The sequence below is a fragment of the Equus quagga genome, chromosome 9 (genome assembly GCF_021613505.1).
Source record: "Equus quagga isolate Etosha38 chromosome 9, UCLA_HA_Equagga_1.0, whole genome shotgun sequence".
In the NCBI taxonomy this organism is placed as follows: Eukaryota; Metazoa; Chordata; class Mammalia; order Perissodactyla; family Equidae; genus Equus; species Equus quagga.
The window spans coordinates 5330659-5473452 of NC_060275.1; the positions used below are offsets into that span (position 1 = coordinate 5330659).

The window sequence follows — 142794 nt, forward strand, 5'->3', positions numbered from 1 at the left end:
GCCCCAGCCAGATAAGAGGCAGTTGCTTATATGGGGGAGGAGAAATAAGTCAGAGTGAGAGTAGGTCGTAAGGCAGAGTTTGCATGTGTGCTCTTCCCACATAAAGCATGTCCATGTCCTCGTTTCTCCTGACCGAGCCTCGTCTTCCCGGCAGAGCCAGCAGGAACTCCTGGGTGGCGGGAGGGCCATGCCTGGAGCAGGGCTGTGTGCCCCTTCACCTCCCCTGTGGGAGAGGAGCCAGTCTCGGGGAGGGACAACACTTGCTTCACAAGCCAAGAAGGCAAAACTTTGTTTTTTCTGAGTCCAACAAAGGTCAGCATGGGCCTCTAGCACTTCTTGCTTTCCCAACCAGCAAAGAACATTTGACACAACGATGTGATGAAATGTTGCTGACAATCTGTCAGAGCTGGAACCTTCCAAGCCAAGGGCCCTTTCATAGTTTTTCTCTCAAAGCAGGGAGATTTAATTAAGCTCGGTTGACAGCCAAACATGGTCGCCTTTTTGTCAATCCCACCAGTTTGTCCGTTTCCAAACTCTGTCCCCTGGAAAAAGTTCTCATGCACTGTACTGAGTCAAGACCTGTACAGGGCAGTGTCAGTGCTGGTACATGCCCTGTTAGGTAATTGCTCTCATTGCCGGGGCTGAGGTTCAAGTAGCTTTTAAAACGCAAACCTTTTCATTCTAAGGAGTGCAAAAGAAAGAATTGCAGGAGACCTTCACAGTGAGAGTCAGATTCTGAGCATCTCTTAGCATTTGCCTTTCTGATCTGGAATCAGATTCCCCAGAATTGTGGCAGCATCGGACACTCAGGTGAGAAAAGCATCCTCATCGTCACAACTTCCCCTTAGAGGCTAAGGGCTGAGCCAACACTGGTCTCGCACTGCCCAAGGTGCCGTGGATTCCCGTGCTGGCAGGAGAAGAAAGAAGACATGTGTAATCCCAAGTGCGTCTGCCCTTAAGAGCTGGTCTTAAGTATAGCCAAATGATCACATAATAAACAGGATTTATATTATAAATTTGCAAATGACAGCATTGAAATATTGCTATAATTTCCTATGACATAAACCTTTCACCTGCTGCTGTCAAGAAATAATTGAGGGACCAGCCTGGTGGCCAAGTGGTTAAGTTCATGTGCTCCACTTCAGTGGCCAGGGGCTGGCAGGTTCAAATGCTGGGCACGGACCTACATACCACTCCTCAAGCCATGCTGTGGCAGCCCATATACAAAAAAAAAAATAGAGGAAGATTGGCACAGATGTTAGCTCAGGGCCAATCTTCCTCACCAAGAAAAAAGAAGAAGAAGTAATCGACTGAGCTTCTTTATAAGGAAATGTACTAGAAAGCCCTTCTGGAAAATCATGTAAGCTAGAATGGCAACTTGGAACCTAATTTTTTAAAAACCGTGAGTCAACAGTATAGTAAAATGTATGATAATAAAATAAGTAATAGATAATGAAACCTATGCTACAAACCAAGGGTTCAGAGTTAGATATTTCGGGGGCTGATGTGTGACTGACGCATGTCACAGTCAACTTTTCTGGAGAAGTCCAAGAACAGGGGACGAGAGAGAGGAAGGCACCTGACATTGTATTTATTGATTTGGACACCAAGTAGTTAACTGGCACTTACTCTGTTCCGTTGGTTACATCAGGTCTGAGTGTGTGGCCAGAGGGGTGCGTTTCTTACAGTAGAACTGCTACTGGACCGCTGCATCACTCCAGCTCAGACACACTAAAGAGGCACACGGGAGGGCTGCGGAGATTCCTGGAAAAGAGCGAGTTTTGGATGAGCAGGGTCTACAGGTGGAGTTTCTGATAGACAATGCATTTCTGTTCCTTTCAAGTAAAAACTATAAGTATTGTGATGAGAAATGACCCTCATTATGGAGTTTATAAATTAAATACTAATAATTTGTTAGATGGTCAATATTTAAATTAGAAAGTCAATTTAAGTAAGTGTATTAGTTTGCTAGGATTGGCATGACAAAATACCACAGATGTGGTGGCTGAAATATCAGAAACTTATTGTCTTGCAGTTCTGGGGCTAGAAGTCTGAGATCAAGGTGTCGGCAGGGTTGGTTCCTTCTGACGCTGGGAGGAAGATTCTGGTCCAGGCGTCTCTCCCAGCTTCTGGTGGTCTGCCGGCGAGCTTTGGCGTTCCTGGGCTTGTAGAAGCATCACCCCATCTCTGCCTCCATCTTCACATGTTCTTCTCCTTCTGTGCATCTCTGTCTTCACATGGCCATCTTACAAGAACCCCAGTCATACTGAATTAGAGACCCACCTACTCCAGTGTGACCTCATCCCAGCTAAATACATCTGCAGTGACCTCGCCTCCAAATAAGGTCGCATTCTGAGGTACCAGGGGTTAGGATTTCAACATATAAATTTGGGGGGAAACAATTCAACCCCTAAAAATAGGTAAACCTAATATTGGATCAGAATTTCCAGGGGAATGTGACCCAGGGCCCATTTTTAAAAATTAACATTTCTGTTCTGGACAGTGGCACTGTGACAATGCCTGGCGCCCGCTCACGCAGGGAGTGAGTGCTCCGGGGAGCTTGGCTGGTGTGGACCCCAAGGTCACTAGTAGTCAACTGAATTCAGATTTTCAGTCTTTAACTGTGAGGAAGTGGCATTTGCAATGGATGCAATGTTAAATGTTTTTGCCTAAAACTCTGTGTTGAATTTGTGACTGACAGAGGATTAAAAATTACAACTTCTCACAACCAGTTCTCAGGCCTCATTAACATAACTTCTCAAGCCAGCAATGGAGTAGATTTTCTATTAGCTTAAAAAAGAAAACCTCATCAAAACTTCCTTTTCACTGCAGAATTCTGACCATGTTGAGTTTACACAACACAACACAGTAGTTGTTAGGACAGCTCAAAGAAAAGGGAGGCCAGTGAATGGTGGCTCAGGGATGGAGCTGGGCCTGGAAACCAGCAGCATCAGAGTCACCTCCCAAGGTGAGCATCCTCCTATTTCTCTATTGTGTTTTCTCTTTCCTGTAACACCACTTCCCCAGTGAATGTGCTTTTTCTTTTTCTTTTCCCTTCTCTTGACTTCTGGTTGGCCAATATGCTTTGCATTCTCTACTGCAGCTGCTGGAAGGAGCTGGCCTTTCTGGCTCACCTAACAATTGGCTAGAGCTTTCTGCACCCCATGGATGAGCCCTCCTGGTTTGGGGGATCTCTACGGTCCAGTTAGTGGTCCCGTCACGAAGCGCGCCCTCACGATTCTTGGTAGGGGTGGTACTGCCTCCTAGCAGAGATTTTAGAAAGGTGTGGGGACCTTTCTGTCTTCTGGCATAACTGTACCCAAACATTTAGATATTGAAATAAATATTACTTAATTATGAATTGCTTTCATTTTATTTTTCCTTTATATTAGATTTAGGTCATTACCATGATTATTTTGAAAGTATATTTAAGTTACATTATCTAGGAATCTTATTTCAGGTTGAGATAGTATTACAAAATGTTAGTTTTAAAAGGGTGAGTATGGGGTCTGATAGGGTTGACAAACTGTAACTGACGTGTCTCGTACATATGGATATAAATTATTTTCTTCCAAAGAATGATTACATCTTTTCTCATGTTTTAGATGTTGTCCCCTAACTTTTTAAAAACCTGTAGATTTGGGGCCTGGTGGGGTGGGGGGACTCTTCCACCAGAACCTACATGGAAGTAATGAATCTGTATTCATCTGCAATGGATGTTGAATGGAAGTCACAGGTGCGGAATGCTGGGTGAGGCCCTTTGAGCCACTCTGCAAAGGTGAGCTGGGGAAGACAGCGTGTGCTGAGCGTGTGCTAAGTTCAGCAGGGCCGGTCAAAGTGTTTGGTAGTGACTGTGTGCCCAATGGTTTTGTGGCAACTTCTTATCAGTGTGGTGGTGATTTGCTCCTGATTCCTGCATTGTCATTTAGACCTTTGATAACAATCATTGGTCGCATGTTATCCTAAACTCTGGTTCAGAGAGGGCACAATTTGCTGGGCTGCAGGATAGCCCCTGAAGCACCCGGTGCAGAATTCCATCATTTGCAGTTCCCTCAGCCTTCCTGCTCATTTCTGCATGCATTTGGGGCGATTATTCTACGAGCGACGGACTTCAGCGCCCGAATTGAGATGATGTCCCCTTTTTAACGACGTCTGTCTGTGTGCACCAGTGGACAACCACACGGCCCCAGCTCCTCGTCTACGTGAGAAGTTTTATTATTCTCTCCTCCGCCTCCTTCCCGCAGGTGACGAGGCACTTTGCCTATCAGGAATGTTCCTGGCCGGTTATCTCACCTTTGCTATGAAGGCCACAGGTGTACCCTCCGGTTATCTTTGTTTTTCCACATCTACCCAGCTGAGCAGAGTTGAAATTTCAAAGTTTACTCCATGAACACCTGATCAGGGTGCTGCTTAGGTGTATGGCAAGGCTCCTTCCTGTCGGTCTGTACTTCAAACAAACACACATCATGATTGTTCTCCAACCCTGCACCACCTGTGACGGGGCTGCCCTGCCATGTCCCCCCTCTGCCCACTGCAGGAGTGGCGTCCCCACTGAGTCTGTCCCTGAAGTGCGCTCACGACTCGGTTCACCCTGAGAAGCCTGGGAGGCAGGGAGAGCCTGGATGTTCTTGGGAGGGAATGGCTGTCCTTGCATCAGGTTCCCACACTTCTTCTGTGCCTTTCCATGCCTGACCGAGGCAGGTGGCGATCCCTACTGTTCCCTGATCTCTGCATGCTGAGCATCGTGCACCCATCATCTCCTTTCACTCTGCAACAACCCTGCCAGCCGAGCTGCTCTCTCATTTACAAATCAGGAAATTGGAGTTCAGCAAAGTTCAGCCGCTTGCAGAAGGTTGCTCAGCAGCACGTGAGTGCCGCAGCCCGACACGTCTCTGATTCTTACATCTTTGCTCTGGCTTCTTACAGAACCTAGTTTCTTCAAAAAGTAAATGGCATTAGGGGCCGGCCCAGTGGTACAGCAGTTAAGTGTGCACGTTTTGCTTCTTGGTGGCCTGGGGTTCGTCTGTTCAGATCCCAGGTGCGGACATGGCACTGCTTGGCAAAAGCCATGCTGTGGTAGGTGTCCCATGTATAGAAGAAGTTTAGCATGGATGTTAGCTCAGGGCCAGTCTTCCTCAGCAGAAAAAGGAGGATTGGCAATAATTAGCTCAGGGCTAATCTTCCTAAAAAAAAAAAAAGTAAATGGCATTAAAAAAAGAGAGGGAACTATTATGGGTTAAAATACTCTTAAGAGATATATCCCTCAAGTATAAGATGTAGGCCTTGTCTGTTTGGATGTTAATTTAAACAAAGCATAAAAAGGCATTTTTGAGATAATTGGAGAAAATTAAGCCTGGACTGGGTACTATTAGATGATATTAGAAAATTAGGTTATTACTTTTAATTTTGTTGGATATGATAATAGTATTGTCTTTAACTGTTAGAGATGTATGTTGAAGTACATTTACAATTTGCTTTAAAATTTTCTTGCCAAAGAGTGTGCAGGAGTGAAGGGGGGATGGATGAAATAAGAATGGGGGGCGAGGCCACATGGGGGTCTTTCGTGTTTGTGCATCTTTGAAAGTTTTCACAATGCAATGCTTTAAAAAGAAAGAGCAAATGGGCTGCGTGCTCTTTGGTGCCGGTGCCACTCCAGGTTTGCGTGTGGGGCGTCACTGAATTCATTTAATCGACACGATGGCAAGGGAAGCTTTTGAGTAGCTCCCATGATTTCTACGAGGGTCCTGGAAAGTGCACTGCTCCGTTCCCTAGTTAAAATAACCTGGTACCTTGCTGTACAAAACCATGAGAAAGATGGAAATCCAAATGACCAGTGCCGGGGATCAGATGTGGATCCCCTGTCCTGAGTGGGGACGCTCAGTTTGGTGGCTTGTTCTGTGGAGAGCGGCTCCCAGCTGTGCCCTTTCTTACAGTGAGCCAAAATCCCTTATCATAGTGTTGTATCAATTTTCTCCTCTCAGCTGAACTCTAGCGCTCTCTGTTCCTGAGAGAGCACAGACAGAGAATCTTGTTTTCTAATGCTGGTTCAGATGAAAACAGACCCTTGGAAAGACAACCCATGATAGAAATGTTCAGTCATTCAAGAAACTGTTGTGCTCAGGCATTGGTGTCAAGTACTATTTCCCTTGAAATGGAGCCAGGACTGCTCAGAGAAGTGGCTGATCTCAGGGCTAAGACCACGTAGGCACATGAGCATGAAGGACTTTATGCCACAAAATAAGGAGTGATTTAAAAAATAGATGGGTCATATCTGAAGGACCCAGGAGCCAACTTCCTGGAGCTCCCATTAGCCAAATCTGGCCCAATTTGAGCAGCCAAACAATTAAGTACAGTAATGACTTAAAAACCTTTGGCAAAAACAGGAATCCTTGAGTCTATAATGATAATTAAAGGATAAATAAATGAGAGAGAAAGGAGGGCTCTGCTTACAGGAGTGCTGGGTGCTGACTGGCAATGTGGAGGGAATGCCGGAGGTGGGCAATCCCGTGCAGCCTTGTGTTATAGACTGATTCAGGCAGGAATCATTGATGGGCACTAAGTCCAGGGGAACATTTTATGGAGATCAGCATATGTGCATGGCCTTCCTGTGTTTCCTTAGAGACTGCGTACTCATTGCAAAGGAAGCGATAGTAACTATGCAGTAGAGAAACTGGGTAACACCTTGATGGGGTGCTCAAGATCAGCATTACCAGTGAGAGCCAGTGGAAATTGCACGTCTCTGGGGAGGGTGCCCTGAGAAGGACACAGCACCGCTTATGTGGTTTACTGACCAGGAACATAAGAAACCCTCAATGAGAGCAATTCCGCTAAAGGGGGAGGAGGAGGCTGTCCTTCAGAAGTGCAATGTCATAAAAGAGAAAGAAAGGCTGGAGGAATATTCCAGACTAATGACGACTAAAGAGAAGTGACAGATGGATGCAGTGGCAGAACCTGGGTGGTACGCTGTACTGGAGGAAAAAGTGCTATAAAGAATATCAGTGGGTCAATTGGCAAAACTGGAATACAGATGGCACCCTTGCTGGGTATGGGGAGAGGAAAAGAGTGGGGTGTTTCTCACGATGGTTGCAGCATGCCCTGAGAGCCCCAGGCAGCGCGAACAGGCTGGGCTGGGATCACCGTGTCTGCCGCATGTGTGCGTTTCCAGGAGCTGCCTGTGGGAAGCAGGACACCCCTGCCCTGCACGGTCGCCCCACAACACTCCTTGCTCTTGACCCCTCCTCCTGTCTCTTTTTCCCACCTGGGCAGGGGCCAGGTCTTCTCTTCTCCTTCCAGGTTCCCTAAAGTGCCAAAATGTGCAAACTGCTCATTCTTAGTGGGTGGGCTGTCCAACGGTGAGCTAGAGGATATTTTTCCTAGCATGTTTGACATGATTCTAGTCAGTAGTTAGTGAATAGCTTCCTTTGTTTTGTTTTTTAAGAGCAAGCATCTTCTTTTGGTGCCTTAGGTTCTCAATATATTTCAGTTTCTAAAATGACGTTTCTGATAAAAAAAAAAAAGTGTATGTAATTACAATGCATTAATAAAAATATGGTATTTCAAAAGGATTGTCGTTACTGGATCATGATACCCCACACCTCACCTTGGGTGGCCAGAACCGCCCAGGGAAGCTTGGGCCCCTTAAATTTTAGAGAATAACCTGGTGCTGCAGCCCAGTATTCACCATGGCAAGAGGGCTTGATGACACCTAAGGCTTCCTGAGCCCATCTGGAGCAGAGGATACTGTCAATGCCCTGCCTGTCCTCCCAGCCTACCGAGCATGTCACTTTGGGGCAGTTCTCATTGGAGTTGGTGGCTTCCTGCAACTCCTGCCTGAGGGCATCCTCCGGCTCTGGCTCTGCCTGGGACCATGACTAGCCCGCTTGTGGGCAGGTGTGAAGTGCTGGGAGGTAATGACCTGGGAGCGACTCCATCCATGAGGGCCGGAGTAGGCGGATGAATACCCTGGCTTTCTCCCCTGTTCCGGGCAGTGCTGAGGCATGCTCTGTGCCCTCTCTGGATCCCCTGCTGGGAGGGAGCCCCAGTTGATTGTGATCTCGGCCCTGCCTCAGTAACACAACCTCCAGCACCTCTCCTCCCTTCCCCATTCTGGGGTCACCTCCCACTTAAGCTGTTTGCACTTGTAGGCTTGTCCCAGGGTCGACTTTCAGGGGACACCCGGTTTGAGACACACAAACTTCCCTGGCAACATCTCAACTTCACTTAGAGTCCATCAAATCTACATTAGTGCTAATGCTCACTGAGTTTATCTTTTCACTTTTCTATTTGGAAATAATATTCTAAGTAAATCATTCAATAAAATCTTAATAAATCAGAAAAACCAGATATCAAAGGGCATATTAACACACTTAAGAAAAATTTCCGAGTTAAATCAAGAATATTCATACTAGTACTTTACGTAGTGCTAAGGTACCATGGTATATGATATTATTATCTGATTATAACAAACCATCTGTAAATATTCTTCTAATGGATATTTTAGGAATTATACTTGTCAGCTCTTTACTAGAAATCTGTATCAAGGACTTTTAATCTAATTTGTTACTGCTTTGTGTATATTGCCCTGCTGCTGGAATATATCAGCGAAATATGTACATCGTCACACATCATCTTTACAGCTATAAGAATTGTTAGTCTCTAGAAAGTGTAATGACAGGTCATTCCCTTTTAGTCACTTGTGCATTCATTTGTTGAGCATATTCTTATCAATTGCCCCTATGCGTCAGAACTATTTGTTAATAGAGCTACGGGGCTGCCAGCACCCAGCGCAGTTAAGAAGGCAATGGAGCCAAACCATGTCGTGACAGGTCTAGGAGAGCCCAGAATGAGAGGTGGACAAAAGATAAAGTAAACGTACTTGAAATGTAGACTTTGAAATAGAACATGCTTTCTCTCCAAATGAGAGCTACAGCTGTCCAAAGTCTAGCCTTCTCTCAAACAAAGTTTTCATTTGAAGTCCAGTCCGTTACAAGTTTAATGGATATTTCAAGCCGTCTTGCAACACAGGCTGGACTGGTGCAATTGTTGACAGGACTGACTGACCTCATTTGGGAAGGGACATTTTGGAAGGCAACGCACTATTGCCTCATTTTAATGTCCCGGGCTGCAAGGGAGAGCACATTTCTCGTTCTGGGCAACCACCACTGGATTAGGAGTTGGGAGAAGAGTGTTTTAAATTTGGGTTTTGCCTTTAACCGACTGTGTGACTTTGGGCAAGAAGTCACACAACTTCTTTGGAGCCAAATTTCTTCAATTGTAAAGTATCAAATTGGTGATGAGCAACAATTTGTTACAAAAGAGCCAGTTTAAGAAAAACATGGTAGACAGTTCTCCTTTAAAAAAGAAAGACATAGTAACTTTTAAAATCAGAAATTGCAATACTGTATCTGCCTTTGAATGTAGTATTTGTGACTGCTTTCTCCTGACATTAGATGGTGTTTTGCATGCAGGTGGCTCATGATTCCAGTTCTCTCACCTCTAAGACCTCTTGCAGCTTTATAAGTTTGGATGCTGCCACTGTCCTAGCCTCAGGCGGTAGCTAGGGTTTAATCTGACATCTTTTGAGGTATTTGATATGACTTGAAAATGACATATACAGGATTGCAAAAGAGATGTTTTAAATCTGTGACTTGTGTTTACCTCTGCACAGTTCTGAATACACCTGTGACCTTGGGGGTGTCTCAGGGAGGGTGGGTAGGCAAGACTCAGAGCAAGTCCGGACTCACGTCCGTTGTATATGGCAGGGATCTGCTGTGCCCAGAACATCACCTTGGGAATGGTGAACTCCTTATCTGACGTAAATATTTGCTTGTTCTATTTTTTGTACATCATATTTTTCTTTCTTCTTGTTTATTCACACTCAGCAGTTCTACTTACAGGTCACAGAAGTTCATTCAGAAGCATTGCTCTCAGTCCTACGCGTTTCTGCACACTGGAGCTCACCTTTTGGAGCACAATCTGCTTGACATATGTGGATTCTAGTCATCCCAGGCCTGCATGGAGGGTGCTGGTCCTTGGCAGTTTTTCTATTGGGTCTATTCCTCACCTGTCCCCTGCTTGGCTCTGTGTCACTTGCAGGTAACCCTTGTGGGCTCCATTTCTGACTCTCAGAATGGCTGATTCAGCTGATGGGGACAATGGTAAAATACTGGGGAGCAGGAGGAAGGGAAAAGCTGCAGGGGTCCCCTGTCTCTGTTTCATAGGGTGTCTCAGGTGGTGACTGCACTTTCTCTGTGGTCATAGCTTCTGTCAGACAGCCCTACCATGGTTCCCACTTTCCTGGGCTCCAGGAACCCACGTCCTCCTTGTGTCCCACCAGCCAGTCCAGCACGGTAGTGTCTTCTTGTTGGCTGATCTCTGGTCATGTCCTTGATCCGGTTTATCTGCCCTTCTAGCACCTGTATAACCGATCCCCTTCATTTGATTCCCTCTGTTTTAAATCCTTAAATGGTCTCTGTTTTTCAAGTTGACCCCTGACTGATAAAGTTCTTGGTACCAGAATCACATGTTCAAAACAGGGCTCTGGGACTGGGCTGCTTACCCATTTGAGCTCACAGGGCTGCCCTTCTTGCAGATGGAGGAGGGGAATCGGTCGCCTGTGCCATGGAGTTGCATCACGATGACCTAAACCATCACTTGCTGTTGTTTGAGTTGGGATGCTGATTGGGTTCAAGGCTTTGTGATATCAAATAGAGGCTGCATTCCACTGATGTGCCAGTAAGAATGAGTAAGAAACACAAGGGTGGTTACCAGAGAGTCTTCAGAAAGAAAGTAGTAAGTTCAGAGCTGGAAGTCTTGGGTCAAACACAAATGCATCCAGAGGTCAGCCTTGAAACAATGGTCTATTTCTTGTAGACACAAGAAGGGCTGAGGATCAGGCCCAATATCTAATTGTATGGGTGGCAGAAATGACAACCATACTAAATCCCTTTTGTCAAATCCATGACATTAGAGAGGAAGAGGTGGGACCCAGGGATGTGGGAAGGAGACATCTGAGTGGACTTAACTAAGAATGTTGACAGCCTCAACCCCTATTCCTCTGAGCCTATCTTGCTAGATATCTTCTTTTCTGAGGAAAGTAGGCTTTCCTGTGTGTTGCCCTTGAGACCCATTCTCCTCATGTGCCTTTGTCTCCAGACCTGTAAGCAGAGTGGGATCCCAGCAATCTCTGGTTGGGGTACGGGTAGGGGCAGGGTGAGAAATATCAAATTTTGCTTCCTGAGCAGACAACTTCTACAACAAACAAATTGGCTGATTTCTGACCTTGGGAAATTCATGTGGAAATAGATTCTAAGGGCGTTACCTAGAGGATAGAATGTAACTTTGGGTTGGACCAAATACATTTATTGGTATGGGTCCACTTCCTTGAGACTCAGGACTTAATGCGTAGCTGTAGTAGCTGCAGGTGGCTCTCACTGTTTTCTTGGTGCGATGACTGAAACTCGGGGGCATAGGTGGCTGACATGCATTGAGTTCAGCTGGGCCTGCTGTTCCATTATAGTCCCACTCAGGGAAGGCCCTGAAGGTCAAAGGTTAAAGGAATTCCTCCCAGTGGGCAGAAGGCCTAGGGGAAGCGTATCTGGCTGTCCACTTTGCATGGGAGAGAAATGCCAAGAGGAATGGATCTACCCTGATTCAGGGGCAGTGGCGCAAGGCTCTGTGGTTATCATGGATTTGGAGAGGACAGATCAGAAGATGGGTGACTTGGAGATCTAGAGAAGAAATGTATGGATGATGCTCTTGGAATGGGCACAGAACAAGAGAATATTTGTGTTTCATGTAAATGTTGACCGAATGATCCTTGCTGCGGAGGAGACTCACTAATCAATGGACAAGTGACTCATTCTGTGGAGAACAGCATCTTCCTCTGGATACCCAGAGGCTCAGTGGGCCATTGTCTCAAAGATGGAGGCTATCTAGGGGCTCAGTCACATGGACATCCTTCTTCAAAAGTCTACTTGGATACCATCACTGCTGAGAGCCCAACCTGCTGATGGCAAGGCCAATACTGAGTCCCTGAAAGGATGTTATTGCCTGGTGGCCATGGGGGGGCGCGAGGGTGGGAGGTGCTGCCAGAAACCCACTGGAAAGTTGATTACATTGTGCTCATCTCACCATGACTGATTTGTCCTGAATTGAAAGGCATCTTTGCTGGGTCTTGGAGCTGTCCTTCCTGGCAGGAATGCTTCTGTGGACTTCAGACACGCCTTGTCCATGTCTGAAGTACCCTACACAGGGGAGCCATCCTCCACACAGACGAAGAAGTACAGCACTGGGCTCCTCATATCTCACCACATACCCACGGTGGCCTCAAAGAACAGAGGAACAGCCAGTGTGGCTGGGAGGCAACAACTTGGGAAGCTGGGGTGCTATCCTAGGATATGGTATACGGCTTAAACCAATGATGGATTGTTGGTGCTCTTTCTCTCACCATCGTGAACCAGGGGGAGAGCCCTAACAACCCATTGAAGAGATTTGCATTCTGTTCCCACAACCTTGAGTTCTGCTGGTTTAGAGATCTTAGTTCTCTTTTTCAAAAGAAGAATGCTTCCATTAGGAGACACAACAATGGTTTGATGAAATTGGAAGTTAACTTGATTGCCACCCGACTATTGTGACTTCCTCATTGACGGAATTCACGTGCCAAAATACTCTCATGGTTGGGATGATTAATCCCATTTCCAAGGGAAAAGTAGGTTGCTACTACCCAGTGGGGACAGGGAGGAGTGTAACTGGGACCAGGGAATTTCAGGGATGCCCCTGATATTTCCATGTCCTGTAGAACAGGTCAGTGAAAGACTCCAGCAACCCAACAAATAGAGGACCACAAGGGCTCAGCTCCCTCAGGTGTGAAGGTTCAGTTCTTCCCACCAGTGAAAGAGTCCTGACTGGCCAAGATGCTGACTAAGGGCAAGCAGAAATGGAGTGATGGTAGAAAAGGAAAGTGATGAGAACAATGGATTCTCATTATCCATGGTACTTATGCACTAAAAAGTCACTGCCAATACTGAATCAGTGAGTGCCGAATCATTGCCTCCAGTGGAAGTAAACTGCATTTGCATCAACGTATCAATAAGTAACTTTGTTTTATATTTATTCAATATATATTATTGACGCATTTACACTGAGCTTACCGACCACAGCCCTGTAACTCACACCTGAACAAGCTTCTCTACCACATGGGTTTTCTCCATAAAGCAGGTCAGCCATCTTGTGCTCAGGAACGTTAGCTAGCACTGCAGCACTACTCTTGGGGGCCATTCTAAACAGTGAAGTCACCAAGAAAAAGCACAAAAATGTGAAAACCATGGCACTAAATAGAGCAGGAAAAGGACACGTGTTTCCAGTAGGAGAGGTGGGGCAAGAAGGCCAAGCGTCACCTTCCACCTCAGCCGGGAAGGTTTTCACCGCTCTGCGCAAGTCTGTGAAGGAACACAAAAGCTCTTCGAGCATTGATTTTGGGGCTACAAATACCTGCTAGCAAGTAGGCGGATAGACAAACATGAATCTGCATTAACTTTGGCCTGACCACCAGTCACGGTGGTGACATTTACACGTGGTTGGGAGAGAAAGCTGACTCAGAAGAGTTGACTGGTCACCACTGGTCCTTGGCCTGCTTGCCCTCCCATCCATCACTTGCCCTCCCCCTGCTCTGTGTCACAGAGCACCCCTGGTGGGGTGCTTCCCAGGCTCGAGGTGCTGGCTCTGCCCCAGCTCAGTTAGCAGGACGCACCAGGCAAGAGAGCTGGGAGGTTTGCTGCCCTGGCTTTGCCCCAGACAGCATCTCGGCGCCTCTGACTCTGCTGGGGGGCCTGTCGTGACTCTAGCTAGGCCAGTGACTCCACCTCTCCTCCCTTTGTCCCTCTGTCACGTGCACACTCTGACTTGCCTCCCTGACCCCCACGTGGCTTCTGAGTTCTTCCATCACCTGCTGAGCAAATCCACCTGCACTATATTTGTGCTCTCGAAATACTTAGCATGGTTTCTGCTCTCCCGCTCCCACCCTGCCTGATGCAGTGGGTGTTGTCACTACATTCTACAGCTGAGGAAATGAAGGGAGAGATAGCAGAGCTAATTAAAGGTGCAAGGAGGGTCATACCCAGGTCTTCAGACCCCGGTGCCGAGACTTCCTAAAGACCAGACCACCTCCAACAAAATTGAAAGCTGGACAGGAACAATTGTCTCGTAATAGGAGATCCCCCCACGTCTTGGTTTAGACACACAGCATGATTTGAAAAATATCAGATTGAGAGAAATGTAGAATGTGAAGTGTTTTAGATAGATTTTTTTTTTAAAGATTTTATTTTTTTCCTTTTTCTCCCCAAAGCCCCCCGGTACATAGTTCTATATTCTTTGTTGTGGGTCCTTCTAGTTGTGGCATGTGGGACGCTGCCTCAGCATGGTTTGATGAGCAGTGCCATGTCCGCGCCCAGGATTCGAACCAACGAAACACTGGGCTGCTTGCAGCGGAGCGCTCGAACTTAACCACTCAGCCACGGGGCCAGCCCCTAGATAGATTTTTTTTTATACATATCCCTCTTTATCAGTAAAGGCAGGCTTTGAATGTGTATTTCTGAAAGGGTCGTAAAGGACAATGAAGTCATTATGGGCTGTGAGATAGAATCACTTCCTGACATAGAAATGTAGCTTTTGAACATTTCATCTCATTACATTCTCCATTCCTGAGGCAAGCCCATTCTTGCCCCTGCCCCTACCCCCTAGCACCACTTGTCCAGGGCTGTCCCACCATCTGGTGGCCAGTGTAAGAAACAGTCCTTCCTCTGGCTGTGCCCCCTCTGGAAGCTCACAGCTCCGTTAATGTCACCTCACACATCTTTTCCTCTCATGAATACAAAATTCCATCCCCTCTCTTTTCCGACCCTTGTAGGAAAACCCTTTCCTTGCCCTCAGTTTTCATCTCTTGCTGCTTTTGAGAGTCAAAATTATCATGATTGTGAGCAGTCCCAAAATACCTTTATTAAGGACCAGATGTCAGCCATGAGTCAAGGGGCCTTGATAACGCCAAGGTTCCTTTCCAACCTTCTCAAGTCTGCTGTATTCTGCTTCCTCATCGGTGAGACCTGGCACCCTCAAAACCAGCATTCAAGGTTTTTTAAAAAAAAATTCTATTTTATTTACTCACTAATTCTGTAACCATATTAAACTATCTCCCCAATTTCAATTCGGCAGTTTTCACCTACATATTGAGATGGGAAGCATTTGTTTGGTTAGCTTCCAACTCTAACTTGTGTGTATAGTCTTATTTTACTTTAAAAAAGTATCTTTTGAGCTCAAAACAAGTTATCTGTGCTTTCTGAATCTTCCATGTGTGAGTGTTCAGTTTGAAAGGCCCTCAATGTTTTTTACCTGTCAAGAATGCTTTGTGACAAAACGCAAAAACAATCAATCTATGGTTTCCAGATTTAGCAAATGAAAATACAGCCCTCCTGGTTAAATTTAAATTGCACATAAACAATGAATAATGTTTTTAGTATAAGTATGTCCCATACAATATTTGTATGTTTTACAATATTTTGGACATACTTTTGCTAAAATATTTGTTGTGCATCTGAAATTCAAATTAAGCAGGGAATGCTGTATCATCTCTAATTTAATTAAACAAAAATCTTTCCGAGTTACAGACCATCCTTGACTTACAATGGTTTGACTTACGATTTTTCGACTTTATGTTGGTGCAAAAGCGACACACATATAGTATAAATGGTACTTCCAATTTTGGATTTTGATCTTTTCTGGGCTAGCGATATGCTGGACGATCCTCTCTCGTGATGCTGGGCAGTGGCCAAGACCCACAGCTCCCAGTTGGCCCCCGGGTCATGAGGGTCAACAATTGGTACACTTAAGACCATTCTTCATTTTCACTTTCAGTACAGTATTCCATCAATTACATGAGATATTCAACACTTCCTCATAAAATGGACTTTGCGTTAGATGTTTTTGCCCAAGAGTAGGCTAATCTAAGTGTTCTGTGCATGTTTAAGGTAGACGAGGCTAAGCTGTGATGTTCAGCAGGTCAAGTGTAATAAATGCATTTTCGAATAATAGCACGCTCAACTTACCATGGGTTTATCCGGATGTAACCCCATCCTTAGTCTGGGAAGCTCTATACATATGTTTTTTTAAAATGGTAATTTCTTCACTGAATAGGCCTTTCAGCAACACCACTGACAGGAAACACGATACTCCTTTGGCGTTCATCTTTTTATTTCTTTTTGCTCACCGTTTGGTTAGGGTACTAGAAATCAGTTTAATAGCCAAAAAAGTATTTGCAAGTTAAGTGTTTACAATTGCATCACTCTTCATAGAAGAGAAAAGAGCTTTACTAAATTAAAGTTTCAGAGCAAGACATCAAGAGTAAATCCAGAAGCAAAGAGTGGATTTCCTTTTTGGTGGTGTATGTGTATGTGTGTGTGTGTGTGTGTCTGTGTGTATGTGTGTGTGTGTGTGTGTGTTTTAAACACAGTCTGTAGAAGTAGCAAAAATACATGCATCTTGTTAAATTCTGCTGTCTAGAGAGTTGATTCTGTGCTCTGTCCTTTTAATGCACACAGCCTTCTGAATTAGCAATGAGATAGTTTCTGTACAGACAGATAAGATTACAGAAGCATTTTATGTGTCCTGAAACTCAGATTTTGCAATTTCAATTTCATGGCTCTCTTGTACCTTTTATTTTATAAAGCTGTATTTCAAACTTTGTTTATCTACCCTTTGGACAACCAAGAAGCTTTGAAGATGGGGTGATGCCACAGTTTGACCACTTGAGGGGTAAGGTTGAAATTAGGTAAACTATTAAGAAATCTTAGCATGAAAAGATTTGAATGTAAAAGAGAAAGTGATAGTTAGGTGCAGCAGCAGGGCATTTGGAGCAGGAGGGGGGAAGAAGGCAGGCGTTTTTATTGATTCCTTTGTTTTACCTTAAGATTTTGAGGGAAGTTCAGGGCTAGTTAGGGTTCTCTCTACCTGCTAAACATCAGTGTGTCTTGTGGGGTCCAGCCGAGTAAGCTCTCTAGAAAATGTCTTCACCCATCACAGAGACAGCAGCAGGACCACGCGGATCACTCCCGTCTTCAGGGAGAAGTGCCAGTGGAGAAGAACGCACAGAGCATCTTCCCGAATTCACTCTCTGGGGTCCAGGGAAAGGCAGGAGCTGGCCCTGCTTTCATCCTCCAGGCTCATGGCCTTGGGGGAGCATCTGGTGTGGACAATACAGCGGGAGGCCCTCGGATTCAGCCAGCCTGTAGTAGGGCTAGTCTAGCATCTGATTACCTTCCAGTCAGGCAGTCCTACCTCACTCCATGTTGTCTCCGGGGTCCCTGGTCCTAATTTGCACCTGGAGAGGTCTCTGATCCACGTCAACCCTGGAAGGAAGCAAGTCTGTGGAGTCTCCAGGGCTGTAGAATGTTAGTGATGGTGGTGCCAGGAGGCATCTGAGCCACCCTGTGGGACAACCCCACTGTTTTACAGCTACTTTATCCTAGGGCCCCTTGTTCAACTTCCATTTCAGTGCCTCTCCATGATATCTTTATGTGGAGCTTTGAAAGGGCGCACAGTGGTGTAGGGGTGTGCCCAGAAGCCCACCGAAAGGCCTCCGGGGGAGCTCTGATTGGGTCACAGAGCCAGCTCAGGGCCTTGGCGTCCGGTTCTCAGGGCTGTCCTAACCTAGACCTCCACCAAGAGTCTGCACTGGGAGCCCTGCTGCCTGAGCTCGGATGCTGGCTCTGCCCCTTGTCAGCTGGGTGACCTTAGGCAATTTGTGCAAACTCTTTGTGTCGTAGTTTCCTCTTTCACAGAATAGAGAAAGTAAGGGCACCTACTTCTTAAGGTCATTGTGAGAATGCAGTGAGTAAGTCCATGTAAGGTGTTTGGGACATTTCATGGTATTTAGTAAGTGTTCAATAAATGTTAGCTGTTATCAGGGTGGACAGGTTTCAGCAGAGCTTCCAGACTCAGGCAGACTAGGAAGAAGGACCTGGCCATTCAGTTACAAAAGAACTGGCCATGAAAATCCTATGAATAGCGGCGAAGCATTGTCTGATACAGCGCCGGAAGGTGAGAGGATGGCGCAGGCAGACTGGGCAGAGCTCTGCTCTGCCGTGCACAGGGGTGCTGGGAGTCGGAACTTGATGGCATTAACAACAAAAATCAAGGTTTTGGTAGTAAGGTGATGTTTTTCTAGGCACACGTTCTGCGCAGAATTTTAACGTGTTTGGACTGATGAAACCTAGCTAATGAGCCACAGTTCAGGGAACATTCCTTGAAGGTACACAAGCTTCATCTGAGATTGCGCATGTGCTATTTTGTTTTTTAACAGCTTTATTGAAATATAGTTCACATACCAATAAATACTCTATTTTGAGAGTGGAAAATATCTAAGTCTGGAATACTGACCAGGATTGAAATATTTGGACATACAGACCTAAAAATAGGATTTCTTTTATACCTCATTTTCCCACAGTTAGAACTATGTCTGGTTATTTTGATACACAATTGCATTTTCAAGAGTAATATGAATTGCACAGCAGGCACTAGCTCAGTTAAACATTTTGTAATAATTCTGTTATTTTGGCTTATGCCTTTCTTATGAAGCCTTTTAATTCTGAGGCATACAGCATAATAAAATTGTATTACCTTACTGATAAATGTTTATGAGGAACTAAGTAAAATTTTTGTTAACGCTCAGTATTTGTGTTATCAAACGAGGGTCTTCATTTTCTTGAGCTGCTTTCACTTCCGGCACTCAGGTAAATTGAACAGGCACGAGTGGGAGCTATTTCTCTGTTCACTGTTTGCTGACAAGCAATGATGGGCCTTGTCTTTTCCGGGCTCTTTAATTTCTACCATTAGAATGACATGGCACTCTCTTTTGATTATGTGTCACAGGCTTAGAAATAATATTCCCATATCACACAAATAATATGGTTTTCCTGGTAGAATGCCATTTCTCATTCTTCCATACTGATTTATTTTTAGTTGATAACACTCAGGATCTTAAAACATTTTGCTCTTCGGAAAAGAAAAGGCTCACAACTTGACTCCTGCTGATATTACCCTGGTGTAAATGTCTGCCTGAAATGCTGCTTATCCACTGCTTCCTACTCCCATCCACCATCACTGCTACCCTTTATACAATAGGATTTTCTAGAAGAGATTCCTGGGTACTCAGTCACAGCCCCTGAAAAACAAAATTCCTGCTAATCTCCTGGCTCTGAGAGGAAGTGAGTTGCTCACTCCCAAGCCACTTAAGGATGGCAGCTTTTAATCTCCAGGAAGTTAAAAAGTGCTCTCAAAACCTAAAGACTGGTGCCAGCCTGGTGGCGCAGCAGTCAAGTTTGCACGTTCTGCTTCAGCGGCCCAGGGTTCGCCGGTTCAGATCCCGGGTGCAGACTTGGCACTGCTCCGCAAGCCATGCTGTGGTAGGTGTCCCACATACAAAGTAGAGGAAGATGGACACGGATGTTAGCTCAGGGCCAGTCTTCCTCAGCGAAAAGAGGAGGATTGGTGGCAGATGTTAACTCAGGGCTAATCTTCCTCAAAAAAACCCCCAAAAAACAAAACCTGAAGACCATGACCAATTATTTCTTATTACGTTTTCACTAAAAAAATAACATATCAATAAAGTCAAAGTCTACCTTATTACGCTTCATATAGAATTTCTATACTTGAGTGACATTAGTCACATTAAAAAACTTGGAAATATTGTAAATACTATTTTAAAACTCTCCTTTCTTTAACTGTATTCCCAGAGAATTAAGTTTTCTCATGCTGCTATTATTACAAGCCTCCAATTATTCAGAAAAATTGAGGCATGATATTTTTGATTAACTATTAACTAATTTAATTAGATAACTGAAACTGTCTCAGACTGTCAATTACATTTCAAATGTTATTAGAACTTATAACAATTATTATTACTATTATTCTAAATTTAATATTGTGGAAAACTGCAGGTAAACAATATTTGCCGTAATTGGATCTCCAAAATGAAAATAAACTAGAGCAATATATGTTTAACATCAAAAAGTTAACAGAACACAAGCAGCCTTGGATGTTTTAGAGAGTGGTGGGTGCTATGCTGTGTGCTCCTTGTTACAACGGGAAAGTGGGTGTTACTTATTCTGGTGAAGAAATTGGGGTTCTAAGAGACTAAGTAACTCGCCCAAGACAGTTTAAGAGGCTCCCTAATAAGGACCAGGTCTTTCTGGTCACTGGGTCCTCAGCTCTTGTCATAACACCTGCAATAAGCTAGACGTGCTTTCAATAGCTGTTGAAGGAAAGATGTTTCTGGGCAGCCGGTCTCAACGTAGAGTGATCCTGATTAAAAAGGTATAGAAGACTGAGTTATGTATCTTCTGACCCCAGGAAGTTGTCTTACAAAAATGAACACCCAAGTCACCTCACTTACTTGTCATTTGGATACTGAATAAAAAATAAGCTTCTTCATCCTTTTGGCGCTGAAGTGAAGTCGGGAGGACATGATCCTACTTTGGTCACAACTGGACAGGCGAGACTCGAGTTGTTTTAGACAGATTTTGTGATAAGATTCCTTGACAGTTTTGTCAGTATCCAGAGTATAAATTTTTACTACTTAAGTCCTATGACTTCACTAATTGGCTTCTTGGGAACTGATCAGGCCTTGGGGAAGTGACTCCTGTCACCTGCCCCCTGATGTGAATGACGTCTGTGGTGAGAACCCGCTCCCTCCTCTCTGCCCCCCACCCAACAACTTGTCACTCAGTTTGGGGATGGCTCCCCCTCCCGCTGTCGCTCCCAGTTCCAGCCCCATGGTCCTGGTGGAATTGCTGGGCTCCCATTAAGACCACAGTTGGTGGCCCGAGGGTGGGAGTCTCCTAGGACTGTCTGTCGTGCAGCTGAGGAGGAGCCAGTCCCTCGAGCATGAGGCTGTGGGCTGCGGGGCCAGAGAGTTGCAGCTGTTTCTGGGCAGTGAAGGAAGCCAGCTGCACTGAGAGCGAATGGAGCCAAAGTACAGAGAGGCCTTGATGTCAAGGCCTGGACCTAGGCATCCTTGAGACCCAGCTGCAGCTGCGACCTTCCTAACATTGGGCTGTTCAAACCTGTTTTGGATTCCAGGGGCTGTTAAATTTCTTTTACGACTAAACTTGCTTGAGCTGGCTTCTGACACTTGAAGCTAAAAAAGACTGACTTACACAGGATTAATTTGTGAGGCACAATGTCGATTTATTCCTGAATAGCATCCAGACAGGCATATCTGCTGTGTTGGACCCGAGAAACTGAATTAGCGAATAGAGGTGAGCGGATGTCCGAGACAAGAGATGTGGGTGCTCTGGTGCTTGACCTGGTGGCACATCTTCTAGTAACTGGGGTTGCATGCCTGCAAGACACAAGCTGACCAATTCTCACCTTCCGATTTTCTTTTCTCTAGAATCTGTGAGTGTACCACCCTCCTATACACATTTCTTAGTGTAACAACATCCTTCTTCATTTAGACATAATTTAAAAACATATATTTTTTTAATTTCAGCTTTATTGCAGTATAATTGACATATAAAATGGTAAGATATTTAGAGCGTATGTTGTGGTGATTTGATATACTTATACATAGTGAAAGGATTCCTCTCAAGTTAACCATCATCTCACATATTTATCTTTGTGTGTGTGTGAGGTCATTTATGATCTACTCTCTTAGCAAATTTCTATTATGCAGTACCGTGTTATCAACTACCGTAACGTGCTGTGCTTGAGATCCTCAGACCTCATTCATCTTATTACTGAAAGTCTGTACCCTTTTACCAACCTCTCCTCCTTTCCCCTGCCCCAAGCCCCTGCAACCACTTTTCTGCTGCTCTCTGTTTCTATGAGTTCGACCCTTTTTTTTAGATTCCACATGTAAGTGATACCATACAGTATTTGTCTTTCTCTGTCTGACTTATTTCACTTAGCATGATGCCCTCAAGTTCCTTGCATGTTGTCACCAACATGGTATTTGAAAAGCTGCTCAACATCCCTAACCATCAGGGAAATGCAAATCAAAACCACAATGAGATGTCACCTCACACCAGTCAGAATGGCTATTGTCAAAAAGACAAGTGATAACAAGTGTTGGAGAAGATGTGGAGGTGAGAGAACCAGTGTGCACTGCTGGTGGGAATGCAAACGGCTACAGCCACTGTGGGAAACAGTACGGAAGTTCCTTAAAAAATTAACAAGAGAACTACCATTGTTGCTGTTGTTAGTGCTGTCAGTCAATCGTGACTCCTAGAGACCCTGTGAACAGCAGAGCGGAGCCCTGCCTGGTCTTTTTGTCCCGCCTTGTCACCTTCCAGCTCTATAACAGACAATGCTCCTTTGTTATTCACAGGGTTTTCATGGCCAGTCTTTTCTTTTTGGAGGTGGGTGGGCAGGTCCTTCTTCCTAGTCTGTGTTAGTCTGGAAGCTCTGCTGAAGCCTGTCCACCATGGGTGATTCTGCTGGTGTTTAAAGTCTTAGTGGCAGAGCTTTCAGCATCACAACAACAAATAGCATGAAACTGACAGATGGTGGTGTGGTTCCCTGACTGGGAAACAAACCTGGGCTGTGGCCGTGAGAGCTTTGAATCTAGACCACTAGAGCTAACTAGAACTATCATATGATCCAGCAATTCCACTTTTGGGTATATACTCAAAGGAAACGAAAACGGGATATGGAAGCCATATCTGCACTCCCATGTTCATCGCAGCATCATTCACAATAGCCAAGATGTGGAACCAATCTAAGTGTCTGTCGATGGATGAATGGATGGAGAAAACGTGGTATACACACACAATGGAATATTATTCAGCCATGAAAAAGAAGGAAATCCTGTCATTTGCAAAAACATATATTTTTATATTCCTCAACTATTAAATTACATTTTAAGATGAATTGATTGCTTTCTGAAAATGTGTAAGGAAATGTTAAACTTATCTTTCTTGGATAGTTTACTTTTAGAGATATTCTCAGAATGTACTTGACTTTTTTCCTGGTATATAGATTCATGCTCACATTCTTCTCAGACTGATATTTGATCAAACCATTTCAAAGTTTAAAGGGATCTAAAACTCCAACTTATTTTGGGTGTACTTTTTATTTTAAAAAGACCCTCGATATAGGGACTCTTTCCCCTCAGCAATGCATGAAATCCATCGAGCTCAGGCGCCCCATTTCCAGTTCTGTCTGTTGTCTGAATTTCAACGACTGAACAGTACATCACGCTCACAACTCTTGTTCACAAGAGAAATGTTTTCTTCTTTCACCGTTGGTTACTTGAGTGTTCAGTTATAACAAAGTACAATTACTCCTTGATACGTTAGTTTGCTTTCACTAGCACCTTTTATGCTTGGATGTTTGCATTTTAAAATAAATTGGATACTTTTCTCTCAAAATTTGGGAGACCACACAGATGACTCTTGAATGTCCTTTAATCCGATGACTGTGAAGTTCATGCAAAAATACTGATTTAAAGTAAAAGCTAAAAATTCAGAGTCCCTGAAGCAAAGGTTTGGACAGGAGCCCTTCCTGCTGCGTGGATGGCAGTGTGACCCGTTTGTCCCAGGAGTGCCAGCTGTGGGCTCAGCGTTTCTCGGGTGTTCTGCCTACCCTATCCTCCAGCCCCCTTTTGAACAGGTGGCTTCCTTGCCCCTGATTCAGATTCCTGCCACGCGCGGGGTCTCTCACTTGCCCTTGGCTGTCCCATAGCGTCGAAAGTTTGGAAAAGCATTTGTCGTGACTTTACACAATGTGTGGGGCGTTATGTCAGATGCTTTATATCAACACCACTCACAACAACCCCCTTTGACAGAATGGATGGAGGAACGCAGCAGCGGCCAGGGCGGGGCAGGGCCTGGGCCTGAACCCAGCCAGCGCTCAGCACCACAGCCGCCTGTGTTTGCCTCCTGGGGGTCCCTTCCACGGCTGCTACTGCCTCAAAGCAGCAGTTTTGTTGCTGGAGCCACAAGGCTGTGGCTCTTGCTGGGACTTGCTGGAGAAGTCACCATCCCATCTGGTCCTGTGGTTGCAAGAGGGCTCAGAGCCCGCGCGTGACCGGCCGTCACGCCCCTAGCCGACCTAGTCCTCCCGTTGCCCCAGGTGGGCTGGCCCAGTCTGGCCAGAGCTCCTGTGATCCACACTCTTCATGATTGGGATGGTGCCGTATCTGCTTCCTGCAGCTGCCGTAACAGAGAACCACAGACTGGGCAGCATAAACCACAGGAATGTCTTCTCTCACAGTTCTGGAGGCCAGAAGTTTGAGATGAAGGTGGCAGCCGTATTGGTTCCTTCGAGGGCTGTGAGGGAGAATGTGTCCCAGGCCTCCCTCCAGCCTCTGGGGGTTTGCTGACAATCTTTGACATTGCTTGGCTTGTAGAAGCATCACCCTGGTCTCTGCCTTCATGTTCACGTGGCTTTCTCCCTGTGTGTGTGTATCTCCAAAGTTCCCCTTTTTATAAGGACACAATCACATTGGATTATGGCCCATTCTACTGCAAATATGGTCACATTCTGAGGTACTGCGGGTTAGGACCTCAACACATAAATTTTGGGGGGAGGGGGAAACAATTTAGCCCATAACAGGCGCCCTGGCCCTGGGACCCCAGGCTTAGTGCAGGGGAGTGCTCAGAATCACTACTTCTCTCCACGGTGACCTGTCGCCTTTGACTCCACTTCACTGGCTCTACTCTTCCTTGTCTTAGATCAGGAGGCTGCTTATTTCCTCAGAGGGCCAGATCCCCATCCAAATCCAGGGTTTTGCTCAAACGGGCTCGAGGCCCCAGCCACTCAGACAGGTTTCTAGTGCTTGACTTCCGGAACACAGAGCTGCAGGCTGTGCCTACAGAAGGAAGAGAGAAGGCTTTTCCGAGGGCCACCTCCCTCGATCAGAGTCAAACACTTAACTTCTCTTCCAGTAGATCAGAGCCTCAAGGTCAATTAGTCTTTGACAAATGGAGTAAATGGTTTTCAGCAAATGAGTACTTCACAAGTATAGAAGATTTAGTAGAATTGTCAAATATAATTAATGTTCTGAGATGTTCTTGTTGAAACAGCACAATTTTTAAGTTGCTACCACATTGGAGGCTGGTCTTTAGGGGTTCCTGGACCCCCAAATCTTAGAATTTGAGTAGGCAGAGCTGGAAGGGGCCTGGAAATCATCTGGCCTATAGCCTCATCTTACAGGCCAGGCACTGCAGGCCCGGGAGGTGACTGGCTCCAGGTCCCTATGCCATCACACATCAGGACAGTCAGCTTGGCAGCTTCTTTCTGCTCATCATCAAATTTCCCAGGGCCAAGCCGGCTGGGACTTGGACCAGTGGAAGCATCCAGTCACCAGCTCAGACCCGGAATCTTTCCTGTAAGGCAAGATGTAGGAGGGACACAGCCCGCAGCCGTGCGTCGTTTGGCTGTGCATTTTAAATCAAATTAATCAAAGCCCAGGAGCTCGCCCCTTTGAGTTCTCAGGTGACAGCAGGGCTATCAAAACCTTTCCTGGATTCATTTATATTTCCAGTCTCTGGGGAAGAGGAAAAAAAGGGATGACATTTAATACTTAATAAGCATTTACTTATGTAATCTCACTTAATCCTCACAACCAGCCTGTGAACTAGGTTTCATCACTGAATGAGTTTCTCTGGGCTGCCATAACAAAGGATCCTCCACGGGGTGGCTTACAAGAACAGAGGTTTATTCTTTCACAGTTCTGGAGGCGAGAAGTCCTAAATGAAGGTGTCAGCAGGGCCACACTCCCTCTGAAGGCTCAGGGAAGTATCCTTCCTTGCTTCCTCCAGCTTCTGGTAATGCCGGCCATTCTTGGCATTCCTTGTTTACAGACGCATCACTTCGATCTCTGCCCCCTTCTTCCCTGTGTGTCCTCTCGTCTTCTCATGAGGTTACTAGTCATTCGATTTAAGGCCCACTGTAGTCCAGTACGATTTATCTTAATTTACATATTCATTATATCTGCAAAGACTCTATTTCCAAATAAGGCCATATTGACATATCTTTTGGGTGACACACTAGCCACCAACAATCACTATAATTTTACAGATGAGTAAAGCCAAAGTTTAGAGCAGTTGACTCATTTTCAGGTTTTAGTCTGTAAAAGGGCAGAGCCAGGATTCAAAGCCAATCTGTTAGGGCCAGGGCCCCTCTCCTGGCCAGGCAGCCTGCCCCAAAGGCTTGCATCGGCCCTCCTGCACCACTGCCATCTGCCTCTATTCCTGCAGCACAGGCGTGAAAGTTTCTGCACCACAAACAGATAAGTATCCATCAATTTTCATTATCACGGAAAGCGCTGACTCATCCTCCGTGGGACAGCAGAACCCGAGTGTGAGTTTGGGTTGTTGAGAGCAGCCTTGCCTGGTGGTGCCCGGGCTGCCCACCCGGGGCTGAGCTGAAGGACTCTGCAGAGACGGGCCAAGCGCACTCTCCAATGGAAGGGGCTACAGGACCCAGTGTGCCTTCAGAAGCAGGGAATAAACAGGCTCCTGGTCATTGGCAGCATTGCTGGCTCACTCACCTGGGCTTTCCAGGTGACACAGTGACTTGAAGTTCTCAGAACAGGAGAAACTGTGGGAGGGGATGAAAGAACAAACGGAGATTGTGAAACCTAAGAGCCTTTTATTTTGTGTATGCAACGTTTAGCAAATCAGGAGAGAAGCATGAAGAAGGAGAAGCCATTTGACCTACTTTACAAAGGTCTCAGCAAACACTGTGACTGCGCAGTCCTTCTGACCGACTGGCTGGCCGCGGCGCCCTGTGCCTCTCCCGGGAAAGGCGGGCTGCCGAGGAGCTTTCATTCTAAGTGACAACAAGGGGAGATTTTCTGATCAGCTTCCTTCTCTCTTCCCCATGGCAGTAATCTGAAGAATTTACAGACACCGTATTTCAATTTTCTTTCCATGGATTAAAAAAAATTTTTTTTAATTAAAGAAAATTTTTCCCTTGGATTTTGGCTAAATTGAGTACTTTTTACAAGATACACTTAAGAAGAAAATAAAGAGATCCATGCATTTGCATTTTATGAACAAAGATAGAAGTGGCACCTTCTGCTCCTGCCCTACCTCCCCAGATCCCAAAGAAGACCACACAAGCCCGATACTTCCTGTGGGAAGAATGCGGCTGATGGCCTCGCAGGGCAAGTGGCTCCCACTGGAAGGAGAGCAGAAGGAAGCAGCTCAGATTTCCATCCCCTTAGCCAAACCTCCACTTTTTTTATGGAACCCCCTCCTCACTCCCACAGAGTAGGATCTGCTTCTTTCACATCTCTTCTTCCCAAGACAAGGGCTTATCTCCTTCACGACCAGTCAACAGAGTGAGAGAGCCCAAGTACTGCTGGCGCAAAAGGTGGTCCCCATGAAATAAGACTATTACACCAAAATGTGTTTTTCATGTCTAATTATTCTGACTGTTGCAAAGCCATTGCACACAACATGTAACTGGCATGACTTTTAGTTCTCTTTCCAGGGAAAAGGTAATAATAACAATCATTAACATTTGAGTTACTCCCAAGTGCCAGGCACTGTTCTGAGTGCTGTGTATCTGCAACCTCATTTTTACCCTCCCAATAAGGTTTTGAGGAAGGGGCTGTAAATTTCCCTGTTCTACAGACAAGGAAACAGAGCTACCAAGAGGTTAAGAAACTTATTCCAAGCCTCACAGTTCATAAGAACTCTGGGTTCTGTGCTTTTAACGGCCATGAGGCTGCTTATGTCAGAAGCTTCCCAGCACACCAGGCGACATCTGCTTTCTTTTCATCATCCAGGGTAAAATAACTACTGGTGAATGTTTAGAAAATGTCTGTAACTCTCTGGGCTGTCCAATGGTTTTCAGAAGGGCATGCCAATCTAGCGTGCTGTCTCCTGCCCTCTGCTGCCTTCTCATCCTCTCCCCACATAATGGAAACATTCACCCAGGGACACTGGAAGGAACACTCTAGAGAAAGAGGCCACACCAACACAGGGTGATCCTTCCCTCCTCCCCAGAGCTTTTGAGTTTTGGAGAGGACCATGGTCAATGGGTCAACAGCCCTCACATTGGTGGGATGTGCCTGAGCTTCATGTCTGGCATGGGGAGGGGTGCCAGCAAGACGCTTGAAAAATGAGAACTCTGGATCCTCTTACCAGTTAGGTCTATGATCTCTTGACCTCAATGTCAGACTGGAAATCCTTCTGAAAGGTTCCTTCTTCTTGGGACTTAACTGCACGCAAATGGAGAAGAAATAGGTGATTCAAAAATTAAAGAAAAAAATATCCCAGGAATGAAGATCCCATCTTTAGAGGAATAAGGATACTATTTTTAACCCTGGAATATAGCATCTAACAACCTCCATTTAATCTTTTGGATCTCTAGTTCCGTGACCAAAGCGTTATTCTCTGGCAGCCTGTGCATTTCCTCTGTTAAGAGACCTGTCAACTGTTGCCCAGGAAAGTCTCAGCCTTCATGAACTTGTCAGATGTGGGTGAGCTAAGCTGAGCTTTCCTCAGGAACATCTCTTTGCATCAACAGAACAGGTTAATGGTTAAACACAATTTCAAAGGTGTCTCTAAACATGGGAACGACAAGTGGAATGTTTTTAAGTGTCCTAAGGTGTGTCAGAGCATAATTTGTAGTTGATATGGCATTTACTGCTCATTCTGATGTATTCCTTAGCTCAAGTGCCCTAAGACTCTACTGGGAAGCACGCTCTAATTTCTGTATAATTGATAGCAATTACATGTGATGTGTAATTGACGCACATTATTTTTCAGACTTTTTACTACTTCATATTAGCTTGTTTCCCAGCTCCTTGCATTCAGTATTTTCCAACCCAGACTCCTCTTTGCCAACTTGTCCCTTGTTATCCAAGTTCAAAACCAGCCAACATTTTCAAACCTACTTTCACCTCAACCCTCCCAATCGTTCAGAAACCAAATCCTGTTGATTTTATTCCCTCAACATGTCTTCTCTTGGAGGCAGATCTCTGCTCTGTGGCCCTGGCTCGGGCCCTGCCGTCTCAGCCATCGCACCCGGACCTTTGCTATGGCATCCCAGCCAGTCTGCTGCCCCGACCTTGCCTGGGGAACAACATCACTTCTCCCCTTTGCACAAAGCCAGGTGCTAACTGCAGAAAGAGTCAGAGGGATACAACAATGAAAACACGTGGGGCTCGTCTTCAAGGAGCCTATAGTTCCAGCTTGCCCTCTGCTCTGTGGCCAGAGAACCTCCCTACAACTCCGTCAGCTGGGCCTCGCTGGCCCCCTTCCACCGCTCCCATCGGAGCATCTATAGTCAGGTCTGCAGGTCCCTGTGGGCACGCGCGGGCTCACGGACAGTGAGGCACTTGGGGAGCCCACTGTTGTCTTCCTTTCTGGGTCTTTCACCTCTTGGGCAGCATCTGTTGCCTGAACGTTGTCACCTGTGTCTCCAGCACCCACCCAGGAGCCACTTCCTGCCAGGCTGAGTCACTTCACTGTGGCTAGGTCAGCTGTCTTACCTCTGCCACCCGGCCCACCAAGGCCACAGCTGCACTGGGTTCAGTGCAGGGTGGGGGAGGGGTCCCTTCATGTCTGTGTCATGGCTGTTGTCCGAGCACTAAAGCAGCACTGCTTGTCTATCAGAGTGAACAAGCCCCCAGGCCCTGCTCCCTAGCCCCCTGGGGTTTAGGCGTAGGTTGCGGGAACCAGAGGTCGCTGATGGAGCTGGACCGTGTCATCCAGTCAGCCTTCCTGTGGGGGGCGCCCATTCTGTTTCCTCTCTCTTCCTGGTTATCCGCTTCTGCTTATGGTCATCCATAAACAGCCCTGTTCTGATCCTGCCTGAAACTGCAAGGCCCTCTCGGCTTCTGTCCCCACCACACGCCCCACCCTGAGCTGTGTGTGTCCTCACTTGGCTCACTCAGCATTTCCTGAGCTGGCTGCCTGCTTTCACCTCCTGGGCCTGGCTTGCCCTTCTCTCCGTCTGCCTGCGAGTCCCTGATGGCCCAGGGTCAGGAGCTGGGGTGCTGTATGTCCTCCCGCTGGGGTGCTATCTCCGCCTGCTGGCTCTACTGGGAGAGCAAGAGTCGGAGAAGCCGGGCATTTGTTTTCTGGGTTGGTTTCCACGTCCAGTCCCCTTATGCCCCTGACTTAGAATCCTAGGAACTCCTGGGACGGGAGGGGCTGATCCCAGGCCTTTCGGGCTCAGAAGTCCTTTGATTGCTTTCTGGTCTGAGCTGGCTCAGAGCCCAGGGAGAGGAAGTGGGACAAAGGGGAGCCTTCTGGGCTCTGGGCTGGGCTCCACTGTGCCCTCAGTTAAGGGATCCCTCAGCTCCACGTTGCACACAAGGGAAGAGGGAAGGCCGCACAGCCCGCTTCACCAAGTAGGAGACACAGTGACCCAGCGGGCCGTTTAGGATGGCTCTGGCTTCTCAAAGGGAGGGGAAGGACAGTCCCCAGCCAGGCTACACAGCATGACTTTGGGAGAAAATGTGTTTTGTTTTTACACTTTCTAACATTAAAAATATCTTTTAAAGGATTTTAAAATGTTAAGTTTCTTAAGGGGACAAACACAGTGGTGTTTAGTGAGGAACTAGATTTCCAATGTAGTCAGGTCTTGGGTTTTTCTCCTGGTTTTTTGTTTGTTTGTTTTCTCTGATGGACCAAATGGTGAACAAAATGTTCTCTTTGGGAGAGTGGGGGAATTATGTCGGGGCTCCTAAATATCAACCAATAAACACTGGGAGAGTAAGCAGATGGACTCACTTTTCGTATGAAATGCAGGTGCTTTGCATCCTGGCCACGTGGCTTCTGTGCTGTGCCTTCAGCTGACCCCCCCCTTCCCTCCCCAGGGAGCTGATCACACCCCACCAGCCCTGCCTGCTCCTGTGCACTTAACATCCAGTGTTGTCACGGATTATTTATGCTTCTAATTCGTCTATTCCTGAAGACAAAGACAGGCTCTCTCGGTATTGGCCTCCTTGTCTAGCACAGACTCTTACAGAATGCAGGCTGCAACATTTAAATATTTGTCGAATACATGGAGGCTATGTAAGTAACTTTTTCCTTTAAATTTAATTGGACTTACTGGGGGATCTTGAAATTTAAATGAAGACTCTAAAATGAATAATAAAGAAAGGAATATCTTTAAAAACTATTCTAAAAAATTCACCTTTAAAGAATGCCTTTATAGAGTCAATAATTACCAATTTGTTAAATTTCCCGAATCTGAAATTCATTATAGTGGGTGTCAGTGGCCCTCTAGTGGCGCCAAAGGGTTACAGCATTAGTTCCAGGCTCTGGAAACCCTGACCTTCTCTCAAGATGGCTGCTCACCAGGGAGAAACGTTATCTACTGAGCAGAGCAGGACCGTTTGGAGACAGAACAATGACAAGAGACAAATGTTTCAGCAGCAACAGTGTAATCAGCTCAACCAGTAACTTGGCCTTTTATATAGAATCCTTAATACTATTCCTCTGTTTACAAAACAAAGAAACACCCCAAAGCCTTAGGTGCTGGGGAAACGCAAAGCAGAGCTCCCTCTTCTGAGCAAAGGAAGTTCTGAACATGTTTGCTGCAATTTCCTGAAAAGTTAAACCCACTGCAGTAAAGAACAGAGTGAGCCCTGTCTTCTTCATCTTCATTACTCCTCTCTCCTTTGGATCAATGGAAATGTAAAGATAAGATTTTTTTTGCTGTGTATGTTTCAGAATATTAGGAACAGTTTTGATCCCCTTTCTGATATTCTGTCAGGTGTAATCGTTTTATTATTTTAAGCAGCTTATAAATCCTGGATCTGGAAACGTTGTTTGCAGACCTGGATCCCTGTAAAGGGCAATCAGCAGTGTGTTCTTTTCTCTCAGGGCTGGGCGGAGGGCGAGGGGAGGCACACACTTTAAGGGAGTGCCCAAAAAGCAGTAATCAAGATAAATTAACATTTTTATGAAGTATGTTTTAAATCAAAATTAATGCAAAATATCCACGATAAACAAAATATCAACATTTTAGGTAAAGACAGGATCAGTAGAACTTTCCTAGATTTTTCTTTTCACCATAGTTTCCAACATGGCTTGACATGGTACTGTTTTCTCTTTGCCCAAAAGGAGCTTTGTTAGGAAAGTAGTCTCTTCGAGTGCTTAAGGGCCTGGCGTCAGGAGCAGAACTACCTGCGTTTCAAACCAGATGCTGCTACTTACTAGGTGCCTGACGGTGGCAAAGTTCATGACTGATCTCATCACGTGAGTCCTTCAAAGTGGAGAATCATTCCTGGCTGGGTCAGACAGGGGCAGGAGGAGTGATTCAAAGTGTGAGAGGGACTTAGCCCACCCACCGATGTTGGCTTTGAAGATGGAGGAAGGGGACCAGGAGCCAAGGACTGTGAGTGGCCTCTAGAAACTGAGAATGGCCCCCAGATGACAAGCAGCAAAAAACAGTGACCTTGGTCCTACAACCTCAAGGAGTTGAATTTTCTTACAACCCAAATGAACAAGGAAACAGACGGTCCCCTAGAGCCTACAGAAGGGATTGTGGCCCTGCTGAAACCTTGAGCTTAAGCTGGTGAGACCCACGTTGGACTAATAACCTACAGAATTGCAAGGTAAATTTGTGTTGTTTTAAGCCATTAAATTTGTGGTAATTTGTTGTGGCAGCCATAGAAAATGAACAGTTTCCAAATGGCGGCAGCTGAGGTGGTGCTCAGAACCTGTCACCCATGGTTTGCTGATGTCTACAGGTGCTGGCAGTTAATAGGACGTAATGACACCAAATTGATGAGAGTGAGGGGACGAGGGGGAGCCAATGTGGGCTGCCACAGTTCTCAGTGAACGAAGTGGAGACACACACGTGCACACACAAAGTAGGGAGGGACATGACAGCACCAATCAGACATATTCTTCATTTTGGAAACCAACTAGGTATGATTTCAAAATTCACCAGTGGATCACAGGAAATGGATTTATCATCCAAACCCCAGGATTGTTATGAGGGCTGTTTCACTAGCAGATGGAAAATGGGCTGTCTTATGGACACAGTCTTACATTTTGCTTGGCTGGATCAAATTTCAAATAGTCATTTATAAAGGACATGTGTAGTGAGAGAAGACATATCTGTTGTTTTAGCCACCAAGTTTCACTTTTCTTTCTGCCATTTCCCTTAGTAGCCTCTGATGCGTGGTCGGTGAGCCGAGGAGTCGAAAGAAAGATTTCTTGGACTCTCAAGGTCTGGCAGTAGTGCTCTTTTATTTAGAGAATAGTATGGAATAGCATGGGGACAGGACCCATGGGCAGTCAGAGCTGCTGCGTGGGGACAGGACCCACGGGCAGGAGGAGCTGCTGCTGCAAACATGGGTGGAGAGTAAGGCTAAATTTAAGGCATAGATATGTGAGTTATCTCTTTACAAGACAAAGGAAAGAATATGTAAAAAGAGTTGTTAAAATGGTATCAGTGCTGGTAGGGTCTGGTTATTGGGTGGTCCTATAACTTTAGATAAGAATCAGACCAGATTAAGTAAATGGCAGAAGCCACCACTTAAATATTATCTTTAGCTAAAGACAAAGGAGGATGTTGGGGGGGGGGGTCAGTTACATGAGGTTGCCAGACAGTAAACACCTTAAGTTCTTGCCTTCCCCGTTAAGATTTTCCAGAGATAAGGCCATCCCCGCTTCCTCCTGGTGCAGAGAGGGAGACACCCCCTACAAATGGAGACTTCCTTCACAAATGCAAATGTCTCTCATCAAAGGGGCAAGCAAATTCCACTCCTCAGAGCCTCCTTCTCATCTGCAGTTTTAAAAGTAACCGGCCTAAAATAATCCTCATCAGTCTCAGCCACTCCCATGATGTTAATATTTATATGCCATTTCCAAGTCTTTTTGGAAGAAATCTTCATCAAATCTATATATTATCCTTTATTCAATATCTCTAAATGTCTCGTAGGTATCTCAAAACTTAGTACATCCCAAAGAGAACCCATTATCCCCCACCCAAATATCCTGTTAGCCATAGCTCTCATTCTCTCTCTCTCCCTCAATCTATCTATATCTTTGTCTCTGTCTTTCTTCCTTCTATATTTTTATCGTTTGATGAAGGACTTGAGTCCGTTTATAAAAACACGTACAATACCAAAGCTCAAAAGAAATGGTTGAATTTGGTCTGGCCAAAGGGGAAATAGTAAAAGCCAGCAGGTAAGATTAGGGCAGAAATGAATGCTAATTGGCCCTTTAAAGTGGTTAAGCGGGTCTCAGATTTAGCTCTAAGTTTCCTAGCAGCCAAAGAGAAACTGGAACCACATTCAGTAACAAGACCCACTGGATGCACAAGATTGCAACAAACTCAATTTCCAACACACAGTTTCCTGCTTTGACCTGAGTGACATCCCCTCACTCCACCAATGGGAGACTTCTATAATGTGGCTAGTGATGTTCTTTCATTAAAATATTCAATTTCCTAGACCCTTTTTGTGCAACCTGAGCGACCATGTGACACAGTTCTGGTTAATGAGATGCAGGCAGAAGTCCCTGCCAAAGGTATTTCTTCCAAATAAAAAAATGATACTTTTTAATGAGAAGGCACTTCTGCATTTCCCCTGCCTGGTGCCATCTTGTGCCTCATATTTAAGATGATGGAGCAGGAAGATAGAAGAACCCTGGGTCCACATAGTCAACTAGAAACACTGCAATTTTCCCTGATTGTTGACTTTTAAACTCTTGTTCTGTGTGAAAAATAACCTTATGTCATATTTTTTAAGGATTTCTGTTACTTGCAGCTGAACACAATCCTAATTGATAGAGTATTCCTACCATAACAAATTACCATAAACTTGGTGGCTAAAACAACAGATATCTCTTCTCTCACAGTTCTGGAGGCCGGAAACCTGAAGCCAAGGCATTGGCAGGGCTGTGCTGCCTCTTGAAGCCTCTAGAGGAGAGTCCTTCCTTGCCTTTTGAATCTTCTGGTGGTTTGAGGCATTCCTTGGTGTTCCTTGGCTTGTAGCTGCTTGACTCCAATCCCTACTTCCATCTTCACATGGCTGTTTCTCTCTGTGTCCTCTCTCCTTATAAGGACACCAGTCATATTTGATTTAGGGCCCACCATAATCCAGGGTGACCTCATCTTAACTAATTAAATCTGCAAAGACCTTATTTCCAAATAAGATCACATTCTGAAGTTCCAGGTGGATGTGAATTTTTGGAGGACACCAATCCACTACAAATACCATAAGCTTTGCCTGGGTCTCAAACTTTTGATTGTTGCTCACGTGGGCAGGATAAAAGACTGTAGACCATACATGCCACATCTATTCCTGATATTCAAGGGAAAAAATAACTGGATGGGAAAATTGGCAAATTGTGGTGGCTTCTCTAAGATCCATTTCACCCTCCCCATAACTTAGTAACCATGCTGTTAGAGTGCCAGAGACCCACACCCAGCTCTAGCTGTGGACACGAATTATGCAGTGATTGGTTCAGGGATAGACAAGAAGCTCACCCTAAACCATTCAGTGCAATGCTTCTTCCTGGACACAATGACTCAGGAGGGTGCCTGACCTAACCTGATGAGAATGAAGCTTTGATGGCTGGGGAAAGAGATGTTCTTTATCCCTCTGTATGTAAATGAGGAGGCAGGGATCTCTGAAGCTGTTGGCAGATGTCTTTCAGGCTAGGGAAGACCAGACTTGGGATCAAGCTGACACCTTGGAAGCCTGAGTGAAGAGACTGGAAAATCATTGGGCTGCTGTTGAGGTTGGACCCTTGGATTCCGCCCTACCTGAACTTGATCTACCCCTGGGCTCTTCCATTATGTGAACCAAGAATTTATCTTTATTAAGCCAGTTTGATCTGGACTTTGTTACTCATTTAATAGAAATAACAGAAAGCATCCTAGCAGACAGACTGCACAAGCAAATCTGGGGGAACATTCTTAATACATCTGCATAAGCAATTAGAACATGAATAATTCCTATTTGAACTTCAATACATTCTTCTATTAAAGATGTGTTATTAGAATATTATAGAACAAGAATGTAAGTGATTTAAAAAAATGCATCACCACAAAAAAGGGGTTCAACAATCCTATATTACAATGGGCTTACAAATAATTTACAAGAGACTAAACTGATGAGTGAAGAAACATCACTATACTTTATAGTTATGACAAGAAATGAAGCAATTAAAATATTCACGGCAAAACAAAACTGAATTGACATCCAAGTATTTTCCCTGAAAGTGTGGGCATGTCAAATATTTGAGTTTTTGCTTATACAATACAAGAGCTGCCAAACCAGATTTATTAGAAGAATCTTGAAATAAGGGCTCAGTACACACTGGCCATATTCCATTTCTAGTTTCTTGATTCTTGATTTTTTGTAGCCCTTATTAACTTGTGTTGTGGTCCATAAAAGTGAAAATCTATAGAGCTGTGCATCATGCGCTTATAAAAATGAGGATAAAGGTTGCATTTTCAGATCAATTAAAGGCTCCAAAGCTGGCATCCTGTGGTCCATGACAGACTGCAGATCCCACTCTGAGGACTATTGACCTCCCTAAAATAAGTCTAATCATGTATTCCCCCCGCTAACAACTGTTTCCCAGAGGATAAGATCTAAGTCCTTACCCTGGTATGTAAGGATGTCACCAACTGTCTTCAGCTCATCCTCCGCCAATCTCTAGATCCTGCCTTACTGAGTTTCTCACTGTTCTAAGGACCTCCCGGGACTGACTGTCTCCGTAGGACGGGTGTATCGTTGGAGCGGAGCCTTCCTTCTAGTCACACAGGACTTTGTCTCTCCCAATTGTGTTCCTAATCTGCTCCTGTGCAGATCCCTCCCTGTTGGACTGTGAGGTATTTCTCTGAAAAATGATCTTCTTGAGAACGGTCTCGCTCTTTTTCTCTTATCTCCATTCTTTGTGTGTGTCTCTGCTCTTTGTGTCTCTGTGTCTGGCTTGTGCTTCACTTTAGTCTGAATTGTGGGAGGGGTCACAGGCTTCACTCCATTTTGCCCCACAGGAAGTACCTCCTAGGTCACACCCACCTGACAATCTCCCACTGCTAGGAGCTTACAGCACCTGCCCAGCACAACTGGGTACAGCACAGTCTGAGCGCGTCAGACTGCTATCCCTTCACATACAGGAAATGGAGACAGCGGGACAGCCACAGAAAGATCCTTTATATTTTGAAGAACGTTATTACTTCTTATTACCAATTTTTTTAATCTTCTTAAAATAATTCTGGTTTTATTTTATTTTATTTAAAAAATTTTTTAAATTTTCCTTTTATCTCTCCAAAGCTCCCTGGTACATAGTTGTGTGTTTTTAGTTGTGAGTCCTTCTAGTTGTGGCATGTGGGATGCCCGCCGCCTCAGCATGGCTTAGATGAGCGGTGCCATGTCCATGCCCAGGATTCGAACCGGTGAAACCCTGGGCCACCAAGCAGAGCGTGCGAACTTAAATCACTCGGCCACGGGGCCGGCTCCCCAATAATTCTGATTTTAGATTGGTGGTTTTCGACAGTGGGAAGAGGCAAGGAGGACCTGGAGGAAGTATCTGTTGGTGGGTGGGGTTGAGAAGAGGGGCTTGGAATCACGAACAGCCTTGCCAGCTGGGGAGACATCAAAGCTCAAACAACGCAGCCTTGTTAGAACAGCAAAAGGCTGGCAAGGACCTGTGAGGGGGATGAGAATACATGCCTGAAGAACTATTCAGACAGAGGACTCTTGTGCAGCGGTGACCAGAATGGAAGAGCTCCATGTGCACTTACATGGGACAATCCCCAGTAACAGTCAAGAGGAAGCATAAGGGGCAGAACACTGGGGATGTTAAGGAAAGGGAAAGATACACATATGCTTGCATTTGCATAGAGCACCTCCGCAAGGATGAAGAGAAATTGCGGATGGCCGGTTGAGGGAGCAGGGTAGTGAGCATAAGCTGTTCTTGACACTGCACGTCTTTCTGTAGCCTCCGCTCTATACCCCCCATTCCCACGCCCAATCTGGGGATCCTTGTCCTGGACTCTCATGTATCCTTTACACGGCTACCAAGGCAGTAGGAGATTCAAAGGAGATTTCAAAGTTGTTGAAAAATGAAAAGCTCTTTAAATGCTACTCTCTGCTTTTTTCATGTTTATGACATAGGAATTTGGCACCGAATACCATGCCTGATGTGGATACATAATATTCATTTAATGAACAGCTGTTGCTTTTTCTTTTGCTATCCCCATGTGTTAAGATTTTTTTCTTTTTGTGAAAAGCTAAAGAAAATAAAGGCTTCCATTTATTTTATATGCCTATTAAAAGCTAAATTAACAGTAGGATGCATATTTAGAAGTCTACAATAACAGCCGGGGAGCCGCCTCCCCTTGCTCAGCTACGGAGCCCCCAGTGCCCTCTGTTTCAGCCCCTGGCCACCCCCCAACCCACAAAGCATGTTAATGAGAAGGAAAAAATTTGGAATACTATTTTTTCTCAATAATAACAATTTAAAAACATAAAACCATTCTACATAAATCAAATTGTTGAACCCAATTAGAAGTTTAAAAAAATTAAGCAAAACAATTAGGAACTCAAAGTCACCAGAATATAATAATTAGTTTAGTGTATTTTTGTCTTCCTTTTTCCAATTTTTGTGAAATCTGTCAATTACAGTGGACGAGGAAGTGGACAACAGCAGTAAATTCAACCTCATGCTTTGTTGTTGTGGTAACTATGGAACATGTGCTTTTTATAACATTTCTTTATTATCTCCAAATATTTATTCAATAATAAATCTTTTCATTTTTTTCTCTAATAGCTTCCAGGTTTTTCTTTTCTTTTCTTTTCTTTTCCTTGTAGGGAAAGATTGGCCCTGAGCTAATGCCTGTTGCCAATCTCCCTCTCTATTTTCCTCCCCACAGCCCTACTCCCAGGTTGTATAGCCTAGTTGTAAGTTGTTCCGGTTCCTCTGTGTGAGCTGCCGCTGCAGCGTGGCACCTGACAGACGGGTGGCGTGGTTCCGCTACCGGGAAGCGAACCCAGGCCACCGAAACAATGAGTGCACCAAACTTTAACCACTAGGCAATCAGGGCTGGCTCTCCATTTTTATTTTCTGATCCTAAGTTTTATTTTCTGACACCTGGGAAGTATGTTATCTTACAGATGGTAACATTATAAAAATATGCAACATGCTTCTAAATTTTAATAGCAGTTATTGTGGCCTCTCGGAGCGGGAAAGTAAGTCTGGGGTCTAGAGAAACTATGAATTATTTTTTTAAAAGAACATAAATGCGTGGGGATAGAACAGCTAGGCTGAAGAATAAGCACATCATTAAGGATTCGGATCCAAATAGTCAGATTTTCCTTCTGGAGAGAGACTGAAACTAACCCTGAGTGACAATCCTCCAGGCCCTTCTAGAATGTTCTGATGTGCCTGGCGGAAGATGAAGCACCACCTCTGCCTGGGATGACATCAGCTAATGGAAGAGGTCAAACTCGTATTCTCCTCCTTTCTGTGCTGTGAGGCCTTTTAAAGTTAATGTTAATAATCACACCTCTATGTGATTGTTAATAATGTTCCACGGGGGCTGGCCCCACGGCCTAGTGGTTAAGTTCACCTGCTCCACTTCAGCCTGGGGTTCACCAGTTTGGATCCTGGGTGTGGACCTATGCTCCGCTCATCAAGCCGTGCTGTGGAGGCATCCCACTTAGAAGAACTAGAATGACCTACAACTAGGATGTACAGCTGTGTCCTGGGGCTTTGGGGAGGAAAAAAAGAGGAAGATTGGCAACAGATGTTAGCTCAGGGCCCATCTCCCTCAAAAAAAGAAAAAGAAAAAGAAATAATGTTCCATGGTACATAATCATCACTAAGTTTAGGCAAGGGTCTTGCTTTTTGAAAGAACCTAAGTTGGAACGTTTGGTGAAGAGAGGCCTGTGTTGCACAGCCTCGCTCCCTAACTGGCACATTTGTCTTTCTTCAGAGAAGAACAGTGAATAGAAGAAGTAAGTAAAATAAAGCACATGGCCCCTTTCAAGGCTGTCACACTTCCAGAAGAGTGTTTTCCTCTTGTTCTTCTAAGAATCACGGCTCGATTTCCTATAGGTATGTGTTCGAGAGTAATGAGGCAAGTTGAAAAAGATCTTCCAAAAAACTCCCAGTGAAGATACTGCATTTACCCAGGACTTACAAAAATGTAAGGCCATTTCCCCTCGTTAAAACCCACGAGCAGTGAAAGTTGCTACATTGACTTTCCGGAAACCAAAGAAAAGAATCTTGCTCTGCTAAATTTCTATAGGACAGAAAATACCCTGTGGATTGGACTCATCGAATTGGGATGGCCCAAGATGTCCTCAGAATGGCAGCTTTAGAGGGATAATCCTTGAGCCCCCTTCTGCAGCGGTGGCCAGAGTGACTGGCCCCATGGCGAGGGACTTAGAGAAATTGGGAAGAGCCTGCCCTCCCATAAAACCTCCCTCCCCACTGGCTTGTGCTTTATAGTCCACTGTCTCAGCTCCTGGACTTTGGTTTAAGATTTTAGTTCCACAAACACAAGTACGATGAGCTTCTTGAATGGAACTGTCAATGAACTGATGACAGAATGGTAGCTAGTAAGTAATGTGGAGCTTATTAAACAGAAGGAAGTATGGTTATAGTTTTGGAGAGAGGTTTAAAAATTAAAGTGTATAGGTTTTCTGTTGTTGTTAGCACCATGGAGTGGATTCAGACTCCTAGAGACCTTGTGGCCAGCAGCAGGAGCCCTGCCTGGTCTTTCGACGCCATCCTCTCACCTTCTGGTACTGTGTCAGACAGTGCTCTGTTGCTATGCACAGGTTTCACGGCCACATTTCTCAGAAGTGGGTGGCCAGGTCCTTCTTCCTAGTCTTAGTCTGGAAGCTTGCTGTAAACTGTCCACCAGGGGTGACCCTGCTGGTATTTGAAATCCTAGTGGCATAGCTTTCAGCATCACAGCAACAGGCAGCCACCACAGTGTGACAACCAGTGGTTGAGTGGTGTGGTTCCCTGACCGGGAAACAAACCCTGGGTAAGAGTGCCAAATCTTAACCTCTAGACCACCAGGGAAATAAAGATTTTAGAAATTTTAGAGGAAATAAAATAGAAACTTAGAAAAATTTAAAGTATTTAATTAAATTATTTAAGCTAACTCAATTTCTATTTTAATTGATTTAGTAAAATATAAATTAATTTAACTTGAAATTATGATCTTGAAAATAAATTTTGTCTCCAGTTTCATCAAGAAAAGTATCCCTTCTGCCCACAACTTCCATGCGCACACTCAGTGCCTAGATGACACTGTCTGATGTTAGTCTCCCCATCAGTGCTCAGAACGGTAACATATTCCATATTTGGAGTTCTCAGTGATGCCAGGACAGAGGAACTAGCACAAAGGGCTTTCTGCTAATCTAATTACAACAATTTGAGCATCAAAAAGAAGACGACACCCTTAATTCAAATAAGATAAAATTTTGAAGGTCTATGAATTTGTAATGTTGCTCAGGAAAGATAAGTTAATATCACATGCATCAGAAAGTGGTGTGAATGTAATAGGGCCTGTTTGGTTTTTATTGGCCTTAAAGAGTAGGGGCCTGTTAGTGCATGTGTGCATGTATGCAGTTCTTCTTTTAGGTCCGTATCTATTTATGAAGTACAGATGTGTTCCTGTTTCATAGCACTGCCTAGGTGAATGATCCATGAAGTCCTAAAGAGAGCTTAATATGTGATGGTCAATCTCTGGACAACATATTTCAATTACGATTCCAATATTGTGATTAGGTCAGATGGACCTGAAAGAAAGAAAGAGGGAGCAGGTCTTAGTGTGGGGGCTGCCGGCAATTCCCAGAGCACAGGTGAGCGAAGAAGATATTTTAGATGAACTACTCATCATAGGGAGATGCACGTCTGGCCTCTTCATTAAAGGCAACGTCCCGCAGAGGTGAGGGAATTAGTCCTGCCACAGTATAGCGTTCCTGTGCAGCGGCCCTATGGGATGGGAATATCAGTACGCAGTCAGGCATTTCCTCCGCATAACAGCATGTCTTCAGGGGACAGAGGGGAGATTTATGCACAAGTAAGAGGAGCAATGGCTGGAACGGGATGGACTAGAAATGCAATACCAGTTCAAGTTCTTTATCTCAAGAACATCAAGACACTGGCTGCCCACGGGGGTGGCTTCTCTCTGCTGGGCCTCGCGCTCTAATTCCTGCCTTCTAATTTTGCAGTCTTTTTATTATTCTCCACCAGCTGTTCCCAAAAGCTGAAGAGCATTTGTGTACAGATGAGAATTTTCCTCAAGTGAGGCAGCACAGACAGCAGGCTGTAAATATTTTATACTTTCCAGGATCATTTTCTTGCAGAATATTAAGAATTCATGCCAACATTTGATAATGGGTTATCCGCAGAGTGCTTTGCTAGTGAAACATTTATCTTGGTAAAGGATAGGAAGAAAGCTGAAATTTCAAAGTGCTTCAGCATGATTCAGTTCATTCTGGTGGCCTCATCTACCTATTAACAAAACTTTAAATGCCCCCACTGCGTATTTTTCTTTAACAGTTTTTCTCTGAGACAATCTCCAACTAACAGAGAAGTTGCAAGTAGGCGCAGTACAAAGAACTCTTTTTTTTTTGATACCGTCTGAGAATAAGCTGCTGACGGGATGTTATATTACTTCCAAATCCCTTAGTGACTATTTCCTGAAAACAAGGACATTCTCACCTGAATTGTGTCCCCTCAAAATTCATATGTTGAAGTCCTAACCCCTAGAACCTCAGAATGTGACCTTATTTGGAGGAAGGGTCCTTAAAGAGATAATTAGGTTTAAATGAAGTCAAGTGGGTGGGCCCTCACCCAACTCGCTGGTGTCCTTATAAGAAGAGGACACAGACATACAGAGAGGCAAGACCACGTGAAGACCTGGGGAGAAGGCGGCCATCTAGAAGCCTAGGAGAGAGGCCTCAGAAGGAACAAGCCATGCTGACACCTTGATCTTGGACTTCCAGCCTCAATGACCGTGAGAAAATAAATCTCTGTTGTTTAAGCCACTCAGTCCGTGGTGCTCCATTGTGGCGGCCCTAGGAAACTATTACGTCTACACAACTGCAACACACAACGACAAGCCAGCCGTCAGAATCAGGAAACTAAGCCTGGTCCATTACCACCATCTAAGCCTCAGACTCCTTTCAAGTTTTGCCTGTTGTTCTGACATTGTCTGTTATAATAAAAGCATCCATTCAGGATCATGTGTTGTATTGGCTGTCTTGTCCCTTTAGTCTCTTTCAGTTTGAAAGAGAGTCTCAGGTATTTTTTCCTTGACTTTCATGACCTTGATGTCATGAACATCACAGGCCAGTTATACAGTGAATGGCCCGCAATTTGGGCGTGTCTAACGTCATGCCTCTGCGGCAGGAACATCACAGAAGAGGTGCTGTGTTCTCGCTGCATCCTCCCAGGGCACAGAATTTCCATCTGGCCCGTGACTGATGCTGTCCCCTGCAGCCACTAGATGAAGGCGGTGTCTGCCCAGCTTCTCCTCTGGAAAGTTACTTCTTCCCTCCGTGTAATCAATAAAGACCGAATTTTGCGGCAGGTACTTCGAGACTATGTAAATAACCCATTCCTCATGAAACTTTCATTTTCCTCCTTTATTTATATCAGTATGGACTCAGGTTCCCTATTTTATTCAACAGATTGTACGCAACTACTATTCACTTTGATGTGCATATTGTCCCAGATTTGGCCTGTGGGAGCCCCTTCATGCTGGCTCCTGTGTTCTTTGGACATGTCCCCATAATTCTCTGGGCACTTTCTCTTGTTTTGGCATAAGATGTTTTAGGGTTATCTATACCTTGCCTGTCCCAGTCCTGGAATCATCCATTTCTCTAGAGAACCGTGGTTCCTTTTAGCAGGAATTGGTGGTTAGAAACCAGACTTGGTCACCTGTGGACGAGTTAGGGAATATACATACATATACACATATATATATGTGTGTGTGTGTGTGTGTATTCACGCACCTGCGTGTTTCCATCTGTATTTATTTCTTATCCATCCCTGTGAATTACCAGCCATGGTTCTCACTGCCACCTCCAACTCTAGTCTAATAACCCAGAGCTCAATCTCGGCTTCTCCCTTTTCATATTTTCAGCTCTCTTCTCCAAGAGTGAGAACTTGGCTCCCCTCCCTCATATATCTAACTGTTGGATCATTTACCATGTTGGCTGTTCTCCTCACATCCCCCCTCACGTCACTCCTCCTCACCCACCTGAACGCAAACACCTCTCCCAACAGGCCAGTCTGAGTGGCAGCCTCCTGCCTCACCTGTCCAGGCTCGGACACCCCACAGCAGCACATCCCCTGCGCCTGAGGACCTCCTCCCACCTTGAGCTCCAACACCCCTGCACATCCCCCACACCCCATTGTCGCTCTTCTCTCTCTCCTCAGGGTCTGACCCCCAGCGCCTGGCCGTAGCCCCACTTGGAGGCATCCTGTTTCACCATCACCCCACTCTGGGACCCCTCAGTTCCCCTCCCTCACTCCCACTTATGGAGATGCCTACATCGTTTTGTCATAACTAATGGCCTTTTTTTCTCCACGCTGATTTGATTCTGAAATAATGGGGCCAAATTTCCTTGAATAAGAATTATGTGCCAGCTCTTGGAATTCACCTTGTCATGTCTCATTCAAAACTGGGCCTCTAGAATTGTGTGACTGTATTAGAAGACACCCACAAAACAAGCTGGAATAATGCCATGTTCTAAGGCTCCTACTTGTAGTCCCAGGAGCGATAAGCACTTCTAATGTCCTTGCCCTCCATTGACACAGGTGAGAAAAAGAGCCACTGACACTCTCCGGGCAATCTAACCTTAATATGAGATGCCAGCAGCTTATAAATAACTCTTCAGGAAACTGAAATTTATGTGCCCATTTGGTGGGCTGAATCCTTGGTTTCATGAAATATAGAATTTATGTTCCAGTAGTAAAGTGAAAATTGATCTTGGTTTCATTGATGTGGTGGTTGTACCGCCAATTCTGTGACTGCTACAATCCTTACAGCCAATATGTATGTTCTTTGAAGCTTTCAAATATAGCAAGTTTTCTCCACCTTAAAATCCCTTTCTTGACTCTCCCAATCATTGCTGTGTTCTGTCCATTCTAGTGCCTCCTTTTGTTTGCCTAACTTGTCAAGCGTGTAGTCTTACATCAGTTGATTTGAACTTGGTGTCCCCCAGTCCCTCCTGATATCTCCCTCTACCCCGTTAAAGCACTTCCTTGAAGGTCTCCAAAACGTTCCTCTTATTCCTTTTCTTCTTGACACCCTTGAAGCAAATGCCACTGCTCCCCTTCCACTTCCTGGAGATCACTTCTGTTTTGGTTTCTGGATTAGCTTCCTCTGGATTCCATAACAAACTATCACAAACGGGATGTCTTAACACAACAGAAATGTGTTCTCTCACAGTTCTGGAGGCTGGAAGTCCAAAATCAAGGAGTTGGCAGTGTTGTGCTCCATGCAAAGCTCTAGGGAGAATCCTTCCTTGCCTCTTGCAGCTTCCAGTGGCTCCAGGCATCCTTGGTGTTCTTGGCTTGCAGCTGCATGCTCCAGTCCCTGCCTCTGTCTTCTCATGGCTTTCTTTTCTCTGTGTGCCCTTTCCTGTCTCCTGTAAGGATGCTTTCATTGGATTTAGGGCCCACCCTAACCCAGTGTGACCTCATCTCAATCCTTACCTTAATTACATCTGCAAAGACCCTATTTCCAATTAAGGTCACATTCTGAGGTTCCACATGAACATGAATTTTGGGGGACACTCTTTAACTCCCTACAGGATCAGTATTGAGGCTCGTCTTTGATTCCCAACATCCTCTGTCAGCTCTTGATCATTATGTGGATCAGACCATTGTTCTCCATCCACAGTCACACCCTGAGTAAGACTGTGATGTTCATTCTTGTTCTCACGGCTCAGCGGGAACTTGCAGCATGCATGTGAGTGGCATACAGTTCTAGTCGCCGGTCTTGAGCTGTGTCAAAGTCCAGTAGGCTCGGCTGCTTGTCCTACACTCTGTCACGCCTGACACATAAATCCAGAGTGTTTAGTACAAACCTATTTTCACTCTGTCTGTGATTAGCCAGGTTCACTTCCCAGCTCCTCCATTGTGCCAGAGCAATCTTTATTCTTATAAATGTCCAGGATACAATTAGGGTTGTCTCTGATGTAGCAATCTGAGAATTTATGGCAATGAAAGAGAAGGCACATGGCCTATAATGGGCTGATTGAGGAGGAAATTATGGAGGATACCTTCCTTTAAAGTATATTCCCTTTGGTAAATGAAGTTAGCTCAGAGTTGCTAAATAATGTATTACTATAAGTTATTATACTGTTCACAGCTTCAATTAAAAGTAATTTAAAGTTTTGCTACTCTCCAAGTATTTAAAAACTAGGACAAATGGCTATCACTAACAGGAGGGAAGGTCAATTATAGAGGGCAAATAATAAGAAAACAAGGTCATTTTTTTAATAGAGTTTGATAAAGTAGGAGGGGAAGAAGTGCTAACTTTTTCTTTAAAAATAGTTGTACACTATTGTGGTGGTGTTGAAATTTTTCTCAATTTCTCATTTCTGCATTATTCTTTTGCATTTTGACATCGCGTACTTGGGTTACATGTGTTAGACTGTTCCTGAAAATAAAATTGAATTCTTGTGGTCACAGATTTCCACTGTATAGAAAAACGTGGCATTTGATTCCAAAACTCCTAGTCTTAGTCAATGTGAATAGTTATTTTTGAGCAAAGGCCAGTAGATAGAAGTGGTAATTGCAGTTCGTGTTTCTGAGCTTCCTATATTCCGGACCTCATGCTCAAATGGACATATGTTTGCCTCTGGCCTTCACGCTTCCTGGTCTCCATGTCAACTGGAGATAAATTGAGACTCAGAGAAGTTAAGTAAAATTATCCACACCACTCAGCCAAGTCAGTGACAGAACAAGGATGTCATTCTGGGGTCTGTTAGCTATAAAGCTGTTCCTTTAAGTACTTGACTTTAATAAATGTAATAATTTTCAAATCTTAGTTTAATTCTCTCTAGATTTTTACAGTACTGTTAAGATTTCTCTGAAAACTTCTTTCTGTAAAGAGCGGAAATGTAGGTTATCCGACCATTGATTTCTACAGTGTTCCTGCAGCCATGTACAGAAGAAGAGCCACACGGAGAAGCATCTTCCTTTCTCCCGCCCGCTGGGGTGCCAAGCACTCCTGGTCTCACCCAGCATCCTGTGAGGGAGCGGGAGATCGGAGCTTCAGCTCCCTGCTCCTCATGCTTCTGAGATTGGGTGGTGACGTCCTCTCACACGTGAAAACAGTCACAGGGCAGGACAGAAGAGGGCTTCTGCAACTAAAGTCATAATAATGAACAAGGGCAGGAGAGAAGATAATGAGGAAGGAAAATGTTCTATGCAGAGTGCAGCATGAGGGAAAAGATTTCACGGCATAAAGAAACCACTTCTCCTTTTCACTGAGAAATACTGAAGATAAGTTATAAAATATAGTTAAACTCTATGACAAGCTTTTAAAATGGACATATAAAATAGCATTAATACTTTTCCAAATAGTTCTACTCCATAGAATTTCAAACAAGGTATTGGAATGTCATATTAAAAATGCTTCAGAGCTAAGGATTTACTTCCTTTGTGCTATGTAAATTATTTTGACCAAAAGACAGAATCTAATTAAGCTAAACCCTTTAGGCACATTAAACAATTCAATCTTCCTTCTCGTTCTGCAAATACGCTCATGTCTGAAGCCTGGTCTCCCAGCACTGCAGTGTACTGCTGGTTTCCAGGAATCCTGCTTCATAATGTCATAATTTCCATAAAGAGCCAAAGGGTATTTCCAAAGTCCATGGCAGGTAAGCAGAACATTCACGTGCGGGATTTCCCTCTGGCAATCGTGTCAAGAGGACTTCAGGGTAACAGTTATAAGAGGCATTGAGGTGGATAAAGACCTGAATTATTTTTTGAACTCCGGAAATTCACCGCAGTTTTAACCTTGACTGTGGCTGTGGTCCACTGCTGAATCCCCGTGGTTATGTCTAACCAGGGCTCCTGATGCCTCGTCAGCCACACTATAGAGCACCATGTTCGTGGGGTAAAATCATCTATGGTTTTCTGCTTTTCAGGGGAAAAAAAGAGACAGCTCTATTAAAGAGAAGAATTTCTAGGTACTTTGTGAGTTATAGCCAACTCACTTTCCTTTTCCACCCTTGGCTGTAAATGGCTTTCCTGCCGCCCAGCGCACAGGGAAGGCTGGCTGGAGGAGAAGCGGCTCTGGAAACCTTGTCCTCACCTTCCGCTAGCTGGCTCCCTCTGGGTGCACGGGGAGCCCAACACAAGCTGCATTCAGGGCAGCTTTCTTTGCTCTCACCAGGTACGGTCAAATAATTCACCCCCACAGCAGGGTGAATGTCCTTCCGAAACGGAGTTACCTTTCGCGTGCTGGCTTTTAGTAAATTACCGCACATGTCGTGTGAACAGATGGGAGCAGAGCCCTGAGAAGCAGAGCTGTGGAGGCAAATAAAACCGTCACAGTTGCGTTCTGGAGGAATTAGATTGTTCTTTAGATGCAACCTTGCGCAGCGTCTCTCAGAGATGTTGCTATCTCACGGTTGTGAGTTTGTTGAAGCCCCTCGAAGGCTCCTGTCCTCAGTAAAAAGACAGCCTAATTGGAGAGACAGAGCCCACACAAACAGGAAAGTCAGAAAGTGAGGAGGTCGCTCAAGCAGTTAGAGCCAAGGGTGCGCATGCTCTTGGCCAATTGTTCCCAATTCATCCATATTACTTGGAGAATCCATTAAAAATGGCAGATTCTTGGGATTTGTATTAGATTAAATACCACCCCCCAAAAAAGACATGTCCATGTTCTACTATCTGCCCATTGTGAATGAGATCTTTCTTGGAAGTTTTCTGCTGATGTAATTAAGTTAAGGATCTTCAGTTGGGACGATCTTGGATGACACGAGTGAACTCTAAATCCAACAAGTGTGTCCTTCTAAGAGAAGAGAAGGGGAGAGGCACACAGAGAGAAGAAGGCCATATGATGAGGGCCATGTGACGAGGAGGCAGCGACTGGAGTGATGCACCACAAGCCAAGGAAGACCTAGAACCCCCAGAGGTGGAAAGAAGCATGATATGGTTCTACCTCTAGAGTCTCCGAGGGCGTGGCCCTGCCCTCACCTTGATCTCAGACTTCTGGTCTCCATTTCTGTTGTTGCAAGCCAGGCTGTGGTCATTTGTTTTGGCTGCTGCAGGAGACTAATACAGGCCCCCCACCCCAGCCCACTCGAAGAGACTCTGCTGTGGTGACATGCAGGGTCACAAAGCTCTAAAGCGATTCTGATGATCAGAGAGGTTTGAGAAACCTATCAGATGGTAATCTGAGTCATTGGTCTGGCTCAGAGGTTCTTGACACCTAGTGTACATTGAATCACCTGGAGAGCTTAAACACACGGATGCCCAGGCCGTGCCCCCAGACACTGATTCTGGAGGCCTGAGGAGGAGCTGAGCCCCCAGGGACTCTAATGTGCAGTAAGGTGCAAGCTGGCCGCTACCTGAGATGTTAAAAGTGTGCAGACATTGCTCAGGTAGAGGTGGGGGTTCCTGTCGGTCCTCGTTCCACTGACTCCTCTGCAGCCACTGTCCTTGGAAACGGCCCTGTCCTGGGTCCTCCAGGCTCTGGCCACTTGGCTCACCCTCTTTGTCCTGACCCTTCTCCATCTGCCTGCACCTTTTTCTTTAAATAGAGGCATTTTTACTTACAGAATCCACAGATGGTAAGAATTCTTTGAGTTTTGACAGTTGTGTCTATCTGCGCAATCACCAACCAATCTCCTCCACCCCAGAATGTTCTGGATCCCCTTCTAGTCAATTCTGCCAACCAGAGAGGTGAAGAGTGCTATTATTTCTATCACTATAAATGAATTTTGTTTGTTCCCCTAATGTAACCTGTCCTCTTTACCTATTTTCAGATTTTTCTCTTAACTTTGGTTTTCACTGATTTGACCCTGACAGGCCCAGTTATAGTTGTCTTTGTTTTTATCTCACTGAGCTTCTTGGATTAGCGAGTTGCTGCTTTTCATTAAATTCAGAATTGCTTTTGGCCATTGTGTCTTCAAATATTTTTTTCTGCCCACTTTCTATCTTTCCTCTCCTTTTGGGTCTCTAATTTTCTGTCTTTAAAGTATCATCTCGGGCCCGCCTGGTGGTGCAGTAGTTAACTTCGCACGTTTCGCTTCTTGGGAGCCCGGGGTTCGCTGGTTTGGTTCCAGGGTGTGGACATGGCACTGCCTGGCAAAAAGCCATGCTGTGGTAGGCGTCCCACGTATAAAGTAGAGGAAGATGGGCACGGATGTTAGCTCAGGCCAGTCTTCCTCAGCAGAAAGAGGAGGATTGGCAGCAGATGTTAGCTCAGGGCTAATCTTCCTCAAAATAAATAAATAAATAAAAAAAAATAAAAATAAATTAAAGTTTCATCTCTATGCTAGAGTCCCAAGGTTCTGTCTCCATTCTTGACCTTTCTTCTGAGATGGAAATTTGCAGCTGAACTATAATTTTACTCCCTGATCCTTTTCCCCCTTCTGCGCTACCAACTTCTAAAACCACTTTGACACCATCATTCTTCTCGAGTATAAAGTTAGACACCTTAAGGTGGCACTTTCCAAACTGTGTTCCTCGTGATTGTTCCTTGAGGTGTGAACACATATTCTGTGAGTGTGTGTGTAAGTGTGCATGTGTGTGTGTCTGTGGGGGAGGCTCTACAGTTGCATAAATTTGCGACAGTCTTTATTCTAACTCCCCTTGAGATGCTGACCACTGTCAATTGCCATATAGATGCGCTTAGAAGTCCTGCAGTGAAGAAGAGTCTTAACTTTGGTTAAAAGTTAAAACATCATTCAAGATTTTTCAAAATTATTTGACCATAAAACTCTTTTCTTAAATAGAAATCTAATAAAATCCACGGAGCCAGTTTTGGGAAATACTACCGTAGGGCCATCTTTGGCTTAGATCTGTTCTATATGTATTTCCAATCTTCGTGAATTCTACTTCCTAATATCTCCCAAGTCTGTTTCTGCCTTGGTGTCCCCATTTCCATTGTCTTACCTTTAGGCCTCCACCCCCTCGCAGGACTGTTGCACAGTCTCTGAGAAGTCTCCCTCTTTTTTAACGTTCTGCCTCTTTAATCCAGCCTTCACTTTGCTGCCAGAGTAATCTTCTTCAATGCAAGTCACTTTCTTTCTTAGAAACTTTCCTGATCAGCAGCCCTTCCACCTCTTATCCAAGCTCCCTCCCAAGGCTGTTATGGTCTGAGTGGGAGTTTCCTGAAGGAAAAGGAAGCAGGACAGCAGCTTTTGAGGCAGGGTAGAGCTTGGGCAGGGCACTTGAGGTAGTGGTATTGCCTGGAAGGCCATCCTTGGAATCACAAAGCTGGGCCGAGAGAAGAAAGGAAAGCAGCAGCTGGAGACTAGAACCAAAGCTATGCGCTGAGAGAACACAAGAAAGAGCGCAGCTGGAAGGACTGGGAAGAGGAACTGGGTCGAGCGGTGGGAGAGGAAGTGTTGAGAGAAGGAAGCAAGGTAAGATGAGTGCTGGGCGTTGCTGGGCATTCCTTCATGTAGACTCTGACCCTTCTCCAGGTCAGGTACGGTGGTGACCATGCAGGCATTCCTACCTGTCTCAGCTGCTTCCCTCCATGGACCTTGTGGCCTAGCTCACTGATGCCTAGAGCCCCCGGTCACATCCTGCCTTCCCCGGGCCCAGCTCACGGAAACAGCGTGAGGCCTTCCCAATCCCACCCCTGAAATAAATGCTCCTTCTCTTTTGGTTCCTCAGAACTTGACTTCTCTATTCTTGACATTATTTTCCACTTTAGTTTTTAAATTAACATTTTATTCTTTTAGAGCAGTTTTAGGTTCACAGCAAAATTAAGGGGAAGGTACAAAGATTTCCTGTATACCCCTGCCCCCACACATGCACAGCCTCCCCCATTATCAACATCCCCCACCAGAGTGGTACATTTGTTACAATTGATGGACCTACAGTGACACATCATCATCACCCAAAGTCCACAGTTTATGGTTCACTCTTGCTGGTGGACATTCTGTGGTCCTGGAGACATGTGTAATGACATGTATACATGATAATAGTGTCATACAGAATAGATTCGCTGCCCCAAAAATCCTCTGTGCTCCACCTGTTCATCCTTCCCTCTCCTCAGCCCCTGGCAACCACTGATCTTTTCATTGTTTCCATAGTTTCCCTCTTCCAGAATGTCCTATAGTTGGAATCACACAGCATGTAGCCTTTTCAGATTGGCTTCTTCCACTTAGGAACATGCATTTAAGTTTCCTCCTTGTCTTCTCATGTCTTCTCGGCTCCTGTCTTTTCAGCACCGAATAACATTCCAGTGTCTGGAGGAATCACAGTTTAGTTATTCATTCACCTACTGAAGGACATCTTGGCTGCTTCCAGGTTTTGGCAACTTTAAATAAAGTTGCCGTAAACGCTCATGTGCAGCTTTTTGTGTGGACATAAGTTTTCAACTCCTTTGGGTAAATACAAAGGAGTGTGATTGTTGGACCATATGGTAAGAGCATGTTTAGTTTTGTAAGAAACCACTAATCTGTCTTCAAAAGTGGCTGTACCATTTTGCATTCACACCAGCAATGAATGAGAGTTCCTGTTGCTCCACATCCTCACCAGCATTTGGTGTTGTCAGTGTTCCGGGTTTAGCCATTCTAATAGGTGTGTAGTGGTATCTCACTGTTGTCTTAATTTGAATTTCCCTGATGACATGTGATGTGGAGCATCTTTCCTTAGGCTCATCTGCCCTCTGTCTGCTTTGTTTTTCAATCCTTTTTTATATTTTTGTTTCTCCTTGTTAGAGCGTCCTTACCATGTCGGTTGGGACTGTAGGACTTGACACACATGGTCTCCTCTTGCTCTCAATGTTTCTCTCATGTATTGGGTGTTTAGTGTGTGCAGGCACAGTGAGATGATCTACACGAAGGAATTAATACTTTTTCCCCAAGAATAGAGCATGGTTTTTCCTTTATTCGAATCTTTTTTGTATCCTTCTGTGGAATGTTGAATTGTTCTTTATGAAGTTCTTGCATGCTCCTAGATAAGTTTCTTCCGAGTGTTTTGTCTCCTAAGCACTTTACATGCAATTAATCCTCAGAAGAAATTATGAGATAGGTACTGTTATTATCCCATTTTCCAGAGAAGTAAAGTGAGTTACCTCTCACAGTGGAAGCAGCCAAGGCTCTCTGAATCCTGAGCCCAAACGCTTGATTGTAAAGCTGTATTGCTTCTTAAGAAAAGTAGGTTGAGTCCCTGGACCTATTCACTGCAAATAAGAAAATAAAAATTTGAGGAGCTGGTCTGAGAATGAGATGGGGTCCTGCTGTTAAGCATTAGTGAGATGGGCAGGATTCTCTGGGTCCCTCAGCTGACTTTACGAAATGGCTCATTTCTAATTCCATGCTTCCTCCCACCAGTGAGACTCATCCTCACCTCTCCTGATCCAGTGAGACCCACAAGATTTATCTCACCTGATTGAAATCAAGAAGAAGGAACATAAACATTTGTCAAGATGGCCTACAGGTAGACGTAAGTCTTTATACGGTCCCTTAAGGAGAGAAGAGGGAGAAGACAAGAGAATGGAGGAGGTGGGAGGGAGACTAGAGAGAAGAGAGACAGAGAGTCAAAGACAGTGACGGAGAGAGGGAGAGACAACAGAGGAGAGAAACATGGGAATGGAGGCTTGATGGATTTTAAACGAGAGTTAGAGATTGCATTCTGCTATTTTCTTGGATGTGAGCTCCTGCGTGAAGTCACCTGGATATTGATGTGTGTGGCCCTTGTGTAACTATTGTTCAGAGCTCCCCACACACTGGAATCCCAAATCTCTAGTCTAGACTCTAGGAGTCTGCAGGTGCCCTTTGCATGGGAGGAATGCCAGCAGCCCATTTGAAAAACGTCGTCAGAGTTGCAACCACAGGAACCAAATCAAGAACACTGCAAAGACTGGAGGCAATCAAGCCTAGGGCTTCCTTTGCTCCCTCGGTCAGACGTCCCCCACTGTTACACTGTCAGGCCAGCGCTGGAGCTACCAGGTGGCACCACTAACAAGAAACTTCCCCACGGGTCTTAGCAAAGGCATTGGCACTCCTGGATTAAATAAATTACAAATAAATCAATATTAATAATAGCACAAATCTTGATGCAATCACATTTGATAAGGACAAAAATGAACATTTTGATAATTATTTGATATGAAAAATAATGAACCTATTACGATCCAATTATATTATTTAAAACTACTAGAAATGACACGTTATTTTTATGTATTATGTCCATTTCATGTATCTATAGGCTAAATACAAATTGATATCAACAACTGTGACATTTAGTTTAACACATTTATGGCTTTTATCTGAATTGTCCCTAAACAAACTTGACAGCATTTACTGGCAGCCCATCACACACAGCAGCTGGTGGCTTCTGGGAAAAACATAGTTGATTTTTATCATCTGTGCTAAAGACAAGGCGTCCTGTTTGTTTCATTGAGAAATCAATACATATTCTTTTCGAGTCTCCTCTATAGGCAGAAAGCCATATGCCTCACAGCATTGATTTGTTGATAGCATCTACTTTTCTCCAAAACAATACTGACAATTTTGCTTAAATAAATGAAAATTCCATTTCCACATTCTCATGTGGCAGGAACAGTGAGTGAACAATGAGTCTCATAAATGGCCTAGAGTATCATTATTGACAAAGAACATTCTGATCCTTCTCTTCATTCATTGTCATGACACCCCTCCCATGATTTGATGCTATAATATCTATCAGATACAGTTAGTGTGAGCAATACATGCAGCCATTGACACTAGTTGCACGAAATGAAGTCAGTATTCTCTATTCCAATGAATGTAGCCTTTCCAACTCAGGTTTCATTTTGGTATGCTTTATTGTTACTTTTTAATTCCTCAGATCTCAAAGTAATACATGGAATTGATTCATGTTAAACATCTTACGATGCATTTGCCTGTTAACTGATTTTAACAAAAAATTATTACAAATTCCACCAAAAAAAGGGAGAGGACAGAAAGAGGAAGAGAGGGGGAGCCATTTTATAATTTATCAGAGATCTTAGTATTAGGATTGTAAACCAGAGGGGCACTGACTAATCTTTGTCTAGGTTGGCTAGGGAATCTGGAAATAGGATATTGGTGGAAAAAGGACAGAATGCCTCAGCAACTTGTCTGGCTGTTGGGGAAATTTGCAGAGCAACTTTCTTAAAAGCTGCACATAAGTAACTGACTGCTAGGAGCATCATGTGCTGCACAGTGAAAAGCATGGTGGAGCCAAGATCCCTTCTGGACAGTCATCAGATAATTACAGAATATACAACACATCTGATTAATGCAAATAGTTATGCTGAGCTGTGTATGTTGGAGTTTTCAAGTAAATGGTCACACCATTTTCAATGCAGTCACAATGTTTTACCATGAAAACATTCTTTTCTAAAAGTGAACAAAACTCTCCTTAGAGTCAAATCAATACATATGAATCAAAGCATTTATTGTGGTTCCAGCAACTATTTGATCTGAATATTACTTTCTTTTATTTGCAGTTTTGTTTTATTATGAAGTAAGTGGTCTTAGAAGTTGGTTGTTCCATAAACCGTTTTTTGCTGCCATATAAATACATCCTGAAGAGCAGCGTATGTTTTCCTTCTGCCAGCCCTGCTCCTGGAGGTATACCAACCTCCTAGAGGCATTAGATTTATGTGATTTTGGTGTTATTTGACTTTACTAATGCAGGGTTGCTTTTGGGCGGCACAGGACTGCATCTATATTTTCTGCAGTCTTCTATTTCTTACAGCTGACATCCCAGGAATTCAGCAGCTTCTTCAGTCAGCTTCTGAGTAACATGTTTCTCTGTATTAGAACTATAAACTTTTCTAAGGATCGGATTTAAGAACCATTTTTGAGAACCTACTATCTTCCAAATACTCTAAGTGCTGGAGGTACACAAACGAAAGTGATATCTTCTCCATCTACAATCTAAAGGGAGCACAGGAGATACACCGATAGTTGCAATATAACTAGATGCCAGCCATTGCTGAAACACCTTCCATGCCACTTCATGTGATCCTTATGGAAACCTTAAGAGTAGTATTGACGTCCTAATTTGAGAGACGAGGAAACTAACTGCAGAGAGGTGGGGAAATGTGAAAGGTATGGTAAGTCAGACAGGCCTGGGTTCAAAGCCCTGGTTCTGAGGCTACCCAAAAGTGGATGATCTTGAGTTACCTGCTGCCCTAGCAGACGCTTTTAGTTGCCTCCTGAATGGCGGGCCCTAAAAGACATGCTCACATTGTAATCCCCAGAACCTGTGGATATTACCTTACTAGGCAAAAGATGGGATTCAGTTAAGGACCCTGAGAGGATGAGCTCATCCTGGGTTATTTGGTTCAGCCTTGACTTGGCACAGCCAAGGATTTAGCTGTGCTGGGTTTCAGTGGGAGGGACCACGATTCAGCCTGGGACTTTGTCTGCATGCTGTGGACTTCTTTATGCGTATGTCGTGACTTCTCTTATGTGATGGCCCAGCATCGGTCAGCTCCGTGACCATCATGTTGAGCAGGAAGGAACGCGTTATTTCCTTAGCGGTTCTTTCTCCGTCGGTCACTACCTCCTGCTTTGTTGGTATGTTGTTTATATGTTGTATCTGTAAGATGATGAGGATCTGGCAGGCGCAGTGGGAGGTGAACTGAAATGGGAATCAGAAGAGGTTGGTTCCAATCCTATAGTGGGCAGAGACCCCTCCCTCCTGTTCCACATCAGGCAGACCCAGGAGGCATTAAAAGGTGTTGAAAGAATGAATGCATGAGAAAGTGAGAAATCCTGTTTCTGGTTCCTGAGGACTAATGGAGCCCCAGGTTTCACATCAGTAAGACAGGGGCCCCTGGTCAGCCCCAAATGGCTGTGAGGACCAGGTGAGTTAATGTACGCTAAGGGGTACTTTCAGTACACCAATATATGGGCCTGGCATGTGGGAGATTTGGCTGTGTATCTTTTAGTGCACCGTAAAGGCACTGTCAATAACTATAGGTGATTAAAAAATGCCTTGTGGTCCCAATTTTTATGTGGAAGTTTATGGAATTCTGTAGAAAGCTTTTGAAAATGCCACCAAGGGAAGGAGAAATCTTACTCAATAAAACTGTAACTTCCCTAACTGCTTTGGTAGAAAGGAATGTGCAAGGGGCCCGATGCTAAGCATTAAGAAAATTCCAAGTAGCTGAGAATGTTCACTAGCAAACACACATAACGGTCTGAAGACAACCTGTCAGTGGAGCTTTTGAATGTCAGGGTATGGAGGAGGGAGCCTGTGGAGGATGGGCTCATCCAGGGTGGCGGGACCATGGTTGGCGGAAGGACAGATCCGGGAACGGTGGAGATTGAGGCAGAAGACTAGGCCCTGATTTCAGAATCAGAGCTCTGCTGGCGAGATTTAGCTTTTTCAGGATGGCTGGGAGTCACTGAGGGGTGTGGGTAGGGTCAGTACACAGTCAGATCCGAGTTTTAGAAAGCAGCTCACGCAGTGAGGAGAGAAAATTAGTTGGGGAGAAACTGGAGGCAGAGTCGGTGATGTAGGAGGTGATTCTAACTTCCCAGCTGAGTGTGCTAGAAGCACCTAGCAGAAAGGAGGCGATGTGAACAGGGAGTAGTAGGAAATGGATTAAAAATTAATTTAAGGGGGGAAGAGAAAAATGTAGAGCCAAAACTGTAAAGTTAGATGCAATTTAGGATACAAAAAGAACACCAGTGAAAGAAACCAATAAAGGACACTATAGCGGAAAAAACAGAAAACAGGGGTTTGTATATTACTAATGCACAGCATTTGGGAAGACTTCAGGACTCAGGGTACCAAGGTAGATAAAATCTAAGGCTGAGACTAGGCTGAGGGACACACCCAGGCCTGGGACACAGCCTGGGAGGTTGAGTGGTCTAATCTTACCATTCTGAAATTTATGAAGTGCTTGGTGTGCATAAAAGTCATCACTTGTATGCAGGGGTGGGTCCAAGTTTTGAGGGCCCAAGGCTTAGACAGTTTCTAGAATCTTCTGTAAGAAAGTGAATACAAAATTAAGTACTGGGCTTTGGGGTCTGTGAAAGTGAGGGACCCTGATCTTCAGCTTCATTACCTTCTAGGTAAATTCGCCCGTGTGTAGTGGAAGGTGTGAAGTATTATATAGAACAAACAGCCATGGACCACCATCCAGCTTAAGAACTCCAACCCCATGAAGCCCACCTCCCACCCCCTCTCCCACAAGAAGTATCACTCTCCTGAATGTGGCCTCATCTTTCCCTCACGTCTTTACGGAGTGTGCCACATATGTATGTATCTGCAAACAATAGTTTATTTACTTTGCATGTTTCTGGACTTTATATAAATGATGTCAAAATACACATAGTATTTGGCAATTTGCCTTTTTGCTCAAGGTACTTGTGAGATTCATCTGTGCCGATGCGTGTAGCTGTTGTTGGTTCCCTTTCCCTCACATTGTCTAAGTACAGGTGGCCCCTGCTTTGCATAGTACCGTGGAACACATACGTATCAGAATCTTCCCCTGGACTTGCTTGGTTCCGAGGTGTCTTAGTCTCTTTGGGCTGCTAGGATAAAATACCACAGAATGGGTGGCTTACAAACAACAGAAATTTACTGCTCACGGTTCTGGAGGCTGGAAATTCACAATCAGGGTGCCTGCCTGGTCTGGTGAGGAAGCTCTTTCAGGTTGCAGACTCCTCACTGTCCTCACATGGTCGAAGGGCTGAGGGAGCTCTCTGGGGTCGCTTTTATAAGGACACTAATCCCATTCATGGGGGCTCCACCCTCATGACCTAATCACCTCCCAAAAGCCCTCTCCTCCTCATACCATCACCTTTGGGGTTAGGATTTCAACATATGAATTTTAGGGGGACACAAACATTCAGACCACAGCACATGGTAACCGAAATTGTGTATCAGAGTATTTTTCATCAGTCTTCTGTCCAAACTTGCCAGATTTTTGCTGTTATGTATCTTGTACTTGACTCCAGGTGCATGTGCCACAGGTTTTCTAAGGTAAACAGCTACAGGAAGATGTCCTGGGTTATGGAGGATCTGCTTTTTCAACTATGCTAAATAATGCTCAGTTGTTACCCAGCAGGTTCCACTATATCCCTCCAGTGGAGGATAAGGGGTCCCTGTGCTCCATTCACTTCTTTACTGATTTACAATTTTTTATCAATCTGGTGCATGAAAACTAGTCACCCATTCTGCATCTGCTGGATTTTAGTGAGGCTGAAAGTATTTTCAGAAGTTCGTTAGCTCTGTGTGTTCTCTCTTTCCTGAACAACTCTTCTGGGCTTTCGCCCACTTTTGCACGAGGTTGCTGCTTCTTCCTCCCTGCTTGTTTTGGAGTTCTTTGCATGTTCTGAAAAGTAATCCCTTCTTTGCTACATGTGCTTTAAAGTTTCCTCATTAGTGGCTTACTTTTATTTATTTAGTTATTATTTCTGATTAAGTTTTTAATCTTAAAATCCATCTTTTTCTTCATGGTTTTGAACCTTGTGTCTTGTTTAAGGACATTTCCAAAAATGTCACAAGGATAATCTCTATTGTTTTCTAAAAGTTATGAGGTTTTAATGTACCTGGAATTGATCCTTGTGTGCTGTGAGGTAGAGACCCAATTTCATTTTCGCCCCCTGGGTAACAATCGTTCCAGCACTATTCGTTGAACATTGAATCCTTTCTCACAGCTCTGTAACGCAGCCTCTGACGTATAAGCAGTTTCCTGTCTCTGGGTCTGTCTGGGTCTCTACTTCGTTCTGTTTGTTTATTGTCTAAGGCTTCGTGAACGCCAAGCAGCATTAATGACTGCAGCGTCCCAGTAAGTGCTGAAGTCTGGGTGGGCAAGGCCCTCTTCACTGACCTGTGAGGGCATACATTCTTCCAAAGAAACAAGTCAACTCTTTCAGCAGCCCAGCAAACTAACCACAGATCGATCCAACTAGCTGCCTTGTCCCTGCCTATCACTGCGGACCCTGCGGGAGAAGGTGACCCATCTGTGCAGATGAGAATTTCCACACACTTTCTGAGTCTGGCCTCACCTTGGCCATCTCTCCATGGTCAGTTTCCTCTCTTCTCCTTCAGGGGATATTCCAAACTTTCATCTCCCTCTTCAAGTCCCAAACCCACTCTGACTTCTCTCTTAGCTGATGATGTACTGAGGCCGACCAGCTGGAGATGCCTCCAGATCTGTCACCCATGCACAGACTTCTCTGCACGTGCCGCTATCCTGCCTTCAGCTCTGCTCTGAACCGAGTCCCCAGGGACCTTGCTTCATCCTGTCCCTTATCTTCCCTGGATTTCAACCTCTCCTCCATTGCCTCCTTTCCTTTTGCATGTTCTCAAATTTCTTCATCTTTAACAACACAACAAAAATATAAGACGAAACAAATTTAAAATGAAAACACGAAAGTCCTTTCCTTAGCCTCTGTTAACCATCTCAGGGAAGGAGGGGATTGCAAGATGGTATTGGGGCAGAGGACCCAGTCACGTGGTAATCCTGCCCTCCAGTCCTCCAGTCACCACTCTCCCTTTACATGCTCCCCCTGGGCAATTCACCACCCGCCCCCCTCCACCCCCCATCAGCTTCAGCTGCTGCCTCTCTGCAGGTGACTCTTAGATCCCCTTCTCTAGGCCACATAGTCTCCTGAGCACTAGACGTGAATATCCTGTTGCTTCTAGACCCTTCCCCTGGCTGACTCGGATGTACCTCAAACTCGGAGAACTTATTATCCCCAACTCATAACCCCTGTTCCTGAATTCTTAATATTGTCACTGCAGCCAGATCTGAAAGCTGTTTTTGAGTCCTCCATGTTATTTCCTACACCCCCTTGGTTGCAAAGTCCTGTCCTCTTACCCCTGAATATTTCTCAAATGTAACAACTCTTTTCTAGCTTCACCTCTTGTCTGAGCTATCCTAATAACCTTCATCCCAGTCTCTTTCCCTGGAGTCTCATCCTTCACACAGCTACGAATTCTCTTTCTAGAATTAGATAGCTTCCGTTCCTGCTCCAATTTCCTTGATGTTGTCCATTGCCTACAGAATGAAAACGTTTACCTGTTGTTACCAGACGTGCTAGGCCCCCTGCACCCCACGACCTACCCCACTCCAGTACTTCAGTCACATCGGCCTATTTTCAGTCTTGGCACCTTTCTGGTTTGGAGCTGTTGTATATACGGCTCTTTCAGTCATAACCTGTCCTTTCACATTCCAGTTCAAATGGCATTTCGTCTGAAAGAAATCCTTTCTTGACCAACTCACTGGATGAGGTCCCTCTGTCCTAACTTTCCTTTACACATGTACCGGTTTTTAATCACACAGACCATTTAATCACCTGGCTAGCTATTTGTTTAGGGTCTGTCTCCCCTTCTGGACTTTAAGTCCCAAGAGAGCGAGGGTGCTGTTGGCAACTGCTCACCACTGGAACTTCAGCACCTCCCACTACTGGGCGTCCCCTCTCCCCTTCAGTGTGTTCTGTGCCAATAATTGCTAGTGCTTGTAGATATTTCTGGACCTTTGCACATGCTCTTTCTTCAGCTGAAAATATCCCCTCCTCACGCGGTGACTTGGCAAACTCCTACCTCCCCATCAACCTCACCTCTAATGGTTCCTCCTCTCTGAAGCCTCTGACCGCCCTGGGCTGACTTGCTGCCTGATCCTCACACTCTCGCTGGGTCAGACCACTAGAGCAACTACGTGTTGTTTTCTTCACCTATTTGAAATTCCTCAAAGACAGGGGTTGTAATTTTTCCTTTTAGGTTTCTCTAAACCTAGCATACAGTCTGACATACAGCCTGTCCTCAATGAACATTTGTTGAATGAATGAAATCTAACAGATGGAACACATTAGTACTCTATCAGGTATATTAAATAGTAGTATATAAACTAAGTATGACCCTAAGTGGAAATCCATGAAATAGGAGTTGGGGAATCATATTTGAATAATAATAAGGGTAACAATTAATATCACTGTAGCTCACTAAATGGAAGGAAAAGTTTGTGGTGTCTGCGAGGTAGGTAGATGGGCTGGTATCTCATTGTGTTAAACGTACAACCTCTGACAAATTCCTGACTTGTCCTGCCAACAAGTTCTTCACTGAAGAGAGAGAGCACAGGAGAGGAAATGCTGCTCTACACTTAATTCTGACAAAAAGGTTCACTGATTGCGGATGAAGTAATAAAAGCCTTGGAAGAAAAGGAACATATCATTTTTTAATTTGTATAAATGATAGAAGGGGATACTGGGCATGGTCAGATGTGGGCTCCAGATTTTAGAAAAGATTTCAGGGAAAAGACCGGAGTAAGCCCATAGACAGATACCAAAATCAGAATCAGAGATACCAAAGTTGATTAAAGGAATTGTTTTAAAACGGAAAAATTTTAACATGTGGTATCAAATTGTCAGAGGGAAAGAAAACAAAGGTATCTAAAAAATTGCATACAACATTTTCCCATGGTTATACAGAAGAATCTGAGCACAGAGATTTTTCCTTTTGAAAAATTAATTTCTGATTATAGAAGTAACTTAATGATAAGTTCATATCTAAGAGGCACGGGTTTATCATAAAATGGGAGGCACATAAAGATGAATATAGAATTTGGTCCTAAACCATAAAAACAGGGTCAGGAGGGTAGGCTAAAGCCCCAGTGGGCTCAGAGGCCAGGTCCCAGTCAAGCCTTGATTTGAGCAGGTCCTATGAAAGAGCAGGGCTGCTTTTCTGAGTGTAGGATAGTGAACAGAACCTCTCACCCTGTTAAATGCTGACATTTCAGTCAAAAATAACAATACTGAAATTGGGCATCCTACTGGAAAGGAGAGGAAAGAATGGTTAGGAGACAGAGCCCAAGTTAAAAGTTCACCTAGCCACTTGAAAATGTGGTACATCAGGGAGACAGGGGCATTTGCTGTGGTATTTTCTGTATTTCCTAAATGTTTGAAATTTTTCATAATTAAAATTAAAAACATTCAAAAGGAGCAACTAAACAAACTAAAGGTAGAACTAAACCAAGCAGGGAGATGGACTAAAAAGGGGAGACAGATTGCCTGGGGGTCCTTCCATCCCAAATACTCCACAATTAGAAATTCCTCTGTAGCCAGTTCTGAGGGAGAAGGGACATTTTACAGCGATACCTCAATAGTGCAGAGCTCTCCCAGCGCAGGCAGCACTTTATACAGATACGTGATTACTCTTGTAAGTTAATGTCACTTTGCTCCAGGTCCTCTGTAAATACTTCAGGTAAAATACGGTGTCCTATCCCAAAAAGGCATTGCATATATGCTTAAATGACTCTCACTCATTTCCACGCTTCTTTTGGCAGTATAAAGCATCAGTGCAAGTCCTAAAGGGGAGGGGACACTTCCTGGGTGCCCGCTATGGTCCAGGCCCTGGCACCTATCATCTCCTTTAGTCGCCCTAACAAGCCATGACAGTGAGGTCTGACAAGGCTAAGGTACCTGCACAGGCCCACATGCCTGGTGAGAAGCCAGGTCCACCCGACTTTAGAGTGCGTACTTTCCCCACTGGGTACAATGTCCCCCAACTCACAAAGGGGGAAAAACGAGCCACCCCGGATTACTAAAAACCATACAATGTGTATAACCTTCCTATGATAGTGGTGAAGAGCTTATTTACCATGTGGTTCCCCTACAGTTCTCAAATATTTCCAAGTGTTCACCTCAAGTCAGATTCTGAAGTATATGGAAGGAAGCATTTTTTTGTTACTTTTATTTTACAGATTTTATACATTTATACAACATAAAAAAGCATAAAATACTGAACTCTGTTTTCTTATTTACATGGTGAAAAATTTTTAATAATCAAAATTTCTTATCATAAAAGATGATTTTAAGTAGAGCACAAATACTGTCCACGATTGATGATTCAATGAGATAACACAAAATATGCTCTATGTCATGATTTTTCACTCTACAAGAAGATCTCTAGTTCAGTTTGTCTAAATGCAACAACTACCCAGTTACATTCACTTTCATGAGCTACACACTCTTTCCTGTCCTATTCAAAAGAGACTGTGGAGGAGCTGTGAAGATGAGAGCTGTGAGTCTGCACCACCCAACATCCAGCAGCAATTAGCATGCTTGCTTGCTTCTTTTAATTGTCTCAGGACCGATTATCTTCAATGATAATAGTTCTTCTAGGGTAGGGTTCAAGTTCTACAAATATGTATTGAAATTCATATTCGCCACTTTCTGGGTTCTGGAAAAAAAATGTATTTCAAGGTGTTATTTTTCTTTCCAGTGCTTTCAGTAGCAAACACTGCATTCAGAATCATCTAACCCACTACGATTGAGCCTCACACCTCTTTCACTTCGAGATGCACGGTTCCTTGCTTCCCAGGCTCGGAGCCCTGGATGTAGAATTTCACACGCATGTGTTTCAGCCCATCTTTTACGTATTCAATAAAACTGTCAAGAAAATGAAGGAAGATAAGCCTAAACTCCTTTCATTTAAAAACCATCCCCGAGCTTTCCAGACTCAAGCAAAGTGCGGTACCTGACGTGCTGCCTTCGTCCGCGCCGCGTCGCCTCCCCGTAGCCTTTCACAGGCTCCCCAAAGACACTGAGCACCTGGAGCATAAAGACAATGCTTCATTCGGTAAGAGCTATTTTTTTTTAAGCTTTCTAAGGAAATATTTTCTGACAAACCAAGTGATTTATTTTAGGAAAAAAAAATCAGTAAGCCTAGGACCCTTTCCAAACGACAACTCCAATGACGAGAGAACTGAAAAAATTATCATGTAAAAATCATCCCATAAATAACTTAAATATTTAAGGCACAGAGATTGAAATAAGTAACTTCATGGTGTTACGTGTAGTTTCACAACAGCGTAGGAAGCTAGTCCCACTCCCCTTATAAAAACAAACAATGAAATAAAGAGTTCAGATATTTAAAAGTTCAAATATTTTTAGTGAAATTTACCTAATGGGGTCTAATACTAAAAACTATGAGAGCAAAATAGTTTTTTAAGTCCTTAAACACAGTGAAATAAAAACAAGTCATAACGATCTCTTATTACCAGACCTAGAGATGGGAATCAATTACTTGTAATGGGAAAACTCACAATGAAGTGCAAATGTAGTTTTTATTGAATTTAAAATGCAAATACTTCGCAATCTTTAAAAAAAATAGAAATCTGATATCAAACTAAAACAAATATTGCCTCAACTCTATAAAAGTTTTCTTATTTTGTCTGTTGGGAATCTTCAGTATCACATTTTTCAGGTATAAACAGGCATAAACATTTTTCAGGTATAAAAGGAATAATGTTAAGATAAGAGAGAAATATTTAAGAACTGAGTAGCTGAAACAAACTGAACACCAGTTCAGGTAGTTTACTTTAATAGATTTAATACATCGCATCAGAACGTGGGAATTTTCTCTTTTTCAACCGGGCACAGCTCCTGGCAAAGAACAGGCTCTTCAGTTTGACAAATTGAATTGTTGAAGTTAGTATTTGCAGAGCTCTTTTAGGTAGCAAATTAAGTTATAACTTTAATAATGCCCACTCTTTGTGTTTATTTTGTATAGTTTTGTTCGAAATGCTGCAGATCTCTGAAAGGCTGAGTTTGTGAATAATACAGCCACTCTTCATCTCTTTTTAGAGTTGTGTCCAATCATTTAATTATGCTACTACTCATATTTGCTTTTGTGGTTTCTAAAGAGTTTCCGTCAGGTATCACATGGACTCCCGATAACTATAATGGGAATCTTCCTCATTTCCTACTGTTTTCATCTTACTCAGAGATGCATCTCCCTCCCTGCCTCCTTCTTCATGGTTCTCAGACTGTCCAGTCCCCTTAAGAGAAATCAGCAGATTTCAAAAGAAACATGCCAGAGAGCATTAGCTTCTGAGGATTCCTCCCTGACATGAGGAGAAATGGATGGAGCACTCGGAGGCGTGCCCCAGGGAAAACTAGTGCAGGGTACTTGGGCTGAGAGCGTGCATTTCCATCTTTCCCCTCCCAGGGAGTGCATGTTCTGTTTCTTTGGCACTACTCCTTGCCTGTGTGAGAAACAGCCCTCATACTTAAGATGTTATCTGCTGTCTTCTTTGAGGGTACAAGAGTGAGGATTCCAGTGAGTACTATTTCTCAGTGCTGGAGCTCTCTGCCTAGGGATGAGGAATCGGGCATTCCACAGGCTCTGCTGCCTTTCTATCTGCGACTGGAAAGCCTCACAGAAAGCCTTCCTTCTGGACAGGATCCTTCAAAGAACTGAGGTGGCTCTTCCACGTCTCCCTCCTCCCAGGGAATGGTTTCGGCAGGTTGTGCTTGAAAGCATAAGATGTGGAATCGGACGAACTTGGATTCAGGTTCGGGCTCTTCCACTAATCGGCTCTGATTTTAGTGGAGTCATTTAATCTCTTTAAGTGTCAGTTTCCTCTTCTGCAAACAGGGTAACAGCAGTACCTAACGCAAATGGTTTCTGTGCATTTAACAAAGACGATGCACTGGAACACTGAGCACACTGCTTGGCACACACTGTGCTCTCAATAAGCATCAACAGTTACTATTATGATCATGAGGTCATGAATCAGGTATTTTTAAAGGACTAGACTTAGTGCGTGAGTTTAATACTCTGGTATAGTCTAAGAATTTATTATTAATGACAACTAGTAAAATAACTCTCTCGTACAACTAGGATGAAAACACCCCTACATGGAACTTTGGCTGCTCCTTTTTTTTTCCTGCTTTTTTCTCCCCAAATCTCCCCAGTACGTAGTTGTATATTTTAGTTGTGGGTCCTTCTAGTTGTGGCATGTGGGACACCGCCTCAGCATGGCCTAAAAAGTGGTGCCATGTCCGCGCCTGGTATCTGAACCGGTGGAACCCTGGGGCCGCCGAAGCGGAGCACGCGAACTTAACCACTTGGCCACGCGGCCGGCACCTGGTTGCTCTTAATCAAAGCATTTCTAGTACAGAACAAAGAGCTAATAACATAATCACAATCCAAGCCTTATGGTTTTATCATACACAAACTTCACTAGTCTCAGAACTGGTACACGAATTCTGCCCACTCCCCTCGCTCCCCAACATTTTCTCCCGATTATCAGAGTCCGTGTCACTCAGTCTTGAGTACTAACCTCGGGGTGTGATCTGCATTTTTCTAAGGCTTTCCCATATATCTTATTAGGACTGGATGAAGAAAAAAGTTCTTTGAAAATCGTGTAGAACAAGCCACCTGGAAATCACAGAAAAAGAAGATCAAGCAAAGTGAAGCAAGACAAATGATAAATAAAAAAGATACTCAGGGGTATTATACTTGCTGTGTTTTCAACCTGTAATGCTGACTCCAATAAGCACCACTATCAAATAGGTAAAATCTCGTCCGGCTTCTTTCACTGTAAAGAGAAAACACCGAGTCACACATGAGTAGGAACACGGGTGGCCACAGTATTTCCAGGAGGTGACATGGCCTCAGGACCTAAGTGGGTCTCCACGTGTTCCACAGCAGCTGTCCTCAAATCTCCCTGCAAATCAGAACCTCCTCAAGAAACTTTTTAAAGAACCTCAGTAGAATTCTGGGAGGAAGGCCTAGAAGTCAGTATTTTTATTTTGTTTAGCATAATTTTAATACTTCCTTACTTTGTAAGCTGAGGAAATCCTTTTAACAAGTGATCCAGCCTCTCAGTGTGAAAACAACTGTCACAGATTAGGCAACAGGCGATACAGTTTGCTGTCAGATTAAGGAAAGTGCTGGCTTTGTCAACTGAGTCAAAGGGCTCAAAACAGGCCTTGACTCTTAACATTCAGGAACTTTCTCCTCTGGCCACCCCACTGGCTGTGCCCACAATGAACAGAGAACTAAATTTAGAACAGGAATTTGCTTGGCCAGACAGATTTGTGAACTGAATGGATTTAGAAAATGAAGAACTTGTCCAGAATCTGCACTTTTTTTTCCCCGATACTAATAAAATGTGCATATGGATTAAATAGAAGTTCTGAAAGCTAAATAAATTCAATCAACATATTATCATGGGACAGAATATATATTTATATGTATAGATATACATTATGTACATACATATGCAAAGAGCTTTAACATTACAATTGCAACTATACTTTTTCACTGATGCTGAAAAGTGAATCACCTCCTGGTGCTATATTTATAGATTAATTTATTCACTACATTAGGAACACAGATTTCTGGAATACAAATCTCTTACAAATTTTCTTTCCAGAAATACAACAAAATGTTTACAGGTTATTTTTATAGTTTTCCCTTTTGTACAATAAGCTTCTGTTACTTTTATAAAATAACACTTATTTAAAAGTACTTTTTAGCATAATAATCCTTCAAGATTTCAGTACAGGTTCCTAACTAAAAAGATGTGACTGAAATAACAAAAAGATTGCATCTGCCCAAACATGCAATTCATGGGCTTGACTATGCAATCCCTGCCACAATCTCATCTCCTTAGCGGGCTCAGGAGTCGAGAGGCCGACAATGAGAACGTCTCATTTCATTCTCTATTAAGTTTACGAAATACACTTCCTGAATATTAACTGCCAGCTGTGTGCCAAGCCCCAAGCTGAGACTACAATAATGATCATACTAGTAAGTAGCCATATTATTCCATTACCCACATCAGGTCTTTGGTCCCAACACCCTGGATTCTTGATTGCCCCTCTCAATGCAAACATCCCGCCTTGCTGAGGGTATCTGGAAGGCCTTCTCTATTATTCAGTTATAAACACCTACTGTGTATCCACTATGTGCAGAGCCCTGTGCTGGGTATCGTCCACAGTCCGCACATGTGGAAAGTCTCTGTGTTATTTTATAGTTGTCTTGACTGGAAGCTGTTCATTGCCTACCTTCCTCTTCTTGACCCTTTCAGACCTATACTTTCATGCAAAAAACTCTGCCATTTGTCTCTGCAGGAGTGGCTGCTGTGGTGAGAGGCCCCAGCTCCTCCCCTCAGGACTGAGGCTCCCATTCCCCCAGCTATGGAGAGCTTAGGGGCTGATGGTTCTCAGCTGAGTTCCCGTCTAGACAGCCCTTCATCTGAAGACAGCCTTTTCACCAAAGTCATGGCCCTTCCCGCGCCTCATGCCTGGTTGGTGTTTTCAGCCCCCACACCCTATGCTGGAAGGTGACAGGCCAGCCCAGCCTCAGAGCTCCCTGGAGAACTGGCTGAGGCCCCTACTGCAAATGCACTGCACTTCAACTTCTCCCTCTGCATAATCCTGCTTGCCTCACCCCTCATAGATGTGTTCTGAGCACTCCCAAAAACCTCCTGTATGCAAATCCCACTGAGTCTGCTTCCATGGGGACCCAACTGGGACAGGTGCTACCAGGAGTGGTCCTAGGGAGCTGTTCCAAACTAGGATTTTGGAGCTGGATCACTGGCTGCTGGCTGGTGGGTACAGCATTGAGAGGCCTGGCACACAGTGATATGCAGTTGTTGCAGCTCTACTCATGGAGACCTGGGTTGGAATACTGGTGAAAGGGAATGCACTAGTTGGTATCATATATTGGGAATTCAGGAGGAATAAGCCACTTTAAGGACTTGGTTTGAATGGCTGTGGTTAGGGGCTGCCAATGCAATTGAGAAAGATAAAGATAGTAAGATGAGAGTAACTAATCCCCAGTGAAGGTGAAGTGCGAAAGTAGAGGCCTCCTTGATAACAAAACAGAGATGAGTCTCTGTTGCACCTAGAGGACAGAAAAAGCTGAAGGTCAGGCCCAGGGCATAAGAGCAGCAGAGAGGTTGGAATTTCCACCCCGTCAGGTCTCCCATGTCAAGGCCAGGGTCCTAATTTTGGGAGGAAAGGGAATCTGAAGCTTGGTATGGAGACATATAGGCTGATACACTAAAAAATCTCAAATCCACAGATTCTCCTGAACCCTCCGGGTCTGAAGCAGCAGCTCATGCCTCCCAGTCCAAGGCTATCTCTTTCTCCTCCTTGAAGACTAATTGGGGGCTTCAATCTAGCAAGATGTGCTCTTGCCAGGTTATGACATAACTGGGAGGAAAGAGGAAAAGGATGAAGCCCCGAAGGAGCTGTAGGCCCCCCCAGCAGGAGCTGTGAGAGCACACATGTGACTGTATCCTAAGGATGGCATCAAGGGGCACAGAACACAGAACAGGACAAGTGAGAGTGTAATATGGGAGCGCTCTCCTGTGGTCAAGAATTGAACAATCCAGCAAGCACCTCGGGAGGTGAGGCACAGCTAGGTTCGCTCTTGGAAACACGGAGAGAGGACGGTCCACGTTAAGTGAGCTAAAAATGACAGAACTGCCATGGCAAACTGTGGAGGAAAGGATCAAAAGGCTCAGAGAGACGGCATGCTAAAGTGGATATAAGAAACAAAATCCCAAACCCACCAGCTGTGTAGAGGGCCTGGAGGACACTGTTTACATCGTTACAGAAGAGGGTATCCTGACAGCCATGGGGACGGTTGTGGCACTGAACCATCAGAAGCTAGGTGGGTGCAACTATCATAATGAATAGCAAGGGTGAAGAGGCAGCCAGGGGTGTCTGACGTGCAGAAAGCAACAGACACGATACTAGAACATGGTGTTCTCAAGGGTGAGACTGATGGGCAGCTGACAAGGATATTGCTCAATCTATATTATTATGAGAAATTAATTATGGGTGATCAAGAGGCTGAAGGCAGACACCCAAGGCAAAGTCATGATCACTGACTCAGCTTTTGGACCTGAAACAGTTTTCAGACCTGGAACCCATATACTGAAGGAAAGACCAGCCTCTATGAGGAGACACCTGAGCAAGTACACAGGATGCCCCTGGTTCTTCACCAAAGAGACCTACAGCCACTGGCTTGGTAACCATGCACTAGAAAAAGGGGAATACCCACACATTTCAAGGTCTGTTGGACGGTCTGAGTTGACACTGACACCCCAGAACCCAAAGAGTCATTATGGCCCCTCTGTTAGGTATGTATGGTGGTCATGTAGGAAACAGCCTCGCTTGTAAAAGCTTCACAGCTGGGTCCAGGGACCTACCAGGTAATATTTCTCTGATTTCCAATGTATAACGGGAATCGACATACTCAGTAACTGGCAACAACAACCCCTACTTCAGTTCCTTTGAGGGTGGGTTAAAAGCTAACATATGGGGAAAGTCCAATGGAAGTCTCTGAAACTGCCCCCAACTGACCCAGACAGTAAATCAAAAACAGTCTCACATCTAAGGGCGAATGGTACAGACAGAGCTATTCTTAAAGACCTAAAGATAGAGGGGCAGTGGTGCCCATCACAGTCCCATGTAATTCACCAGTCTGCCCCTTACAAAAACCAGGCAGAAACTGGAGGATGACAGCAGTCCACTGCAAATTCAACCAAGCAGTAGCCCCAATACGGATGCAATGCCAGATATGATAACTTTATGGAGCACATTAACACAGACTCATGGCATTGGCCACTGATCTGGAGAATGTATTCTTTTCCTTCTCTATTGAGAGGGAGCAGCAGTAGCAGTTTGTACTAACAGGAAACTGATAATAACGGTGTACATGTACGGTCTTGCCCAGGATTTGTTAAGTGTCCCACCTGTCATAATAGTTTTAAGGGACCCAGACCTTCTGAATCTGGGCTGTCTAATACAGCAGCTATACACCACAAGTGGCTGTTTGACTTTAATTTTAAAATTGACTTCAAGTTAACCTTAAATAAAAACTCAGTTCCTCAGTCTCACGAGCAACATTTCAAGTGCTCAAAAGCCACATGTGGTTAGTGGCTACTTTACTGGGAAAGCACACATATATAACATTTCCATCACTGCAGAAAGTTTTGTTTGGACATTGCTGTTCTGGACATTCTGCAAAACATCACATTTGTCCACTCTGTTTATGCCATCATGTTAGGCAGAGGCAAAAGTAACAAGTGGCATGCATGCTGTATGTTGGGACCCCTGGTAAGACACATGTGCTCCAAGTGTGGGGGATGAGCCCAGCAAAGATCCAGGGCTTGCCAACACATCAGCAAAACTCTTAGGAGGACGCCGGGTGGGGCATGCTGGGACACCCCTTGCCAAGTAAAAGACCAGCTACTGGATCCCGTCTGTCCTACCACAGCGTGACGGGCCTCTGTGGACTCCGGAGGCAGCACACTCCACATCTGGGCACACTGCTCCCACCCCTTCACTAAGGCGCCAGGAAAGCTGCCACATCTGAGTGGGGTCCAGATCAGGACAGGGCTCTGCAGCAGGCCCCCCTGCAGTGTAAGCAGTGCTGTTGCTGGAGCCAGATGACCTAGCACACGCTGTTTGACACTTCTGTGCCTCTGACCTCTGCATACAGGCTGCTCACTTGTGCTGAACTTTTAATCATCCCTCACAACCCTGTTCAGGCTATTATGAATGAGTGAATGATTATATTTTTGATAAATTCAGCAGACCGCAAAACAACTAGTAGGATACAGTTAAATTTTTTTTGTTAGAATTGTTAAAAAGTATGTGCACTGAAATGACATAAACCAAAATATTAACAATAGTCATCCTGTGTGGGATAGCCATGGGTGTCTGGATTACTTTCTTTGCTTCCTTTTTTATTTTTTCTACAAATTACTTGTAAAGTGAAGGAATAAACAATAAGAAGTTAAATGATTTCTTATCTCATCTATGAGGACTTCTCTGACTTTACCTGACAGAATTACACTTTACCTTTCCTCTTTTATACGTCCTATTACTGCACGTTTCATTTGAAGGTAAGCGATGTTTTGAACATCCTTCATTCTGTAATATATAGAGTCTAACTCAGTATCTGGGCACAACAGCAGTCACTCAAGAGAAGTGTTTATTGAGTGAAACTACATGAGTTAATCTCTATGGATTATGACTCAATAATCTCTCTTTTCTATTTATTCTATCCAATTACTCTTTATCATATGCTCCCTAGTACTTCTTCTTTGTAGCACAATTAACGTTTTTTTCACTGTTTCACACTCTGTACCTATTTTCCTCCTAATTTGGTGGTAACCTATTTGTGTACAGGATTTCCGTGGGACAACCAATAACACCCATTCAAGCGCTAAATTTAGAGAAAATGGAAGCTCAAGAAATACTCGTGAATGGTTGACCTAAAGAACATTGAGCTGGATATCAGAAAACTGAAATAGGAAAATGTGCATTCAATTTTCGGTTGTGTGAAATCGGGGGAGTGTGCATCATACACAAAGGGGGCAGTGCTGATCTGTCTGAAAAAACGAATGCGAGATTCAAATGAGATGAAACATCTGGGAATCGACTTTTCCATTACAAAGTATTAACAATGCTTAAGTTTTATATAGCTCTCTCCAGACCAGAACTAATAAAAGTTGAGAAAAATTTTCTAGACATAATTCAACAAAATTATATCAAAATCAACTTTCAAATTTGAATGCAAACCTGCGAAGAAAATTTTAGGCCTATATTCTCTGATTCTAAACTGTGTCTAACGGTTCTACCTTTTAATTTGTACGCACTGTTTTTCCACCGTTAGCACTGAACTTGTGTAAAGGGGCACTGGCAGCTCTTGCCACGTTTGTTGACAGACTGATCGTTACTGGAGAATCCTTTTTACCTTTCTGTGACGTTGAGATGACGGGCTCCCCTCTCCGACTGCTGTGCACAGACACTTGTTTGCTGCTGTCCTCTTTGGCTCTCTGGGGGCTCTGTCCCTGCGTCCAGATGGTTTTCTGGGAGACTCCAACAATACATGGAGGCCGCACCGTTTTCTTCCGCTCTTGCAGCCCCCATCTCAAACCGGGCTCAGTTTTCAAGCAAGCTTTGTTAAGCACCAAGTGTGGCAAAAACAGCCGCTTCCCCGAAGACCTGTGCAGCTTCTCCGTACACTGTAGAGCTCGTAGAAAAGTACAAATCATGTTCACAGAAAGCCGCTCCGTTTATGCAAGATGCCAACCTCGAAAAGCTTCACTTCCCGCTACACCCCAGGCGGACGCCTACTCAAGTCTACACATTCACACCGGAAATTCTGCGCGGCGTGTTCGGCAAAAACGTTAGCTTCTGCAGTCGAAAAGTCTCCCGAAGGACGCTGACGTCCACCTCCCCTACTCTTTCGGCATCTTTTTACTTGAATTAAAGTGCTTTGATTACCTTCTGGGCCGACATTCACGATCGCCCCGCTATGTCTTTGCAAAGCAACCTGGGAAACCCCTAGAAGTCCTGGGAATAGTAGTTTGAGGATCTCAAGTCTTACTGAGTTGCCACAGCGGGAAGGCACAAGGACTACATCTCCCACAGTGCAAGGCGGCCAGAGTCCCCGCCGGGCCTTTCGCCACCTCCCAGCCTCGCCTGCGCCTGCGTTGCTCGTACTTCTCGCAGTAGGAAGATGTATCCGTGTTGGTGGGGGGAATTCGTGCTATAGGCGCTGAGTAGTTCAAGCAGAACTTGCAAAAATCAAATTAGTAATTATAAACTGCGTGTTCTTGCGACCCTCTACAGAGGACTGTGTAAACTGGGAAATTCTCCATCTGAATGTGGCTCTGCCATTCCTCATGGGCAAATGATGTAGCCTGTGCGTTTCAGTTTCTTCCCCAGGAAACCAGACAGCAACCAGTGCGAAAGTGCGAACTACCAGAGAGCCAGCAACTGGAGAGGCACGTCGCGGCCGCAATGCCCACACTGTGTTAAAGCCTAAGTCACCCACTCGCCACGCGGCGTCCTCGGCGTCAGGACATCGAGTGTGAGAGGAACCCGGGCCCCAGAAGTTTCTAGAACTCCTGGAGCGTTGGAAAGCCCTGTCGTCCTCGGCCCCGCCCCCGCTCCGCTCCTGCGCACGCGCGTCTCGGAGTGCGCCGGCGTCGGGCGGGCGTGTCTCGGGGCGGCGCGCTGCTCCCTTCCGCCCTCGCGCCGCTGGGCGTCTCAGCCAGGTCTCCATGGCGACCGGACGCGGCCGGCTCCTGCAGCTGCAGTGGCGCGGGCTCCAGGCGCCGCGCCTACCGCTCGGCGTGGGTTCAGCCCCCGGGCGCGCCGGGTTCAGGTGACGGTGGCGGGGCCGCGCCCAGGGAGCCGCGCGAGGGAAGCCCCTCAATTACCCACAGCCCCGTCCCTTTCTCTTTATTTTCCTTCGTCCCGCTCCAGCGCGCGGCTTGCAGCTCTCTCTAGTGCGGGAAAGGTCTCTTCAACCTGGAAAAGTGGGATTACCCGAAGTCCTGATCCGAGTAGAGTGGCTTCCCCGGAAATCTTCGTTCTCCTTCCGTTCATTCAGTGAATAGGCGCGGTGGGGAGCTGGGAACGTGCAGCGCCTCGCGGAGAGCGCGGGGGAAAGCGCTCCACGTGTGCAGGCAGGCGCAGGCACCGGTCCCCGCCTGCGGGGCGCCCAGAGGGAGCCCTCCAGAGCGCGTTCCCAAAGTAGCTTCCTTGTTCTGGGGCCGGGAATCACCTTACGGCCTTTTATAACTTTATAACTTAGAGAAGTAGAATCAGCTCGACAACACCTCCTCGGTTTTCTCTCCCGCCCACGATTCGTGAAGGGACTCACCACCCCTAAGCCTATACCTCTAACAGGCAGGTTGCTCTGGGAGCGTCTCCCGGGGCAGCCGTTTCTGCACCTCTGACGTCAAGAAGTCTGTGTTTTTAAGCAAACCCTGGGGGGATGCCTTCTAGACAGCTACCCCTTGGTGCTCAACTCCTAATCCTATTCTGCCTCTCTTCCTGTTTAAGTGCTAGGGCCTCTCGTGTTCTTGTTCTGGGGTCTAGAGACTCGTTTCTTCTCTCTGTCTCTTGGGGCACCCGGGAACCGAAGGGTAGTCCTCGTCTACAGTGAGAGAAGGCAGCTTTGAGGAGTGAGGTGAGGAGGGAACAGGAGGATGCAGCTGCTTTCCAAAAGGATCTTCACCTTACCTCCAAGGGGAATGGCTCATTTCCCAAAGTGGATGAGCCAGCCCCTCAGAAGTATCAACGTGCTGTGGTTCTTTGCTAAATCCGTCTCGTCCTGTCATGAGTTGTACCTAGCTCTGTACCTATCATCCCAGTTATTTTACTAGGTGGAAGGATGATGCTAAGGACAGTTTGCGTCCTTGACGATTGTCCTTTTGCTTGCAAATCTTCTTCCTTTATAGATATAAAAAGTCATGCGTTTTATCCCTTCTAATAAACCAAATGTGTAAGCATGAAAAAGGACTGTGTTACGTACCACTGCAATTAAAGTTAGTTTTTGTTTTCTTGAATCTCCAGAACTATGTCCTGTGTTCATCCAAGGGTGCATTACCCCACTTACTCTGGTTTCAGAAGCAGGACCCTGTACCTTAGTATTATGCTAATAGTTGGTTCTTGAGAATAGCTGTAACATGAGACATACCACAAGCCTTGTGACAAATAAGATGGTAACAGTGTCTGCAAAATTTCTTCTATTATGTAGGTGAGAAAGACTGGAATTTAAATAGGAAGCTTGAACTTTAAATCAATTTGCTACTATTACTAAAATTAGTTTTTATATATAGTGCTCTGTTAGTGGGAAGCAGAGTGATTTTTATGTGATGAGTCTTCTTTTACTTTATGAGTTGAGAGAACTTCCTGGTGAAATGATGTAATTAGAGTGCCTGTCATTGTGCCTTGCATGGGAGCCTGCATGTCAACCCGTGATTTGGTGATGCGTACATTCTTTTTGGTAAAGAAAAGTCAGTTGCTAAGAAAGATTATATCTAAGTAGGTGGTTATTTTTAATTCTCAATTCAGAAAAATTAAATTTTAATAAGGAATCAGTGGTTCCCTTTTTAACACATAATGTGAATATATACAAACATCATAAACTGTAAGAAATATAGCGGAAAGCATATCAAGTTAGCTTAATTTCTATTTGGTCTAATTTCTTTGATTTACCGGATATTAAAAATCAGGCCCAGAAAGTAGATTTTTAAAATATTGAACTTATTCAAAGCTATCAGGCAAAATCTGTCGCTTGGAAAAAAAGTGTTTTTAAACTAAATGTCATCTTAGTAATTGTGTCACTAAATGTGCACTTAGCTTTGTAGAGCTAGATCTGCAGGAGGCTGTGCATGTCACTTACCTACTTGTGAACTGTGTGACCGTTAGAAATGTGCGGTGGGTTTATTTTATGGAGAAATGGAGATTAGTTTTCAATTGTACCAAAAGCCATACTGATAAGATGTATAATATAATAATACAGTAGAAAGAGCTTTTGAAGGGATAGTCAGGAGATGGAGGTCTCTGGGACTCTGTCTCTAGATTGAGACCTTGAACAAGTCACTGTGATTGCCTTGGTAGAGTCTTAGTCTTTTGATCTATGAAATGCAGGACTCATGAGATCTATTTTAATTATGGAAAAACAAGCAGCAACAAATAGGCTGCACTTCTCAAACAGATAGGTGCCAGTGGGTGGGGGTGCATGGAGCATCTTCCCAACATGTAAAATTAATGCAATGGTTTTGGGGAAAAATGTTAAATCATTTAACCGGTAAGTAATACATTTTTATAATAAGACAAATACAGATAAGTTATCCAACAATAATGCAACATTTGCATTAATTTTTTAAGAGATGTCACAGAAATTTTGAGCTTTCTGCAGGCTGTGCCGCAGATTTTGAGGCAGCTGGTACCCTAGAATGCTGTGTTTGGGAACCACAGCTTCAGCCTAAAGGATTGTGCTATGAAATTGTGATTCCAAACCTTCTTGCGTATGGGATTCTCTATTTTGAAATTAAAACAAGAACCCCCCCCATTTATTACATATTCAATATATTAAGAAATATTAGAAAGTGCATGGAGTTCTGTCCTTTCAATCTTCCAGCCCCAGTTTGAAAACAACCACCACCCAAAAACCTTCTAGCCTTGTAATCCTGTGAATCAGGGTAGTACCTTGTTGACTTTCCTTCCGGACGTCTTTTCTTTGTATGTATGTGTTTGCTTATTCTCTTGAGAGAAATACAAAAATAAGATTATATAGCATATACTGATATGACCTGCTTTTTCAGTTGATATATTATTAATTTATCAGATATTTATCAAATGCTGTCTGCATGCCAGGCATTTTGTGGGTGCTTAAGAATCAGCAGTGACCAAAACTCATATGAAAGATCTGCCAATATGGAGCTTATGTTCCAGTGGTAGTTAATAAGGTAGGTAAGTATACTGTGTAGTGTCGGATGGTGATATGTGTTAAGGAAAAAAATAGGGAAGGGGCATAAAGTGTGTGTGTGTATGTATGTAGAATATGGATTGGAGTTTTAGAGAGTCTGTAGAGTATGGATTGGAGTTTTAGAGAGCATGGCCAAAGAAGTTCTCAGTGAGATGGTGACATTTGCATGAATACCTGAAGGAGGTGAGAGAGCAAGCCGTGCAGACTTCTGGAAGACTTCATGAACTTATTTCTCTCTCACATGCTTTCGCCTTTGTTGAAACTGTCCATTTGAATTGGCTGAACATTGTTAACTGTATGGAGGCCATGCAATTTAACCAAGCCCTGTGCTGTTTCTAGCATTTTTCCTAGTGGAGACAACTTTGAGTTAGATGTTCTTGAGTGAAGTCTTTGGGCTCATTTTCTTGCCTTGGGATGTATTTCTGGAAGTGAAATTCCTGGCTTAAAAAAATTATGTGTGCCTCTCAAAAATCTCGATATACTTTACCAATTGGCTTTCCATACCGTTTGCACCAGTTTATGCTCCCAGCAGTGAATGCGAATGTTTATCTGTCTGCAGCGTAGCCAGCAGTTGCCGTTATCATTTATTTGGTCTTTGCCAATTTGCTAGATTGAAACTGATTGATATGTCATATTAATTTACTTTTCTTCAGTTCCCTTGGAAAGGCCTAGGGTAATAGTTTTTAGTTTTGGGCATCTTTTGATTGAGGAAATACATAATAGCAAAAAGCTGTTATCAATTTACTAATGCTTTTCAACAAATTTGTATTTGATTAACCATAGCAGTATTATTTAAGTTAAAAAAACAGCAGTATCTATTAGTGAGAGACATTTCTCAGTCTTCATACAGTGTGTGTGTCCAGACTCCCAGACTTCTTGGCATGACCCTTCACATTTGCAGAAGTCTAAGGGTCACGGGTTGAGAACTCTGAATGGATATTACTTTTTGGTGGAGGGGTAATACAAATCCCTTTTACTTAAAGCTTCAGTGTTAGAAACCTTTGTTAACTGAAGATATTTTTTCTTTGAGTATGTAATACAGGTCAGTTTAGAATTTACAAGAATAGTTCACCACTTGAAATAAAGAATGCTTTCAAATCATTTTAAAATGTATAGTTTTAAAATTGTATATTGTGTTGAATAGTGCCTTCCTCTCCTCCCACAAATTCATGTCCAGCCAGAACCTCAGATGTGACTATTTGGAAGTAGGGTCTTTGCAGATATTATTAGTTAAGATGAGGTCATACTGGATTAAGGTGGGTCCTAAATGGAATATGACTGATGCTGTTATAAGAAGAGACACACAGACATACACATACAGAGGGAAGATGGCTAGGTAAAGATGGAACAGGTTGGAGTCAGTTAGCTTAGTTGCCACAAGCTAAGGAACACCAGGGATTGTTGGCAACCATCAGGAGCTAGAAGAGGCAAGAAAAGATTCTTCCCTAGAGCCTCCCGAGGGAGCGGGTCCTCCCCACACCTTGGTTTTGCACTTTGGCCTCTAGGACTGTGAGATGATAACTTTCTGTTGTTGTAAGCCATCTAGTTTGAGGTACTTCGTTGAGGCAGCCCTAGGAAACTAATACAATCAGGAAATTGTATTTCACCTCTGATTACTCTGTTAGAACCAGGGCAGTGGAATTGAAGCTTTTCTGCTGTGGAAATCTTTGCTTAAACAAAATTTTCAAAGGAAGTACAAAAATATATTGCATAGGTGAATTTTCTGATTAAAGGGGGCGAGTGCATTGCAAAGCTTTCAGATTAGCATCTCTTCCTGCCCTCTCCGCCTCTCCTTTCTATTCTGCAGAGCACAGATTGAAAACCACTGGCTCAGCCTCCCTGCTTTGCATTTCCTGGTACGCATTGGCTAGAAAGTCAGAGAAGACAAAAAGAACAATGAGTGACTTTTGCTGAAGCTGGAATGGAGAGGCATGGGTAGCCTGCATTTTTTACCGTGGTGAATTTGTTACCCTCCGGGATCTGGAAAGGTTACTGTGTTCCACCTCTCCTAGGTTGAAGTGCCATCATGCAGATGATAGCTAATGTTTATTGGGGCTTGCCATGTGCCAGCCACTGTTTGTTTCTAAAGAGAAAAATCTGCCAAGGGAAGAGAAACTCATTCTCCGGCTGCTCAGAACCACATGGGGAATCATGAGGTGATTGGAGTGCTTGCTGACGTGTGTACATCTTGGTGTGCCTGTCTCTGCAGGAGGGAGCAGGCTAAGTGAGGCTGTGGGCGATACACACCCCGTGCTTCCTAAGAGCAGGTTGTGTTCGGGGTCCAGGGCCATCCTCTGAGTATTAGTCCAAGTATATCTAGGGAATCACCCTCGTGAGAAAAACGAGGGTAGTTACGCTCTTGGTGAACCAAATATGTGCTCTGAGCGCTGGTGTTGGAGAACTGAACATGTAGACTGTGTCCTCCAGATATCATTTGCTTCAGTAGTGTGCTGGGTCGGGGGTGGGTCAATAATTGATTCACGTATGTGGTAAACAAGCAGCTTCCAGGGCTTCAGGAGAAATAGCGTATCCACTAGGCGCTTTCTCCATGGGCTGCTGCCTAGAAAATGGGAGGCTGTGAGCTCCATGACTTTCTGGGTGTTTCAGATCTCAGCAAGCTGCTGTTGAGTACTGCTGGTTTTGAGGACTGATTTTAATAGAAATTTATTTTAGGAACTTTTGAAAAGGACTAACTGCATAAAATATTATACCCTATTTCACTGAATCTTAAAAGCCATTAATTATAAGATTCACTATTATTCTATGTACCACTAAAATAAAAAAAAAAGATGGCCAATTAAAATATATTCCATTGAATGTGAGATGTTAAAATGTGAACAGATTTGTGGGTGAGTGTTTGGCACTTCTGTGGCTGTGACTGCCAAATCTAGAGTTGGACCCAGTCGTATCCCTCAAAGGTCGGTGAAATTGTAGATCGTGTTGGCAGTTCTGGCTTACACATCTACAGGTTTTTTTTTTTTTAACTCTATCGATGCTATCTTTATTGAGTTTCTCTTGTTGTGTTATTGAAACTAGCCAAACTGCTTTATCCTTTTTGTTTCCATTAAACACATTGTACGGCGCCTCTGTGATGTGCTCTAATAAAAGCAAGTTTTGAATCTTAGGTTTAAAACACACGAGAGTAAGTCCAGTTTTCAGGATTACTTACTCAGGACACTGAATGTTTCATAGTCCCTCCTTCCTTCCTTCTCACCCTGCCTTTCTTTCTTTGCAGAGATGAAGTTTTACAGCGAGTAATCTTTGGAGTTTATGAATCCTCTAAAATTTTATAGAGGGGAGTGGACAGTTCACCTTTCATTATAATTTGAATTTTCCATATTTACTTTCAGGAATGGGCCATGTATCAGATATGCTGCAGGCTGTGCTACTCTGAAGCAACATGCCAGACGGGAAAGGCACTGCGAGAGAGCCTCTGCTGACTGCTCTGTGTCTCTGGATAGGTAAGTAGCAGAAGCAGTCTGCCACTTTTTTGGGGGCTGTAGGGATGGAGTTATTAGAGAAAGTGGTAATGCTGTATATACCAAGTTGCTATTTTGAGCTCCCTAAGAATAGAATTGTGTAGGAAGAATGTACAACATGGAGAGTTTGATATGAGTCATTGGCCTGTCACCACTATCATTATTAGACTAATTTTATGAAGCTAAACTTCTAAAAGTGACAAGTAAATTTAATTTTCCTTTTTTAAAAAAGTTCTTCAAAATTATTGATAAAGACCCTTGAAAAAGGAGGAAGAAGATTGAAGTCTATTTTGCAAAATCTCGAAAGGTCTCTGACTTTCTTAGCTTTCAGTGTTTTGGGAATCCATTTTGCAATGGCAAGATTCTGTACTGTGAACCCAGCATTGAGATCAGTAGAATCTTTTTTAAAAAAATTATTACTTGAAATTGATGCTGAGATGCCTGTGGATTTATACTGTACTAACATCTATGGAACACCAACTACATGCTAAGTGTTGTGTGGAGCCTTGAGAGCTGGGCATTATTATAGATAGACTTTTTACAGTGGAGGAAGTAAGGCTCACATAATCTACATATTGCAAAATTCAGGTTCAAGTATAAATTACCTGATTTCAGGTTTTGGGCTTTTAATACTATATCATAACTATCTCTGCTAACAGTGTACATACTTTTAGTGTGTTTTTAAAAAGAAATGAAAAGCCAAAAAGAAAGATTTAATTGAGGACATCAATTTAAGCTTTAAACTCTATACTCTGGGAATAGAATCTGTCGTACAATAATCTGATAGGAGAAATAGAACAAATATTCATTCAGTTAATCCATCCATCAAATATTCGAGGACCTTCTCCATCCCAGATACTGTGCTTGGAGCTGGGACACAAATGGCGAGCCACTCACATGTGTTCTCATGAGGCTTATGGTCTAGTGGGGGAGACAGATTAAAAAAAAGTAATGAATTATAAATTGGGATACGAACTATCAAGAAAACAAATGGACTTGTAATCCAGAATAGAGGGTAAGATGGTAAGGAAAGACTTCTCTGAGGAGGTGACATCTAAGCTGAGAACTGAAAATTGAGATTAAAGAGCTTGGGGAAGGGCATCCAGAGAGGGGAAGCCAAGTGACAGAGGTGCAGGAGCTTGACATGCTGAAGGAGCGGCGGGCGCTGGGCAGTGGGCAGTGAGTGAGGAGAGGGAGAGGTGGCCCAGATCAGGCCAGGCCTCAGAGACTGTGGGGAGGAGCGCTTGGGCTTTATTCACGGTATGGTGATTTTAAGCACAGAGGTGTGATGTCATTGGATTTCTAAAATTGTCTTGTTTACTTATTTACTTGTCTCCCTTCCCTCGAAGGACGGAAGATGGAGTGACATAGGCAAATTTGAGGCATATTTAGGGGTGTAACTCCCACGACTTGTTTATGAATTAGATGTAGGTGGGAGAGGAAAAGAGACGTGAAACAGGAATCTGCCACTATTGACTTGAGCTGATGTGCAAGCGCAGGTGCTGTTTGTGGGAAGGAAAGGCCTTGGAGTCGGGGGTGGGAGAGAGTTAGAGATGAGATGCCTAGGGCATGTGGAATGAGGACGCCGAATGGACGGCCGGTATGTGAGTCCAGATCAGGGTGAGGTCTGGGAGGAGTCTGCAGCCACGGAAATGGACGCGATGTCTTGTGGAGAGAGTGTAGACATGAAAGCAAAGGGGCTCAGAAGCGAGCTCGGAGGAACTGGGACATTTAGAACCAACCAAGGAGCCAGGAAACACCAGTGAGGTCCAAGAAACTGAGGGGGGGGGGGTGTTTGTGAACCAGAAGAGAAGATCGCTGTGAAACAGGGAATGGTCAGTTAAGTGCTGCTGAGAGAGGGAGAGCGGGAGCCACGAGGGGCTTGGTGCTGTGGTGAAGCCCCAGCAGAACAGTCGCAGTGTGAGGACATGCAGGATGAGGGTGCATGAGAGTGGCTGAGGTTAGGTGCAAAATTAGTTGATACTTTCTATTCCACTTAGCGTGTTTGTTTTTTTGGAGGCGGGGGGATTCTGTGTTTTGCTTATTAATAGCTAAGAATGCATTCTTTGTCTCGTCTGTTATTTCCATTTATCTCCCCAGTGAATAATACGTACTTTCATGAGGGAGGCAGTGAAATCCTGCCTGTTGATTCACAGTGTGAGAATGTGATCAAAATGCCAAGGAAGTTAGCTCTTTGTCCCCTTGGTGTCCACACTGGTTTATGTCATGAGAATTATAATCACCAGAGCGTATCAATCGAGAAAACAATTGAAGATGAGGGTGCCTCTTGTACAGCAAGAGTCTGTTTATCGCCTTCTATTTGGAGATGAACAGCCAGTTTTCTGGGTAGCTCGTAGGTTAAACACTGGCCCGCCTCTCTCGTTTCTCCCCCATCTCAGTATGCCTTCAGAAATCTTGCTGAAGATCTTTTCCTACTTGGATGCTGGGACCCTACTGTGTACCGGATGTGTGAACAGGCGCTTTTACCATCTGGCCAATGACAAGTAAGGAGAAAACCAACTCTCTCTGTCATGTTTTGATGGCGTTTTCTGGAAGTTGTGAAGACAGTAAGAGCTTTTTAACCAATTTTTAAAATTTAAAAGAACTTTGAGTTATTTTTAGACAGAGACATAATATGTCTCATGCTTTAGTCATATGATATAATCTTCAAAGATTTGCATTTATTTGCTTGAAGAAAGGAATATCCTTTGCATGAACTGAGAAAGATCAAACTTGTTGTTGGTGTAGCTATTGGAGAAAGTGGCTTTTAGTCTGTTGGCCAGGAAGACTTGCTGCGTCTGCCAGAGGCAGACGGGCTTAGCCACACAGTCTCAGCCTGCCTCTGGCTAACCCTGGCCCTGGGTTGGCAGAGCAGGCAAACTGCTCTGCTGGCAGTCAAGCAGATCCTGAAGAAAGAAGAGGACGGGGCTCCGTGAGGTGTATTTGGGGAGAACCCAAACTTGCCAACCGTGGCCCCTTGCTCTGCAGGGAGGCATGAAGGGGCTGCAGAGAGGCGAGAGTGCTCTACCACGGGAAGCCGGCGGAGATGAGGTGCACCCAGCTCACCTGGGCTAGTAGGGGACAAGGGGCGAAGCCCCTTCTTCTGTGTTGTCACTGTCATCTTTGTCTGCAGCTCAGAATTTTATCTTGGAGGGTGAGACAGTGGAATCCTCCTAACTTCTGGTGAGAATTTTGTGGCTTACAGCTGAACATCGTGGCTTTTAGGTCCCTCTCTCCTTAAGATCAGAAGATCAGACAGATGTCATTCCCGTGTAGACCCCACATATCAACCAGGGAAGAGTCAAGATAAGTGAGGATGCAGATTTCACTGGTGGTTTGTTTAATAGATAAGGATGTGGATAATGACAGAGGGAGAGTGGTAATGCTGTTTAATCTTGGAACATAGTGGGCAGGAAACATTATCCGGTGCCATGGTTCTCAAATGCCAGTCACAGAATGGCTGCAGTAGAACCAGCTGGATCTCTAGCCTGCATTTCTGGAGATTTTAATTAATTCTATGCTCTGGAACCTATATTTTAAACATTTCTCTAAATCATACTAATGACAGTCAAGTTCTTGTAATCAGAAGGGGACATATACCATTCTGGGGTTGAGAAGGGTGGTTTTTCTTATCTTTTAGTTTAGAAGAATGTTCCTGTATGAGAAAACGTCTGTCTGTCTATGTCAGTATACACACACACCCATCAGTGAGTGAAATAACGAGTTTGACCAAGTTTCTAGAATGAATGTAGAGCAATTTTTATGTGTCTCTTACATGATGACCTTAAGAAGAGATGAAGGCATTCACTAAAACAAAGTGCAGTGAGCCATTTTTCAAGGAAGGGGTCAACTAAGCGTCTAAAACTGTAGCTTTTTGGAGGATTCTTACTTTATTTAAGGGTAGAACTCAGATTTAATTAGATAAGCTGATAAATTATAAATTTCTTACTTTCTCTGAATATCACCTCTCTCTGCTTAACTTTATAGGCCTCGATGGTGCAGGCCTCTCTGGATTTGGGGCCATAGCTCTAGTCATATTCATTGCATACTTTTAGTAGTAATTGTGTATCCACGTCACTTTCTTGGATGTTGTTCTTTAAAAAAATCTGAGCTTCTGATGAAATTGCATTCATGTTTTTCGTTTTCAAAGGATAAATCTTAATTGTGTAAGTTGAACTGTATTGTTAAGAGTCATAGTCTGCCTTCATAAAAGGATGTATTAACAATCAAATGTGTAAACAGTAGATGATTTTGAAAACTAATGGTATTTTCTAAGTGTTGCTTCTGAAGACAGGACAGAAGCATGCCCTTAGTCAGTTATACTCTTGATGTATGAGGAGACACCTTTGAAGGGTTGGGGTCTCCCCACACCCCATTACATCAGTGGGGCCTGCCTCCCTGCCGTGTGTGTTACAGCCATCAGTGTGAGCACAGTTTCTGCGAGGGGATGACAGGGGAGCAGCATCAGGCTGGATCTGGATTATCACAGGTTGTTATCATCTGGGTTTTTATTTTCCATCCCTCTGGGAAACACTGTTTATCAGAACATTAAATTAGCCCCATTTGCTGAATAACTTGTTGGATTGGAGTCTTTCTGTGCCTGACTGATAGTCAGATTAGATAAATATGCACTTGTTCTCAAATCCACCTTAGCTTTTTAACAGGACCGGAGCATTTGGTGATCAAGAAGTGAATGTTTTTGGGTTTTGGAGACGTTAAAAGCATCTTAAACTTCATATTTGTATTTTATAAATAGTCAGGGGGAACAATCTACACAACATTTTAATTCTGTAAGATGTTTTTATTCTCTTTAGGCCCCACAGTAAATTCAGTACGATAATGTATGTGAAAGTGGTTCTTCGTGCAAAGGTTAGGTGTAGTTATAACTGGAGATGTGTGGGGTTTGTGTTCTGCTTCCCCTCTCCACGGCAGTGTGTGTGTGTGTGGTTTGTGAGTGCTCCAGCAGGTACAAAATAGAATCAGCCATGGTTCACGTAGTGCTGATGGGAGAAATTTGAGGTTCAGTGAAAGTCTTGCTAAAGCTAAGGGTCACTTACATGGAGTGAAATGATGAGTAAAATAAAGTCGATGAAAACACCAACAAGCTTTTATGCAAAGGTAGTTTTTAAAAGTGTCCATTTAAGGGATTTTGATGAAACAGTTTTGTTACCCAGATGTACTCAAATAATCATCATTTTGCATCTATTAGCTCACATGTGAAAGCCTAGACATTTCTGAACTGAAAGCATAAATGCTTTAAGGGGAAAAGCATGATATAAATAAATGATTTTGTGGGATGAGAAATGACTTTAAAACTCATACTTAAAAGAGATGTCAGTAGGGATCTGATTATGTGTGTTTGTCCATATAATGCCTGGGTCAAGGAGATGTGTTCCCAAGTTGTATGTTTGAGAAATGCTCCTTTTCTGCTGTGGTGCTTTCTGGATGACTGAAACAGTTTTTACGCTCCAGAGTCTCTGTGGCATCTCCCATGGACCTCCTGCAGTTCAGGATCGTCCCCTTCTATGGGGAAATCACCCTCTCCCAGCTGCCTCTTGCCCGTTTCTCCCTTATTGCACTAAATAGAAATGTGGAGACATAAATTAGCAAACAATTAAGTTTATTTATGTAAAATTCACCTTTCACATTAGGAAATTGATTTTAACCCCTGCCTCAGTTTCCCCCAAGAGAAGTTTACTTCTCTTCCCTGATGGAGAGCCTTGGCTGGGAGAGAGGCACCCTGGGCTCAGTTTTGGCCCCTGTTAACTGCCACTGCTCATGTGGCTTCTTGTGGGCCTCTCAGTGGTGAGTGGGAGGGTCACAGACTCTGGGCCAGAGCTGAATTTGAATTCCAGCATTGCTTTCTGAATTTCGATAAAATTATTCTTTCTTTGAGCCCATTTCTTTATGTTACTGATGAGGCAGTGAAGTACAGGGGATGAGAATGTGAGCTTTGGTTGAGGCTGCGTGGATTCAGCCCCGCTTCTACCACTTACTCACGTACACAGACCTGGGCCGGATCACTTTGCATCTGGGCCTCAGTTACATCGTCTGCTCAATGGGGACAATAATGGTAGCTACCTCATGGATTCGTTGTGAAGATTAAATGAGTTAAGGTATGAAGTGCTGAAACAAAGCTGAACATAGAGTGCTGAAAAAATGTTAACTGTCATTGTTAGTTGTTATTAACAACCTTCATTTTTTTCTTTGTGCAAGTAGTTCATGCTCATTGTTGAAAATTAAAATATACAAAGCAAAAAGAACATAGAATTCAGTTACTGTAGACATTTCTCTCTGTGTGTATGTATGTATATATTCTTTCTGATCTTTTAAAAAAAGTATATCTTTCAAATAAGATAGGAATCCCATTGTATACACTTCTTCCATCCTCTTTTTCTATAATAGATCTCCTATTCAATTGTTGGTGTGAGAAGGCAGTAGTTTGGATGATCCCACATAACATGAGATCACTCATTTTGACTTGACCTTGGAAAACAAGCTTTTCCTTTTTGTTTGTGTTTCTGGGGTTGGTGAATCTAAAACACTTACCTCAAACTACAGTTCACCTTCACATGTGAACAAGGGCATATGGTCAGCTTGACTTATTCATGGAATTATACTAAAGATTATTGTACATCTCTAATTTAATATATTGCTACTACAGGTGCATGACAGTATCTCTTAGACAGTTAACATATTTCCTCTTTTCCCCCAGTTTTATTTGGATCAGAATCTACTCAACTGCCTTTTCACCTAAGAGATCTAATTGGAAAGTTAATTCAGTAGAGAAGACAGCTGTGACTATGAACTTATTGTCAGTTGAGGATAAAGAAGCTGGATATTGGAAGAAAGAATATATTGCAAAACAAATAGCATCTGTAAAAGCAGCACTAGCTCAGGTTCTCAAACCTGTCAACCCTTACACAGGCCTTCCTGTTAAAACCAAAGAGGCCCTCAGGTATGCAGTGGCTTCTTAAGAAGGGGCATCGTGGTTATTTGAGAGTACTGTTAGACATTTAAATATGCAAATGCTTTAAAAAAGAATGATAGTATAAGCTTAAAGTATTGTGTATATAGGACATGTGCAGTTCATATTGTGAGGGACTGTTTATTTATGTGTTTTTGTGTATCTATAAAATACCAAGTATTTTCCCATTCCATATATATGGGCTAAAGGTTTTGTGAAAAGCAGAAATAACCTAGTAATTTGCTCTAGTAAAGCCAGGAGCATTCAAGGCACCTCTCCCTCTGGGCGGAAGCTTTGTCTCGCTTATCTGTGTATTGCTTGTACCTAGAACATTGTTCCATGAATGTGCATTTGGTGAGGAGAAAAACTCTCAAGACAGAACTGTTGGTGAAATGAAAATTAACATTGAGCATGTTCTGAGAACTTTGACTTTGGCTTTTAGGGAACTAGATGCTTTAGAAATGATGTGTGAAATAGACATTAGCTTTTCTTTTTTTTTTTTTTCCCATTGAGGCAAACATTTCTAGCTTGCTTTTCTTTCTCCAGAAAATCTGGTTTAGGTTGGGTAATTATATTGAAAGAAAAAAGTGGAAAAGAGTACATGATGGAGCATGTTGATCTTTCAATAAATGATTCATCAGTTACAGTTGTGTGGTATGGCAAAAACTGGCCACTTCTAGCCACATTGTCAACCTTAGATTTGTGTGGTGTGACACCAGTTTTTATGGACCGGTCTAAAACCCCCACGAAAAATGGGTAAGTACTAATTTGGGTAAGAACATCTTACATATAAATATTAGTTGGCGTTACTTTTGTAATTAAAAAATACTACCAGTGCATTTTAATTTGACTGCATCTTAAAGACTTCTCTTTCATTGTGGATCACCATAGAATAGGAAAAGAATAGGTTTATCACCTTTATGGTTAGGTCTAAATTTAGGTTCCTCATATCTTTGTTATCTATAATGGTTAGGGAATGATATTCTAGTTAACAAAATCTCCTGGATGATTTGATGGCTAACCTTGTGAGTTTTAACCATTTTAACACAAAGATATATAAAACTGTTATGTTTTCCTTCTTTAGTAAATGGTACAATAATCTTAATTTAAACATTAGATCATAAAGTCATAATAATTAGTTGTTTTTATGTGATTTTCTGTTTGACTTACTATATATGTGGCCTTGTGCAAGTAACGTACTCTTTCTGTGCCTTCATTTTCTCATCTGTAAAGTGGGGTGGCGATACACACATACATAAATACACACGTGCTGATAGCGATATATTTAGCATGCATGGTCACTGTGAAGACTGTCAAAAGATTTCATTGTCAAGTGCATAAATCACATACGTATGTGTCATGTTGCTGATGCTTACTGAGTACTTATTGTTATTTTGTCATGAGGTGGCTTTGTGCTAAGTACACAGTCATTATAAGGCTTGCGTCTTGCTTTTACCAGCGAATCTCTCACGCTCATTTTCTCACCATGTCGTTTTCTCCTAAAAGCTGAACTGTGGCATGTGTAGCATCCTGACCTCCTGACCAAGGGAAGTATCTTTGTATAAAAGTCATGGCAAATGCAAAAGTGACAGCTGCCTTCTCCAGCGTTGGTGTCCTGCTCTTGACCACCTCCTTCACTGTCTCGGTGTCCTTTGATGTTGCGGTGGGATTTACCACGTTATTGTTCTTACCAGCCTTGTGTGCTACGGTCCCACCCACTGGGTTCTCTCACACATGTCCTTGCTATGGAAGGTGTTGAGCTATCTCACCTTAGGGCCTGCTGTCTCTTTGGAGGGACACTGTTCGTGGTTTCCCTGGATAGGGACACGTTTTTGCAATTTAACATCTGGGGACCTTGTTTGTGGTTCCTCTCTCTGGTGCTGGTTCTTTGAGGATTGTTTTAGTGATTGCTGATCTAGCTGTCAGGCTGTGAATATGAGAGTCTCAGACTTCTTAGTGCTGGTAAATCCAGGTTTTATTGTATTCTCAAACTGTCTTAATGCTATGAAGAAAAACGTGTGAAATACTTTCCCTGATTATATTACTGCAGATATTTTAGAGACACGGTTACTTTTTAAAATGGTACCCTTATTTGGATAAATCTCTGAAATTTCATGTGATATTATTGATGAACACCAGATTTTTCTAATGCAGAATTTAGGTTTTATGCTTAATGAAATTATGTTTGGAGAATGAGTGCACAACGTTTGTACTAATTTGACTGAACAATATGTTACTTGGCATATCATGAAATATTGTTTATAGGTATTAAGACAAAATTGTTAACATCAATTAAAATGATCATGAAAGACTAATTTAAATGGATAGTGTTGAATTGTAAAGTTCAGTTAAAGAGGCTGTGTTTCTGAAAATTGTCATCCAGGTCAGGAATACTAGATACTGCAAAGTGACAGAAATGCTAGAGTTCACTGGGAATGTTCATTTAATGTAGTTTATTTAAATTAAAACTCAGTGGGCTTCAGTCAGCATTTGATAAACAGCGGTAAACAAACCCTGAGAATGTTTTTCAGGAATCTGTCTTATTGGCACTTTTATTGCAAGTTTGTAAGCAAATGCTTTCATCATGCAAAAATACAAATCCTTGTATGCATCTGTGTGACAGTGAGGGAGAGACTTGGTGGTTTTTATTTCAGTCTTTTTTGTTTCCTCCATGAGAATTTTTTCAAGAACAGTGAAAGCGTTGTTAATGTAATTTGCAGTTTGAATTTCCCTGTAACTTATACCTTTCTAGTCAGACTCATTAAATTTTCTCTCTTGCCAGTGTTCTCCATTCTGTAGTTGATGCTGTACCTCCCCAAATTTGTGAGAAATGTTGGGTAAATATCAACCTTAGTTTCTCTCTCAGGGGCCCGTGAGGCTGGGGCAAATGGAGACCCAGATCCTTCTCTGTGGATCTGTTTAAACTGCTCTGGGGCCGTGTTTCTGAGGCCACTCCAGCTCCGGGCACACTGAAGAATGGCAGGAGGGTTTTCACACCCTCCCGGCCTCGTCTGTCCACATTAATAATGAGAGTAGCAGTGACTGCTGCTTATTGAGTGCCTGGTGTGTGCCAAGTACTGTAGTAATATTTTCTCATTTCCTTTTCCACTCTCCCCGCTTAGGTGGCTGGTGGTCTCCCCCTACACAGGTGAAGGCAGTCTGAGATGGTCTGGAGGGTTGGAGCTAAGGTCTCTCAACTGTGGTTTCCGTGACTCCACACTTAGATTCCAAACCCTGAGTTCCGCTTCTTCCCAGTATATTCTACCTATGCTGGCCCTCTTTTTAGATTATCCATCACACGTATGCTCACCTACCTAATGTGTTCTCAGCACAAGAAGTTCTCTGAAAATTGAACAAGGGAGTGGGGAAGTCTGGTAGCTGTGGATCTGGTTTTGATCCTTACAGGCCCTCTGCTTTGAAACAGTGCCACAGCTGAACTCTTTGGTTTTTGAATTCTTTTACTGAATGAACATTTGAATACCTGTCGCCTGCTGGCTTGTGCCTTTGGTGTTGGAAGTGAACTCTTTTTTTTTTCTCTCTTTTCACTTGAGGACAATTGGCCCTGAGCCAACATCTGTGCCAGTCTTCCTCTATTTTGTGTGTGGGACACTGCCACAGCATGGCTTGATGAGTGGTGTGTAGGTTCAGCCCCTGAGATCTGAACCTGCGAACCCTGGGCCACCAAAGTGGAGTGGGTGAATTTAACCACTATGCCCATGGGCCAGCCCCTGGAGGTGAACTCTTGAATGCAATGTGGCCCAGCTCCTTAGAGACTTTCTTCTCTGCTCTGCTCTGTGAATTGACCATTGAGATCTCCCCTCTCTTAGTTTCCTGCACTGTCCCTGGGTTCCTGGGAATGACAGACCTCTATGTCTACCATTATAGTGCTTACAGAATGTTTCACTCTGTTGATTTTAAGTCTTAGGATGAATGGGAGAGTTGAGTTCTGTTTTCTTACACATCTAAGTTATTTACTCTTAGACACTAATTCTAATATAGAGTTCACAGTGTATCTCCTTTATGCAAACACTCATGATTTGGGTTTAAATTTATTTTCTAATGTTTCGGTTTTCAATATCTCTGAGTTGCTCTTGATAATAACTTTAAAAGGTATGTCTGCTTTCACATGGCCCACTGAGAACACTTGCTGTTTTGCCATTTAAGTATTTCGTCTTTGCTTCTGCATTATTTCCCTCACCTAATTAGGAATACATAGGGAGAAACCCACTGTGCTGGGTTTGAGGGGAATGGACAAGAAGACAGTTCTTCCTCTTCCTCACCTACATGATTCCTCAGTGTGCTTCTGACCAGGCCACTGAGTTGACAGTAAGAGCAAGAAGGAGGGAAGAAAAACATAGTTGGGAGAGGAATTTGGATGTGTCCGCTTTGCCTTTTATTTATACAAGTTCTTTGTGTCCCCCTGCCCCTTGACACGCGCCTTATTAGCAATGTGCACATTATTAGCATGCTCTTCAAAAGTATTTTTAGATACGCTAAAGAGAATTGACAACATTGAAGATGTGAAAGCTCATTTCTTTCTTTCCTTTCTTTGGCATGGATGTTCAAAGACCTCGATGGCATTCTTTAATTGCAAAGTACAATCTGAGTAATTTAACTGCATCCACCATGTTTGGCTGTGACAGACTCATTCGGATCTTCTGCCTAAACCCAGGCCTCCTGGTGGGGCTGTGGAAGGTAAGATTTGAGTCCCTGCATGTACTGTCATCTCCTCACTCACAATCCCACGTTTACTCACCATTATGCGTCATATCAAGAGTATAGTCCTTTAGACTTCTCACTAACTGCATTCCCTTTTACCATCTTACCAGCTGCATTTTTCTAGCTAAGTGACCCTCTGTTCCATTGGGACTACTCTGCAGTTCTGCTGTCACTAGTGATAAGCTACCTATTCCTGCCTGGATGGTTCTGTTCACATTATTGCTTTAACATCATGGGGTCTTCCCCCTTTCTCCTTCCAGTCAATCCGTGTTCCTTTTTTCTGGTCCTTTCTCTGCCAAAGTCTCTTACTGTACGTTGAACCTGGCAGTCCCTCTAATGTATTTCTGATCCTGTAGACACTGATTGTAACCTGCCCTTCAGGGTAAAGCGTCTGAGAAGTTAGCCTTCCCACTCGGTGAGGCTTTTGTTTTCGCTGGCTGAGCCTGTTGCCTAGCTCCCTCCTCTTGGGTTGTTTTCTGGGCAGTCACTTCAGTGAAGAACGTAAGAGTGTGATGTGCCTCTGTACACCACAGGTTTGTTTAAATCTGTGACTTTGGCCTATGGATGTTTTAAGATAGTAGCTCACAAATTTGATTCTGAGAATAGCAGCACGTGTCTCTGTATGATGATTAGGTAGAACCAAGATCTACAGCAGCAGCCTCTCGTACCTTTTTCTCTTCTCAACCTGCTATGGTAGTCACTGTTTCTTTCCCTCCCTCCCTTTCTGTGTGTGGTGGTGGCTTGTGGGCAAGACAGCAGGCTGATTGCTTGCCTTTTTTTAATTCATCAGTATATGTTGGCCCACATAGTTATGAGGACTTTGGTTGATCTGATTGTCCTCTGTCTGGCTACTTGAGAATGGCACCCTCAGATTTACCATTCTGGGTTACCTACATTGGTCAGTGCCAGCTGTGAATTTGGGGAGAAATAGGTATCACTTCCTGTGCAGCCACATTTTCTGCTGCTCAACCTGATGGGTGAGTGAAGAGTTGAATCTAATCACCCCCGCTGGGTTTGCCAAATCAAGCAGGTACTCGAGAGAAGAATGTTATGCCACCAATGTTAAGTGTTTGTGGAATTAATCTTGTATCTGTGAAGGTCTTACCAGTATTGTCTTTATCTTTGAAAAGAATTTGAAACAACCTGGAACTAACAATATATTTTCACCATCATCATATGTAATACAGTATTTTGATGTCTCACAAGTTAGTATGGGAGACATCCTGCGAACATTTTGCTATTGCATGCTCTGCATGTTTGGGTGAATTGTGGTCTTGCTGTCAATATGACAAAGAAGTCTTATTAGATAGTAATAATGTATTAGCAGTAATAATGCATTAGCACCGTGGTGATCCTAGAGTTGTAAGAAACTGCATTTGTCTGTAAGATGAATGTGCTGAGATCTTCACAACGACCTTGTGAAAAATTAAAATATTTCAGTTGAAAAATGTATTCTTTTTAATTAACTTTTCAGAGGGAGGAAGAACTGGCTTTTGTTATGGCAAATCTTCATTTCCATCACCTTGTGGAGAGGAGCACGTTAGGCTCAGCCACTATGTATGTATTTGTTTGTGGTGTATTAAATTTTTGTACAGTCGATAGAAGGGATTAGAACTTGATACCATCTTAGTATCCTGAGACTAGCTACAAAGATATTCTGTTTTTAATCAGACACAAGCCAACAGGCATAATTACTTAGCTGTTGCTAAAATAATTGGATTATTTATGAGTATGTATTTGCTTTATTTGTTCTGGGATCATGCAGTGGAGTTTCCAGACTAAGACAGACTAGGAAGAAGGACCTGGCCACCCACTTCTGAAAAGGCTGGCCATGAAAGCCCTATGAATAGTAGCAGGTCATTGTCTGATACAGTGCCGGAAAGTGAGAGTGGCGCCCAGAGACCAGGCAGGGCTCCCATCTGCTGAACACAGGGTCACGAGAGGTCGGATCCACTCGACGGCACTAACAACGGCAGAGGGTTAGGTACCTAGTAGACTATTATTTATAGGGGCAGGAGAGCTTCATTACTACAAGATGCCGGTGCATCAAGATGCCTCAAGTTCTTTGCACTAATGTGAATTTCCATATCTTGCAAGACACACAGAACCCTGGCCTGTTGGGTCTGGCCTGCAGATGTGCTTTTGCTTGGTTTGTGCAGTGCATGTCTTTTAATGAATTTGAAGGTCTTCAGGTAGGGACTGTGCCTTCCTTTCACTGTAGCTCTCACCCTTCCCCTAAGGGCTTAGACCGTCCCATATGTGTGTTATTTATTTTTATTATTATCTGGAGAAAATTAATGCTTTTGAGTTGTTCCCTTATGTCAGAAGGCTTTTCTTACTGAGTAGAACTTTGTTTGTTGTGGCTTGGGGTCTTCTGCCCAGGTCCCTAAGCTGTAGGTCTTGTTGCTGCATTTTCCTGCTGAGCAGTCCTGTCCTCTGATACTGAGACCAACGAGGAGCAGAGCTGGCTTTGCAGAGCTGCTGTCCTGGGGCAGACCTCAGAAAGATGTTTGCCTGTGAGGCCTGTGGATGCCTATGGAACACCTATCTTTGACTGTTTTGTAGAAGTTGGTAAAAGGAACATGGAGCAGTTTTTTGAGTTCGTAGTATTGAAGGTTCTTGGGAATCCTATAGAGGCTTGATAGGAGCTGTGCTTTGAATGGATGTTAATTTTTTAAAGAGTATTTTCAATCCAAACGTTTTATCTCTGGTGTTGACAAATTTGTGTCTATATTTTGTTTTGCTTTTTAGCCCCTACGAGCTGCCTCCTCATAGCCCCCTTTTGGATGACAACCCAGAATATGGACTGCATGGCTACCAACTCCATGTTGATATGCACAGCGGTGGAATTTTCTACCTGTGTGGTACATTTCGCAATCTCTTTACCAAGAAAGGTGAAACTAATTGAGTTTTTGTTTCAGTATGAAATTAAAAGGTTGGAGAGAACAGAGAACCAATTTTTATGTCCAAGTTAAGAATTGTCCTCCTAACTGGTCACCTTATCGTTGTTCGGCCCTCTGTCCTCTCAGACCCTCTCAGTATCGTGCAGGACTTGTGAAGTACCTTGGCCAGATCTCATCTCTGTAGCTTCTGGCTCTGTTTCCTTCATCACCATCACTTTCGACCTTCTTGGTGTATTTTGTACTCATCTTTTCTACAGATATGTTCCCTGTTGTTTTGCCTCCTCCCCTCCCCCACCTTCTTCCCTTCTCTCTGAAAGGAATTTGGTAAATTTGCCAGCTGGGCCAGAGTAGCACCTGTCCAGGATAAGAATAAAGAGAAACCAGCGCTTCTGTATGTAGTGCATCAGTGTTTATTGTGCTTATCAAGGCTGCAACAGAGACTGGGGTAGACAGAGAAAGGAGGGGACTTCAGCCAAGTGAAAGAAAAGAAGGGATGTAGGAATGTGGGAAAGAATAGAAGGCCCCCCATTTCAGTTTGTGTGATTGTTTCCTCTTGCTAGCATTCCTCTGTATCCTATAAATGGGAAGTTTGGTGTAAAAACTTGCATAGATTGAAGTTTAACATTTTTTGTAGAAACATTTTATAGCAGAAATTGTATACTTTATTTTGGAATATCCTGTTTCCCAAAATTCTTTCACCTAATGGATTTGACATCCGTTATTAGTCCTTGCCTAAGTCAGTTTTTTCTTTGAGTTTAGAAAATAGTGATTTTCTAATCATGTCATTATTTCTACATTTATTAGCTGAGCTTTTGTAAAGAACTTTTCCTCATCAACTGGGTGAATGCCTATAACAGCAGTGTACATGCTTTAGTCCCTTCCCTTTAACTGCCAATTTTAGATTAAGAAATTGATGTAATAGTTACCTCCTATGATGGAAATGATTTTGAGCATGGCCTTTTTCTCTCTTCCCTCCCTCTTTCTTGTTTAGTGTCACTTTGGACTCTTGGATTTTTATTTATTCAATAACTTATAATCAATTACAGACATTATTCTTTTTGAAGCTAAAATTGTCCCCAGTTAGGTCAGTGGGATCTACTTCAGACTGGGTTCTGTGCCCTGCTGATACGCTTCCATTAGTTTTTGAGTCTTTGCTTTTTGACTCAAGAAGATTTCTAGGTTTTTCTGTGCTTGATGGCATTTTTAATTAGGATTATGTCAAGTGTATGTATTAATGTGGGGTGAATTGACATTTTTGTTGTTGAGTTGTCCTACCTAAAATGTGAAAGCCTTTCAGTTTCTTCACAAATACTTTTGTGTCTTTTAGGAATGTTTCAGAATTTTCTTCATACCAGTTTTGCACGTTTCTTGTTAAGATTTTTTAGTATTTTATCCTTGCTACTTCTCTTCCATAATATCTTCTAATTATTTTGTGATGTCTTTGTGTGGTTTTGGTCTCAGGCCACTGCTGATCTCATAGAATGAGTTGGGAAGTTTTCTTTCCTCTTGAATTTATTGGGGGTTTTTGCATAGAATTGGTGGTATTTCTTCCTTAAATGATGGATAGAGTTCACCTGTGAAGGCATCAAGACCTGCAGCTTTCTTTGTGGGAAGGTTTTTAACTACAGTTTCAACTTGTTTAATAGATATAGGGCTATTTAGTTTATCTATTTCATCTTGAGTAAGCTTTAGTATTTTGTGTCTTTTAAGAAATTTGTCCATTTTATCTAAGTTGCCAAATTTATGGCATAAAGTTGTTTATAATATTCCCTTATTGTCTTTTTAATGTCTGTAGAATCTAATGCCAGCTGCTTCCTGAATGGTAATTTGTGTCTTCTTTCTTTTTCTCCTAATGAGAATGGCTCAAGTTTATCAATGTTATTAATCTTCTCAGGGAATCAGCTTTTGGCTTCATTGATTTTCTCTATTACGTTTTGTATTTCATTGATTTGCACTTTGATTTTTATTATTTCCATTTTTTTCCTGCTTACTTTGTGATTTGCTCTAGTTTTTCTAGTTTCTTAAGGAAGAAGCTGATGTCATTGATTTGAGAACTTTCTTTTTCTTATATAGAGACATTTGTTGCTATAAACTTCTCCCTAGGTACTGCTTTAGTGGCATACCACAAATTCTGATATGTTATTTTCATTTTTTTTCACCTGAGCTAACATCTATTGCCAGTCTTCTTTTTTTTTCTTCTTCTTCTCTCCAAAGTCCCCCAGGGCATAGCTGTATATTCTAGTTGTAGGTCCTTCTGGTTGTGCTGTAGGATACCGCCTCGATATGGCTTGATGAGCGGTGCTGTGTCTGCACCCAGGATCTGAACTGGTGAAACCCTGGGCCACTGAAGTGGAGTGCACGATCTTAACCACTTGGCCGTGGGGCTGGCCCCTATTTTCATTTTTTTTTTAATTGCAGTAACATTGGTTTATAACATTATATAAATTTCAGGTGTGAACATCATTATATTTCAATTTCTGTGTAGACTACGTCATATTCAAAGCCTATTTTCATTCACTTTAAAATGCCTTCAGTTTTCCTTTGATTTCTTCTTTGATCTATGGATTGGCTTGAAATGTGTTCTTTAGTTCTCAAATATTTGAGATAAAAGTCTATTTTCATTCACTTTAAAATGCTTTCAATTTTCCTTTGATTTCTTCTTTGATCTATGGATTGGCTTGAAATGTTTTCTTTAGTTCTCAAATGTTTAAGATATTTCTGGAGATTTTTCAGTTACTGATATCTAATTAAATTCCATTGTGGTCAGAGAATATGCTTTGGCTTGAATTCTTTTAAGTTGATTAAGACTTGTATTATGTCTGAGAACACAGACTGTTTTGGTACATGTTCCACGTGTATTTAAGAAAAACGTATGTTCTGCTGTTGTTGAGTGGAGTGTCTTATGAACATTAATCAGGTAAAGTTGGTTGAGAGTGTTGAAGTCTACTGTATCCTTGTTGATTTGCTGATTGCTTGTTTTATGAATTATTGAGAGAGGAGTATTGAAATCTCCAACTATAGTGGATTTGTATATTTCTTATTGATGTTCGATCAGTTTTTACTACGTGTATTTTGAAGCTCTGTAATTTTATTCACAAACATTCAAGATTGTTATGCCCCCCTTGACTAACTGACCCCTTCATCATCTATGAGATGACTTTCTTTATTCCTGGTAGTATTCTTTGCTCTGAAATCTGTTCCATCTGATATAAATGTAGGCACTCCAGCTTTCTTTGACTAGTGTTAGCATGGTGTAACTTTCCATTCTTTTACTTTACGCCTATTTGTGTCTTTGCATTTCGTCAATATGCTTATTAAGTCCTTTATGATCTATGATAGTCCATCTCTTTTTTCATGCTATTTATTTGTTGAAAAAATTGGATATGTTGTTTGTCTGTACAATTTTCTGTGTTTTGGATGATTTTTCTCCCATATTTCCTATACATTGGTAGTCATATCTAGAGGCTTAATCATAGTTAAATTTTTCTTTTTTTGGCAAGAATACTTCATAGGTAATGCCCTGTATTTCCCATTGCAATTATCAGAAGGACACAGTATCTACTTTTCTTTTTTTTTTTTTTTGAGGAAGATTACTGCCAGTAACTACTCTCAGTCCTCCTCTTTTTGCTGAGGAAGCCTGGCCCTGACCTAACATCTGTACCCGTCTTCCTCTACTTTATACATGAGATGCCTACCACAGCATGGCTTGCCAAGCGGTGCCATGTCCTCACCTGGGATCCGAACCGGCGAATCTTGGGCCGCCGGAAGCGGAAAATGAGAACTTAAGTGCTGTGCCACCGGGCCAGCCCCTCTATTTTTCTAAATATTAATTATATTAAGATGATCAGTGGGTTCAAGAATTTTTCAGCCTGCTCCTATGATAAATTCCTCCATGAATGTTTACCAAATGATGGGTACCTATATCTATTATTTTATTAGAGATTGCACAATGATGACTCCCTACTTCTATCACTCTATGTGTATTCTTTCTTTGTGTATTAGCTAGGATTCGTCTGTAAAGAAGAGTTTTCTCTTATTAACTATTTAGTTACCATGAAATATAGTTAGTACAAGAAAGGTGGGGTACATGCTTGAGTCTTTTTCTTTATTAATTCACAAAATAGTGAGTTAATGCTCTAACAGTCTTCAAAGATGACTTGTAAGTTTTTGGGGGGTAATGGATTAAGAAATATTGTGTACGTGTTTTAGTCTATTTGCAGTCATTATTATTTTTATTGTTATCGTGATGGTCAGATAGTCCTGTTATTGGTCATCTGCTCCTGTGTTCTTTCGACATGACTCTAGTCATCTTTGGTAGCTGGCTTGTGTTCTCACATGACGAGATACCTGAAGCTCATCTTGTCTGTTTCCTGCCCAGACCTGGAATTGTCCATTTTCCTTAGTGGTTCCTTTTAGTTCCCACTACACTATGGTGTTTAGAGACCATAATCTGGATCCTAGAGATGCCTGTTAGTCTTGGGTTTTCATTCCTTTTAGGGTTTTCAATAGGCAAAGCTAAGAAGTTTGAAAATTTTATAATGGAAAGAAATAAATCATATTCATTTAAATTAAAAGATCTTAGGGTTTTTAATTAACTTTTGAATTTATATCTTGTAGCTGTCTTATTATTCTGAAAGTCTTTGTTCCAAACTGCATTACAATATATTATAATTTCAAAATAACAATGCTGATATTATTACTGATAATAAGCCTATGGAATGTTATTTTAATTAAGAATTTCCTTGTAATTCTTTGTGTGCTTAAGATCAATTATACTAGAGATATAAAGTTAAGTCACTAACTTTGTTTTTGTGCTATCACTGATATACAATTAGAGTGATTTGTTTCAGTTGAGTTTTCAGGATTGCTTTGGTTTTTTTGGTACATTTATAAAAGTTACATGCCACATTGACACCGTGCCAAAGTTTGAAACTATAAAACAAGGTCGTTCAGGGAGGTTTACTCTTCTTATTCCTTCACTCCTGTTCTTTCCTTCCCTCCACGGGTGACCCTTTATTTTAGCTTTTGGCTTATTCTTTAAATGTTTCTTTTTGAATCTATAATGCTATATATCAATGTATTCATATTTCTTCCATTTTTTTTTTTTTTTTAGTAAGGCACACTATACTCTCTTTTAAGTTCCTTGTTTTTTCCCGGTTAATATATTCTGGAGATTACTCTTTAGAGTGAGATGGAGACCTTTCTCATTCTCTCTTTTTAAAACAGCTGTGTAGTTCGTTAATGGCTTCCAGCTTTGCTGTTACAGATAGTGGTGTAGTGAACAGCGTTGTTCACACACCATTTCATAGTTTGCCTGCTTGTCTTTGCGATGCTTTCTTAGAAATAAGATTGATAGAGCAAAGGGTAAATGCATATATAATCTTGAAGGACACTAGCAAATTCCTCCTATGAGAAGGCATTTCCAACTTAATTGAGGATGCTAACTTAGTAAGATGTTTTATTACTAAGTATGTTTGTTCTAGGTTTTGTTATGTCTCCTTACAAATGTGTTCTTTATATTCCTAGAGTAGTTGGATTTTTAAAAAAAATCAGGAATCATTGTTAAGTATTATCAAATACATCTTGGGGCAACTATTGATGATCATATGATTTTTTTCTCCTTCATGCTATTAATATAGTGAATTTCAGTAATATATCTTCCAATGGTAAGCATCCTAGAATCCCTAAGATAAGCTCCTCTTGTCATATATGTGCTTATTTTTAGTTACTCGTTTCAGTTATTTGGTATTTAGTGTTTTTCCATTGAAACTCACAGGTTAGAGTATCTGTAGTTTTCATTTTTTACTCTGTTTCTGATCCAGTCATAATCAAGTTTTCCTCTTTTCAACCACTCAATTTTAGTATTTATATGATTTCCTAGAAAATCGTTTATTTTCTTTAGGTTTATTTTGATCCTTTTCTAGCTTCTTTTAGCTGACTGCTTAGATTGTTTAATATTCAGGTTTTCTTGTTTTTCTTCAGTGTTCTTTCTGCTGTGCCCAGAATCTTGGGCTTTCAGAATTGGGGAGGAACTGAAAGGTGATCTAGCGAATGACCCCTCCTGGGCCTGAATTTGCTTTGCCCTGGGAACAGCCCACCCAGTTTTGTGAAGGTGTGAAAATTTTGCCTTTCATTGAGCCCAAGTTGGTTTCTTTGTACTTCACTTGTTTACCTTTATTCTGATATTTAAAAGAGAAAAAAATCTCATCCCTCTTCCAGTATACACTGTAGAGGGTGCTTCTACATGCCCTGGTCTATACCCAGGGTACAAACTGTCTGCCCTCTGGGCTGGTGTTAGGGAGAACTTAGTCTCTGGCTCTCTGGCTCCAGCCCTCATGTCTTCAGGGGCCCTCACTTCCAGCAGTTCTTGTCTGACGTGACCTACACTCTCCTCAAGAGCTTCGTCACCGTGTTCTCCAGGGATGAGGTCTGTTAGGTCCAGGTCTGTCTTGGAGGATGTCTAGAACTTCAGAGAAGAGTCACCCTCTCTTAAACAAATGCAGCATAATGTTTCTTAAGCTTTGTATGCGTTCCTCATACCTGGGCTATGCCCTTGATAATGATGAAGTCGATAGTGACAGAGAACATTTATGAGCACTCGTTATAGGTTCTTGCTAAATGTTTTATATTTATATTATTTAACTTAATCTTCATAGCAGGTCTGTGAGTTGGGTACTATCGTCTCTGCTGTTATTGACGAAGCAGCTGAAGCTGGTAGTTTAGGTCAGTTCTCTAATCATGTACAGCACACGGCAGAGCTCCAGCCGCACCCAGGCCCCTGACTCCAGAGCCGAGGGTCTTAAACACTGGCCTATAGCATCTCACTTGTGTTTGTGCTTTTCAGCAATGTGCTTCCAGAGTATGTCCTTGTGTGTGTGACTCTGTCTTTTCAAAGTGTTGGCCTCCCAAGGGTGGTCAGCTAGGGCCCTTCCTGCTGCCTTGCTGAAGCGGCAGCGTTTAAGCCAATTTCCTGTTAATGCCGATAAACCCCTGAGAAGGTTAGATGATTATTGTAACATAAGAGGCTGGGTAAAATTAAGGAGGATGGGAATAATTCACCTTTCATCTGTTGTTTTCACAATAAGAAAACATTTTCATCATAAGAAGACTGCACGAGACTCAAGATGCATTTCGTCTGCGCGTGGTTCTGCGATTAGGAATCAGCAGAGGGCGCTGTTGCTATCAGAGTCATTCTCACATTTAAAAAAAATACAAACTCGAATGTCCTCTACAGTTTTTGAGAAACTCTCTTGTGGTACTATGTGGTATATTTAGTAAATTCCAGCTATGTCATTGCAGTTGGGGATGACAGCACTTTGCCCCTATTTTTTAAGAACACTTTCTCCCTATCAAGGATAAAATGTTTTATCATAGTGTCCCTACAATTGAGGTGGCTCTATTCACTGTTTGTCATCAGTGAGACTTGAGAAGCCAGGCCTGACTCTAAGGAGGCAGCCTGTAGGGAGTGGCCGGAAGTGAAGGGGACCAGGCTGGTTTGTTTATTTGATTCATTCTTTAACAAACACTTGCTAAATTCAGGGAATGTGCTGGTGCAGGGGGATAGACGTGTGTCACACGTGGTGTCTGCCCTCCACAAGTTGGGCACAGGGAAGCCTGCTGAGCCAGGTGCAGACACACTGGGGAAGGGTGGCTCTGGGAATCCTGGAGGGTTCTGAGGAAGGGCAGATCAAGAGGGCTGGGGATGGGAAAAGCAACAAATTTGACATTCAGATGAGTTAATGGGGAGTGGTCCACACTAAGGTAGTGGGGTTATGTAGTAGTGGAAAGGACACAACTTTCCATATGACGTAGTTCATCAACAGAGCCTGAATTGGTCATTTTGTCAGGCTATTTCCAACATTCCATCTTTAAATAAGAATTCTGAGGATGTATCAGTTTAGTCCATAAATTCATTGCAGTTCTATTAAAAAATCCCAACGGGAATATATTGTGAAACTTGCCTAGTTGGGTCTAAAATCCAGTTAGAAATCCACATATGCGTATGGAATGGCTGATAAAAATTTTTTTAAAATGTTAATTTGTGAGATAGTGTTATCTTTTCTGTGTATGATATATATTTAGGCCATCAAGAGACAATTAAGGAAAACCATGTAGCCACCACACAGTTTAAGAAATAGACCATTACAGTAGCTTTGAAGCCCCCTGCGTGTCGCTCCTGCTCTCTTCTCCCTCTCTTCCTGCCAGTTCTGTGTATTGTGTTACCACCGTTCTGTATATTGTGTTCATTGTCCCCTTGATTTTCTCTTTTTTGTAATTAAACTTCTTTGTATTGTGCAATTATATACAGAGAAATGCATACAACAAATTATCGTAAAGCAAGCACCTATGTGATCACCATCCAGGTCTTGATTAAATTTTGAAAATGACCAGTAAGAGGAGACTGGCCTTCCCGAATGTTACACTCTATAGAACTGCCGTGACAAGGAAGTGTGGTGTCATTGAAGCGGTAGATACCTAGAGGAGTGGTACAAAGACACCTGGTACACATCTTTTGCAGTTCCACATTCTTTCATCAAATTACTCTGATAAATATTGGACTTATAGCAAAGCAATTAGTAGCTATTGTAGTTAATTGTACCATAATATATCAATAAATCTAAGTATATCTTCATCCTTTAGAGGGTATGTATACATTTCTTTAGAGTGTTAGTATAGAATACATTGTGTAGGATAATTTGCCTAAGATAGGCTAAGAGGACCTCTGGAGTTGACTCTGCAGGGAATACAGATAATTAAAGGATTCAGGACATGCTTATATGCAGACAGAGCAATCGCAGTGAAGCTTTCAGAATGAGTAGTGGCCATTTGATACTCTCTATTCACATGGTCACGATATTTTCTGTGAACAAAATATCTCTTTGTTCTATTTTCTTAGTTCTGTCTCTTGTACTTTGCTACAAGGTCCTTTGAATTTATTTATTTTTTTTACAATGCATGTTACTAAAAACAAACCAGAAGATGCTATTTAGCTCTTAGTGCCTGGAGTGTGATTCCTGAGACACAGAGGAGAGGATCACACTCAAGCTGACTCAGTGGTAGACACTCAGGGACAAGCATCACCTCTGCTGCCACCCCGCAGGGTCCGTGCACTCGGCCAGTGCTGTCCTCATCCAGTTGAGTCCACAGCTAATGCCTCTTGGCTTTGGGTTCCAACATTCATCTGGTGGGCACAGTTCCTGGGCTGGTGCTGCCAAGCCCTGCTGGGTTTTCCACCCTTCGTTGCTTTCAGATCAGAGCAGGTTCTGTGCTCGCATGCTCAGGAGTAGCCTAGGTCCTCCTGTTTCATGATCTATAGCTCAAGCTTCAGGACGTTATTCTCCCTCAGTCAGACACTATGTCTGGGGATCGGATTTACTCCCTCCCAGCACCACCTGATAGTGAATAAAAAGGATCTGTGTCCTTTCTTCTTTCCCTCAAGGCTTATTTGATGGCTGCTTCTTGGAACTTTGTCATATTCCTCCCCCAAGGGACTGGGAAGTTTTCTTTCTGTATTTTATGTGTCCTGCCACTTTGGCAAGTCATGGCTGCATTAAGAGTTTTCTTAAAAGGATTCCTTTTCAAAGAAAAAATTATGATCCCTGAACCTGCACATATTTGCTACCTGCTACTTTGTGTATTGCCACTAAAATTAAGCTAAAAGGAAGTTTAGGTGAAACAATATTTTGTCACCTAAATTGGATTTATGAGAGGCAGGAGGGAGGGAAGGATAAACAGTGAAGGAAATACTGACAGAGTCATTTGTAAATGAAAACTTTAGGTAAGCTTAATAGAAAGTGCTGGGTGGGTTTTTCTATTCTCTTGGAAATGTGGATGGATTGTTGGCATTGGGTCTCTAAGACCAACCCCTGGTTCAGTGATCCACTAGGAGGACTCACAGGACTCAGGATATAGTTGTATTAATGGCTGAGGTGTGTACAGTGAGGCTACAGAGCGAAGTCGGCAGAGGGAAAAGGTGCCCGGGGTGAAGTCTGGACGAAACCAGGTGAAGCTTCCAAGATCCCGTCCCAGTGGAGGCACACAGGAGTGAGCTGTGAGAACACGAGTGAAATCTTCTTTACCTGGGACGCTTCTTAGAGACTCAGCACCTAGGGTTTTTTGGGGGCTCTTCACGTAGGCACCCTCTGCCTGGCGTGTACCAAAATTCCAGACTCCCAGAAGGAAAGGTGTTCAGCATAAACCACGTTGTTGGTACCAACCGTTTAGGCACAGTGAGCAACTCTTACCAGTTAGGGATGGGGAGGTGGGAACATTCCTGAAATCTGAGTTCCCGGACACCAGCAAGGGCCTATCTTGCAGGCCTTTCCAAGCCTAGACAGTCTGAGGCCTGCTGTGTTAGCTCTTTTCTGCACCACTGTCCATGAAAACTTTGATGAGAGTATGGGAGAGCCCAGTGAAAGAGCAGACAGGAAATGGTCCAGTTGTGTCTTTGAAGTGTAAATAGAGATTGAAAAAGGCCATGATCAGCAATGCAAAGTATGAAGGAATGTGTATTTTTTGATCTTTGTATCAAGCTAATTATTACCAATTTTCAGAAGCTGAAGGAAAAGATATTGCACAGTACAGCATGTTTTGGTCTTTTTATCAGTACTGAGAGGGAGAGTGATAAGAAGCAAGGGGAAAGGATTTTTAAAAACAAAGTGTCCTGCTTCTGTCATTTGACTTTCTATCTGAGTTGTTTTAAAAATGCATTTAAAAACTAATGTCCTTCTCTTGTTATGGAATTTGAAAATTCTGAGTATATAGAAGTTTGTAAATAAGCAAATAAAAATCACCCAAGGACAACTATTGTTTATATTTTGGTCCATTTTCAAATATATAACTATATTTATATCTTTGGACCACGTTATGTGACTAATGTTGTATCCTGATTTTTCCCCTTACCATTACATTGTGAGCATTTTCCCTTGTCACTAAATAGTGTTTGAAAATTTGATTTTGAAAAGTTATGTAATATTCCATTGTTTGGTTTTTATCATGATTTATTGACCCATTCTAATGTTGGGTATTTAGGTCTCCATTTTTCAGGATTATAGCACTATCATCATGAGCATTATTTTGAAAAATATTTGAAGATTTGAGAGGTGAAAGTGACATCTGATTGTTTGAAACTTGCATATGTTTTTGGATATTAGGTTGACTATTTAAAAAAACTACTGTGGTTCTTTTAGCAGCCTTCAGGTAGGCTGTTGAAGGGGCATCTTTGTAGGCTCTGACTTAAGCACTGCCTCTCACAGGCGTGTGTGACTGTGGGTGGTTATCGGTGTCCTCGCGTGCAAAGTGCGGTCACATCAGAACCTACATTACAAGTTCCTCAAGGATTCAGGTGAGGTAACGAGGAGTGCTTCCAGGATGCTTGGCGTGTGCTGCTGCCGCCGTCTGTTTTTATATTTCTCTTCGAATTGAATGGCCATTTGTATGTGTGATCGGTTCCATTGGTTTAAATGTTTATGAGATCTATTTGAGTTACAGTCATTGTAAATATTTTCTCTATTTTGTTTTTTGCCTTTTAATTTGTTACATATTGTTTTGGATCTCTCAAAGGTTTTACTTGTGTGTAAACCCATGCTGCATTTTGATTAACATAGACATTATCCACAGCCTATATATTCCCATACCCTTCTCTGTTAGGATTCTTTCTCTCTGTTGAGGATCAGTGCCCCTTCTTCTTGTGTCCCCAGATATTTCAAGCTTTACAAGTGTATTTTGTCATGAAAATATATGTCCCTCCCCCAGTATAAAATTTCTTACTAATGAAGTTTTTTTTTTGAGGAATATTAGCTCTGAGCTAACATCTGCCGCCAATCCTCCTGTTTTTGCTGAGGAAGACTGGTGCTGAGCTAACATCTGTGTCCATCCTCCTCTATTTTGTATGTGGGACACCTGCCACAGCATAGCTTGATAAGTGATCTGTAGGTCCACGCCTGGGATCTGAACCAACAAACCCCAGGCCACTGAAGCAGAGCATGCACACTTAACCACTACACCACTGGCTGGTCCCTACTGAGGAACTTTTATCAAAGATTTCTCAGTTATTTTCACTCATTCTTTTATATGTATTTAATAATCACTTGGCCCGAATTTCAAATATCCCATTTGGATTCTGATCAGATTTGTATTAAATGTGTACATTGGAAGGAATTGGTATTTTTTTTTTTTTTAGTTTTAGTTTTTCCTTTTTCTCCCCAAAGCCCCCTGGTACATAGTTGTATATTCTTAGTTGTGGATCCTTCTAGTTGTGGCATGTGGGACGCTGCCTCAGCGTGGCTCAATGAGCAGTGCCATGTCCGCGCCTAGGATTCGAACCAACGAAACACTGGGCCGCCTGCAGCAGAGCGTGCCAACTTAACAACTCGGCCACGGGGCCGGCCCCGGAATTGATATATTTTTATTTAGCGTTTTGGACTCTCTCTCTATGTATTTAAGTTTCCTTCACTGCTCTTGGGAGAAATGTTCTTTATGTAGATCCTGCACCTTTCTCCACTCACTGGTACTTCATTTTTGTGTTGCTATTGTGAAGAAATTCTTTTAGATTATGTTTCCATTATCTGTTTGTTAGATTCATTCTATATCCCTTAGAGTTTTTATGATATACTTTTCTTTATAATACTGATTATGTGGTAAATATTCAGCTCTTACTCTGTAAGACACAATAGAAAATGTTGAGGGGATAAAAAGGGGATATGGGCCTTAGTAACTTCTTTTTTCCTACCAATAAAGTAGAATTGTTCAACTCTTCAGCAGCAGAACCTGATAAGCCCAGATAACCTCTCTTTGAGAAATTCTTCTTTTAAAGTTTTATCGTTTTTTTCACATATTTTTCATATATAGCATGTTAGCTCATTTTTGTTGTTGTGATTCCAGAAATAGATGACTCTTTTGTTCCCTCTGTTCCCTGATACTAATTACTTTCTATGTTTCTGGGTCAGATTATCCTCTCTAAGCATTTATCATAACAGGAAGGCATTGGAAATAGGGCAGTCCTTTCTGGGTGGTGATTACCCAGAAAAATTAGAACAGATAATTCTCTATAGCGTCTTCATCAGTGGTTGTGAGTACATTTTTCCTGTTTTGTGCATCTGGTGACCCATTATGAAAAATCAGCATTACAAATTACTGTTCACAGAAATAGACAGCCCAGATCTCCATACATTTTATATGAGAGCTTGTCAGGAGTAGGCATGTTACCTGGAAGCAGGACAGGCTGCCTGATTTGTGGGGCCTGGCGCAGCATGAAACTGCGGGGCTCCTTGTTAGAAGATTCTTAAGAATTTCAAAATGGCGGCAGCAGAACATTAGACCAACAGGGTCCCTTTGCAGCTGCGTGGGTTGTGCCCTAGAAGCTGGTGCTGCCAAGAACACAGGGTGTGCGAGGAGGGGCCTTAGCTTCTGAAGACCTCAGGTGAGCCCTTTTCATGTTCTCTGTTTCTGGACTCTGACTGCCATTTGAGACTTGACCTCAGGTTTTGATTTGTTCTTCCTCTCTGGTGGTTTGAATTCTTTTAGTCATTTAGAGGGAAGGCTATGAGTTCTTTGTTTATGTTTTTGTTTTCAAGAATATTGCTTAAATAAGATATTCTGCCTTTTTCATGGATATTTATTAAGGCAATTTGGAAATAGAGTCTCTTCCTTAAAACAAGTAGTTTGAGGAAGATAAGTCTTATAAGAAACATAAGTGATGGATTTTCTAATTTTTCCCGTAGTGTGAATTTAGTTGGTATTAGGAATTTAGATCTGCAGGACGTTGAGCTTAGAGTCGCTTATCAGATCACAACCTCCTTACCATCTATCATTCCGGGGCCTTACTTCTACAGAACTATTTGGGTTTCTTCTCACTCTTCTGCTTCTTGGTTCCCTTCCTGGATTCATTTTTCTGGGTATGTGCCTGGATTACACTGTTGGTCTCCTCCTCTGTAGCTGCACAGAATCTCTTTCCTTGTTGCCCTATGGCTTCCCTCACTGCTCACCTTGATGGTGCTTTTCTAACATATTGAGTGCTCAGCAGTTCCTTGGGGAAAATCACAAATGCTCGTTGTCCATTGAGGCTATCAGATTTCAACCTCCCCCTTGTTGCTACTTAGACATCCGTTAATCAGCTCTTGCTAATTCCCCTTTGTGTTTCACAGAAAGGCTATTCAGATATGACTCAGTCATCTTCCTCCTCCACTCCTTGTTCTTGGGCTCTCTACCTGCTCTGCTAAGAAAAACTGTCACCCTGTTGTGCTTCCTCGTCCTCCTCTCTCATCTGCCATAACATCGTCACTGTATCATAGTCTCTTGTATTCTTGTTTTTTTTTTCCTATTTCAGAAAAAAAGATGTCCCACTTCTTTCCAAAACATGCTTCCCAATTTCTCTTCTTAAATATATCTGCTCCTTCCTGCTGTGGGGCCTTTATTTAGCCATTTGTCTCATCTCTTCATCATCTTGAATCTGTTTTCCCATCAACTGCTTTTCCACTGATAAATATATTCATGTTTTCTGATTCTAAAATTCACTTCTCTAGAGATAAAAAAAGTTTTTTTCTTTGAAAGCTACAGATGAACCTAACCTAAAACTGGTTTAGCAGGAAGGATTTATGTTGTTGAAAAATCCAGGGGAAGGTTTTATTTCAAGTGCAGTTTGATGCACAGGCTCATTGCCTGTCAGTGGGACTGCCTATGTCTAAGCACCCTGTCTGTCTCTCTCCCATTCTGATTCTTCCTGCTTCACTATATTCTGAGTTAGACTTCCTCCCTTCAAGGCAACTCTGGCTAGCTCTAGATCTCACGTCCAAGTCTAAGTTTCTCCTTTCTGGTCCACCCTCCCTCCAAGAGTCTCACTGCATCTCCTTGGCTCTGGTTGGGTCATGAACTCATCCTTGACTCAGCCATGTGGCCAGATGAACAGAAGGCTCCATATCTGAGCCTGGCTTCTACCACATGAAGCCTGGGGACTGACCTGGGTGTGTTTATCAGAGAAATATTGGAATGTGCTTAGCAAGAGAAGCAGAACAGGTGTTAGAGAGCCCCAAACAAATATCCTTATACTTCTCCCTTAAACTTCCCTTCCAGGATTAGTCTAGAAAAAATAATTTATACTCAAATGGACTAAATTGATAGAAAATAGGAAAATAGGCATGGAAAATAGAACTGGGTCTTGTGAAAATACAAGTCTGAGCCTTTAAATACATCAACAGAAAAAGCTGTTTTCAAACACTAGTGAATTAATAAACATTGAGTTTTCAAAGAGTCTAAGTACATACTTTACTCTCTTTAAAATTAGGTTTATTTTCACCAGTATCAGGAACAATACCACCAGCAAATGTAGCCTGTTAGGATCCTAGCTGATATGAAAGAAGTAGAGACTCTGTTGCTCAAAAGATTACAGATTTTATTGGTGTGATCACATCCACCGAGTCTGATCTGGAGAGGGCAATTGTCCTAAAGACTTGAAAGTTCTCTTTTTTCCATCTCCCACCAATGCATCTCCAATTCATTTCACTTTTGCAACCTATATAACAAATGAAACTAGAAGAGAGAGTTCTGATCCTTATTATGTTCAGAGGCCTTCTTTCTTAAGATTCCATGATTTATGTCTTTATTTAGCTACTTAAATTTCATGTTTATCAGGTGTTTGGAAAATAACAGAGGTATCTGAAAATAATTAGCTGAGAAAAAGAAGGGGCCATGTATATGCCTTGAGGGGGTTTATGTTAGATACCTAATAGGGACTGGAGGAATACTAAAGATTTTCTCTCCTAAAGAGATACTGCCAATTTTATTTGATCATTAGAGTCTAATGATTTTACCATGTTGTTATTAATTATTCCTTTGTAGCAGCAGGTTTCTGAAGCTTTAAATTGTTAATATTCTGTGGCAAATGTTTTTGAGTTTGTAGGCTCTCCCTACCTCTTTACCCAAGATTTACACAAGAACCTGAGAGTTGCTTACTGACGTCTGTTCCACTTACTTGTCTGTTACCAAGCTGGCCTCTCAGATGGTGATCTAGGGTCCTCTCTCATTCAGTCTGCTTATCAAGTTTGTCTGTTTAGTTAGCCTGTGTTTTGTTTTTCCTGCCTCAGGTAGTTCTAATATAATTTAAGCCCTCTTCCCTCTTCTGGTTGCCTGCCTTCTCTTTGCCTTAGGAAAATCATTCAATCAGCCAATCAACCAATCAATCAATAATCTCTCCTCTCTATAGTCTTTACTTCCCACCTTTTCTATGTTCTGTTTGTAGGGCAAAAAATGAACTCTAATCATGACAAATGAGAAATGCTATTAGTGCCATTAATATACTATAGAAGACATGACCTTTATTCCCAAAAACTGTAGGTTATTTGAGGAAATAGATCTAACATGTAGAAACACTCCAATAAAATTAAATGTTCAAGTGTGTGCAGTAGGGGTTTAGAAAAGGAAGAGATTAGTATAGGTAGAAGGGTGCCATCAGCACAGCATGGAGGTGAATGTTGAAGTTTTAGGGCATAGGGGAAGCTGAGGAAGATCTGAGGACACACAGCTATGGGGCATGCCCAGAGTTACAGGTTGGAAGAAAACAGCAGCCGGAGCAATGAGCAGAAGGGGCCTTCGGAGGAAGGTTGATACAGCTGTTTGTTAACAGCTAACCTTTATTGAGTGCTGCTTTTTCTGTAACCTTTTTATTTTGATATAATTTCCAGCTTAGAAAAAATTACAAGAATAGTACAAGAACTCCCACGTATATTTTTCTCACCATAGATTAGTTTCTCTTGTTCTAGAACTCATATAAATGGGATCATAGGGGATGTACTCTTTTGTTTCCAGATTCTTTATTTTTGCAAAATGTCTTTGAGTTTCATCAATACTCTTGCAAGTATTGATAGTCATTCCTATTTATTGATGAGTAGTATTCCATTGAGTGAGTATGCCACAATTTGCTCATCTTGTCGATGGACAGGAAATTTGGGTTGTTTTCTGTTTTGGGCTATTATGAATAAAGCTGCCATAGAATTCTTGTGAAGGTCATTTTTGTGGACATATGTTTTCTGTTCTCTTGGCTAAATACCATGGACTGGAATTGTTGGGTCTTAGGGTAGCTTTATGTATTAAAAATCGCCAAATTTTTTTTATGTAAAAGAAGTTACCCCCAATTTTTTTAGAGAGGTTGTATCATTTTACAGTCCTGTCAGCAGTGTATGAGTGTTCTGATTGCTCCACATCTTGGCCAGCATTTCATGTTGTAAGTCTTAGATTTTAGCCATTCTTGTGTGTGGTAGTATTTCATCTTGATTTTGATGTGTATTTATTTAATGGCCAATAATGTTAAGCACTTTTTCATGTGCTTATTGGCCATTTGCATATCTTCTTTTTGAAGTACCTCTTAATCATTTTGCCTTTTTGAAAAAAATGAGTTGTCTCTTTATTCCTCAATATAGGAGTTCTTTGTGTATTCTGGATACCAGTCCTTTTTCAGATGAATATTTTGCAAATATTTTTTCCCAGTCTATGTCTTGTTTATTCATTTTCTTAATGGTATTTTTTAATGATAAGGAGTTTCTCATTATCAGTTTTTTATTTTATGGTTTGTTGTTTTCTTCTTTCTGTCTTAAAAATCTTTTCCTACCCCAGGTTATGGAGATATTCTTTCTTTTCTTCCAGCTGTATTAGTGTTTTAGCTTTTACATTTAGGTCAGTGATCCCTGCCTAATTAATTTTCATGTAAAGTGTGAGGGAAGGGTTGAGCTTCATTCTTTTTTCCCATGTGGACAGCAAGTTGTTTTTTGCACCATTTGTGAAAAGACTTTCTTTTCTCATTGAATTATTTTGATGTCTTTGTCAAAAATCAATTGTTTGTGAAAGTATTGGTCTATTTCTGGACCCACATATTCTATTCTGTTAATCTTTATAGCAATACCACACTGTTGATTGCTGTTTGTAAGTCTTGAAGTCAACTTTTCAAGACTGTGTGGCTATTTTAGGTCCTTTTGATTTCCATATGAACTTTAGAATCAGCTTGTCAAATATTATTTATTTGTTTATACTGATTATTTATAAATTATTAAAATGCCTGCTGGGATTATGATTGGGATTGCATTAAATCTATAGATCAATTTGGGTAAATGGATGTCTTAACAATATTGAGTCTTACAGTCCATGAACATAGTACATCTCTAATTTCTGCCTGGCAGTAGGTTTGGCTCTTTAGATGGAGTATTATTGTTGAGATAATGCATGTAAGGTGTTTAGCACATTTAGCCTGGCATATATAATAATCTACCCTGTAATGTTAAGATATGTTATTAGTTCCATTAATCATCACAAAGTATAAAGTACTCTCTTTTTTTATCCCTATTGTACTCAGCTTGGAGTAAAATTGACCAAGGTGACACAGCTAGTAAATGGCTGGGCAGGGTTTGGAATGAGGTCTTTGTGAGGCCATGCTTATAAGTGAATGTCACTGGAACCAAGAATGGTGAGCCTTGAATTGTATTTCTTTACATTGGTAGGTTAAGATTAGAGTCTCCAACAACAGAATTTATTCTGAATAGTTTAAGCAACACAGGAATTCAATAGGCACATGTTGGCTCACAGCAAAGGAACCCAGGTCACTAACGACTTAGTTATAGGAAGGTTGAAGTGGGAGATAGTGACTGTGGGGCTCACAAACAGAGAAATTACTGAAAATTTTGGGGAGCCATAAATGATTCCCCAATGTTTCTTGTCTGCTAACTTACAGATTTTTCTCTAGTGGGAGTAATATGAAAGCAAAGCTTCATAAGAATTTAAATCTACATTATAAATTCTCAGCTAGTATTTAAACTAATTGGTGATTATATTTTTTCCTTTTTGTGTATGTTTTAATCTATTATAACATGAGCTTTAGACACAGAACAAGGTTTGAATCATGTCTTTGCCACTTACCAGTGGTATGACCTTAGACAAGGTACTATTAACCTTCCTGTGTGTAGTTTTCTCACCTGTGAATTCAGAAAACTGTAATACCTGATTAATAGTATTATTTTAAGGTATTCTTTTAAAGTAGTCTTTTGAGCTACTATACATAAAGTGCTTAGTACAATGCTTGGTGTGCAATAAGTACTCAAAAATATTACCTATTATATATACACACACTTTTTCGCACATACATTCTATGTGCAGATTTTTTAAATGTAGGAAGAGATTAACCTTTTTCTTTTATAGGTAGAGAGAGTTGGTGGAAAGAGCTCTGACCTTTTAAGATACTGCAAATGTGATGGTTGTTTTAAAGTGGGCGAATATCTGATGGCAGCAAAGTAACTGCGTCCTTGCTTCCTACAGCGATTTCATGTTTATTAGCTCAGACAATTGCCAGTGAAATGTTATTGGCTGTTGTACTTATGGGTCCATTTTCTGCAGTGTCCTGAGGACAAGCCACATGGAAAATGAACTCCTGGTTTTCTGTATGGCACCGTCCGGCTGCCAGCACACATGCCAGCCAGTCAGAGGTCTCTCTCGATTTTGCACATGGCTGTGCAGTAATATAGAGCAGAGCCGAGCCACATCTGGTCCATTCAGAATGTCATTACTGTGCCTCCTCTGAGGCTTTGCTTTCCACAGATTTCCTCCCTGCTTCCATTGAGCCCTGCTGAGGTGACAGTAGAGCTGTTGCCTGGGAAGGGTCAGTGTCATTTGGCATTCACTCCTACACCTGGGGAGCGGAGGAGAGAAGCTGCACAGTGCTTGTTAATTACCCAGTAGCCACGGAGAAGATATGGGCTGCCTCTGTCCTCCATACAAAAGGGCTCACAGCGCCCTCCTGCAGGGTGGCAATGCCCTGCCTCTAACAGGGCCTCTCACTTAGAGCCTGTTATTGTGTCACAGAAGAGGCTACTGGTGAAGCATTTCACCTTTTGGCTACACTTAAGTGAGAACACTGTGTAGAATTTCTAGAATAGGGCTTTGGCTCCCAAGGCAACGTAGCTTTGGTTTTATTTTGTCCCGTGGAATAACCAATGTAGAGTGAAAGAACATTTGCTCTTTTCGCTCTTCTTTCCACTTTGCACTGTAACTGAGATCTTACCTTTGTTCGGGTGTCTCTCTCTGAAGAAGTCTTGAGTGAAGGTGCTATATGCTGTTATGCGTGATGGTCACTGGTCATGTGAAGCTCGTGGTCATGTGAAGGCACCCCTACCATGAGTGCCTTGAAAGTGGAACGTGTATGCGCCTGGGTTGTGACGGCCCTTAGTCATGGGGAGGCTGCTGTTAGTCAGCTTTGAGCTAGTCAGAGGAGGGGCAGGGCCTCTGATCTTAGCTTTTGGTAAGCATGGCAAGGATTTTGACTTATAAGCACCTGCAAAGACGTTTGTTTGTTTTATGTGTGCTGGACTTTTTCCCTTATCTCTTCCATATTCACTGGCTCTCAAACTCCTCATTTCTCTGGACATCTCTCTCCTTGCTCCCTCACATTTGCTGTCCTTTCTGGACCATTTCTGGCATCTGCTTTCTTAAGTTCCACACTTCTGGTTTTCTGTTTGCACTGCTGTTAGCTTCATCAAATCCGAAGAACCTTTGCCTCCTGAGCAGACTCTGCATCAGTGACAGTGTGGATATCCAGGTTCACCCCAGGCAGCTCCCCCTGACTCACCTTTGAGATCACTTTTCCCGAGTGAGGACACACGCATTTCTCTGTCTCTGGAAAGCAGGTACACTGCCTTGGCCTCAAGCCAGACGTTTGAATTAGCTATGCCACTGTTTTCCTCCATCACTGAATCTAGTACTTAGCTGTAGAGAGGCATCATTTATGGAATGGCAAACCTGAAGAATCTTGATTTGGTGTCCTGCGTTGGTATATAGTAATTTAAAAAATCTCAAATCTTTTCAGGATACATTGAAAATGGATATGCAAAGCTCATTGTTATAAGTTTTAAAAATAACACAGAACACCTGCCTCTTATCGGAAAAGTTGGCCTCTCTTGGAGAACCGATATTTTTGATGGCTGTATAAAGGTAATTTGTTATTTTCTTTTCTTAAAGTAATTTGTTTTCTGTATAATAAAAAATGTCTCTTGATGTATATCTATGATACTGCTTTTAAAGTCTTAGATTTATTGTTTTAGTGTCTGAAGATTTATGTACATCTTCTTAGCCATTGTCAGTCAGTGGATTCATTCATCATGTGCTTAGTGAGCACCTTTTCTTGTTCACTGAGTGTGGTGGGGTAGGGGTAGCAGGTAGCATGCAGTGACATTTCTGAACAACGTTGATTGCACCTCTGCACTCCCTTGAAGCCCCTTTGTCTGTCTGTCTGTTTTGGGAGAAAGAGTGGAGTTGTAGGTTGGACCAGGCAAGTAGCATTTACTCAAAAACCCCTTAACTACTCCTGCACCAGTTTAAAATTTATTGCAGTTATAAGTTCCAGGATACAGATATTTCTTTAAACAGTTAAATCAATTTATACCTCCATCAAAAAGTAGCCACATGGATGGGAGAGTTGATTTAGTGGTTGGGAATTGTCAGGGAAGGAGAGAGGAGGAGGAGGAAGATGAGAGCTGTTCTAACAGTTTCATTTTCTTCTGTGGTCCTAGTGCCCATGGTTGCCCTTGGTTCTCATTACTCTCTGTCTTTATTTTGTGGGATGTATAGGATTTTCATATTCAGTGGGATCGATCTCCTGTGAATGCAGAGGGCCTCCAGTAAGGTGTCTTTATTCTGCCATACATGTGTGGACCTTATTAGAATTATTAATGATTACTGAGACCAAGAGCAGTATTATTGAACATTAAAAACACTTAACTGTCCTTATTGTCTCTTGAGCTGCTTGGTAATTATTTATATCACTTGAGCTACTTGATATAATGGGATGCTTTATTAATCCTTCTTATTTGTAAACAAGTGTTTAAACTTTGGTGAAGATTATGTTTATCATATACAAAAGAATGTTGTTTCATGTCTTTAAGAGCACAGACCTGACTTCTTTTGTTTATTTAGATGGGTCTTATAATAAAAATATGTACTAAAATAAAATATTAAAGTCGAAATAGTCCTTGAGGACCAAGAAAGGCAGAATATAAGTACGACAGACTGAAAGGGTCAGCATAATTATAAAAATGGCATTATTTGTTCTGTGTTTTCTGGTATTTAGAGCAGGATGAGAGCAGTGATTTAGTTCTCATTAGGGAGGAAAGGGAAGTATAGTAATTATACAAAGAAACAAAGCTTTATCCAGCTCCGACCATTAAAAACACAGTCTCCAGTGGGGCTTTATGTAGGGCAGACAGAGCCCCATAAGGGGCCGTCTCTGAATGGTTTAGCAGCCAGTGCACAGCAGCGCTCACAGGAGCTGAGGATACAGCTTCAGGAGGAGCTCTGAGCAGTGGTTCTGTAGGTCGCTAAGCAGTGTGACTCATGCATGCAGGTTTCTAGCAAAATGGCTTGACCTGAAAACAGGATTTCCAGCCCTTAAAGTCAGGCATGGACTGTGTGTCCCTTGGACAGTTTTTCCCATAAGCTCCTTCTCTCAGACGGGCTTGGGGAGAAGGTGGAGGGGAGCTGCATAGCCTGTACCTGCTCTCTCGGGCCTGCAGGTGGATACGGTTGATTTGCATTTTGCTGCGTATAATTCTGAGTTCGGTGTTAAGACTTAAAAATGTCTTTAGAGTTCCTAAAGAAAAAAGGTCAAGTAAGTGATGTGACATCCCTTGTGTTTGCCGTGCAGTCAGGAATTTCCTTCCAGGTATCTGATCCCCCTCAGTATACTGAAACTATAAAATATTCTTTAAGAAGTCAATTTCACGGAGTGAAAAACTTTTCATAAGCAAGGGCATATGATAGAAAAAGTTTCTTAGGTACATATAACCATTAAAAACCAACAAACTAAAAGCCCTGCATCTCTTGGAAATTGTAGAAACAGCCTCTTGGAAGGAGCCTGCTAGCTTTGTCATTTCAGATGCCCGTCAGAGCACAGGTCAATAAGAAGGTGTGTCACCCAAATCTGGTCAAGGGACAAAAAGATGGAAAGGTGACGTTAGTGACAATGACAGAGGAACTGCCTGCTGCACTACGTTGGTTGAAGCGATGTGTGGTCAGGAAAGGGGTCTCTGAGGTCCTCTGGTTTACTGTTTCAAGAAGAGTCTTCTCCTTCAGAGGAGCGTGGAGGTGTGGTGACCTCCAGCCAGCACTCACTGGCACAGAGGTCACTCAGATCAGAAGTGTCTGTAGCTTGAGCTCCTGGAGTCTTAACTTCAACAACTTATAATTTTGTAGGGTAGATTATCCAACTTTAAAATAAAAAAAAATCGTGTTATAAGCAGATCAGCTTTTTCTTTGTGTTTTTTTTTAAGTCAGGTTATGATATCAGCTACATTTAGAGATGCTTGCAGTGGCTGATGTTAGTAGTGAGCGCACACAGGACAGTTGCTCTGACTGGTCAGCGTGCTGTTGTGCAAAGCCATTTTGAGTAGCTGGAGTGGCAGCCGTGCTGCAGCCCTCAGTCTAATTCAGAATAAGCGCTCTCCCGGTCTGTCTGCCCTCAGTCCCTGCACAGGGCTGAGTGATGGAGTTTCTTTTGGTAAGGCTTTTCTTGTACTTTCTCCTTTTATTTTTTCTTTCATACTTTGGCATTTTTTGATGTTATTTTAATGTTACTTCTAAATCTATATGGAGCTCAGCATCAATTTTAATTTAAGCTAGATATTTTAGTATAACTCTGGGGTTCTGCTTTATTCGAGAATAGTTGAGTTCAGTAGAACCTACTGATGGCCATATTACAGGTTCAACTTGTTGTGGTGGCTGTGCCCAGCCCCCCCATAAGAAAGGTGCTGTGGCCAGTTCGCTGATGCGTACTGTAGTGAAATGGGTGATTAAATATGAGGATGCCTATAAAATCAAGCACCTCTTAAGAAGTACAACATTCCCATGTGTCATCCTCTCCCCAGACACTGAATTTTGAGTCTGGCAGAGTTCATTTATAGATGGGATGCAGGTAAGGAAAACTGATTTACTGCTATAGGGGAGGTGAGTTCTGCTTACTGCTTAGCTGTCTACATTCTGGAAGTTCACACTGAGAGGGATTGATTTGGAAAGGATAATTGGAAACATACATCTCTTGAGGAGAAAGATGGATGGTGAGTGGGACGAAGGTTTGAGGGAGGTCCTAAAATAAATACCCCTATGCCTTATCTGCTACCTCTCCCCTGAGGATGGAAATGATTTGTTATGGAGAAGGAACCAAATGGAAAAGGAGACCTCTCAGACAGGATGGGGAGTAGGCAGCGAGGTTCCAAAAGAAGTGAGGAGATGGCCCCTGTGCCCTGTGAAGCAGGGATTTGGGCATCCGCTGAGACTGTAGATAGAGTTCAGAAAGCCCAGCAGAGGTTATCTACCCACTGATCCTGCTCAGTTTGTCTTTTAAATATTTCTTCCATCTCTTCTTTCCTGTGAGTTACCGCCGCTGTTGATTGAGGGCTTTTATCATGTCTTTACTAGTGTGTAATGATAACTGACATCCCTGTGGCTGTTCTTGCTGCTCCTACCCCCATTGTATTCCTCCTGTTTGTTTATCTGACGTACCTTTATTGGCACCGGTTACCGTGGCAGGTGGCAAAGGTACGATGGTGGACAGAGCTGACCTGACCCCATGCTGAGTAATTTCTAGTACTGCAAACCTGTCGTGGTCTTCCGAGATCTTTATGTATATTGTTCCCTCTTCCTGTAATTTTGTTCTCTTTTCTCTTCTCCCTTCTCTTTCACTTAACTCTTGTTCATCCTTTATGACAAGCCTTCATTTGTACATTTATTAATTAGATCTGAAAATCGTGTCTAATTGTCCATTTTATCCTTACATTTGTAAATATTTGTGTTTATTTTGTAGAGTTGTTCTATAATGGACATAACTCTTTTGGATGAATATGGGAAACCTTTTTGGTGTTTTAGTTCCCCGGTTTGCATGAGATCTTCTCCCAGGCCCTCTGATGGTCCTAATTTCTTGGGACAAACATACTATGTTGACTACATGGACTCGGAAGGAAAAGTGCATGTGCAGCTGGTGTGGATCGAAGAGACAGAAGAATACTTTATTGTCAACCTGGTCCTTTACCTTAGTATAGCAAAAATAAACCATTGGTTTGGGACAAAATACTAAATATTAGCAGTAGGTGGCAAATTATTGTTGCTATTTCTTTATTTTGGACTGACCACTTTTGTTCTTGGTGTTGGAAGTTAAAATAAAGCGGTAGTCTGTTTGCCTTCTTATTTCACATTAGAAATTATGATTCCTGGGTCATTTTAATGTTTAGAGTATTAAGTTAAATTTTAAAAACATGAAAATAGCACACGCCAATGAAAATTCTTACAAAATAAAAAGAAAAAAGATGCTTCTCCTCTGCTCTTAATTTAAAAAACAAGAAATTCTACTTAAGCGTGTGATCATGTGATTATCGTGTGTGTGTGTATGTTGTATAGGTAAGTTTTTTTTCTTTATTGGTTAGAACCCAAAATGAGAAAATATAATTAAATATAAACTTCATGGTATTCATTAAAATTAGTGCTATATTCATGGCATTCAGCAGCCACATTAGTCTTTAATAAAGCAAAGTAAAATAGACAGCCTACTTCACAAGGAAAGATGTATCTGAAATCATCAGAGGAAATTGTTATTACTTGAAAGAGCAAAGTGTGATACAAAAGCAGTTAAGACACCAAGTCTACATTAGTGGGGGAAGATAGATGAGTTAGTGAACACTTCCTCTGCAGAAATGTTTTAAGAGAATTGACAGATGCTTGGGGTTCAAATAGAGGTAACATGTATCTAAGCATATGTTTTTTAGGGATTTGGTTCTAAATTTGTTTTAAATTGTGTTGATTATTTTTTGATCATATTTTTATCTCCCACTTAAAGTTATTCTCAGAAGTGATTTTTGAAATACTGTGTTGCTTCTACTGGGGCATGCTTGCTTAAAGTTCCCTCCTCTCTGTTTCTCATTCTTATATTGAATTATCTGATCAGTTTTCTCTTTTGAGGTGTTTGTGTGTGTGTGTGAGTGTAGAATGAAGAACTTGAAGACGGCAGTAAAAGATTTGGGACAGATATTAGGTTCTTGGCAGAAGAAGTGTGAGTGAAAAGGATTCCAGGTGCTGATACTGTTCTCACCCTCCCAACGTCGTAGCCTTGGGCCGGCGCCCGTGGGAAGGAAGAGGACAGGAGGACTTTATTTCATGGTATCACCAGAGGGGACGTAGAGCACTTGCTCCGCCTGGGTGAGAGGGGCTGGAGAGGCAGTGGCTTGAGTGATCAGCCCAGACAGAAGAGGCAGGTGGCGGAGGCCATGTTTCACTTTCAGGACTGAATTGAAAAACAACCACAAAATGATGTGTGGTGACTCCTTGAACTCACTGGGTTAAATTGTGGAGGGACTAGATGTCTTGAAAATACTGAAACGAGGTAGAGCCAGAGAAAGAGTGCTGTTCTCTTTACTTCTGTTTTAATGATACTGAATAGAACGGGAACCAGATACTTCCATGATGGCAGTATGATGGGAAACTTTCAAGCTGGGGCTTCCTCTTACAATGCTTGTTCCGATTGACTTGAATATGTGTTTAATATCTGTTTTCCTGCCAGACTACTAGTCCTGTGAGCAGAACTGTGTCGTCTTGTTTACTGCTGTCTCTCCAGCACCTAACGGGATGCCCAATGCCAAGCTCATAATCCATTCTCAGTAGCTATTTGTTAAATCAATGGAAACTATTACATGGAATATAACAGGAACTGTGGGAGCATGACGGGGGCAGGGATAAATTCTGTCTTGACTCTGGAGCCCTTTGCATCTTAGTTAACTTTTGAGGGGAAGTGTGTTGGGCAGTGCTGGGGAAGGGCTAAGTGAGGCAGAGCAAAGGCATTCACAGAGTCAGGGTGTTTTTAAGTGTCTCTTCAAAGAATCGTGCACACACCACACGTCATCAAATGATGCTAGAAGACTCAGGCTTGCCTCCACTTGCCTTTTCAAGGTCTGAGATAGTGTTCAGCTTTTTAAAGCTTTTTCTTCTTATATTTACTCCTCTATTTCTAAGTAATCATCTTCTATGGCTGTTTCTGGACTTATCAGTTTTAGACATCTATTGACTTATGGTAGGTAAAACATAGCCCTTTGACACCAGCCTCCTCTCCTCTTGTGTCATACCAAATAATTACTACAGTTTTAAATAAGTTGTCCTGGTCTGTTGTTGTGACTGTGATATCATCGTTCCCTGCAGGGTCGCATGGAGTGTTCTGATTCTTCTCTCTTTTACAATCTTTTATTTTTCCTGGATGAATAATTGCTTCCTCTTTTTACTTGCCTAGTTTTCAATGAATCTAAAATTTTCCTTAAAGGTCTGTTCAGTCTTTCATATGTTGGTCAATTTTTTCAGTGTTGTTTTTTTTCCTAAGTGATTAAACGTATCAAATAATCTACAAATTCTGGTTTTTTCCTCTCAGGCTATTTCATTCCCAGATTTCCGACTCTGCTTCAGTATCAACCTTGTCTCTCTAGCCCTGCTGGACAGCTGTCGTTCTGGAAGTTTCCGTGTGAATCCTCTGTCTTACGGAATCTTGTCTTCCTCTGTCTTGATTTGTGTCCTTCTTTCCAGAGGTGCACCTTCTCCTGCAGCTTTCTAAGAAAGTGATGGAGATACATTTTGGATCCTTCAATTTCTGAAAATGTCTGATGGATAGTTTGGGTACCAATTGTAGGATGAAAAATATTTCGTCTTACAACTTTGAAGACATTTTTGTGAGTCTTTCTCCTAGCATTGTTGATGTCTGTAATGCTATCTGATTGATCTTCATTTGTATGTGCCCTGTTCTCTCTCTGGAAGCTTTTAGAATTCTCTCCTCTTTCTTGGTATTTTGAAATTTCAAGATGATGTGCCTTGGAGTATGTCTTTTTTATTCATTATGGGTCATTTTAATCTAAGAATTTGTGTACTTCAGTTCTGGATTTTTTTAAAAAAAAAACTCAGTATTTTCTCTGTTGTCTTTTTCTGTAACTTTTACTAATCAGCTGTCATCCTTTCTGGATTGATCCTCTCAAGCCCCTTATCTTTTCCATCTTATCTCTCTCTTAGTCTTCTGTTTTGCTTTCTGGAATATTGCCTCAATTTTTTTTTCAACCCTTCTATTGAATTTTTTTTTTGATGATCAGATTTGTACTTTTTAAGGATTCTTTTTCTAGTTCCTTATAATATATTCTGTACCTATACCTATTTCATAAATGCAGTATTTTCTCTAATGTGGGGGTTGGCAAACTTTTTCTGTAAAGGGCCCAATAAAAGTTTAGGCTTTATGGGACATGTGGTGTCTTGTGGCATCTACTCAGCTGTGCCATCGAGCATGAAGTCAGCTACAGACAGTAAACAAATGAATGGATCTGGTTGTGTTCCAAAATACTTTATTTCCATAAAAAGGCAGCAGGCTGAATTTGGTCTTTAAGCTGTAGTTTGCAATCCTTGCGGAAAAGTCTCTGAGGTTATCAACTTTAGTTTTCATCTTCACCATTTGGCAAAACCATAGTAATAATTGTTTTAAGCAAGAATCAGTGGATGTTAAAATTTGTGGATGAAAGTATGGTGAGAAACAAGATATTTACATTGTCTCAGAGTGTCTTGCCACAGGATGCTTGTTACAAAGGAAAGAATAGTAAGTTCACGGAGGAGGAGCCTGAAAAGACAGCACCTGAACCCAGTATCCTGTTGCCCTGCTCTTGCCAGATGCCTCTCGTCCTCTCTTTTGCTCTGATACGCTGTGATTGGACGCTTTGCTACGAGGAAAACTTTCTCACCCCTCCAGGGCCCCAACACCTGATGCCTCCATGATCCCTCCTCCTGCGTGTGCAGCTTCCTCACCCCTCTTGGGCCCAGAAACGTGCCACTAGGCTACTGTTTTATAAGATTTAAAGATTCTTCTGATGCTGGGATGCAACATATGGACACTTGGATAGATGACAGGCAGTTCCAAATGTGAGAAGCTGCCAGGCAGGGCCACGCAGGGGGCTGTGCTGGGGACAGGGCACCAACAAGCTGGAGCTGTAGAGGCATCTTATGGATGGCATGCAGGGTGGGGTTAGGTAGCTTCCAAAAGCTCCCTGTGGATTGGACAATTAGAATAATTCCATGGGCTCCTGGCATAGGGGCTGTCCCTAGTTGTCTGGTGTTGGGGCCATTAGGGCAGGCGCATAGTGGCCCCTGAGAGTGAGAGCCCCATAAGGGAGGTGGGTGGGGTGTGGACTCAATCAGAAGGTCCGAAAGGGGACTGACCTGCTTCTAGCCTCAAGACTGGCTTAAGACAGCAATGAAAAAGTCCAAAACCTAAAACAACCTTATTATAGACACTCTTCTGTGTGGGTGTCCTTACCACCCTCCTAGGCCCTGCCTCCCACACCAGCTGCCCCGAGCGAGGATCCCACCTCACCCTGCGTGGGCCATGTGAATTCTCCACCCCACCTGCTTCAGGTGCCTGCCTAGCTCTACCCCACATGGTGGTTGTGGGGATCAATAATCAGGGAAGGGGAGACATTTCTCAAGGATTGAGATACTAACATTGTATTAGTTCTGTGTGTCATACATGTTTGCAGATTATGCCCAATATAAATAATAGCTCCTTTGTTGGGGGCTGGCTATCTCAGTATTGTACGTATTGAAATTAAGTTGTCAGACACGTGAAATAAAAGCATGTACTAATCATACTCCTTTGTCCGAGAGGAAGCCTTTCGTCTGCAAAGCAAGAGGAATGATTATGCTGGGTTATCTTAAATACAGTGAGATTAAGAAGTGGAGCTCATTGAGTTGAATCAATTCAAGAAAAGTAACAGGTGCAAACTCTTAACTGTGCAGTCAGCAAAGGAGACAAGTGTGAGTTACAGAAAAACATACCCACCTCTAGTGTAGAATAAAAGGGACATATTCTTACTTCACATGTACTCCAGATGTAAAATCTTGCCTGATTTAAAATCAGACCAATGCTCTGACCAGGCTTTGCAAAGATGATTTTTGTGGAATGACTTGCTAGTGGTCTGTTATTGTCATTAACATCTCCTTATAAGTCTACTGATAACACTGCAGAAAGAAAGTGTTCACATGAAACATCACTCTATGCAATATGTCTTTCCAATGTTTATAATTTAGAGAAACGTACCTTTATAAAGCTGGGTGTAAAAGTGTGGGTCCTATGCTCCAGGATCCGTTTTGTATGTGGAATCATACGGCACCAGACTTCAGCACAGGACGTCTTCTGTGGTCTCTTGGGGCTTCAAGGGATGACACCTGGATTTCCTATGAGCTCCCACTAGACAAGTCCTGGGCTACAGAAGCCACTGGGGCTGAAAGCCATGCTCAGGGAGCACAGCTCAGTAGGATTCAGCACAGGGAAAGAAAGGGGACAGTGGGTCCCCAGAGGAATGAGGAGTGGCTGTTGAGAAACGTAATACATGATCAGGAGCAGCTGAGGGTTGCATCACCCCTGCTCACTGTTGCCACTCTACCAGGCTGCCGGGAAGGTCTGGAAAGGAAAGGCTGCTCTGGGGTCAAAAGGGGTTAAAGGGACAACTACAAACAGCAATAGGCCTTGCCTTCAGCAAAACATGAGAAAGAAGGGTCCTCAGGCAGGGCTCAGGCTCACACATCCATCATTTCAGGTGCACAGAAAATTGTGTTTTGTTCCTGAAAATGATGAGCAGGTGTGAGTGCATGCTCTGAGGAATGTGTGAAAGTTGTGATTTGCCTGTGAAATGTCAGATTTTAGAGTCTTATGCACTGGCTCAGCCTCAGCCTGGTCATCTGCCCTTAGTGAACACTCTCACTTGACCTTCTAGCCTCTTGAGGGTTATGAAATGAACTCTGGGAATCACCTCAAAGGCAGATGTGTGCTTAGTGGTTGACATATAGTCATTTGATTGAGTCACAGTGAAATGGATATAAAAAATACGTTCATTTTTATGGGGCTGGCCCTGTGGCATAGTGGTTAAGTTCAGCACGTTCTGCTTTGGTAGCCCAGGTTCACCAGTTCAAATCCTGGGTGCAGACCTACACCACTCATCAGCCATGCTGTGGCAGGGACCCACAGTAAAGTAGAGTAAGATTGGCACAGATGTTAGCTCAGGGATGATATTCCTCAGGTAAAAAAAATAGATACATTGATTTTTATGTGTCTAATTCAGAGAAGTGCCCATAGACTCGAGATGAAACACCTGTGACCTCTCACTGATTTAATGTTGGCCGGAGAGAAACTGAGAAATTCACCATGAAATAATTATGGCTTTCATTTTTACAGATTGGGAGCTTATGTGTGCCAGGCACTGTGCAACACGCTTTACCTGCGTCTTTTAAATAACCCCACGGGGTAGATGGTATGATAATGACATTTTACAATGAGGATCTGAGACTCAGGTTAAATACCCAGAGGTGCACATCTGGTAAGACACAAGCTAGGATTTGCCTGTTTCTGGCCCACGCTCTGACTGTTGCTGCATTCTGCTCCATGTTGCATGGCAGTGGGAGGTGGAAGGACCCTCATGAACATTTAGCACTCAAGAAAATGCCGTCAACTAGGTATTTAGCATAATGTAAACAAACATGTAATGAAGCCAATTCTAACAGGGATAAAACTGTTTAAAAGAATTATGCCTTAAGTCAATGAAACTGGTATATGCTTACATAAAGAACTGAGACTAACCAAGTCACTTTGAAGAAGCACAAGGAGGTAGGGCCAGCGTTACCACGTAGAAAGACTTAGTATAAAGCCACGGGGAGTATGAGAGGCCTTTTGATGCAAGAAAAGGACAAACAGACAAATGGAGAAGGATACAGAGCTCAGAAACAGACTTGCACAGATGCACGTTTTGTGATAAAGGTGGCATCGGAGCAGCGGGAGAAGAGTGGGTTTTAACGGACGATGCTGGGACAACTAGACAGTGTCTGGAAGAGAGAAAAGTGGGCCTACTTCACACCATGCCTAGAAGCATATTCCAGGGAGGTTATAGGCCTAAATGTGAGAAGCAAAATAAGAAAGCTTCTGGGAGACAATATTGGCATCCTACAATAGCAAAAACCAGTAACTTGGTTTAAAAAATGGGTAGAACACTTGATAGACATTTCTCCAAAGAAAACATACAAATGGCCAAGAGGTGTGTGAAAAGGTGTTCAACATTACTAATCATCAGGGAAATGCAAATCAAAACCACAGTGAGATATCACCTCACACCTGTTGAGAGAGCTATTATCAAAAAACCAAAAGATAACAAGTGTTGGTGAGGATGTGAAGAGCCCTCTACACTGTTAGTGGGAATGTAAATTGGTTTAGCCACTATGGAACACAGTGTGGAGTTCCTCAAAAAATTAAAAATAGAACCAGCAATCCCACTTCTGGGTGTACATCCAAAGGAACTGAAATCAGGATCGAGAAGAGATATCTGCACCTCATGTTCATTACAGCATTATTCACAATATATTGCCAAGATACAGAGACAACCTAAGTGTCTATCAACAGATGAATGAATAAAGAAAATGTGTGTACATCCTTGAAATATTATTCAGCCTTAAAGAAGAAAGGTCCTGCCGTACATGGATGAACCTTGAGGACATTATGCTAAGTGAAATAAGCCAGTCACAGAATGCCAAATACTGCATGATTCCACCTATATGAGGTGTCTAAGAGAGTCAAGCTCATAGAAACAGAGAGTAGAATGATGGCTGCCAGGGGCTGGGAGAGGGGGAAGTGAGGAATTGTTGCTTAATAGGTGTAAAATTCCAGTTATACGAGATGAGTAAGTTCCAGAGATCTACTATACAGCATAGCCCTGTGGTTAACAATACTGTAGTGTATAGTTAAAAAAACTTAAAAGGGTAGATCTCGTGTTAAGTGTTCTTACCATAATTTAAAAAAAAAAAGACAATATGAGCAGTATTTCCACCTGCTGGCATTTCTGACTGGCATTGAACTCAAGCACCGTTTTTATACTCTTTTAGAAACAGGATGTTCACTTGTCTTAGGAAACATGCTCCCTCGTTTGATAACTCTTGCCGCAATATTCCTCTCCACGTGGTGCCAACACCTGCCTCTAAGTAACTGTCAAAAGAAAACATGACTCATTGACCATACTTTCCCCCACTGGAGATGCACAGAGTAAGTGTGATCCCATCCGGCTCCACCTCTGTTGTTTTAAAGGGAAGCTGTGGCAGGTCTCAAAGCTCTACTGAGAAGCTGGAGAAGTAGTCTATGCTACATCTGCCTAGGGGATTTCAGTCAGTCATGGATGATTATCCCTATGAAAAGCAAAAGGAAAGTCTTATTATATCATGTGTGTCTAAAAGCAGAGTATTTGGAGTTTTCCATCTCAGCTGCAGTGGTGTTTTGATTGCATACGTTATTAGGAAAATTTAGACTTGGGGGAGACAGTAAACCCAAAATAAGACAAATAGTAGCTAAAACTTCACAACCTTAGACTTGGAAGAAATGATGGACACTTCAGAAAATACTTGGTGGCAAAAATGTTAATTTGTAAAATTTGATAGGGACCAAAAAAATCAATGAATCAAATTTGTCTTGTGATATTTACATGAAAAGGGACTGGTCCTGATGAAAATGAAAAAATGCACATGGTTTACTTATGCAGTCCAGAAAACAAAGCGAAGGATTACGTTGGTTTAATGACATTTAACGTTGCTATAATTCTGAGGGAAATGTTTTTATTGATAAATAGAGTCTAAACATGCTCAGGGTCAAAATGATGGGGTTAAAACATTCTGTATTGATTTAAAATGTCAAGTACTTCTTAACTGCAGTGTGCTTCAAGCTAAGAAAAATTATGTATTTTTGTAACAGGAACTAGAAGGAAAAATGGACAAGTAAATGCAATTTGATTTGTTGAAGTCATGGGATTATGGGTACATTTTATTGGTAATTCTATTAATGTTGCTATAATGTAATAAAATATTTAAAAATCTGAAATTTGGTTCATGGTTGCATGAACTCTACTGTTAGATTCTGATGTAACTAGACTGTGGAGCCTGCAATAAAAATTATTTGATCTTTTATTTACATACAACCTGTACCCCAGTCGTCCTCTTTTGCCCCTGGTTCTTGTGCTTTTCCAGTGCATACTGATTTCTTGCTTTTGATTAGGGCACAAGAAATTGCAGTTGTCATGGAATAAGATACTAAGTGGTATCTCTTACAGATTGATAAACCCCATCCACCCATTTTCCCTGAATAAGATACTTTCTTTCTGTAATAGGATTCTGTGGGCCACTGATCCATAGCTAAATTGCTAATTTGCACTATTATTTGTTCTGTGTAAGTGGAATGAATGGTCATGCAAGAGAAGTTTGTTTCTGAGGCAGCCTCTGAAATGGCTGTGCTGATGTTTCTATTTACTACCCACTCCGTGCACAGCTAAATAGGCCCGCGTGATGCCCAGCCAGAAATTGTAGGCTCTCCTCTCTTCACAAGGAGATAATTGTGGTACATTTATAGCTATTTTTTAAAGAGATTCTCAAAACTATCTGTAGGAAAAAATCCCCAGATTGCAAAACTGTTTCATGGTGCGGCAAAATGGAAAACCTTCTACACAGATAGTAGAAAAAGGCTACAAGTTTCCTTCAGGAGGCAGAGAGCATAATATAATCTCATGGATTTATGTTACCGTTCACCTTTATTCCTCAAGGGTGTGATTAAATTAGGGAGTATAACCATGCATTTTAATCACTATGATTTATGTTAAAAACTTAATAGAAACAGAGAGCATTACTTCTGTGTGTGGCCTCTCCCTCCATCAATCTGTAGATGGTTGGCTACGTGAGGAAATTGTGCCTTTAATATTCCTTATGGGCTTGAAACTTGGTCCTGTCTCTGGAGTTGAATGTGGCTTCTTGGACAGACTACTAAGGATTTCCTTCACTTCTTTAAAATATCCCGGACTCTGTGAAGATGGTGAGATTATCACGTGGCTGATGAATGTAAACTCTTTGTTTTGGACTTCATCATGAGCTCTGGGGTGTAGGCATGTACATTCTCCTTGAGCTGCAGCAAATACTTCACATTTAAGTTGTGAGTTCTTGCTCATACTTCATGGCACTCATTCTAAATCACAGATGGGAAAAGATTTTTCCCCTGAACAATGACCAGTGACCCTAACAATGACATTCAACAGGCATTCATTGTGTACCTTTCCAGCACATGGTGCTGATCTGGGTGCCGTGTATACAGAGATGAACAGATGTGGGCACCAACTGATAAAAACAATCATAAAGCGAGCCCAGACCTAGCGTTCCATGCCCTGGGAGGAGGGGGATGAGGTCTGGCTGGGTAATGGAGAAGACACCATGGACCTTGAAATATGGGTTGATTTTTGTTTTGCAAAATTAAGGTTGTCCGGGTAGAGAGAAAAGCATAACAAAGGGCCTGAAGGGAGGAAAGAAAATGGACAGATATGTGAAAAAAACAGCAGTTTCCTTTTCAATATTCAATAGACTTGGTTTTCACTTTGAGGAGGGAACGTGACAGTTTACACAAAAGTGCAAGAGCAATGAACAGTTCTGAACAAGAGTGAAAAAGGAAAAGTGGGAGACAAGTGAATGGAGAGGGAAAGAGGTGTGGGGAAAGAGGAGACGGAGTAGAAGGGCAACTGGAGAAGAAGGGCCTTGGTCTGGGGCAGAGGCTCAGACGGAGGGAAAGTTGTATGTGGGGCAGGCTGCACCCCCAGAGTCCAAAGCTTTCCTTCTCTTTGCCTCACTGGAGTCCAATGTTCTAATACCCTTGTATCAGTGTCTTTCACTCATAGGTGTCTTTGAGTGTCATCATCTTATTTTGATGTTTGTCAGCAACTTGGGCAGTTTTCAGCCGATGCATGTTGCTTGTATGATGTACACGTCCTCTGCTGGGGCACATTAATTAGGAAGTTTTCACAGATGCCTTAGGCACTGGTGTGAATTGTTAGAGGCGATGTGCATTGCTGAGCTCTGGACAGCAGGCAGTGATGTTTGTGCCCAACAGTTCAGGTGGGCACAGTTTTGGGAAATAATATTGAAAAAGTTTGCATTTTATTTATTATTGTTAATTTTTCTAAGTTGATATGTTACAGCATCCCAATTAATGATTTGACATGTGACATGTGTCAAACCATAATGTTTTCAAATATATACGCTTCATGCCATGTAGGCCGTGCAGCAGCCCCTGTATAGAGTGAAAACATGTTTCTATGCAGAAGTGCAGTGCCCTGTCTCCTCAGTGAGGATGGGAAAGGATATTTATGGGTCAGGGTTTAGAAGGCCCCGTGCTTCAAGGCCCTAGCCTAGAAGATGAAGGCTGGTCCCAGGCTGTCTGAGTTCAAGTCCCAGCTCTGTGATCTTGGGCAAGTTTCTTAGCCTCTCTGCGTTTCAGTTTGCTCATACCCCTGAAAGATAGGAGTGGATTTCAGATGTAAACTACTGTCAGTCAGAGGGACTCTCTGTGTGGTGCGAGGGCTGGTATGAGTGGAGAGGTTAATTTCTTACCCTGTGTCCGGATGGGGCTGAGTGCAGAATGCATGGTGAAACCAAACCAGCAGCACTCGCTTTGTGGAAGTGGCTGTTGGTGAAGTTTTAGCCTTTTAAATGCTGTGACTTTAGATTTAACTTAACTGCCAAGCTTTGATCGACTTCAGCAATGTTTAGAGACAATGGCTGAACTGAGCCCAGGAAGGAGATAAAGGACAATAGACAATGAGGGTGAGTCCTTATGGTGTCAGGGCTCCCTCATGTGCTGAGGGCCTCCTCTGAGGAGCACAGCTGTCACTTCTAGGTTGCTTTTATTAGGCTTGATGGTTTGGAGATTATAACAAAGGAGGGGTGTCGGGAAGGAGAGGTTTCTGCCTCCCTGCCTGGTCCAGCTCTGCCCCTGCTCACCTACTGCACTGTGTTTTGATGTGTTGACGAATCATCTGCAGATTTTTGTCAAATGAAGCTTCTGGTCCTGAGATCCCATCTCTAACCAGCTCTAGGGCCCACAGTGTGAGGAGGAGGCCTTAAGGCAGACGGAGTGGCTCCTTTGACGAAGGGGCAGAGTTACTGGGCCCTCAACCAGGAGCCCAGGGCCTTGTCCCCTCTTGTGCTTCCTGCCTCAGGCACAGAGCGGACGTGGCCTTTGGGCAAAACTCTGCCAGTGTCCTCTCCTCTCACTTTCTCTGCACAGATAGTTGAGCTGGTAAGTTGGCCCAGGGGATGTTTCAGAACAAGCTGTTTCACCCCTGAACTTGATGATGATAAGACTTTGGGGAGGGAGGAGGCAGACCCCTCATCTACTGCCTTGAGTCTAAGCCACACCCTCCAGTTGAGCACAAACACTTCTTTTTACCATATGTGTTATGTAGTAGTTTCTGACAGTTTAGCTTTCTAGTAAGATTTTGGGGTAGAAGTCCTTGTCCTATCTTTCAGATTTTTCCAGGAATGCTAGGAAAGGAGGTTATGCCCCGTAGCATAATTCTTCAATTATTTTTTTTTGGCAGGGGACTAATGTAATTAATTGGCTCAAGTTTTAGAAGTGCCAATGAGGAACATAATGTATTAATAAATATTTGTGAAACTCAATTTCTTAATAATTATGCTAATGACTTCCAATGACCTTCAAGTTTGGGATTCTGTCTTATACCCTGAACATCCCCAGTGCCTAATTTCATGTCTTTGGTAGCTGTTCAATAACTATTGACTTCGATTACTAGTGTGGGCAGCAAAATTGATCTATCTGACATTAACCTCTAGCTGCATGATCCGTGGGCTGAGATCTTATGCTGAAACCACAGGTTTTCTGCCTTTGCTGGGACTTGGGTCCCCTGGGAATTGGAGTCTTAGCTTGGACTCCCTTGTCTGATGCTCGTCCTCAGAAAATCTCCCCAGAGGTGAGGTGTCTGTGATGAGTAGTCTCATGGTCACCTTGGCCAAGCTAGAGTTCCTGGGCATTTAATCAAACACAAGCCTAGTGCTGCTGTGAAGGTAGTTTGTAGATGTTGTTAACTCCAGTTCCAAGTAAAGAGATTACCCTCTGTTATCTTGGTGGGCCTCCTCTAGTCACTGACAAGTAAACACTGAGGTTTCCTAGAGAAGAGGGAATTCTACCTCAAGACTGCAGCATCAGCTCCTGCCTGAGTTTCCAGTCTATGGGCCTGCCCTGTGGGTTTTGGCCATACTAGCCCCCACAAGCAAATGAGCCAGTTCCTTCAAATTAACCACATACCTATGTCCTATTGGTTCTGTTTCCCTGGGGAGGCCTGACTGACATAGTTTCCACACTGTGCGCTGGCTGGGCCTTCTTTCTCCTCGCCCTTTCTTCCTTCCTCCTGCTGCTCAGTGCCCACTTCACGTCCCCTAGTGCTTGTCTCCCCCTCCCGAAGGCCTGTCCCATGCTCCGGAACTGCCCTTCTTGGCCAGAACCGTTTTCTCCCACCCGGGAGTGTCTTGGGAGGGCCTTAGGAGAAATGCGTTTGATTAGAGCAGGCTTCTCCCAGTCTGTCTGGCTGATAGACTCTGATAGAGTCTGAATCTGGGGAGACTTTTTAAAACATGGTTCCTGGGCCCCACCCCCAGAGTTTCAAATTCAGAACACTGGGTGGGGCTGTGGAGTCTGCATTTCTAATGGGTTCATGAATAATGCCCAGGCTGCTGCTCCTGCAGCCCGACTTGAGAACCCCTGGCCAGTCCCCTGGCAGACACTCATCTCTGACCATGTCACCAGAGCATCAGGAACGAAAGCAGGGGAGAGGTAATGAGGATATCCTGACTTCAGGAAAAGAAGTACTTAATTCACGTATAGAAAGGAGGTTGGGGAGGGTCATGGCCAAGAAGATTGGGAGAGAGGGAGCAGTGGGGAACCCAGTGTAAAATGGTCCTAAGAAGGGTTGAAAAAGATAAACAGAGGCCTGGATGCCATGAGTCGCACCCTGGGGTAGGGCCGGCAGGATTTTTGCTCACTATCATGTCCCCAAAGCTTAGTACTGTTCTAGCTCAGAGGACTCACTCAGTAAGTGCTCACTGAATGGACGTACAATGCCCTTCTTGAAAGTTGTGACCAGCTGTCAGACTTCTATGTAATGATATTCAGTCGTGGCAGGAGGACTTGTCCTTCTCAGATCTGCCCTGCATCCACCAGGTGATATTTGTGTGTTTCCCCCTGAGAAACTACCCCTAGCAGAAGGAATGTAACAGGTTTGCATTCATTCATTCATCATTTATTCATTCATTCATTTACAAAACCCTCACTAAGCTCCTAGCACGTGGGAGACATTATGCTATGCATGTGGGGGATATCCCAGTCTGTCTTTGCCTTCAAGAAACACACAGCCTAGCTGAGGCTCTCGTGGAAACTGTGTTCTCAAAGGAGGGAAAGTCTGTGCTCTGGCTGAGCAAGGAGTCTTCTGACCCCCTCACAGTCCGATGGAGAAGCACTCGCTGCTGGGACAGGCCATCCTGGATTAGGGGAATATGCTACTTAGTTGGATGGAGGAGGCTGGAAGTGAACATTCTGGGTGCTCGATACCAAGAGATTAATGCTGTTCACTCAGTTGTTCCATGATGAATAATGGACACTGCTCTCGGAGCAGGTGATGGTGCCCTTTCTATATGGTGAGACTCCGCATGCCACGTGTAACCCAGAATGGAGCTCTCCAAAGACATAAATGAGCAATGAAAGTAAAAGTATCTGTGTAGGACAAGCACAACGCAACATGACAGAGGTCATCCCTGTATAAAATTTGCTGGGAGGTAGACGTAGGTGTGGATTTAGTAGCTTGCAATGCAAACACACAATGCTACTCTTAATGCACAAACTTATATTATGTCTGCACACTCCCCCTCCCCCTTTTTCCTCCAGAAACATTAACAGGTTAATTTTCTGGGAAAATGTTCCGTAAGAGTTCTGAATCATAAGTCAGAGCCACCAGGAATTCACCCTCAGGTAGATAATTGTGTTCGTACTGTTCAATCAGGGCAGTGTACAGTATGAAAAATCACATGATAATCAGAGTAGAAGTCCCTTGTGGAGCTAGTGTACGCCCTCAGAAAGTCCACTGGAGGACAGGGTCCAGAACTGAGTCATATGGAAGAAACTGCAGCTATAGTAGAGTGGAGACAGCTACTTTTATTCAGGCTCTTTCCCAAGGTATTAGATTCCATACAGCAAATATTTACTGTGTATATAGCAGGCACAGATTATTACCTGACTCTTTACAGTATTGACTCTATTGCAGTCTGTAATAAAATTTCTCTGATTCAACAATAATTTCCCTGTTTTCAGCCTTCAATGTCTATTTAACTTGAAGATATGCCTACATTTTCAGAGCTCAAATTAAAGTTCCTGGACAACTTCAAAGAGGAAACCGAAACTACTCATGAATTAAAAATGGGTTCATAACTCTGTTTTCCACTTGCTGTACTGAAATCTTAGAGAAGTTTTTCCATGTGAAAGGAAGTCAGTTATGCCCATCCTGGGATCGGAAATCCGCTATATATAACAACCAGCTGCAGATGGTCTTGAATGCTGCAGTGTAATTCTCTCCCTCCTCCTCAGCAGCTAAACTATGAGTACATCTAAAGAAGGTATTAGATGTGTGGATGAGGAAGGCAGGATGCAGCTGAAAACATTCAATTTTAGAAAGTTAAGAGCATTGTGATTGTGTGGAGGTTACAGTGTTTACTGCAACCATCTGGGCATTGAAGAGGGAGCGGAGGATGCTGTGTCCTGGTTCTAACTTTGCGGTTCACTTTCAGAGTGACCTCTAGGATGTCATTTAGAAGAGAATCTTGCTGACCAAGATAGCATGCTAAATATAAGCCCATAGAGAGGACATGTTGAATTGATAAAGCTTCATACTTCATTAAAGTTTGCCAAAGGAAGGAAATGTTATCTTCACGTAGTAGACAGACAACAAATGTCCAGCTTAAGTGAATTTGTTGAAGTGAATGCAATTACATGTCTTTTCCTGACTTAACTCAAATAGTTAAACTGCTAATATCCATTAGAAAAGCGATGCTGGTTTATGTGAATAGGCAAGTTATTTTTAAGGGCAAATGAATACTAGAAATTGTGCCCAAGTCTCTGCTCACAGCGCAGTTTATCACTGTGAGTGTCCGGAGAAGTTAATAGCTTCATTTGGGAGAATGTAGCTTTTGTGAAATTCCTCAGCCAGGGCCAGTCTCTGGAAAATGTGTATAATTGGGATGAAATTCACCTAAGAAACATTGGATTAAGTCCCCTTTTAGCAATCTGTGAACCTTACAAATGATAAATCACTACTCCTGTCACTTGCAGAATTACCTTCCAATCTACCGACTCTGCAGACCATGCATAAGAGATTATGAGTTGGAGAGCTTTCCTGTCTTTGAGAAGTAAAAAAGAAATTGGTAGTTCAATACTGACCTATGAGGATGATATTTTCACTTATTTTGCTCTATAGCTTAAAATACAAGATAAAAGTACATTGAGATCCTGTGGTATGATTATTTAAAATAAAACTGATAAAATAAAAACTGAGATGCAACCAAGGGGCATGACAAATATGAAGTCAAGTAATTGAGAGATGACTCCTGCTTGAAAAGCAAGTGAAATGATTTTCCCAATGCATTGCATTCCTACAGTCTCTCAGGATATTAGGGTTTGGTGACAGTAGCTGAATCCACTTTCTTCCCATTGAGAGAAGTGACCTTTCTAAATATGTTGTCAAAAATTTTATTCCAACACCCAGATGATCCCAACAGCCAGTGGTCACGGAAACGGTGCAACACTTTGTCTTCAGACCAAGAAAGTGAGGATGTGGGCAAATTCCCTTCACTTCCCACACCAGAGTTGGGGCTTCTATAGTGCGAGATGCAAATACAAAGGTCAATCTAGTTCTTTTCAAAATTGTCCCTATACACGCATTATTTTTGTTTTAAAAAGTGCCACGTGACATCCCTTTTCATGTGTGGAAGTGCATTTTAAACAAATCTTATTTGTGAGATGTTAAGTTATTAACTAAATACTTTAGGGTGAGATTTTTTGCCTCATGAGGTGCTTCTTCACATTATGAAAGAATTCCCAGAGGCCTTAGTTTTTCCTCCAAAAATTGAAATAGACTTCTTAGATTATTACGGATTATAAAAGTGATATATGCTTTTTGCAAGAAATTTAAAAAGTACAAAACAAAGTACAAAGAGGAAAATAAAAATCACCCCCAAAGAAGTGGATGGAAACCACATTAGCAATGATAAAATGGACAGAAGTACTGATATGGCAGAGACTCAAACATATGAGGACATTATGAACTAATCTATTTCAATAGAAAACAAAGAAAACTAATAATTTTTTAGAAAAATATGGCAAAAATTGATTCAATAAAAAATGGAACATGTGAATGAAATATAGTCATTAAGGAAATTCAATTAAAATGATTGGAGAAATCCAATTAATAATCAAAAACCAATATATTTTTTAAAAACCTACCAAGAATTTGAAGCTGGCTTTTCACTTTATATTCAAGGACCAGATAATATCAATATTTTGCCAACTGTTCTAGAGCATATGAAAACAGAGGATGCTCTCCAATTCATTTTTAAACAGTTAAAAAATCCTTTTTAAATGGTAAGTTATAACACATATGGAAAACTGCACGAAGGAAAAATGTACGATTGATGAGTTACTATAATTCAAAACCCTGCATAACCACCACCCAGAATTGACATAACCCCTCAAATCCCCAGGTGCCTTTCCCATGAAAACTCCTTCTTTTTTCCCTAAAGATAACCACTGTCCTGAATTCTAGGTTGTCACATCCTTACTTTTCTTCCTACTTTAATAATCCAAGTGTGCGTTCCTAAATGATTTAGTTTTTTCCGTTTGTGATCTTTGCATAAATGTTTTGATTGGAGGCCCAAGGCAGTGAAGTAAGACTGGAAAAAGAGGGAAAAAAATGAATAAGGATTAGAAAGAAGTAATCAAACTGTTATTTGCAAATGATATGATTTTCTACATCAAAACCCTAAACTAACCCATTGGAAAATTATTAAAATTAGAGACTTCAGCAAGGCTTCTGGATAAAATACCTATGTGTAAAAATCAATTAATTCCTTTTAAAAATAAAAAATCAGAAAGTTTAATTAAATAATGTATTGTTTGTAATTGCCAACAAATCCACCCAAAACAAAACAAACAGCTCTATGATACTTGAGAACAAATCCAGCAAAGGATATGTAAGATCTTTATGAAGAAAATTTACAACTTTCTTAAAAGACATTAACAAAGACGTAAATAAGTTGAGAGAGTTGCCATTTTCTTCGTTGGAAAGACTCTTAACAGTTTCAGTTCCCAACAAATTAATCCACAAATTTAATACCATTGCAATGTAATTGCAAAAAAAGTTTTACACTTAATAAACTAATTGAAAAACCGTATAGAAAACTATAAGATGAAGAATGGAGAAGACAAGTTTGAAGAAGGTAGCGGGACATGCTTTCAAGACTGGTTTTGTAGCTATGTAATTAAAACAGTGTGAAATTAGTTCAAGGGGTAAAACATTGATTTATAAAAACAAAAAACTGAGAGCCCAGAAACAAAATTATGCATATGTTTCCAATTATGGAAACAATTTATGGCAAGGTAGCATTATAAGTCAGTTGAGAGATAATGGACTATTCAATAAGTGGTGCTGGGACCCATATGCAAAAAATTAAATTAACTCCCTACTTCACACCATACACCAAAATACATTCTAGATAGACTAAAGACATAAGCAAAATTTCAAATTTTAAATGAAAACATCAGAGAATATCTAACCTTAGCATAGGGAGGGATTTTAAATAAAAAGACATAAAAAACTCAAGCCATAGATGAAAATGTGGATCAAATTGACTAAATGTAAACAAAACTTCCATTCGTAAACAAATGAAACAAATGAAATAGACAAGCCACAGACTGAGAGATATTTGTAGAGCACATAACTGTTAAACGATTGGAATCCAGAATATATTAAAACTCCTTCAAAGCAATAAGCTGAAGACCAGAAATTTGATAGGAAAATGACAAAGGATATGAACAGACAAGTCACAGGAGAGGAACCATGCGTAGGCACTAAATGTAGGAAAAATAATCAACATCACTAGTCATCAGCAAAGTTCAAATTAAAAGCCAGTAAGATTACCGTTTCACACTCTTCAACTGGCAAAAATGTAAAGGTCTGGCAATTACAAGTATTAGTCAGACTGTGGAGCCTAGAAACTCATATGCCCTACTGGTAGGGGTACATACTGGTACAACCACCTTGGAAAATAATTTTTCATTCTATAATATGTTGAAAATTTGCAAACTCTACAAGTTAGCAATTCCATTTCTAAGTACATATCAGCAGGTGATTCATGCACATGTGCACAAGGAGAGATGTATAATATTTAAAACACTGTTGTAATCACAAGAAATTGGAAAAATTTTGTGTTCATCAACAGGAAAATGAATAAAAATTGTATATTCATAAATTATTAATATTATACAGCAGTTAGAGGGAATGAACCAGAGCTATGTGCATGAACCTGGATAAATCTCAAAAACATAGCATTCAGTATGATAGAACTTATATTATATAAGGTTTAAAAAGTTCAAAACCAACTGCCATATATTTTATGGAAACATGCATTTATAGAAAATGCATTTAAGGTATTAAAAACATGCATGGGAGTGATCAACTTCACTTCAAGTGAGTGGTTAAATTTGGGGGAGGAAGGGAGGAAGGGTCAAGGGACTGAGAATACTTCAAAACAAAGTTCAAAAACTGCAGAATACACATTCTTTTCAAATACACGTGCAACATTCTCCAGATTTGATCACATATTAGGCCACAAAACAAGTCTCAGTAACTTTAAGAAGACTGAAATAGTTCCAAGCATCTTTTCTGACCACAGTGGTATGAAACTAGAAATCAACTACAGGAAGAATATTGGAAGAGCTACAAATATGTGGAGATTAAACCAAAAATGCTACTGAACAATGATTGGGTCAATGAAGAAATCAAAGGAGAAATTAAAAAATATCTGGAGAAAAGTGAAAATGAAAATACAGCATGCCAAAATTTATGGGATACAGCAAAAGCAGTTCTAAGAGGGAAGTTTATAGCAATACAGGCCTACCTGAAGAAACAAGAAAAATCTCAAATAAACAATCTAACAGTGCACATAAGGGAACTGGAAAAAGAAGAGCAAACAAAGCCCCAAATCTGTAGAGGAAGGAAATAATAAAAATCAGAGCAGAAATAAATGAAATACAAACTTAAAAACAATGGAAAAAAAATCAATGAAACCAAGAGCTTGTTCGTTGAAAAGGTAAACAAAATTGACAAACCTTTAGCTAGACTCACCAAGAAAAAAAGAAGGCTCAAATAAAATCAGAAATGAAGGAGGAGAAATTACAATGGACACCTCAGAAACACAAAAGATTATAAGAGAATACTATGAAAAGCTATATGCCAACTAATCTAGAAGAAATGGATAAATTTTTAGAATCATTCAACCTACCCAAACTGAATCAAGAAGAAATAGAGAATTTGAATAGACCAATCACCAGTAAGGAGATTGAAACAATAATCAAAAACCTCCCAAAAAATAAAAATCCAAACCAGCCAGCTTCCCTGGTGAATTCTACCAAACATTCAAAGAAGACTTAATATCCATCCTTCTCAAACTCTTCCAAAAAGTTGAAGAGGAGGGAAGCTTCCTAACTCATTCTATGAAGCCAGCATTACCCTGATACTAAGAACCCACACAAAAGAAGGACAACACAAAAAAAGAAAATTACAGACCAATATCACTGATGAACATTGGTGCAAAAATCCTCAACAAAATACTGGCAAATTGAATACAACAATTCATTAACAAGATCATACACCATGATCAAGTGGAATTTATTCCAGGGATGCAGGGATGGTTCAACATCTGCAAATCATCAACATGATGCACCACATTAACCAAATGAAGAATAAAAATCACAAATGAAGAATAAAGTCATCTCAGTATGTACAGAGAGAGCATTTGACAAGCTACCACATCTATTTATGAATAAAATGGGTATAGAAGGAAAGTACTTCAACATAATAAAGGTCATATGTGACAAACCCACAGCTAATATCATTCTCAATGGAGGAAAACTGAAAGCTATCCCTTTAAGAAGAGGAACCAGACAAGGATGCCCACAAAACAAAAACAAAAACAAAAACAAGCAAAACAAACAAAGAAAAACAAAGTGATATGAAGCGAATATGGCAAAATGTTAAGTGACTAGTATGCTTGAAATATCTCATATGTAAGTTAAAACTGTCATCAATATGAATCATGTCTCTATGCATCCATTGATCCATCCATCCATCTTCCTATCCATCCATCCATCCATCTCTACTATCTATCTATCTATCCATCCATCCATTCATCCATCCATCTATCTGTCTATATCTGCCTGCCCATCCATCCATCCATCCATCCCTACCTCTATCTGTCTATCTATCTATCTATCATCTATCTATCATCATCATCTATGTTAAGTTTTAAGATCTTCAGTGTTCTTAGTATTT

The 142794-nt window shown here is 42.5% G+C and overlaps 2 protein-coding genes and 2 long non-coding RNA genes across 4 annotated transcripts; 2 read left to right on the forward strand and 2 right to left on the reverse strand.

Moving 5' to 3' along the window:
* Positions 1-22218: 22218 nt before the first annotated feature.
* Positions 22219-28455, reverse strand: LOC124244986 (uncharacterized). The gene is made up of 3 exons (XR_006890159.1): positions 28349-28455; positions 28146-28222; positions 22219-26592 (listed from the first exon to the last, which is right to left on the reverse strand). It is a non-coding gene; the product is annotated as an uncharacterized LOC124244986 (long non-coding RNA).
* Positions 28456-30926: 2471 nt separating this feature from the next.
* On the forward strand, positions 30927-53586 carry LOC124244623 (uncharacterized). The gene is made up of 3 exons (XR_006890071.1): positions 30927-31028; positions 32082-32575; positions 53492-53586. It is a non-coding gene; the product is annotated as an uncharacterized LOC124244623 (long non-coding RNA).
* A 10239-nt stretch (positions 53587-63825) lies between these two features.
* TIMM21 (translocase of inner mitochondrial membrane 21) lies at positions 63826-74325 on the reverse strand. Its single transcript, XM_046672347.1, has 6 exons — positions 73662-74325; positions 67414-67476; positions 67219-67316; positions 64629-64702; positions 64435-64540; positions 63826-64331 (listed from the first exon to the last, which is right to left on the reverse strand). Exons 1-6 carry the CDS (start codon positions 73960-73962, stop codon positions 64236-64238), a joined length of 738 nt encoding a protein of 245 aa, XP_046528303.1. The 5' UTR covers positions 73963-74325; the 3' UTR covers positions 63826-64235.
* A 651-nt stretch (positions 74326-74976) lies between these two features.
* Positions 74977-121556, forward strand: FBXO15 (F-box protein 15). Its single transcript, XM_046672346.1, has 10 exons — positions 74977-75080; positions 81548-81658; positions 84076-84180; positions 88392-88634; positions 89190-89399; positions 93212-93338; positions 94837-94919; positions 96114-96256; positions 117102-117226; positions 121089-121556. The coding sequence occupies exons 1-10, from the start codon at positions 74977-74979 to the stop codon at positions 121356-121358; spliced, it is 1521 nt and encodes a 506-aa protein (XP_046528302.1). The 3' UTR covers positions 121359-121556.
* Positions 121557-142794: the final 21238 nt, after the last annotated feature.

Coding starts and splice junctions, on each gene's coding strand:
- TIMM21 (XM_046672347.1), bottom strand. CDS start 73,962: ATGATTTGTACTTTTCTACGAGCTCTACAGTGTACGGAGAAGCTGCAC. Junction 64,703..67,218: donor AATGCAGATCACACCCCGAG/GTTAGTACTCAA, acceptor TTTATGCTCCAG/GTGCTCAGTGTCTTTGGGGA. Junction 64,332..64,434: donor TGCATCTCGAAGTGAAAGAG/GTGTGAGGCTCA, acceptor TTTTTTTTCCAG/AACCCAGAAAGTGGCGAATA.
- FBXO15 (XM_046672346.1), top strand. CDS start 74,977: ATGGCGACCGGACGCGGCCGGCTCCTGCAGCTGCAGTGGCGCGGGCTC. Junction 81,659..84,075: donor TGCTCTGTGTCTCTGGATAG/GTAAGTAGCAGA, acceptor CCCCCATCTCAG/TATGCCTTCAGAAATCTTGC. Junction 96,257..117,101: donor CAATCTCTTTACCAAGAAAG/GTGAAACTAATT, acceptor AAATCTTTTCAG/GATACATTGAAAATGGATAT.